General features: G+C 55.2%; 5 protein-coding genes and 1 long non-coding RNA gene across 11 annotated transcripts; 5 read left to right on the forward strand and 1 right to left on the reverse strand.

Moving 5' to 3' along the window:
• Positions 1 to 865: 865 nt before the first annotated feature.
• SCUBE3 (signal peptide, CUB domain and EGF like domain containing 3) lies at positions 866 to 35,632 on the forward strand. Its single transcript, XM_064173662.1, is given in 23 exon segments — positions 866 to 1,244; positions 10,391 to 10,513; positions 11,708 to 11,833; positions 14,742 to 14,876; positions 17,452 to 17,577; positions 17,923 to 18,039; positions 26,262 to 26,378; positions 27,789 to 27,911; positions 29,128 to 29,244; positions 30,266 to 30,388; positions 31,153 to 31,269; positions 31,578 to 31,670; positions 31,746 to 31,862; positions 31,936 to 32,101; positions 32,509 to 32,708; positions 32,795 to 32,956; positions 33,547 to 33,638; positions 33,640 to 33,715; positions 33,811 to 33,972; positions 34,189 to 34,386; positions 34,815 to 34,967; positions 35,158 to 35,237; positions 35,402 to 35,632. Coding segments are annotated over 23 exon segments (2,958 nt in total). The 5' UTR covers positions 866 to 1,159; the 3' UTR covers positions 35,552 to 35,632.
• A 3,784-nt stretch (positions 35,633 to 39,416) lies between these two features.
• RPL10A (ribosomal protein L10a) lies at positions 39,417 to 42,804 on the reverse strand. Of its 2 annotated transcripts, XM_064173828.1 has the most exons (6): positions 42,762 to 42,804; positions 42,466 to 42,540; positions 42,264 to 42,344; positions 41,791 to 41,939; positions 41,062 to 41,234; positions 39,417 to 39,617 (listed from the first exon to the last, which is right to left on the reverse strand). In XM_064173828.1, exons 1-6 carry the CDS (start codon positions 42,764 to 42,766, stop codon positions 39,447 to 39,449), a joined length of 654 nt encoding a protein of 217 aa, XP_064029898.1. In that variant the 5' UTR covers positions 42,767 to 42,804; the 3' UTR covers positions 39,417 to 39,446. The 2 variants fall into 2 exon arrangements, with proteins under 2 accessions (XP_064029898.1, XP_064029899.1); XM_064173829.1 differs by lacking the exon at positions 42,466 to 42,540 and having other exon boundaries at positions 42,762 to 42,781.
• A 142-nt stretch (positions 42,805 to 42,946) lies between these two features.
• Positions 42,947 to 63,144, forward strand: DEF6 (DEF6 guanine nucleotide exchange factor). The gene is given in 20 exon segments (XM_064173831.1): positions 42,947 to 43,601; positions 46,528 to 46,609; positions 50,559 to 51,462; positions 55,310 to 55,450; positions 57,232 to 57,417; positions 59,242 to 59,256; positions 59,258 to 59,293; positions 59,295 to 59,354; positions 59,357 to 59,446; positions 59,448 to 59,476; positions 59,662 to 59,725; positions 59,727 to 59,810; positions 59,993 to 60,040; positions 60,042 to 60,105; positions 60,186 to 60,380; positions 60,383 to 60,483; positions 60,994 to 61,160; positions 61,368 to 61,566; positions 61,921 to 62,011; positions 62,409 to 63,144. Coding segments are annotated over 18 exon segments (1,875 nt in total). The 5' UTR covers positions 42,947 to 43,601; positions 46,528 to 46,609; positions 50,559 to 51,366; the 3' UTR covers positions 62,618 to 63,144.
• A 2,744-nt stretch (positions 63,145 to 65,888) lies between these two features.
• Positions 65,889 to 88,916, forward strand: PPARD (peroxisome proliferator activated receptor delta). Of its 5 annotated transcripts, XM_064173618.1 has the most exons (9): positions 65,889 to 65,986; positions 70,092 to 70,166; positions 74,539 to 74,628; positions 81,568 to 81,796; positions 82,491 to 82,642; positions 83,399 to 83,537; positions 84,969 to 85,171; positions 85,501 to 85,954; positions 88,443 to 88,916. In XM_064173618.1, exons 4-9 carry the CDS (start codon positions 81,667 to 81,669, stop codon positions 88,688 to 88,690), a joined length of 1,326 nt encoding a protein of 441 aa, XP_064029688.1. In that variant the 5' UTR covers positions 65,889 to 65,986; positions 70,092 to 70,166; positions 74,539 to 74,628; positions 81,568 to 81,666; the 3' UTR covers positions 88,691 to 88,916. The 5 variants fall into 5 exon arrangements, with proteins under 5 accessions (XP_064029688.1, XP_064029686.1, XP_064029691.1 ...); XM_064173616.1 differs by lacking the exon at positions 74,539 to 74,628; XM_064173621.1 differs by lacking the exon at positions 74,539 to 74,628 and having other exon boundaries at positions 85,504 to 85,954.
• A 7,867-nt stretch (positions 88,917 to 96,783) lies between these two features.
• Positions 96,784 to 98,897, forward strand: FANCE (FA complementation group E). The gene is given in 10 exon segments (XM_064173589.1): positions 96,784 to 96,871; positions 96,874 to 96,935; positions 97,021 to 97,065; positions 97,363 to 97,401; positions 97,404 to 97,424; positions 97,514 to 97,657; positions 97,735 to 97,858; positions 98,398 to 98,473; positions 98,595 to 98,661; positions 98,811 to 98,897. Coding segments are annotated over 10 exon segments (753 nt in total).
• Positions 98,898 to 99,161: 264 nt separating this feature from the next.
• On the forward strand, positions 99,162 to 100,919 carry LOC135191456 (uncharacterized). Its single transcript, XR_010308822.1, has 2 exons — positions 99,162 to 99,250; positions 100,026 to 100,919. It is a non-coding gene; the product is annotated as an uncharacterized LOC135191456 (long non-coding RNA).
• The last annotated feature ends 3,446 nt before the right edge of the window (positions 100,920 to 104,365 follow it).

The raw sequence follows: 104,365 nt of genomic DNA on the forward strand, positions 1-104,365 counted from the left end.
GACTGGAGATGCCTTGCAGCACTCAGGGAGCAGAAATACCCCAGAAAGGTGATGGTGGCAGCAAGCTCAGTGCAGGGGCAGTCCCATGCTCTAGGATGCCAGCTGCACGGGCCAGTCTGTGGCAGGCTCCTGCAAGCAAACAAATCCTGCCTTGAACAGTTCAGGAAGGTCTTTTTCTTGCCTCTTCCACCCTTATTTCCCACTGCCCCTCCCCACCTCTCTCTTGCAAACAGCAGAGCTGCTCTCCAGTCCCACTTTCCACCAACCCAGCACCCCAAGACACTCCCACAGCCTCCGAGCCCAGCCAGGTCGTGCCATCTGCAAACTCCTTTTGTTTTTCTCTTATGGATACATTTTTCTTTCCCCTTTTCTTTCCCACCCATTGCCTCTCCCCATGCCGTATGCCTTCCGCTGCCTACCCCCCACCCCCTCCCCACTACCCCAAGCCCTTGGCTGGCCGAGGGGCTGCGAGGTGCGGGCTGGGTCTGAGGGTTGGAGGAGGCTTTGCATTGATGCATTGATCGCCCATGGTCTCCGCCTGACCTCCCTGCTCCCGGGGAAGCAGTCTCCATGGCTACTGGCCCTTCTCCTCCAGCGCAGACTGTAAATTCCTGCAGGCAAAGCCCAGCCTTGGGGGTGCGAGGGGGGGAGCCGGGAAGGAGTAACCAAAGCCAAATAGAAAGAAAGAAAGGGCTGGGAGAAAAAGGGCGTTGCTTGGATGGGGCTCTCCTTTCCACTCCCCTTTCTCAGGTCCCCAGCACCAGGGCAAGGCGCCTGCTTCCCCCCTCCAGCGCTTGCTGCTCCTGCTACTGCTCTCTTGCAAAACTGGAATTGGCTGGGATTATTTAAGGGGAAAAAAAAAAGGGCGAAGGGATCAGAGCAGCCGCCAGAGAGAGGGCGATAGAGTCCACTTTCCTCCAACTGCCCTGGGTCTCCTTCCCTCACTCTCTGCTTTACCAGCACCAAGAGCCCCAAACTGAACCCAGAGCAGCTTTTTCCATCAGTTCAGTTCCCTTCCCTCCCTCTGTATCACACACGGCAAGGAGCGAGCCCCTTCCTCCTCTTGATTTCCCTTCGCATGCTCAGCCTCTTGTTTCCTTTAAAGCACTAGAAATCCCCCCTGTCTTGCCCCCACTCCTCCATTCAGACTGGGATTGCCATGGGAGTTTTGCAGATTGCTGGATTTTCCATCCTTCTCTTTCTCCACCACTCTGGAAACATTCTGGCAAATAAAGCCAGTCAAGGTAAGAGAAATTTCTTCGCAGCTCAAAGGGTTGCTGTGTGATGTCGTGTGTTGGGCAGCCGGACCTCCCTCTTCAGAGCTGGGGCTTTCTGTGCAGCAGGCTGGGGAAATTAGCAGCAATAACAACAAACAGTGGAGGGGATTTTAAACCTGGCTCGCAGATACTCCTGCCTCTGCCGCTGCCGCTGCCGCTGCCGGGGGTTGGGTTCTGTAAACTCTTGCTGGAGCTACGTTTTTCACACCGTGTTTGTTTGGTTCGGACTTTTTATCTCAAGGCAAAGGGTGTAGGAAATGAAGGTAGGCAAAGCCTGCACCCGTCATAGGGCAAATGTTGCTGTTCGGAGGAGTGTGTGAGTGCTCGGGGGGGGGGCTTTTCTGGTTTTCAGGTGTCAGTGGGATGGGGATAACACCCAGGGCAATGTGGGCAAGGAGGGCTGCTTTCAGTCTGGCTGAGGGTCAAGGGACAGCAGTGCGGGTGTCTGGTGCTGGGGAGGCTGCATCTGCGTTTGTGTGGGTTACACAAGCAGAGGTTGACCCTCCGGTGCTGGGCTGGAGGGGTGTGGGCTGCAGAAAACTTCGAGGAGCTGAGCACAGAAATCCTGAATAGGGAAGCTCATTCCCTATCTCTAGCAAAAAAAAATAAGAGCGATGTCCCAGCACTATCGGCTCCAGGCTTTGCTGTCTCTCCGCTCCCAGTACCGAGCCGGGATTTCTCCCCCACGAAGGTCCGCACAGAGCTTTCTGTATGGTCCGTGCGCACCTTCAGGTTTTCTGTAGCACCTCTATATTTAGCTCAGCCCTCTGTGTGTGATCCTGCTGCCTGCCTCCGAGGGGGCTTTCCTCCTTAGTTCACCGCTGGCTGTACAATCTCTTGGCTTTTCTTCTGCTCCTTTTTCGCCATGGCACTTAGCAGTATGTGAGGTTTCCCCAAGCCCAGTCTCGGCTCTTGCTGTCTCAGTAGCTCCTGTTTATGCGGAGGGCGAGATGAAATAAGGTGTGACAGACATCCGAGCGCAGGGCAGCCCCGAGGCTCTTCCTGGAAGCACATTTCAGCCACACGTACATGGGCACCCCGAGCCCTGTCACCGATCTCGTCAGAAGGAATTTCAAGGCTATTGTCTTATCTGGCTTCAAGTGTTTTTAAAACAATAGGAGACTTTTCGGGAGGGCAGCCTGGGCAAGCACAAGGGAGATTTGCCAGGGCAAAGGCTTGGTAAGGAAGTGTCCAGCTTCATGCATAGCTTTGTCATGTAGGCTCTGAAAGGAATGCTTAGGTTTTTATCCCCCCTCAAATTATCTCGAGTGTATGCATTGCTTTCGTTTCTTATCATAATATTTATTTATTAAGGGCTTTTGGTTTCCAGTTCCATTTAAGCCTGAGCCAGAATTGCATTAAAATAGCAAAGTAAAATTCCATCGTGCAGAGACTTGACAGATCCCTTCAGGGAAGGAGAGAGGGGTGGAGTGGGGGTGGAGAGAGGTGAGCTCGATCCTGCGCCGTGTGCTTGGGACACGGCTGGCTCCTGCTGGTGAAAGCACAGAGCAGACCCGGGGGGTTACGAACGCCATGCAGCTGAGGTGGGGGGGGTGGGTGTTGTGGTGGAGAGTTAGCCCCCGCTCCTGCTGGGAGGTTCTGGGGCTGCTGAGAGAGAGGCAGCTATGGAGGGGTGAAGGCTGGTGCCTGTGGAGATAGATGCAAGGGCTCTGGGCAGGGCTGGACCCAGTTGTTTTGAAACTGCAAGAGAGATGCCCCAAGAATGGGTACATATCACCCCTCTGCCCACACCAAAGCCTTGGCCCTTCCAGGGGTTAGCCACTCTCACCAAGCAACTGTCATGGGTGGGGACTGCTCCTGTCCCCTGGCAGGGGCTGGCTTTACTGTGATAACATCATCGGGTGTTGAGGCTCCCTGGCTCACTTCTAGCATTGAATTACCTTAGAAAGTTTAGTCTGTAGGGAGGGAAGGATTTAGCAGTGCTGTCCACCAGGCCTGAAGGGTGTCTGCCAGAGGACCCTGCAAGGTTTATTGGATCACTTTAGTGCTAGGAAAATTTTGAAGAGGAGAACTGACCATATGAATCCAAGTAACCCCAGGGAGGCTCCTGGCATGCACTCAGCTGGGATGAAGTCTCCCTGTGGTCCCCATGCTGAGCTGCCTTAACAGCCCCAGGCTGCTGCTGTGCCCACAGCTCTCCTGGGTTTGGACAGATAATGCCACCCCCCAGTCCTATCCTCTCACCCATCACACAGCCTGCCAGGCAGAAGAGCCTGTCCTGAGCCCCCACTCTCAGTGGAGCAGAGCCCCTGGAGCCCAAGGACTGGCTGATTTGCATCTTCTTTTGTACCAGGGAGTGTCTGTCTCTGTCCTTGTCACATTCCTCTGGCAGCTCCCCCATAATTGGAGCCATGCCACAGGATTCAGCACCTTTTCCTGCAGCTGGGTTGAACGTCTCCTTGGAGGGGACCAGGGAAAAGGGGCCAGGAGGGAGATGCAGCAGCTCCCTGTGGGACCCTGGCACCTCATTTGGCATCCCTTGGCACTCCCACAGCCCCATCCACCCACCCAGTGAGGGGTCCTGAGTGGACGACAACCCCAGCTCAGCTCAATAGTCACCCATGAGCAAAAGCACCCCCTCTGGCCAGCGTGGGAGCCTCCATCCTGTGGGACAGGGTTTGGTGGGGATGCACCTGCAGAGCCTACACCGCCAGCCCCGGAGGGGGCAGCCTGATTGTGGACATACATTTAACGTTTTTTAGGAGGCTAAAATTTTCCAATTGCAGTCTGGAGATGCTCTTGGATTCCCCTCCCCTCTCCACCAAACCTCCTCTCCCTTGGCCTCCACTTTCCTCCCCTCTCGTGCACTCACAGTGTGTGACTGTTGTGCCTGTCCCCTCCACCCCTCTGAAATATGAAATGTACAACTGTAAACACTGCAGCGTGCAGCAGTTCAAAGGAGAGCTTTGACTGAGGGCGTCAGACATGCCTGTGCCGAGATGAAAAAGGGGAGCTGAGGGGAGGCAGGAGGGAGGCAAGAAGAGGGTTTTTTGTAACTGCCAACAGGAGGATAAATATTCAGACACCTCAAGTCTTCCAGCGCTGAGGGGTGCTGCTGTCTCCACGCCGCTCGGGTTTGCTTTCCAGTGCTCTCAGCTTTGCAGGGGCTTTCCCAGCCACACTGGAGCGATCCATTTGGGAAAAAATATGCATGAATAACCTTAACCTTCACTTCCAAACTTACAAGTCCCCTGGGAGGCTTTAGGAGAAGCCTGGGATGGCAAATAAAGTTTGCTGTGTCTCATTGCACTGGGGAACGCCTGCCCAGCTGCGTTTCGGTCTTGCCCGCTGGAGATCTTGTGATTGTTGCTTCCTCATCTGAAAACAAACGCAGCCTGGGTTTGGTTTTCTGTAAGATAAGGCTGGGCCAGGCCAATAAGCCAAAGGAGCACCAACAGCAACAACAATCCCCCTGAGAGATGAACACACTGCTAGTGTGGGGCATCAGATCTTCCTTGGGAAAACCATGGCTGAGCTGGATGATCCAAAGGGCCTTAAAACCAACCCAAACCATTCCACGATGCTGAGTCTTGGTCTCTTCTCTCTAGTAACAAGTGACAGAATGAGAGGAAAGGGTCTGGAGTTGCACCAGGGGAGGTTTAGGTTGCACATTAGAAGATAATTCTTGACGGAAAGGATTCTCAGACACTGGCACAGGCTGCCCATAGAGGTGGCTGAACCCCCATTCCTGCTGAGGGCCGTGGTTTAGCCTCAGCCTTGGTAGAGCTAGAGAAGAGTTGGGCAGGATGAGCTTTTCCAAGCAAAATGATTCTGTGATTATTTGAATTATGCTGAAGCAACCAGGACTGGCACAAAGAGGCTAGGATGGGGATTTCATAGAATCATAGAATCAACCAGGTTGGAAGAGACCTCCAAGATCATCCAGTCCAACCTATGGAACATTTCCAACCCAGGGGATGCCAGATATGTGCTTCATCAGGATGACCCAGTCTGGTACAGGGGATGAAGAGCTCAAACCAGCTCTGTCCTTGCAGGAGTGGGAAGTGTCAATGAGAAAAAAAAAAAAAAAGAAAAAGAAAAGAGACCCTTTTGAAGTGCTGCCATCTTTGAAAAAGCAAAAGGTGGGGTGAGGAGTGCACAGTGGGGTGTGGGCATGGAGCAATGGCATCACAAGGCTGGGACCCCCCTCAGGTCTTCATTGCAGCTTGTGGTTCCTTGTCCTTCATCTATGCTCCATCACTCTGCAGGGCAAAGAGCTGGGGGGGGGGGGGTTGGCCCTGAGTGAGCCCAAGGAGCTGCCAGTTTGGGAGCACCTGGACACATTATGGGCATGTTGGTTTGTTGGTCCATTCACTCGTGGTGGCTCAAGGAAGTGCCGATGCAGCCCCTCCCGAAGCCCCCTCCACCCTCTCAGCCCTTCCCCCGGGCAGACCTTTTTTTCTTTTTCTTTTTTTTTTTCCCCTAATGGTTGGGCTTGATGCTCTTTGAGGTCTTTTCCAACCTTGATGATTCTGTGATCCTATAATCTTTGGCCAATTTGGCATCGAGCCACCCACAGAACATCTTCCTGCCCTCTGGCCAGCCCCTGGCCATGCCCTGAGCCCGTCCTGCACCCGTCGCCGGGTGCACAAATGATTAATAAAGTGCAGCAGAGTGTCTGAGGTGGTTATTAATGCCCTGCTAAAAGGAGCTACTGAAGTTATAAAGTTTTAATTTGGCTTTAAGGCCGAGTGGAAACTCCACGTGTCTGCCAACAGCTACACACATCCCTGCACAGGCAGGCTGTTAATGCCGATTTGTGCCTGCACGAAAATCAGGAACTACATTAATTTGAAGGAAGGAGCTGAAGGGCTGGGAGAAGAGAGAAAAGGGGTGGTAGGCTTGTTCTTTTGGGGTATTTTCTGGCTGGTTTTCACTGCTCCATCTCCGCTCCCCCTCCAGACTTGGGGCCTTGAGCAACGCAGCCTGGTGGAGGTGTCCCTGCCCCTGGCAGGGGGGTTGGAGCTGGACGATCTTTAAGGTCTCTTCCAACACAGCCCATTCCGTAAGCCTGTTGAGACTTTCAGCCTTTGGTTTAAACCGTCTTTTATTATTTATTAATGTTCCTCTTCTACAGAATAAGGGAGCAAGGGAAGAGCCTCGGCCCAGACTCTCAAAACCCACAAGTTGTCCCCACTCTCTGCCATCTGATGCCACAGACAGGGCACAAGCCTGGCACCCAGGTTGCCCACGGACTCTGCCACCAACTGCCTCACCGACCTCGGTCTAACCCTTTGCCTTCCCACGGAGTGCACGCCGGTGCCAGGGCCGAGGGTGCTGGGGGCACTGGGTGATCCCCCCCGCCCTTTGGCAGCTCCGAATGGCAGTGGCGGAGCAGCGGCTGCCTGCGCCGCCTTTGAAATGGAGAAGAAAGCTGCAGCTGGAGCGGAACGGGGCCCAGCAGCCAGCCTGGAAAATCCCACCCACAACGGCATCCAGAGCACGCCCGAGGCGCGGGGCGAGCGCAGCCTCCTGCCCCTCACCGCAGCCCCCTGCACTGCCTGGCAGCCATGCCCAGAGTGCTCTTCACTCTCTGATCAGTCTTCATTGGTCCCAACGTGTGGCTGGGACCAATGGGGCAGGGTGGGAAGCAGGAGCTGCTGGAGGTCAGTGGGACCCCTGGTCCCCAGCAGGACTCAGCATCTTCCTTGGTATGAAATTCCCTTGCCTGGTGCAAAACTCCTCAGGTCTGGGGCATGATGTGCCCATCCTTGCCATCTGGTTTGGGCAAGTTTGGGTGAAGAGGGGCACCAGGGAGGTTGTGGATGCCCCCTGCCTGGAGTTGTACAGGGTCAGGCTAGATGAGGCCTGGAGCTGCCTGGGCTGGTGGGAGGTGTCCCAGCCTATGGCGAGGGGTTGGAACTGGATGAGCTTGAAGGTCTCTTCCAAGCCAACCCATTCTGTGATTCTGTGACTCTGCTTTGGAGAGGCTTTGAACTTAATGATCTCTGGATCCACCCCTACCATTCTGTGATTCCATTCTATGAACTTTGAGTGAAGAAGGGCATCTTGTGTTATTCATGGAGCTCTACAGGGCATCCTGGCTTGTGACCCCCCCCCCAAAACACCCACCTCTGTTTGGGATCTTGCCATTGAAAGGCTCCCCCCAAGCAGGGAGATGAGCAGGGCACACTCCAGCAAGATGTTTGCAAGAGCAAACAGGGATGGGAATGCCAGCAGAGAGGGGTTGTGGTAAAAAAACTTCTCTTTGCTTGGCTTTAAATTAAATCCCTCAGGCTGGGAGCACCTGCAGCATGGCTGCCCACATTCCCTCGTATGGAGAAGGTTCTCCTGTGGGAAAAGCTGTCTGTCCTGCTGGCAAACCTGCCCTGCGTGGGAAAACACTGCTTGTGTAGACAGAGAATGCAAGAATTTCAGTTGGTTTGGGGTTTGCTTTCTGTTTTTCATTCACTACATCATTCCTGAAGAACACTTCTGAGGAGCCAGAATTTCAGCAGTCTGAAATGAGGATCTTTGCCAACCTCGGGCTGGTTCTTGGGCTGCTGGGGAGGGTATTTATTTATGCTTCCCACACACACACTTTTTTCCCTCTCTTTTTTTGTTTTCTCCCCAGTCCTGTAACCTTTCCAATGTCTCCAGCTTTGGAAAAATTACAGAGTGGTAAATGTGTAATGGTTTCTTTTGTACTGTTGCTGCTGTGTCACCTTTCCAAAGTTAGAGGCATCTTGAAGTAACAGAATGGGGAAGAAAGAAAGAAAGAAAGAAAGAAAGAAAGAAAGAAAGAAAGAAAGAAAGAAAGAAAGAAAGAAAGAAAGAAAGAAAGAAAGAAAGAAAGAAAGAAAGAAAGAAAGAAAGAAAGAAAGAAAGAAAGAAAGAAAGAAAGAAAGAAAGAAAGAAAGAAAGAAAGAAAGAAAGAAAGAAAGAAAGAAAGAAAGAAAGAAAGAAAGAAAGAAAGAAAGAAAGAAATAGAAAAAAACAGGTCTCCAGAGATGCTGAGGGGCTTGGCGTGTCTCTGTGATGTGGAAAGGCTGAGAGACTTGGTGCTGTTTAGCCTGGAGGAGAGAGGACTGAGGGTGGATCTCATCTATGTGGATCAATACTTCAGGGGTGGCGGTCAGGAGGACGGGACCAGGCTTTGCTCAGTGGTGCCCAGTGACAGGACTAGGGGCAAGGGGCACAGGCTGGAACGTCGGCAGCTCCTCTGAACGTGAGGAGAAATTCCGTTAACGCAAGGGTGATGGAGCACTGCAGCAGGCTGCCCAGAGAGGTGGTGGAGTTTCCATCTCTGGAGACATTCAAAGCCACCTGGACACTGTGATGTTGTGTGACCTTCTCTAGATGACCCTGCCTCAGCAGGGGGGTTGGGCTGGATGATCTCCAGAGCTCCTTTCCAACCCCTGCCACTCTGTGATAAAACAATGGCTGCGAGCCCCTCCCCAAGGATGCCACCGGGTGCTGGGGTTGTCCCTGGGTGCTGGTGGCGATGGTGCTGCTGCCCTGTGCAGCCCCTCCAGCACCCCCGCCGTGGTGGGTCACTCTAGCCAGTGATTAATGGCCCAAGGGAGGCCGCGGTGGCCGCGGGCCATGGCCAATGTCAAACAACAAATATGATGCAGGCTGTAAATATTTAGACAAAGGCAGGCGCGTGCTGCCTCCCTCCTCGGAGCCACAGCTCTCCCCAGTGACTCACAGCTCCCGGGGTGGCCAGGACAAGGCTCAGGACAGCGGTCCTGTGACCATGGCCCCCATCCCACTGGGACTGGCAGAACATTTTCATGTCTTTAAGGACATCCTGGAGCAATTCTGTTCTTGGGGCTGCTGAAAACCAGCTTTGTAAAAGCAATCGAGAGCATCGTAGCCTCAGGCTCTTCTTCGTTGAGTGCAGGGAAGATGGAGGACCTCCCAATCCCCCTTTCCTAGTGGGACCATCCCCATGAAGTATGTAGGAGAACCCCTTCAGAAGCAGCACTGATGCTCCCCACATGCCTGTGGAGCTAGAAAGGGCAGCCTAGGGTGCTCTGGGAGACCTGCCCGTACCTGGGGGCCCACAGGCTATGCTCAGCCTCTGCCTGTATCCAGCTGCTGTGCACCACTACCAGGCACTGCCAGATAGGGAGGCATGTGCCCACCCCAGGGCACCACATCCCCCTTACTGCCCCCACAGAGAAGGTGGAAAGCCACCAGGTGAGCAGCCTCTTGCTCACAAACCTCCACCTCACATGCTGGAGGGTTTTCTGCTTCCCAAATAGTTAAAACCTCCACTCTGTGGCCTCCTGACACAGCAAATCCTTGGGCATCACCCCTTGAGGCCATCACTGGTGTACAATGGGTGCTCTGGACATGGTGTTCTGGGTGCCATGAACTGCATCTCAGATAAGTGGGTTGAGGAGCAAAAGGGGACAGGGGCAGCATGGATTTTGGCTGTGCCACTGAGGAAGCCTTGATGTTTTTCCCAGTTCTCCCTCTCACTTCCCACTCCCGGCTCCCAGGTTTATTTAGTGCGGTCCCCGCTAATTCGTGCGCATTCCCGCGCCTAAGAATAGCAGCGATGACGACTGTTTGGGTGACTGCTGCACTCAGGAAGCGGCTAATTGGAGACAGAGACTTTCACCTCTGCCCGGGCTGGCTCCAGCCTGCACTGCAGGCGCCTGAGCGGCGTTTCCTATCATCAGACGCAGGAAAGGGTCGAGAAGTCTCCGGGTGGCTCCTATGAGAGAGAGAGTACACAGGTGGTTCTGTTGGGGAACAGAGCCAGCAGCCCCGTGTGTCCCACAGCAAGCTCATCCCCGGGGTGTCAGGGCTGGGAGTGAATGAGGCACCGAGGAGCAAGGCAGCCTTGCTCCTTCTGGCTCTGCTGGTTCGTGGGCTGGTTGAAAGGCTTCAGGCTGTTTGGTGTTATTGCCTCAGGTGATGGCTCCAGTGGGGAGATGGAGGAGAGCTCACCGGGCTCTGCCCGTCACTGCCCTCCCTCTCCCCAGTGCTCCATCAGTTTTCCCCATTGAGCCCCCAGGTCTCCTTACCTGTCCCTGGACTTTCTCCATCACTCCCTTGTCACTCCCCATCACTCCCCCAGTTTTCCTCATCATTCCCACCCCAGGCTCTCCCCATTGCTCCCCTCACCTGTCTTGCAGATGTTGATGAGTGTGTGGAGGGCACTGACAACTGCCACATTGATGCCATCTGCCAGAACACTCCCAAGTCCTACAAGTGCATCTGCAAATCTGGCTACACTGGTGACGGGAAGCACTGCAAAGGTAGGGGCATGCCACTGCCACCAGAGCCCTTTCGATGGGTGACAACCCCAGTGGGTTGAAGCCAGGTGCTGACTCATCCCTACTGTCCCTGCCCTCATAGAAAGGCAGCTGATTTACCCCAGCTTGTTGCAAACCTCATATTCCCCTTTTCTGTCCCAAGCTCCTGGCCTGTTGACACCACAACACATGGAGGTAGACAGGAATGTGGCTGTCCCTGCTGGTGGCAATTGCAGCCACCGTGCTCCCTGCCCCCTGCTCTGCCAAGAGCCATGTATGGAAGGCTGGAGCTGAGCAAAGCCCAGTAGAGTCACCAGGGACTGGTTTTAAACAAAGCTGGGCTCTGTTTTAGCTGCAGGATTCCCAACCTGGGGACTGAAGAACTGGGCCAGAAACTAAAAGACAAGAAGCATGAACTAGGTTGGGTTTGATGATCTTAAAGGTCTTTTGCAACCAAAATGACCCTCTGATCCTGAACACAAAAAGAAGATCCAGAGACGTGGATGTAGGTGATGTAGATGCAAAAGCTGAGGTAGGTACAGGTCATAGAATCATGGAACTGGAGGCTGGGTTTGAGTTGGAAGAGACCTTAAAGATCATCCAGTTCCACCACCCCTGCCATGAGCAGGGACACTTCCCAATAGAGCAGGTTGCTCAGGGTCCCATCCAGCCTGGCCTTGAACATGTGCAGAGAGGGAGCATATAGATGCAGATGTTGGTATATGCATCCAAGTGATGCTTGGAAAGAAAATGGGATCCTTGGAGAAGTAGCACCCAAGGAAAGCAGGAACAGAGTAAGGAAGAATTCCCGGCTCTTCGCAGAGCAGGCCCAGGTTTGCAATGGTCTGACCACAAATAGCAGAGGGATTAAAGCATGCTGCAGGCCCAGAAAGGCTTTGCCATGGAGATAGGCAGCTCTGCCCACTGATGCTGGGGAATGCCAGGTGATTTCTGGTGTGCCATGCCAAGGGCTCAGGGCAGCAGCTGGGAGTCTAGACTAAGGAGGACAGGGATGATTTGCAGAGCGTGGAGAGATGCTGTAGATGACAGCAGAGCAGGAGACCTGCTGGAATAAGCAGAGACCCCATCAGCTCGGTCACAAACACGCTGGAGATGGAGAGCAGCACCCATGCAGTGAGTTGTGGCCATCCTCAGCTAGGGCAGCTCCACAGCTGTCCTGCTGTCCTCTGCCCACAGACGTGGATGAGTGTGAGAGGGAGGACAACGCAGGCTGTGTCCATGAGTGTGTCAACATCCCCGGCAACTACCGCTGTACCTGCTACGACGGCTTCCGCCTGGCACATGATGGCCACAACTGCCTAGGTAAGGTATGGGCCCCTGGCACACACCAGGGTGGGACTCTGACATGTCACGGCCACATGACTCTGCCACCTTGGGACCAACCTGTTGGCTTTCTTTCCCAAGTGCTGACTTCCCACCCAGACCCATTACAGAGCTGGAGGATGGTGATGGCACTCCCAGGGCAGCAAGCCAGCTGTGGACATGTGCCATACTGTGCTGGCTCACCGAGAACAGTATTGCTCCCCCCTTTGTATGAGAGTGATGCTCTGTTGGGAAAAAAAAAATTACTCCATGGGTCCATTCATAGACTGGAGGGTGCTGGGCTAGGGCACAGCTGGGAGGGTTGGGTTTGGGGATGCTGGACACATGCCATAACCTCCCTGCAGCCGCATCCTGCTGCAGCGAGCGGCCAGGCCGGCTGCTCTGCTCTGCGGCCAGAGGGGCTCGCCCGGGCCCTGCTGCCCGCTCCGCTCGTGCTTGAGGTCAGCCCTGCACCTGCCAAAATAGATGAGTTCATACCAAATACGGTGGGGATGGGAACCGGCAAAGGGACTGGGTAAACAGTCCCCGGGCCAAGACAAACCCGGCATCTGCCTACGGAGCAGCCACGCATCCTCCCCGCCGCTTCCCACCGCCCCAAGCTCCATCCGGCTGCGGCCAAGCCAAAGCTCCTGGCAGAGCCCTGGGGCTGGCCACGCCCCGGCACCCGCTTCCTCCCATTGCACCCACGGGTGGGATCAGCAGGGCACGGGGCCACCTGCCTGCCTTCCCCAGCCTGCAGCTCGTGCTATGTGGTAATTAGTGTCTGCGGAGGGGTCATTAATGAGCTCATCACTGGGAGGAGGTGGGGGAAGAGATTGTGGCCACATACGCTTTGCATTAACTACCATCACCGAGACCTTCGGGGAGGGGGGAGATTTACACAGCTGGGAGGAGGCGCGGGTGGCTCTGCCTTCCTCTCCCGGGGAAGGATGAGCCGGAGGAGAAGAAAGAAAAGCCGGGCTCGGCGAGCCGCAGACGTCATGTGTTTAGAGAGCGGAGCAGGAAGGGATGGAGGTGGCTGGGGAGCAGCCGGGTGAGGAGGGAACTTGGGAACAGCCCCAGCTTCCCCCTTGAGCCTTTCCCAGGCTCATCACAGTGTCTCAGCTGTGTAGTTTTGCCATAAGGATGGTGAAGGGTTAGCCTCTGGAGCCCATTTTACCCATGAGGATGCAGAGATCCTCAGTAGTCCAGCTGGGTTTGCTCAGCAGCCACTCTGAGGAGGCAGCAAGGATGAACACGGGCAGGTTTCCCCCTTTCTCCTTCCCCCTCATCCTGACTGTGCTTTGCCTGTAAATATCCCCTCTTATCCAGACAAAAGAGAAGCAGAGCAAAGCAGAGTGACTTGCCTGAGCTCTGCCAGTGGCATGGACAGCAGTTGAGCCATAGGTGGGTCAGGGTGCTTGTCAGAGCTCAACAGCTCTCACATCACCCATTCCAGATGACCTTTTGAATTAGGACAGGAATTCCAGCCCCTCTCCTGACATGGGCCCTGCTGGCACCTGTCCATCTCCGTTGCCTTTAATAAAACAGGTATTAGAATGGCAGGGTCTCGTTTCAGCCATCGGCTTTGAACAGCTGCCTCCTCATTCTTGTGCAGAGCTCCAAGGAGAAGCTGCAAGACATTAAGCCCTTGTTATAAGGGGGGGATTTAAAGAGAGTTATTGACATCTGCAGGGCATAGCTTGTCTGGGGTGAGCCCTGGAGGAAGCTGCAAGCCTCCTACCACAACAGAAGATGTCTCTTGTCCCTGGGTGCAGCCCAGCTGTCAGCTCATGCCTGTCCTATGAGTGCCTAGCTGTGAGATGATGTTTCCAGCACCTCTCTTCCAAGGTAGCAGGTCTCCAGAGTGTTCCTGGTCTGTGTTTCTATACCAATTTCTAGTCAAAGCTGCAGCCTCTGGTTTGATTTCTGAGCATCCTCCAGGCTTGCAGCATCCACCAAGGCTTGTCTAGAGCAGGACATCCACTCATCTTTTTGCCTGGAAGCAGCAAGTTTGGCTGTGTGCTGTGCAGCTCAGGGAGGTTGGTCCTGGGGCACTCCTGGCTGGAACCTCCCCTGGCACATGCCAAGCTGCTATTCCAGTGTTTCCATCGGGCTCAGCTTCCCCCTCTGCCTCTGGCTCTGCAGCACTGGAGTTCAGAGGTTTTCTTCTGCACTGGGCCTCTCGCTCCCCAGCCCCAGGACCTCGGGTGGAGGGGGCAGGTGCAGCCACAGCGGGGGTTTGTCTCTGCCTGAGCCCGGCATTTCAGCTGCTCTGGAACCTCAAGGCACCAGAGGGTTGAGTCTGGACCGTTGTCCCCAGAGCTGAGGACAGCAATGAGCAGGAGCAGACCGGGGCAAGGACATTGCCACTGCCACAGATGCACATCTCAAGCCCCTTCCAGCCTTGTTTTTTTTAAAGCAAACCAGGCAGGATGGCAGCAGAGCTGCCAGGGATTTGAGTCCCCTTACAAGCAATTATCCCTATTCTGGGCTAAAGTTTCCCAGCTCCTTCTAATGAAGTGCAGGCATCCCTAGCCAGCAGCAGACTCAGAGGGGCTGGAAGAGGGGGACAGCTGCAGCCAGCATCCTGGCCAAGCATCCTGGGTGCTTTGAGTGTCCTGGGACAATGAAAATGCCTTTCTCTGTGGTATGGTATTCCCACCTGCACAATGAAATCTTTGTCTATAGCTGGAGAAAATGCTTAGCCTCTGAGAACCATCCCTTGATGGGCTTTGCCTTCATCCCTTGTAGCCTTAAGGCATCTTTTTTTTTCCTAGGAAGATCTGGGGGATCATAGATGTAAAGCAAAACTGATTTGCCACTTAGCAAAACTGACACACTCCATTCCCCGTGCCCTCAGCACCCCACAGAGCCACACTCACCCCATGTTGCCTTCCCTTTGCAGACCTGGACGAATGCTCAGAAGGCAACGGTGGCTGCCAGCAGACCTGTGTCAATATGATGGGCAGCTACGAGTGCTTCTGCAGGGAGGGCTTCTTCCTCAGTGACAATCAACACACCTGCATCCAGCGCCCTGAAGGTCAGTGCCTGGTGCTCCTCCACCCTGGGGCACCCTCTGTCACCTGTGTTTATTGGGCATGTCTGTCCCTATTACCCTTGCACGGTGCCTGGCTTTGGGTGCTGCTTCATGACCTTTCTTGGTGTTGCATATAGAAAAGCAAATTTAAGATGAACACACTGGGGGAGACTGCTGCAGGGTAACAAACATCTCCAGCACAAAGTCCTCACAGGCCCCTTGGTCAAGCACAGTGTCAGTGAAGGGAGGATGCAAATCCTGTATCCAGAGTGGTTTGTGGAATGAAAGATCCTCAAACAGCCTCACGGCACCCTGCAAAACTCCCCTTCTGCCAGGCATGGTGCAGCACTGAGCTCTTCGTCATGGAATCAGCTCTAAATTGCTGCCATCTGGAGAAATCTTTTTGACAAAATTGGAGGAAATGAGAGATTTTTTTGTGTCTCTGCTGATTTTTATCTTCACTGCTTGGTGAAGCCAGCTGAGTGGATTTTGCTTTGCTTTCCTCCTTCCCCCTTCCCAGCCACATTGGTCTCTCAGCTTCTGAGGGAACACTGCTGAGCCCAGGATGGCTCAGGCATGGTGGCATCTCCCATGTCCCCATTTTCTGTATGCCCAGGAGGGGCAGAGCTGGCTGCTCCAACCCTTGGTGATTCAGTGGATGGCCCCTGCTAGGGACATGGATGCAGGTGCTGGTTTTTGAGCTGAAGGGTTGCAGAGTGTCACTGGTCCAGGGATGTTTGTGTTACTTCTGCACCCTGACATAGAGCTCAGAGCTACTTTGTTGGTCCCCAAGCTTGGGCTCAGGGTCAGCTTGCTGAGGATGAGGGTAGGAGGGTTGCAGCTGATCCTCAGTGAGCCTGGAAAAGGCAGAGCTGAGGACAAACTGAGGTTCAATGTTCAAGCCTGTTCTAACTTAGTCCTGGTTTACAGGCACTGCTAAGGCAGAAGCATTCAGTGTTAGAGAGCTGAACCTGACCACTACTGCTGCTTCTTTCTTTCTGAGATTCTTGCCAGCCCCTTCCCACTCCTCCTACCCCGGCAGGATGCTTTCTCCTTTCCCTCTGCTCTTCCTATGTTTCTCAGCAGCCCTCTTGGTTTCATCTCTCCATCCTGATGCAGAGGGAATGAAAAGCTACTGGGCGGGGGGATGGGTTCCAGGAGTCCCTTCCTGCAGCACCATGACAATGCCACTCACTTTGGCCAGTCCTTCCTAGTAAGGAGCGGCCAAGGGTTAGGACTCAGCCTGAAGATGACAGCAGAGTTCCCAAAAAGAGAAGGGTGGTCTTAGGCTGATGATTGGACTTGATGATCCTAGAGGTCTTTTCCAACAGAACAGTTCTATGATTCTATGGCAAGTGAGGTCCTCACATGGTGCTGGTACAAGAGCAGATGATGACATTATAGGGAGAGGAAAAATGAAAGGAGGTGCAAACCTCTCAAGCTCCCTTCCTGGGCAGCAGTTGTAGACACCAAGGAGTTTCTGTGTCTCAGCATCATGCAGCAGAGGAGGATACTGTGGTTAGGTGGAATCTCAGAATCACTTTGGTTGGACAAGCCTTATCTGGTCACTAACCCAGCACTGCCAGGTCACCACTAACCCATGTCCCTCAGCACCACACCTGCAAGACTTTAAAACCCCTTCCTATGAATGCTTGGTGTATCTCAACATCTTCCTTCAAGCTGCCCTGACCCTATCAGAATCTTTCTTTATTCTCCTGCCCCAGGCTCTTGGCAACTCATTGGCTTGCAGCTCTATCCAACTCCCCATCCTGACACTGGCATCACTTGCCCCATGCTGGGCTCAGCACTGAGAGCTTGGAAAGGAGACGGCTCCCTCCCTCTGCCAGGAAAAGGCTCTGAGCAGGCATTCACATCTCCTGGAGGCCATCCTTGACTTACTGTGGGTTTTGTTACATGCCTCATAAACTCCTGACAATGCCCTGCTTGGCATCGCCTGAAGCCATCTTTCTCCATCTGGGTGTCCCCATGCCTTAAGAGAGGCTGAGGCAGGAGGAGGCTGTGGGACAGGTCAGCAAGAGCAAAAAGCCAGCTCCCCAAACCATCCCCACCCAGGGGCTGCCAGCACATGAACCCTTCTGGAGCTGTTAACTCCTCCATAGCTTTTGGGAAGAGCCATGGGCTCATCCCAGCAGAGCATCTCCAGAGCTGTCCCCACCAGCAGCCAGCTCTGGCTTCCCAAAACCCTTCCTTGGACAATGCCATGGCTTCCAGCCCGGGGCTCTGCATTCACAGTCATGCTCACCGTGTCCTCATCTGCCAAAAAGAGGTTCCATCACTCCTTCCTGTCAGTGCCAAGCAGGGGTGGTGGGCAGCAGTAGCTTGTGCACATTATGCTTGTCCCAGAGTGTGGCAGCAGTGTCTCACCTAAGCCAAAGGGAGGGGAATCAAAGACTCATAGCTCCAGGGTGGCTTTGTTCGCTTTCCTGAGCTGCTCTGTGCCAGGAGGTGCTCCTTTTGCAGCTCTGCCTGAGGTTATCCTCTCCCCATCTCACCCCACACATCCTGCCACTGACTTGGGAGCTTTGGTATCTTTACTTTGCTTCCTTCTCTCCATCAGAAGGAATGAACTGCATGAACAAGAACCACGGTTGTGCCCACATCTGCCGGGAGACTCCCAAGGGGGGCATTGCCTGCGAGTGCCGCCCTGGCTTCGAGCTCACCAAGAACCAGCGCGACTGCAAACGTAAGGAGCACTCCACAGACGGGGACACTGTCTCCCAGGGACCCCTAACCTTGTCCCCACAATAAAGACAGCTCCAGGCCTGCCACAAAGCCCTGTCCCCTTGGTTTATTGAGCCTGAAGCCCTGTGGCTTCCTTTCCTCATGGCATGCCTGGGTCTGGCTCTGTTACCCTTCACAGAATCACAGAGCCGTTGAGGTTGGAACAGACCTCTGGGATCTTGTAGTGCAACTGCTCAGCCAGAGCTCACCACTGCTACAAAAACCACTGCCACTAAAGCACTTCCCCACAGGTGGGGAAGAGTGGGGCTGGGGCTCTAGGTAACAGTTGGTGCTTTGCCTCTCACAGTGACCTGCAACTATGGGAATGGGGGCTGCCAGCACACCTGTGATGACACCGATCAGGGGCCCAAGTGTGGCTGCCACGTCAAGTTCCTGCTGCACTCGGACGGCGTGACGTGCATCGGTAGGTGCGAGCCCGCGTCCAGCCTGGGGCACGGCTCAGGGCACCGGAGGGCTCGACTTGCTCCGTGGGCAAACTGAGGGAGGTTTTCACTGAGCTTTGGGGATGAGGCATTTCCTTTTGCTGAGACTGGAGAGACTCAGTGCATGTGTAAGGGGTGTTGTGGGGGCCTGCATGGATGGAGATGTATCACTGCTCAACCACGAGGAGCATGGGTGGCCGTGGGGATACTTGTGTGGACATCTGGGAACAGGTGGGTTGCACCAAGGAGTGAACAGGGATTCCTGCCTCCCTCCATGCTGCTGGAGGGAGAGGGATGGTGTCGCTATGCTAGAAACTGTCACCGTCAGCGCACAAGGGAGGATGTGGAGGGGCCAGATTTGGCCATGGTGATTGTTTGGACTTGGCAGCACGAGGCTGGGACTCAGGAACTGTTGTCTTGTGGGGAAAAAGAAAAAAAAAGAACAACCCCAAAGAACCTGGCAAGGCACCACCCCAGCTGCCCTGTCCTGTGTGTTTTCAAGTTGTAAAACATCAGGCAGAGATGGAGGATTGGCTGCTTCCATGGGCCCTGTGATGCTGAGCAGCTGATTCAATTTAAGAAGATGTTTCACTGGTGGAGTGATTAAGGCCACAAATTGCTTGAGACATTTCACTTATTGCAAAAGGAAAAAGGAATTGAAAGCACTCAGAGGTTTTGGCTCCCTGTGACCCTGCTGTGCCCGAACAGAAAACCCTGCATGGCTCCCAAAGGCTCCAGCCTTGGGGCAAGCAGCAGAAGTGCCCAAACCCATCTGCCCCTCTCCAGCTCAAGAGATGCTCAGACATTCCTGCTGTCTCACATCCTGCTTCCAGGATTCATCCTATCCCTTCCTGGCTTGCAGCAACTTGGCCTTGCCATCCTCATATTTTATCCCCTGGCTTCTGCACCCTGTCCCGTTCTCTGAGGACTCACCTGTAGGGTTACTGCTGTGCCCAGATGGGGGCTTTGGGAGCTCAGGGTGCATCAGCCCTTGCGTTCCTCCTGCCCAGAGATCCCTGCATGACTGCTGCCAGTGCTGGGGTGAGGAGTTGGAGAGGTCTGGCACCAAAATGATGCTCCTGGCTGGGTGGGTGCAGGAGGTGGGAGAGCAGCTCTGGGAAGCATCTCACAATTTGGGGGATGCTGAGAGGGGTCCACATGCTGGAGGGTCTTGGCATTACAGGAGTGGCCGTGGGATTTGGGGGTTTCCAAAACTGCCAATCCTCAGGGCCTCATCCAAAATCTCTCACTTCACCACAGCACCGTGCACTGTGTCTGCTGGGAAAGCATCTCCCCTCCAGAGCTGGTGCACTGCCCTGAACTCTCCCCTCGCCCACCTTCCTGAGGGAAACCAAACGCCACGATGGAGGATTTTGGGAACAGCACCAATCCCAAACCCACTGCCAGTGTCTTTCACATCCTTTTTGGACCTGCAGCCCCCTCTCTGCAGGCAGGGGCCCGCCTGGCTCCCGTGTGCCCTGGGGGACGCCCGGCCCGCGGCCCCGCTGCGGGAACACTGTGGGATTGTGCTCCGGGCACTGGGAGCTGGCAGCCGCCCCGCAGGGATGCTCGTCCGGCAGATTTATGGCCGAGGTACCTGCGCGGGTATTTATAACCACCCTTTCTTGTTTTACGGCTGGGGCTCAGCAAACAGCCCTCCCCGGTGCTCCCTCTGCCGCCCCTTCCCCATTTCCTCTGAAATATTTCATCATTTCAAGGGGAATAAAGTTTCCAGCAAGGGGAAACGCAAACTCGCTCCCCGGGCCCCGGGCTTTGAAATTGTACGCGGTGCGTTTGATGGCTCCGGGACAGCCCCCGGCCCAGGTTCCCTTCAGATCACACCACGGGCAGGAAGCGCGACCAGCCCCTCTGAGTGACAGCTTCATGAGCCCGCGGCCGCTGGGTTTCATTTTTCCGCTTTTTATTGCTGCCTTTAAAAATGTGGATAATGAGGAACATGCCTCTGAGCAGGCAGGGCCAGCCCTAATGGCTCCCAACATGTCTGCAGGCCCAGGGGGGAGGGGAGGCCGACGACCTTCGATAGTTATATTTATGCTCCAAAAGCAGCCTCTTAAATTGCTTTTGCTGTTTAGAAAAGCACATAAAATGCGGGCCCCCCCCCCCCCCCCCAAGCAGCCCGGGGTGCAGTGCAGTGAGGAGATGCTGACTGGGCTGTCCTGGGCCCATGCAGGTTGTGGCTTTATGGGGAGATGGCATGGCTGCAGCTGCCTCTTGACGACATTTGGGGTGCAGCGAGGCCATTGCTGTCCCCGGCTTGCGCTGAGCCCCCAAGAGGTGGTGACTAGGGCGGAAATGTGATCAACTGGAGAAGGAAACTAAACCCAGCTCAAGTTTCATGGCCCATTTCCTGACCCGTGCCCGGGTGGTTTATGGTGTCCCCTCCAAAGCTCTCTAGCTTCGTGAAGCCAATGATGCTGGGAGCAGTGCTGGCAGTGGGAGATGTGCCAGACCCTGCTGCTGGGTCAGTGCTGAGGACACTGGAGCGGAGTGACCACAGTGTAGGAGGGTTCTGGGAAGGGAAAAGCAGGGTTCAAGGACATGGCATGGGCGGCCACGAGCGTGCCATGCACGTTCCTCCACACACTTCCTCTCCAAGGAGGACACAGTCCCTGCAGAGCCTGAGCATCTCATGTCCTGGCTGCTGAGCCCATTCCCTCAGTCTGAGCCTCCCAAGATAGTGCAGGCACAGCCAGGAGCTGTTTCCCCTCTTTTCCCCTTCTGCCCTCCTCCCCCCGCATGGACCCGTCACTGTTTCTCGAGGATGTGCTCATCTCTGCTTGGTTGATGTGCCCTAAGCACCCCAAACTCATGCTCATCTGGGGGCTTTCTGGCTTCAGTCTAGTACTGCCATAGAGCTCAGTCCACATAAGAGAGCAACAAGAAGTTCTGGGGTGCCTTGTGCCTCCCCAGAGTGACCAGGGTGAAGAAGGGACATCTCCCAGCCATGCATGGGCACTGTCAAGCAGAGGTTCTATTGTGGAGCAAAGCTCAAGTTGTTGAAGGCAATCCTCAAAAGGGATCCCTGGGTGTTTCAGCACTGGCTTTGGGGTCTGTGCCTTTGCCCAGGGTGCTCTCATCCCCATCTTGGCCATTTGTCCCCCTCAGGCATACAGTCTCTCGAGTGCTCAGCACCCTGGGACTGTGCCATGCCTCGCAGGCCTTCCTGCACAACACACGGCTGAGGCTGAGCAGCCCAAGAGTATCCAAAGTTTGGGCTCACCACCAGCTTGGCTGCCAAATGCAAGTGGTGTAAGTGCTGCCACCTTCTCGAAGCCTGTCACCGTGCAGTGTCCACACGGCCCCTCCCGGACACTGCAAACTGCCCCAGTTCAGGCTCGGCTGTGGCGAGGGCGAGGACCTGGCTCCCCAGACTAACAGGCTGCACTAACGCTCGTCTGCTCGCTTCTGCCGCTCCCCCGGGGCTCTGCGAACTGCAGGGTGATGGAGAGGCTGCGGGACCTGGGATGCTGCAGACAGGGTGAGGGAGGAGTCAAGAGCACTGGCCCCAAACCTCAGTGTTTGGCCCTTCTGGGAGGTGGGGGGAGAAAAGCCCAGAAGAATGACCCGCGGGCTGGCAAGGCAGAGGAGTGGAGCTCGCTGAGGAGTGGCATCAGGTGAGCTCCTTGCTGGACACTGCTTCTAAACCACTTTTTTATAATGTTAAACAGGGGAGAGACACTTCCAGCAACACGTTCTCCTTGAGACGTTTTCTAATGGTAAATATCTGCGTTCTCTCTATCTCCTCGAAGGGCTCTAACCCCAGATGGTCTCTCACCTCAAGACCATAACCAGGCTCGGGGGACTGAGCTGCTGCTCTAACTGCATGCCTCACTAACCCTGCCCACTGCTGCTGCTCCAAACCTCTCAAAGCAAGCCTGGCCTCGAGCTTGCTTCTGGAGACAGAAAAATAACCCCTCCCTGGCTGTGCTTGCATGAAGTGGGATTCTCATGTTGCAGGGGTGATGATCCTCTTTCTAGGGGCTGTGGCAATGGTTATCCCCACCGCCACTGCCAAGCAAGCCCAAGAAGAGCAAGTAGTGGGCCACCAGCAGCTTGTGTGATGGGGAGGGGGACGATCATGCCCATCTCTGTGCTGTGTGTTTCCAAAGTTACCCCACTCTGGAGCCCACCCACTCGGGGATGTGGGAACATGCAGGGTGTCTGGGGTCTGGCCCAGCAAACCAGGCTCAGAGCCTCCCCCCCACCCACCCAGAGCTGCAGCAAATTGCAAACCTTTGTCAGCTGCTGCCTCAAGAATTTCTCTGAAGCCCTGTCGGGTCTCTAAGCCTTTCAGCAAGGTAAGGTGATGCCTCTGCTCCACTAGCGAGCAAGCTGAGGCAGTCTGAAGGTGGCAGCTACTTGCCTGCTGTGGATATCTTCTTGGTGCAAATTCCTGCCTCATCCAGGAGGATCTGTGGGTGCATGGAGGGGAGCACTGACAGTGCCTTTCAAGGGGCTCTGCAGAGCCTTTCTCCCAGAGGTGGGACAAGAGGGGACCCCCCCAGCTCTGTGCTGTCGCCGAGCTTCAGCCAACCCAGCTGTAATCCCTCCAATTACCGCGCAATTATCTCCTTAGGCTTGTGGGATCCTGATCCTGCTGTGATTGCTGCTTCCCGGCAGCTGGAGGCGAAGCCAGAGCGTGTGTGGGCAGGGTGCTTCAGGGGCACGGGTAGGGGCATGGGCATGGACTCCATTCCTGCGCTGGTGATGGGTGCCAACCAGAGTAAGGCTTTCCATGGTGCGGTGATTGGGAAGAGAGAGCGGAGCTGGGATGAGGGAGGCTGGGAAAGAGCCTGTGCGTGTGTGTCTGTCTGTGTGCAAGCTGCTTTGTCTTCACTCTCCCCGAGCGACAGAGGCCCTTCCAGAGCCCTGCGTGTCTGGGTGAGTCACGCCAGGCTGGGAGCAGTCCCCGGGATGCGGGCACCGATAACAATGCTGCTCTCCCCGGCCCTGCTCCAGCGCCTGGCACTGTGCCCCCCGACCTCGGCTGCCTCACAGGTACCCCAGTAGCCCTCTCCAAACTCTTTGCGAGCCTAGGACATGGTCTCTCCATTGCAAAGGGGCTTGCAGTGATTCTCTAGCTCTGCTGGCTCGGCTCCCACTCCATGCACAACCCAGGCAGCGGCCGCATCCGGCTTAGGACGAGCAGGGCTGGCTTTGCATCTCAGACGAAATTCCCGAAGGTGCAAAGGGGCTGGGAGAGGAGCTGAGTGCTGCTGAACGCTGTGACCGTGGCGAAGCAGACAGCGCCACACCCTCTCCGGTGCAGCTGCTTCTCTGGCTCCATGATCCCACCAAAAGCAGCGCCCGTGCCAAGCCCATCGCCTCCTCTCGACGGCGACCCTGTTAAGTGAATGCTCCCCGAGCTGCCTCTGCATCATCTGCAGGAACAAAGGCCAGCGTTAAATAATTCATGGCCCCTCCAGAAAGTTTCCCTTCGGCTTTTTGCCCCAGCGAGGACCTGGCTGGAGGAGTATACACAGAGCTCCCTCCCTCGCCATTGGGTTTTGTCATTGTGCTGGTTATTAATTGCATGAAAAGGTCCCTTTTGTTCTCTTATTATGGGACATCTTAAAAATAGCAGCGGCAAGACGAGCACAGAGTGATCCCAGCTCCCTCACCCTGCGGCGAATGGTTGGATGGTTCAGTCATTCCCACCCTATGCGACGCTTGCAAAAAGCAGGAGAACCTGGGATTTGCTCTTTCCAAGGAATTTCTTCAAGGCATTTTCATCTTGGGTTCCTTGAAGCCAAACTGCCTCATTTATCCAGGCAGCCAGCCTTCTGAAAGGAATATTTTATTATCCTTTGTGAACAACTTAATGCACTTCTACTCATTGTTCTGGTGGTTAGGGCTGAAACTGAGGATTGATCTCACAGGGAAGCTGTCAAGCTGAAAACGCTTCATTTAAATTAGTGTCCCTTCTAGTCCTACCAGCAACAGCTGACTTTGATAATCCTGCAATAATTAGCTGCTGCTTTTTTTTTCTTCTTCACATTGGTCTTTTTTCCCACTGGTGCTGCCTCTCTGTGTGTGTGCTCCAATTAGACAAAGTGTTTCCCAAATTAGCTGTGACACTGGTGCCTGAGCCGTGAGTGACTGCTGAGGACTTGCGGGGTGGGGTCACTTGGTGGTTTTGAGGCTTGGTGGAGGTGAGGGGATTGGGATTCCCCCAACATCCCCCTGGGGACCAGGACTTTGCACCTGCATCCCCGGGGAGCCACACCCCCCAGCAGGAGGCAGTTCTGGCTGTGTCTGGCACAGCAAGTGCCGTGGCTTTGTCCCTTGGAAATTCAATTCCTCCTCACCAGAACCGCCAAAGCTGAGCTCCATCAGACCCTGTTTTCAGGGCACACATGGCCCCAGTGCCAGCACGGGGGCTGATCATGGCAGGACCAATTCCACAGAGCTGCTTTTCCCTCTGTCAGCTGAAAAGTGTTTTGAGAACAAAAAGCCTCCCTGCAGCCACCTCTGCTTTTCCCAGCACCCTGAGTGGTGGTTGTTTCGCAACAGGCAGTGGCTCTGTCCACACATCCCTGCCTGTAACCCTGACCTTGTTCTCCCTAGCATGACACTGAGGGGCTGGAGCAGGTCCAGAGAAGGATCCGGAGAACAGGGCTGGTGAGGAGCAGCTGAGGGAGCTGAGGTTTTTCATCCTGGAGAAGAGGATGCTGAGGGGGGACCTCATGTCTCTCTACAACTCCCTCAAAGGAGGCTAGAGCCAGGTGGGGGTTGGTATCTTTGCCCTGTGTCAGGTGATAGGAGAGGAAATGACCTGAAATTGCGTCAGGGAGGGTTAGGTTGGACATTAGGAACAGTTTCTGTGCTGTAAGAGTGGTCAGGGACTGGCACAGGCTGCCCAGGGAGGTGGTGGAGTCCTCATCTCTGGAGGTGTTCAAGAAAGGTGTGGTCATGCCACTTGGAGACATGGTTTAGTGGCCATGGTGGTGCTGGGTTGATGTTGGACTGGATGATCTCAGAGTGCTTGGCCAACCCAAACAGTTCTGTGGTTCTATGACTGGTTGCTGCTCTGCTCCCTGCCTGCAATTAATAAAACATCTTTTCCTGAAGGAACAGAGCTGCCCCACCCCCTTTCTGCCTTAGGTAGGATACCAGAGCAGGTTGTTGGAAGGTGGCAGGATTGTGCTGGGTTTGGATGCTGGATTGGGAAATATGGATGTTTTTTCCTGCCTTAGTGCTGCCTGCAATCTGGGTGAATCACACAGGCTCTTATTTCACCTTCTTAACTCCGGGAAGCAGCACCTGGGTATGTAGCAGAGTGATGGGAAAGGCAACGAATGCTGGGCTGTCCAGTGGGAGATGCTGTGGGATCATCTCCATCCCTGGAAAGGCGATGTAACAGCTCATTCTGGAGGTCATCTTTAAACATGTGGAGGAAAAGAAGGTCATCAGTAGTCAGCATGGATTCATGAATGGCAAATGGGCTTGACCACTCTGATAGCCTTAGGTTAGTGGTGTGACTGGCTTGGTAAACACGGGGAGATCAGTGGACATTGTCCACATCAAATTCATTCAAGCTTTTTATATTGTGTCCTGTAACATCCTTCTCGGGAAGCTTAGGAAGTGTGGGTCAGATGAGTGGGCAATGAGGGGAGCTGAGAACTGGATGAATGGCAGAGCTCAGAGGGCTGTGATCAGTGGGGCAGAGGCTATTTGGAGGCCTGCAGCTTGTGGTATTCCCCAAGAGTCAGGGCTAGGTCTCATCTTGTTCAACATGTTCTCCAGTGACCTGGGTGAAGGGACAGAGTGGGCTCTCAGCCAGTTTGTTGGTGACACCAAACTGGGAGGAGCAGCTGACACCCTTTCAGGCTGTGCTGCCATCCCGTGAGACCTGGCCAGGCTGGAGAGCTGAGCAGAGGGAATCTCATGAAGTTCAACTAGGGCAAGTGTAGGGTCCTACTCCTGGGGAGGAACAACCCCTGCAGCAGTAGAGGTGAAGGGGGGCCTGCTGGGCAGCAGCTCTGAGCAGGCCCTGGTGTGCAGGGGAGCTCGTGCCAGCTGCCGGAGAAGCCCTGCGCAGTTCTGGGGGATCTGCAGGCAGGCTTGCACCAGCTGCCTCTCCTCGGGGTGTCTGAGTGCTGCAGGGACATCTGGGTGGTGTGAGCCCTGCCCAGCCCTTGAGACTGCTCTCTCACCCCAGCTGCTCTGTCCCCTCTTGCAGAGACCTGTGCTGTGAACAACGGGGGCTGTGACAGCAAGTGTCACGACGCGGCCACAGGCGTCCACTGCAGCTGCCCTATGGGCTTCATGCTCCAGCCTGACAGGAAGACGTGCAAAGGTAGGTGGGTGTGAGGTGGGGCTGGGGTCTTCACTTGATGCCCCATCCCTGGAGGTGTTCAAGGCTGGGTTGGATGAGGTCTTGAGCAACCTGATCTAGTAGGACATGTCCCTAGGGGCCCATGGTGGGGGAGCTGGAACTGGATGATCTTGAAGGTCCCTTCCAGCTCAAATCATTCCGATTCTATGATTCGAAGTGCATGAGTCCCTCTGTGATCACTGGCCAGCCAGGTCCAGACACTGTGTCCCACCTGGGGGAGGACATCTTGAGGTGCCTCTGCACACTCCCCCAAAATCCCTATCCACCTGCCTCTGCCAGGGGGAGCACACCAGCCTGGTTACCTGAGACACCTCAAACCTTCTGCCACTCTGGGCAAGAGGACACCATGACCCCTAGGTTGGCTGGGGCCTGCACTGTGTCTTTCAGCAGCTGCAGGAACTTGACCCTGGTTGAAAGCAAAGCCCAGCCTGCTGCCAGCTGCCTGTCTGCCTGCTGTCTGTGTCCAGAAAGCCCCTTGTGCCTCTAATTTTATCAGAGCATCTCCTGCCCAAACTTTTCCAATTCTGCAGTTTCCAGGAAGGAGCAATAACCTGGAGCCATGTCCTCTGTGTCTGGGGGCTTTATTACTCCTAGTTTACAACTTGCTCCCTCAGTCATAAAAAGAAAGCCCCAGAGAGGCAGAGCTGCCTCTCTGATGCTGGGGGATGGAGGGGCAAGAAAGGAGATTACCTCTTTCTCATCTCTTTCCATTTTACAGGTCATTTCCTAGCAGTAAATTTTGTGATTAGTGGAAAAAGGCAAAACCAAAAAAACTAAACCAACCCCAAAAAAAACCAAAAAAAAACCCTCAAGTCCAGCTTCTTCCCAGGTTGTTGGGGCTCTCTGCAGTTCTTGTGCATCATCACCTTTAGATTTGTTGATGGCAGGAAGGAGATGGCAACAGAGAGGGAAGGGTCAAAAAGTCTTTCTTGAGCTGAGCAGCTGGTTTTGGAGAAGCTTTCCCCTTCTGCCTTGCTCTTTCTTCCAGCTGCTTCTGGTCCCTAAAAGTAGCCTCCAGCCCAAACCTGCACTCTCTGGTCTGATGCTTTCCCCCAACCTCAAGGCCCTTTTGGAGACTCTGACTCCTGGTTTTGCACCAAGGGGTGCAGAGATCTGCAGAGGTTAAACGTTTTGCACACCTTCCAAGGGCAGTGGAGTCCAGGAGCTGCAGCCCTCCTCGTGGTCCTGCACTGGCTCTCCAGATGCACCCAGATAAAACCAGCAGCCATGTTTCCCTGGTGACTATGAGAGCCCAAGGAGCTTCCTTTCTCTGCTGGCTCCTGGTGGGAATGGGAACCAAAGGGGCATACCCTGCTCTCCCAAACTGAGCATCCCAGCTGGGGTGTGACTCATGTCCCCTGTCCCCACCAGACATTGATGAGTGCCGGCTCAACAACGGAGGCTGTGACCATATCTGCAGGAACACAGTGGGCAGCTTCGAGTGCAGCTGCAGGAAGGGCTACAAGCTGCTCATCAATGAGAGGAACTGCCAAGGTAAGGGGCTGTGGGACTCTGGCACCTTGCCTGGGGACAACACCTTTCCCTGTCTTCCCACAGCTGCTGGAGGAGTGATGGCCTTGTTACTCCTCTTTGCTCTCCCACGGACCACGTTCACTGTTCGGGTGATCAGTGCTGGACCTAGGTTCTGCTCTGAGCCTTAGCCCTTCAATCTGCAGAGCTGGGCTGTTGTCCCAGCCCTGCCCCTGAGCGGGGGAACTTCTGGGCTCTTCTCACAGCAGGGCTAAAGCCCTCCAGAAGTGAAGCCCTCCCACCTCACTCAGGGCTAGGACGATGATCATGATGTCCCCTGCAGCCCCACTGGCTGGGACGCAGGTTTGCCTGGCCACAAGGAGCATTCCACCAGCAGCCTGTACCTCGAGCACAGGACCATAGGTTCCATTCTGGAGCACTTGTACCAGGGGAGCAGAGACCCCAGCAGCACCTCATGTGTCCTGGGAGGGCATCCTTAGCTCAACACCCACCCTGGCCCCTCTGGACTTCTCCCAGGCTGCTCTGTTTTGTTGCACCATTCTTTTGCTGGCCATCCCACAGCAGCATAACCATAGCTCCCTATTGAAGCACTGACACCAACTGCTTCCTTTCCTCCCATCCTTCCCAGTGATGGGAAGAGCAGCAGGACATGGCCTGCCTTGCCTCTCCCTGCCCCGTGGCAGGGTTTGGATCATACCCTGCTCAGGGACATGCTGGTTTTGCAAGCCATGGAGGCAGAGCAAGGGTTCCAGTGACTTTTGCAAAGGGATTCCTCCTTCCTCCATCTGTTGGAGAGCAGGAGCAAAGTAGGGAGATGCATCCTGCTTGCTCCGGAGGGAGCAGGCTACTCCACATTGCTTTTCGCACCTTTTTTCTCTGTCTCCCAACACTCTCCTGCACACCCCACCTAAAGTCAGCTAGTTTAAATGACCCAGCAAGTCTCTGAGCCATGTCAGGGGGAACACAGGGCTCTGCACCCCACGCCCAAGGCTGGCACATAGGGTGTGCGTGAGCCTCAGCGTTGCCTCCCCGGAGTGCGGGGCTGCGGCCGCTTTCATCTCCGTCCAGGTTCTGCGCTGCCGGGAGTCTGACGTGAGCACAGCAATTAACTTAATGAAGCCAACGGAATGATGCTCGAACCCGCTGGAGAGAGTTCTTGTGCCCTGGGCTGCCCCTCCACCGTACCAGCCCTCACCTCTCCCCCTTGCCTTTCCTCCAGACATCGACGAGTGCTCCTTCGACCGGACCTGCGACCACCTCTGCGTCAACACCCCCGGCAGCTTCCAGTGCCTCTGCAACAAGGGCTACACGCTCTACGGGCTGACCCACTGCGGAGGTGCGGCTGCTGGGGTGCTGCCGGCACCGCCCCGCCGGGCCAGGGTCCCGAGGAGGCTCAGGGAGCACCCGTGGATGAAGTAGCCTCATGGGATGGCTGCGGCAGGACTCTCTGGGCATCCTACTCACCGCAAGGGCCCCTGGAGGGGCTGGGGGGGCGCGGAGGAGGAGGGGGGAGTGTTTTTCCCGTGTACCTTAAGCTTGGGGCCAGGCAGGGAGTGGGTTCGCAGCCAGCCTCTGGTGTCTGCAACTTCAAACAGAGCGACAGGAACAGCTTGCGACTTGTCTGCGTCGGGAGAGAGGGAGAAATCCCCGGTGTTTTTGGCAAGGAGCCGGGATGGGGTGGGAGGGGAAACATCAAAAGGGTTCGATTTCAGTTTCACAAGCAGATAGCTCCCAAGGGCGGGGCGTGCAGCGCCCTGGGAAGAGGGCGGCAGATGAAACACGTTTGGGGGGGGGTTCGCTGGAGCGTGTGGCGGCAGCGGTGCCGTCAGCTCGGGGACACAGAGGCATGCGTCTGGCATGGCAGCGGTGGGCGGGTGACCCTGCTCTTCCTCCCCACTATGCAGCCATTGTGAGCCAGTGTCGTCCACGGGGGTGCTCTCAGTGTGACCTTGCAAAGGGGTTACCAGCTCCCACCGATGCTCCCAAAAAGGCAGCCAGGCAGGAAAAGGGGTTTGTGAGGCATCTCCATCCCTGGCTACTCCCCATGCCCAGTCCTGCTCCATGCCGGACCTGGGGGATCGATCCCTCACTTCAGGCTGGGACCAGAGGGCCCCTGCCATGGGCTGAAGCTGTCGAGCAACTACCCTCTGAATTTGGCTGCTAAATGCTTCCTTGTGCCCATGTGGCTGAGGCACAGCTGGAAGCACCCTGGGATACACACCCTACATCTCTGCTGGGCACATGCAGTGCAATTTATCCATCCAGATCAAGAGCCTAGAGACAAGGCACGGATTTGTTGTCAGAGCCAGGGGGGTCCTGCTGCCCTTCACCTGCTACCTGTCCCTTCTTCCCCACAGACATTGATGAATGCAGCATCAACCGAGGGGGCTGCAAATTTGGCTGCATCAACACTCCCGGCAGCTACCAGTGCACCTGTCCTGCTGGCTGCAAGCTGCACTGGAACAAGAAGGACTGCACAGGTACAGTGCAGCACAGGGTACCAGAGCTGGCAATGCTCCTGAAGCCCCATGACCCTTTGCACTTGGGGATATTGGGATTTAAGTCAGGGCATGGGAACCAGGGAAGGGATTGTCCCCTTGTACTAGGCACTGCTGATGCCACACCTCAAATGCAGGGTTCAGTTTTGAGGCCCTCGCTCCACCAAGGACACTGAGGGCTGGAGTGGGTCCAGAGAAGGGCAACAAAGCTGGTGACATGGATTATCCCCAGCCTTGGCAGAGTTAGTGAGTTGTTGGACTCCATGACCTTGAAAGCCTTTTTGGTCCAAGACCATTCTATAGTTCCATGACCATGGGAGTTTTGAGGCATCCAAGGGATGCTTCTGGCTGGGCCCCCACATCCATCTCACATGGGTCTGGATGGGAAGTGCTGTCAGGTCTTGCCTCGCTCTCTCTGCCTGTGGTCATGTACTTTTCTCAGCCATGTTTGAGGACTGACATGAGGTTTTGCACCAGGGCAGGTCCTGCAGGAGCTGTTTCCATTCCTCCCCTTCACTGGAGAAAGGCTGACCCCCAAAATCTCAGCAGTTCCATCTCACATCTTAAAGAGGAGCTGGGGAGGTTGGGATTCTGATCTGTGGTCCCTATGCCGCACTCTGGCACCCTCTCCTCCCTGGTGAATCTCTCCATGACCTGGGAGGGTGCAGGGGTCCCTTGTGGGTCTCCAGGCTCTGCCAGCCATGGACATCCCTGCTTGTCATCAGCAGCCAGCATGTGTCCCTCAGAGCTGCTGAAATGCCTGCCAGGATCAGTGCCACCACGGGTCACCCTTACCTGCAACAAGACAGGCAAGAAGGACAGCTGTGCCCTCACCTGCGCCACCAAGGCTCGCTTTCTGCCAGGTACCAGCACCAGTGGCACCATCACCAAGGGGGTCCCCATTTCCCTACATGGCCCAGACTGGGAGCAAGAGAAGAGCAGCTGCACAGGCAAGGTGCAGAGCACTCGAGGAGTGGCTGGGATGAAGGAGGGAGGTGGTTTCTCAGGGAGGGGTTCATCATTCAGTGTAGATCCTTCAGATGGGTCCCTGGGACAGGATCCCCACGGCAGGGTGCTGGGCATGGTTGCCCTACAATGCAGTGATGAAGAGCACCACAGGGACTGGGTGGCAACCTCAGCATCCCTCATCTCCTGCTCCTCCATTCCACAGAGTCTGACAGCAGCTACACGGTGAGCTGTGGGACCCCTATCCTACGGCAGGGTGGCCAGCAGAGAACTGCCAACAGCAGCCAGCAGTGCCTCGGTAAAGGGGCTCCTGGGGTGCCCAGGGCCAGGCTGCCCCAGGCTGGGGTTGTTGAGCACCCACCTTTTCTTTCAGAGACTGCTGCTGCCGCGGTCAAGCAAAAGGCTTCCTTCAAGATCAAGGATGCCAAGTGCCACCTGCACCCTCGGACCAAGGGGAAGCTGGATGAGGCTGGGAAGGCTGGGACACAAGGTGAGGCATGCTGGCAGGGAGGCAGTGGGGATGCCCATCCCTGGGGTGCTGACTTGTCCCCTGCCATGCACAGGTGGCTCGGCACCTTGCTCCGACTGCCAGGTCACCTTTGTCAACCTCAAGTGTGACTCATCCAAGAAGGGGAAGGGCCGCCGGGCTCGCAACTCCTCCAGCAAGGAGGTGTACACGCATCCACATTTGGATTTGTAGGCAGAGATCAAGCCAGATGAGAATCACAGGTGGGCATGGCACTAAGCAGGAACAATGGAATCAGTGGTAAGACCAAGGGAGGAGTGGTGGGGACCAGGGGGAACAGTGGTGGGACAGAGGTGTGGTGGTGAGGACCTTGGGAATGGTTGTAGGACCAGTGGGATAGTAGGGTGACCTGTGAGGGGATGCTGGTTAGACTGTGGGAGATGGTGATGGTAACAAAAGGACAGTGGCAGGACAAGGGTGAATGGTGGTGGGACCCAGTCGTGTTAATGCCATGTCAATGCAGCAAGGAGAGCCAAACCAGTCTTCATTCCACAGTGGACCAGAGGGATGTGCTGGGCAGATTCTGGGAGCTGGTTTTAATCCCACTGGCTTTGCCTTTCCATCCCTCCCTCTTTCCTGCACTCCCATTCCCCCCTGCATCCCCAGCCAGCTGCAGCCTGCACTGCCTGCGGCAGAGAGTGGAAAAGAAGCTGAAGTCTGCCATCAAAGCCCTGAAGAAATCCATCAACCAGGAGCGGTTCCTGCTGCGTTTCGCGGGGCTGGAGTACGAGCTGGCCAAGAAGCTGAGCGTGGCGCCCGAGCGCCAGGAGAGCTGCGGGCCCGGCCAGCAGCGCCTGGGCAGCAAGTGTGGTAAGAAGCATCGTGGGGTGGGGGACCGGCTGCGTCCCCCCGGCGGTGACTCTCCCCCGCCACTGACGCCCTCCCCCGGCTCTCAGTTAGCTGCTCGCAGGGAACCTTTTACCACGGACAGATGGAGCAGTGCATCCCCTGCCCCCCCGGCACCTACCAAGAGAAAGAGGGGCAACTGTCCTGCGACCTGTGTCCCCGCGGTGACGCTTTTGGACCGGTGGGAGCCACCAACATCACTGGCTGCACGGGTAAGGGGGGCATGGAGTGGGGCTGGGAGGGGCAGGTCCAGGGCTGCAACCTCAGCTACCAGCCCCCATCCAGAAGAGGTGAAAGTCCTGTTGGAACAGGAGAAGGGGTGATGGTTTGAAACTAAGAGAGAGGTTCAGACTGGAGAGAAGGAAAAAACGTTTGTCACTGAGAATGGTGATACCCCGGGCCACATTGCCCAGAGAAATAGGAGATGCCCTATCCCTGGAACCATTCCAGGCCAGGTGGTTTGGGCTCTGAGCAACCTGCTTGAGGTGCAGATTGTCCTGCTGGCTGCAGGGGCTTAGACTGGGTGGGCTTTACAGGTGATGCTATTTTTGGACACTTATCATCTAGGGGAGACCCCACGAAGGACAGCACGTGCTCTGGATATGTTGATGCTGCCAAGGCTGGTGGGGAGAAGAGCCAAGCACGGGGCAGGGGAGCCCTGGCATGCCAAGATGCATGCCATATCTTGTCAGCTGTGGTGGGGTTGTGAGCTCTAGACAAGCAGTTGGACCTGATGATTTCAAAGGTCTCTTCCAGCCTCAGCAGTTCTATGATTCAGTGACCAAGTGTTGTCTGCCTACAGGTCAATGTCCCTCTGGCCAGCACTCGTCCGATGCTTCAAGCCCCTGCCAGCTGTGTCCCGTGGGTCCTACCAGCCCGAGGTGGGGGCGAGCCACTCTGCTTCCCCTGCGGCGGGGGGCTGAGCACCCGCCATGAAGGAGCCACCTCTTTCCAGGACTGCGACACCAAAGGTAGGTCAGGGCTGGCCCCTGAAGAGACGGGAATGCAGCAAAGGCCATGCCGATCAGCTAACACAGCCTCCCCCTTTGCTCTCTGCTCCCCCCAGTGCAGTGCTCCCCTGGGCACTACTACAACACCAGCGTGCACCGCTGCATCCGCTGCGCCCTGGGCAGCTACCAGCCCGATTTCAGGCAGAACTTTTGCATTGCCTGCCCTGGCAACACCACCACTGACTTTGACGGCTCCACTTCTGTGTCCCAGTGCAAAAGTAGGGTAGCTGGGCTGTGCTGGAGGGGGGCCCTTCTGCAGAAGTGTTTGAAAATCCCTTAAAATAGGGGTTTGGGTCATTTATCTGCATTCAAGCATGGGGGGGTGCATGATGCAGTGCTATCAGAGCACTGCCCACCTTGCCCAGTAAACCCCCTTCCTGTCCCAGTGCCTGTGCCAGCGGCACCCAGCTGAACCAGTTCTCCCTGCCTTGCAGACCGGCAGTGTGGGGGGGAGCTGGGTGAGTACACAGGGTACATAGAGTCCCCCAACTACCCGGGCAACTACCCCGCCAACGTGGAGTGCACCTGGAACATCAATCCCCCACCCAAGCGCAAGATCCTCATCGTGGTGCCCGAGATCTTTCTCCCCTCCGAGGATGAGTGCGGCGACGTCTTGGTCATGCGGAAAAACTGTAGGTAACCAAGCTGCTGCGGTGCTGGCAGGAGCTGGGGGAGGAACAGTGGGGATCTGCCCTGTGCAGAGGAAGAAAGCCACCTTCCCTGGAGGCAGTAGGAGACTTTGGGGAATGGGGTGAGCCAGAGGATCCACCTCATCCTGCTGCCCTGGGATCTTGCTGGGGCTGATGCATATGGGCTGGGTTACACACCTAGGTCTCAGCACTCAGCCTGGGCATAAAAAGCCCCATTTGGAGCTTTCCAGAGCAAGGAAAGAGTAACAACACCCCTAGTATGCAAGGTGAGAGTCAGGGGGAGCTCAGCCTCACTGGCACAGGCAGCCTCCATCCTTGGAGTCCCCCTTTGCCCTGAGCACTTAAGCACAGTAAGGCTGAGACTAGCTCTGCTGGTGGGCATCCAGCATCACGCAGCCCCTTGCCCGCAGCCTCCCCATCTTCCATCACCACCTACGAGACGTGCCAGACCTACGAGCGGCCCATCGCCTTCACCGCCCGCTCGCGGAAGCTGTGGATCAACTTCAAAACCAGCGAAGCCAACAGTGCCCGGGGCTTCCAGATCCCCTACGTCACCTATGATGGTGAGCTTGGGGCAGGAGGGGACACCATCCTGGCATGCTGGTGCCTCCTTGCCCTGTTTGGTACCCAGGTCACACTCCAATTCACATCTTCCGTGTATGTGGGGAGGGGTGGACTCAGGAATGGGGAACCGAGCTCTGGGAACAAGTGCCAGCTCATACTCTGACTGTGGGTTTTGTCTGGCTGTTGCAGAGGACTACGAGCAGCTGGTGGAAGACATCGTGAGAGACGGCAGGCTCTACGCCTCTGAAAACCATCAGGAGATCCTCAAGGTGAGCGAGTCCCTGCCGGCTCCTCGCTGCCTGGGGTTCGGGGACTTGCAGCATGCAAGAGCACCCTTAGGGTGTACCACAAAGCATCCCTGCGCTGTTGCACCCCGCGGGGGAGCACAGCGCGGGATGGTGACACATCTCCCTTTGGCTTGTCTTCTTCACAGGACAAGAAGCTGATCAAAGCTTTCTTCGACGTGCTGGCGCACCCCCAGAACTACTTCAAGTACACGGAGAAGCACAAGGAGATGCTGCCTCGCTCCTTCATCAAACTCCTCCGCTCCAAAGTTTCCAGCTTTCTTCGGCCTTACAAATAGCCCCCGGGTCGCCTCGCAGCCAAGGCAGTCCCTCTTCTCCTTTCCTCCTCCTTTCGGTTTTCTCCTCCTTCCCTCGGCTCCGGCAGCTCACCGTCCACCTCTCGCCCCGCAGGACGCCGCCCCTCCCCCCACCCCCGCCCGTTTCCCCGCTGCCTCCCCACAAGGCCGTTCCCCTGGGTGGATGGGGATGCTCCGGTCTCAGCCAGCCGCCGGGCGAAGCCGCTCCTCTCTTACGAAGCCAGTTTCTGCGCCGTAGGAACCCGAAGCGTTGGTCCCAGACACCATCCTGTGCCCACCCTTTGGTTTCCTTTACGGTCAGGTCTGTCCCAGTTCCCCGGTTGTCACTGCCAGCCCTGGGACATGTGGGGGGAGTGTCATCGTCCTCCGAGCCCCTTCGTAGAGGAGTACAAGAAAGTAGTGCCGCGTCTGGTGGCAGCGTCCGGGCCATGGTGTCGGCATCACTTTGCAAAAGAAAGATTTTTTTGGGGAAAAGAATTTTGCAGAAGCAGAGCTGATGAAAAGGGAGACGGTAGAATAGCTCAGCAAAGCCGCCGGGCAGCAGTCAGCCGGTGGTGGCTCCGGCCGGCCGGTCCCGCGGAGGAAGCCGCGCTGGGAGGAGACGGCAGCCAAGCCAGCGGTTCCGCCAAGAAACAATGCCTGGCTGCACGGGGAGAGAAGAGGCGGCGAAGGAGAAGGACTTTCAGCAGGGTTCGTTGGGTTGTGTTTCCCCCCCCCCCCCCCCCCCCCCCCCCCAGACACTTGTGCCAAGAAACCAGACTTTCTTACAAGCTCTGCCAAAGAGTAACTCGGAAAAGCAGCTTTGTGAAGAGCAGGAGTAAATGTTTGTGCACTAGGATCTCCTCCTTTCTACCTTCTTCATATCTATTAAGTGCAATCATTTGAGTCTTCTTTATATTATTTAGAGGGAAGTTGTGGTTTTGGTTGGCTTTTTTGTTTGTTTGAGTTTTCTGGCTGTTGTTTTGTTTGGTTTTTTTTGGTCGGTTGGTTGGTTCTGGGTTTTGTTCGGGATTTTTTTCTACTAGAACAGCAATATTTATACCTGCCTGAGAAATGAGAATGTGCGTTTGTAACAAACACAGCAACCACCCACCCAAAGCAAAGCCAGCCCCGGGCTGCTGCCACCTGCTGTGGTGCCTGATTTCAGGCCTTGCAGTCTTTTTTGCCACATTTGTCCCCGATGAACCCCGCCCTGTTTGGGGGTAGATGGTGCCACTCCTGCTCGCCGTGTGAGTTTGTGCAGGTGTTTTGAGTTGGCTCAGTCCATCCACAGAGAGCATGGAGCAATCGGAGTGGCTGTGTGAGCTTTTGGGGTGGCCCACCCTGGACTGGGGGGGTCATTCAAGCCCTATTGTGAGGAGGATGCCTCTCTTGTTTCCATCACTTCCTTGTTGCAAATGGTTTTGCTTTCGAGAGCACACTGGAAAGAGAGAGAGGAGCTGCTCCCTCTACACAGCCCTGAAATCTCTCCCCCGGGCAGGGAGGTCCGTGAGGCAGAGCAGTCCTTCCCTGGCTCAGAGGGAGCTTTGTGCCTCTTAAGTCTCTTCAGGTGCTTTTGGCTATGTCCCTCCATGTGTGCCTGTCCCACTGAGGTGCTGTGGGACAACCTCCACAGGGAGCAGGATGTGGATCTCAGGTGAGATCCCCATCATGTCGTTTCCACTGCCCCTTGCCTTCTCCCAGCACCATTGCTAAACACAGCTGGGGCTGTTGGACATCACAGGGGTTTATCCCCTTGTCACCTTCACGTGGTCAGACAGGACCCCTAGGCAACTGCTGCCATTGGTTACCCCTCTCTTCCTACCAATGCCTTGCTCTCAGCTGTCACCTACCTTTTCCTTCACCCCCATCTTCATCCTCTCAAAGACCTGGAGCTTCCAGGACTAAATGCGGTGCCCTTGTCTACAGAGTTCCTCCTGGCAGGTCCCCTCCCATCCCTGCGTCTTTCACTGTCCTTTTGATCACACCTGGGGTAAAACCTGCTCTTAACCCATCAATTAATTTACTGCTCTGCACATGACCCCCAGGTCAGTCCCGGTGGAAAGAAGTGAGTAGCTGCTCCCTTCTGTCCTCCCTCCTCAATCCCTGCTGCTCCAGCAGCTTCTGCGGGGCTCTGTCTGAGGCTGTGGGCTAGGGGAGCTGGCAGGGGGGGGCTGAGGACTGTCCCCAGGACAGCTGGAAAAGCCTATCCTGATTCATCCTAGCTGTGGATTTACCCCTCCTGCTGCCCAGTGTCCAGCCCTTTGGAAGCTCCACATCTATGGGCTGAGCTGTTTGTCACTTGGACAGTGCCTGAGCAGCTGCTCCAGGCCACAAAAACTGTTTCAGGGATTTGGGGGTAATTGCTTGGCAGCAGTCACAGCAGAGCAGTGATCCTTGCAAGGGTCTTTTGTATTTAGAAGATAAAACTCATCCGGGAATGACCAACCTTGGTGCCATGCAGCCAAGGGTTTGTCCCTCATCACCTTGCTCAGAGGAGTTAACTGTGGGGTTATTGGGACCAAGGCACCCAGAGCCTGGTCATCACCCTTGTCACTGCACCCACCACCTCCTCTCCCCTCAAGCAGGTTTGGAAGGGTGAGAAGGGAAGCACCTTAGTGGTCAGACACCTTCTGAGGTCTCTTCTTTTCACCAAACAGCTCAAATACCCCCAAACCAGCCCAGTGGGCCACCAGAGCCACCCCATTGCAATTCAGCCCTTCTCTTCCCCCAGCCCCTGCCTCAGAAAGGGTTTGAAAGGCTGAAAACCACAGCATCAACACTCCCCACGATGTATTGAATACCTGGACGTGACAACACAGACAAGGATTGCTAGGGTTTGGTTCTTTTGGGTTTTGGGGGGGGCTGGGATATGTATTTCTACCTTTTTCAGCAGACCACAACTTGCCATCTCCAGCAGAAGCAGTTCAAGCAATGAGAGATGTAGTTCATGAAGTTATTTGCACTTGATTAAAAAGGAAGAAAAATGTATCTGAAATTTGTAAAAAAATGTTTGCATTTTGTATTGTCTTTTTTAATTATTAAATTGAATTTCTCAGTGTTGATCTTCCAGAAAGCTCTGGCTCCAAATGGTACTTGTCAAGGTTTCTAGCAGCAGGAGCTAGAGCTGCTCTCATTGTTCTGTTCCCTCAGAAGCCTTCTCTGGGCACTTGGGGTTTGGATTTTTTGATCCCTCAGAAGCTTAAGCCCTGCACCCTTGCAGGACTCACCACCCATGAGATAATGCCCTTGTTTAGTCAGCAGAGCCATCACCCTTTTTCAGCCCAGAACATGCAGCGGGGCAGGACTGGCTAAGGGAAGAAGGGACAGAAACTGCTCTATATCTCAGCCCCAGTCCCCTTGCTGAGCTCCCACTCAGCACCTCCTCATCCTCTGGGTCCTGGGGGTTAACTAAGTCCAGTGGGAAGCTGCCCATTAAGTCCTCACAAGCTGCTGCTAGGCAGGACCCAACCTCCCTTTCCACCCATCGATTGTGGTGGGGCAGCAGAAGCCTGTAAATGGGATTTCCTCCCTAACTGGAGAAGCTGCTGCCGTGGGGTAGAGCCTGACGGTGCAAGATGGCCTCAAGAGACCACAGCACAAGTAAAGATCTGAACTGGAGCATCTTGAGCCTACAGCACAGCTGCAGAGGTTCTACCTGCAACTCACCACTGCTGTTAACTGCTTCCAACGTAAGCACAGCTGTTGCTGCTCCCTTCCCTGAAGAGCCCCTGCTGGCCAGGAGCCTCCCTCAAAAGCTCCAACACTCGAGTTCACATCCCTACCACAGCACTGAGACCTTTCCTGTCACAGGTGAGTGTCACAACCCTTGCCATGAAGGTTTGGAGGAATACAACCAACACAGCTGTGGGGGTCCTAAAAGTTTATTGCCGCACACTCAGTAGAGGCGCTGGGGCTTGCCCATGGTGCTCTTGATGTACAAAGCACGGACGTTCTGCCAGTTCTTCTTCAGCAAGGACACCAGGAAGTTGATGGCCAGGTGGATGTTGTAGACAAGCTCGTCCTCTGTCATTTTCACATGACCAACAGCCACAGCCAGACAGAGCACCTGGGGACACAGACAATGGAGTCACTCAAGGCACTGTAAAGTCAAAGGAGAAGAGCTCAGTGCTGAACTCTTCACAGCATCCAATGACCTTCTCTTGTCAGTTGGACTTCTCCAGCTCACCCATGGGCCAAGGTTTCCAGAGAGCTCAATGTATTCAACACGTGACTCCCATGACTGCATATGGTGGCATCTGAACGCCAACTCTGAACAGCTTGGAAAGGTCCAGCTTCCCCAGAGCACAAAGGTGAGTTATCCCAGACTGGTTTGGGTTGGAAGGGACCTTTAAAGCCCATCCAGTCCAACTCCCTGCAGTCAGCAGGGACATCTGCAACTACAACAGGTTGCTCAGAGCCCCAAACAACCTGACCTGTGTTGGTTCCAGGGATGAGGCATCTTTCACCTCTCTGGGCAACCTGGGCCAGGCTCTCACCACTCTCAACACAAAACTTTTTCCCACCTGGTCTTAATCTCTCTTTTAGTTTCAAGCCATAACCCTCATCCTGTCACTACAGACCCTGCTCAAGAAGTCCATCCCCACCTTTCTTATGAGCTCCTTTAAGCACTGCACGGCTTGGAGCAAGCAAGAGCACCAGAGCCTCCCAGAGCCTGGGAAACCAGGACAGCCAGCATGAGAGCTGTGCTGACCTGGCATGAGAGCAGACCCTGCTTTAACCCCACTGACCCACTGCAGGACAGACCCTGAGCTCCAAACCTCACCACTAAGCATGGCACCAGCTTCACTTTTGCTCTGGGCACCAGCCACCAGCCCTTCCTCTCTGCACACTAAGAGGCCAAACTGCTTCTGAGGGCTGCTTCCCACAGGTTGAAGACAAAAGGGGTTCACAAGTGAGCTGCCAGGCCAAGCGTTAGAACAGTCTGGGCTCAGCATTTCAACTGCTGGAGCCTCTGCAAACCATGGCACTGGCAGCACGCTCCAGTTGTGGGCCCAGGTCCACACTTTGGCCAGCCAAAGCTGTCAGTGCTCAGTTAACACCCACAGGTCCCATTCAAACACCATATTGAATGGGGCTGTTTTGGTCCTGGGGGTCTGAGAGCTGCTCCAGGGTTCACTTGCAGAGCCAAGTCCTGGGCTCTCCTCTAGCAGGGTACAGCCCCTTCCCCCAAGCTGGGGACATGCCTGCCTGTGCCCTGCCCTGGGCATCCCCTTACAGCAAGAAGCATTATTCAATATCAACTGTGCTCAGCACTGACACATCAAGGGCATCTCCTAAAGTCTTTCAGCAAGACAAAGGCGTCCTCCTCTCCCATCTGACAGCTCAGCATTCCCCTCCCTGCAGAGGAGACTGGCACCAGCAGCCTTTTAGGAGAGATGATCGAGGGACGCCTACAGCCCAGCCTGCAGAACACAACCGTGGCCAACTGGCACCAGGCACAAGGAGCCCTCAGCATGGAGCTGCTCAGGAGGGGAAAGGCCCAACTTTACCTTCTTCATCTGGAATTTGATGGTAGATTTGACCTCGTCCACTTTGGCTACCAGGTTCTCGTTGTGAGTGAGCAGAGAAGGGAATTTGCCAGCTTTGTTCAGACCTGGACCCAGGATTCGAGGGATCTGCTTGATCAAGGACTCAGAAGCCAGGAAGGCATCGTACTTCTTGGCTGTGAGAAGCAGTGAGGATGAGGAACCATGAGGATGAGGATGGACTCAGTTCCTTACACCAAGGCTGGCACTATCAGCTCATCCAAGACTGTGCTGCTCCACTTCCCTCAGTACTCTGACATTCCCAGAGCCCTGCCAGGCTGACCTGGAGGAGTTTTCATTCAATTCTATCAAAAATCATTCCCAACACAGGGGCTGTCCCCCCAACACCCAGCTCCACAGCCTGACACTCCAAATTTACATCCTGAAGGTGAAGTCCAAGACTCACCTCATCTTTAACTGCTCTCCAGCTCCCCAGCCAGGACAGTAAGAACAGCTAAGAATGAAACTTTGAGGGAGGTAATTTTCCCCATGTCCTTCTGGAGGAAAAGCGTCAACCCCACTCCTGGGGGACTGATCTGTCAGACCTTCCACTCTTGATAGTTTGTTTGCTTTTCTGGACAGGTTTAAGCTGATTTTGGTCAGGTTTTTATTTCCACAGTTAACCAGGTCACAGAAATCCTAGCATGGGGAAAACCACCCAAGTCAACCAGGGTGACCTACACCACCACTCACCCAGCTTCTTCACTAGCTTCTTGTTTTTGTTGAGTTTCTTCAGAGCCTCTATGTCCATGTGAGGGATGTCAACTGCTTTGGCCTCATCGCAGTGCTGCTGGTCCCCCAGCAAGCAGACTGAGAACTTGGGCCGTGGGGTTGACTTCAGCCTGGGGACAGAAAGTTCAGGTGACTACGAACCACCAGCACCACACAATTCCAGCGGGAGCCATCACAGAGATACCTTACCGCAGCACCTGGGCATCTTCCTTCACAGCTGCTAACCTGCCCTCTCCAGCAGGTCGGTGGGGACGGCATAGAGGCCACCTCCACCTCCCCTCATATTTTAAGACCCAGGGTAAGGGTCCGTCCAGGCACACCCTCTCAGACAGGGTGGTCTGAACTACCCGAGCGGTTCGGCGCCGGGTCCCCGTGCTGTGACAGGCAGCAGGGGCGCAGGCCGAAGGCTGGGTGGGAGCTAGAGCATGGCGAACCTGACGGTGCCGGAAAAGCGCTTGTCCTTCTGCGGGTCGTAGTTCTTCAGGCTGATCTGCAGCTCCACCGTCTCCACAAACCTGCGAGATCAGAGAGAGAAGCGGCGCGGGTGAGAGGCCAGCTGGGCTGGAGGCCAGGGACACCCCGGCGAAGCGCCGGGGCCTGTCCGACGCCTGGTGCTGCCAGAGCACAGGATCGTACTTGCGCTTCTTGGTTTTGCTGCCCTGCAGCACCTCCTTTACCGCCTCGTACAGCGTGTCGCGGGAGACCTTGCTGCTGCGGGAGGCAAAGACAAGGCGGACTCAAGGCTGACCCGGCCTGCGCCTCCTGTGGGCCGCGGGCACAAAGCCCCTCAGTCGACCCTGGCCTATCCACGATCCCCTCGGCCGCCCCAAACATCGGATCCCGCTGCCCGCACCCTGCCAGGCACCTGGACCGTCCCGTAGCCGACCGACAGGCGAGGATGGCGGCGGATAGCCCGCCCGCCGCTCACCTACCTCATGACGGCGGCTCCCTAGGCCAGAAGGACCGCGCTCCTCCCCCGCACCCTATAAATAGAGACAAAACCTCGCGAGAGTTAGTGACGGCGCCATGCTGGGACCGGCAGCGCATGGCACCTTTTGGTCGCCATGTTGGGAGCGGCCAGCGCATGGCAACCTTTTGGCCGCCACGTTGGGAGGCGGCGCAGCGCGGCACTGTATGGCTGCCGTGCTGGGAGTGACCGGCTGTGGCACAGCAGGCATCGCGTTGGGAGTGGCGGACCGTGGTGCTGGAGGGCCCTACTAGCTCCCTCGCCTCTCGGCTCCCCTCACGTCTGCATCTCCTCTGCTGATAAACGAGCGGCTCTGGTCTCTGCCTACTGTGTCGGTCTACTAGTCTAGGAGCCCCTCCATAGCTTCCCGGAGCAGTGATGAGGCTACGCCGCCCAGGAGCCCCGAGACACACTTCATCAGCCGCCAGGAAAGATATGGGACGCGGACCATGCGTCAGAGGCTGCCAGGGCACAGCGCCTCGCTGCTGTGGCAGGTTCCTGCGCTCGGTTCCAGTGCTGTAAGCGCTCCGTGTTACGCTCCCCCGCGCCGCAGCAGGGCTCACGGCGCCAGACCGCTGCGGACCAGCGCTGCCCGGGCCCAACCGCCTGCAGTGCGCATGCGCTGTGCCCCCAAGGCAGCCCTGAGCCAGTGCGCCCAGCCCCGAAACCTGGATGGGGGCATGCGGGCGGCTGAGGCGCGGCGGCGAGCTCCGGCACTATGCGGGTTGCGGGGCGGAGAGAGCGGGGCCTGGGTGCTGGTGCATGGCGGTCAGGCGGCGGATTCGGCTCCGCTGCGTTTCCTCAGGTTGGTGCCGGAGGACGGGGAGGAGGCCTGAGGAGAAGGGGGGAGGTGGCGGCCGCGGGGCACCTGGTCCTCAGCGCGCTGCTGCCGCCCACCCGTCCTAACCAGGCAGCTCGTGGAGGGCCGGCATGTCTCTCGGCTATCCTCAGCGTATCTGGGCCTGACCCGGCCCGCTGCTCCTCGCAGGGCTTGCCATGGTGCCGGGCCCTGTCCCGTCCTTCGGGGCTTGCCATGGTGCTGGGCCCTGGCCCTGCCCTGCTCTGCTCTGTCCCCGGCCCGCCCCGTCGTCCCTCGGCTGGCTTCACACCGCACCTACATCTGCCTTTCGTAGGGCACCACCTGCCCATCCCTTGCACAGCAGCGCTGACAGCGTTTTGCAACAGTAGCCGTAGCGGCTCAAAGGGGTCTCTCTTTCCAAGCGATTTTGCTGGGACGGAGCTTTTGCTGGGGAATGCACTGCAGTGCTTCCCGAGAGGTATCAACCCTAAAAGCAGCCAGTCTGCAGTAGCTGTCAGGTATCAAGAACATTTAGGTTAGAGGGCACTAAGCGTGGCACAAAGTGTGGCTGCCCCCCTTGGGTGCTGCAGAGATGGGTAGTGGTCAGACTTGTTCCTGGAAATTAAAATGATAAAAATATTAGGCTATCTCAGAGGTGACTCACAAAGAATCCACTGCAGCTGCTTTTAAAGATAATCTCTCAGCAGTGTGCTTCTAGTGAAAGATTTTCATGGGTGTGTGGATGCTTTAGCATGGGCTGGGTTAGTATGCAGTTCTGTTCCTCAGAAGGCTGAGAATTGGACAGGAAAGGGAGGAGAGAATAAGGATGCTTCTGGGGGGTAAAGCTTATCATCGTGTCCCTGACTCTTGCAGCACAGGACACCCTCAGCCTGTAGTTTCCAATTTTGAAGTACTCAGAAACTTTCCCTGCAGGTCATTTGCACTATTTCTGAGAGGAGGCTGTCAGTTCACTGGCCTCAGAAATTTTTATGTCCTCTGTGGCTGTGGAACAGGTGCCAGCCCTGGGTATGGGAAGGGTGCAGCTTTTGTCCAGTCTTATCCATTATAATCTCAAGCCTTCAAGCCTTTCAGGTGCCAAACTGGAGATACATATACAGTGGGAGAAAATAAAATTGGAATCGTTCTTTTAATTTAAGGCTTGCAACAAAGCAAACAACTTGCTGTTCTGCAAACCTCTCGCTCTGCTTCTGGTGCTCTCTGCGAGCATCCTGAGTGAAGTGATCTCCATGCCTGAGGAGCAGCCATCAGGGCAGGGTGGAGAGCAAGCAGTGACCCTTAGTGACAGCGTAACAGCTAGGGTTCAGCAAGGTAGCGAAGTCTGAGAGCCCCTTGATGGACCCTGGAAGTTAAAGGCAGACCAGGGCCCTCAGATCCTTGTCCATCTTGTGTGGTCACTGGAACAGGAAGCTAGCAGCTATCAGATTTGCACAGCACAACTCCAAACATGCCTCTGGTTTGGAATCAAAGCTTTGGAGACGGATGGGAGTGCTCTTGCTGTAGGATCTGGAGGTTCTGTTCAGATTGGAGCAGGCCCTTCTTTGGGGCAACTGAGGAGGTTCACAGCTTGCAGGACTAAACCCAGACCTCCCCTGAAGCTGAGCAGGATGTTTTACTCTGCCGAGATGGATACAGTTTGGTGCTGAGCTTGGCATTGGTTTAACTGAATCTGTATCAGTGCCAAATACAACACCTGCCCATGTTCTGCGGTTTGGTAGGTGGCTCCTTCACCTCCCGCTGCTACCAAGGGAAAGGATCAGGCTGTTCCCAGAGCCTGTGGAACAGGACAGTTGAGTTGTGAGGCTTTGTGTTTCTGGGGCTTGCTTCTCTTGCTGCTTTCTGTGGGGAGTTCACTGCCATTTCCCTGTGTCCTGTTCTCAGCACTGCTGAGGCCACATCTCAGTTTTTGGACCCTCCAAGAAGGACATTGAGGGGCTGGAGCAGGTCCAGAGAAGGACAACAAATAGAAGCCTGAGGTGAGAGGGCCTTATTGCTCTCTACAACTCCCTGAAAGAGGCTGGAGTCTCTTCTCCTTAGTAGCAAGTAACAGGGATAAGAGGAAACATCCTCATGTTGTGGCAAGGGGAGGTTAGTGGTTGGCGTGTCGGGAAACATTTCTTCGCAGAAAGAGTGGTTCAGCCTGGCCCAGGCAGTAGTGGAGTCTCCCCATCCCTGGAGGAGTTTCAAAGACGTGTAGTTGTGATGTTGAAGGACATGGTTTGGTGGTTGACACAATGATTCTGTGATTGTGAGTTTATCACATGTGGAGCGGGGACTGGTTGAAAGCCACTGCGTTCTGTGACCCTCCAGACCTGCACCAGGTGAAAGCACCTTGGAATCCTCACCTTCAGCAGGGATAGAGCAATGTCCTCTTTGCATCAATCATTTGGTCACTGAAATGACACAAGTATCACAAGGCTACCCAGAGCTATGGCGAGTGTCTTCACAACCCATCAAAGGCAGCAGCAACACTTTAGGCCCTGTAATTTTTTTCCAAGTGTTGATCCTCCACCAAAGTAAAAGAAAATAAATCGTCAGCCCCTTGCTGACACCATGAAAAGCTCCCAGCTGAGTTTGTCTCATTGCTTTTCGACTTTAGAGTCAAACCACTTAGCACTCCTCATTCTTTTTGCTTCTTGGCTTGTAGGGCTGTGAAGGGGCAGCTGGTAAACAAGCCCTGACTGGGCTCCTTTGTCCTGAATCCTGTCTGGGAAGGGGAGGTTTCAGCATTTCTGGGAAGTGCCTCTATTGCTACTCAGAGGAAAGCTTGATAAATAACAGCTTCTGTGCCACAGTTTTGCTGTCTTCTGTGGGACTGGTTTCCTTGAGAAGGTGCAGCAGAGGGGACAGCTCATGGGGGCAGAGCAGCTGGAACTATGCAGGCAGCACTGATGGATTTTGTTAACTGTTTCAGGTGAAAAGCTGATTTAAGGGCAAGTCACCTGAACCTGGAGATGCAACCACAGCTTATGTCAATCAGGTGACGGTTCAGAAAGGTGAGGACCATAGTTCATTTCTTTGCTGTTAGATGTAGCTAAAAGTGCCTGTGTTCCACCTGTCAGGCTCCCCTGACAGCCTGAGCCTTAAGAGGTCCACGAAGTGCAGGGGTTTTTAACTCCTTAGCCTAGGTGTTTTGAGCTGAGTGAGCAAGGAGACTGAACTTGTGATGTGGATAATAAAGACATTAGCAACTCTGACAAGAAGGCAAATCTGCTGGTGGTGTATGGCATGGTAACTGGAGTGTTGTCCCCGCTGTGGGCTCTCTCACAGTTGCCAGTCTGAGATCAGATGCCTGTAAACCGAGGCCAGGAAGCCCCTTTGTGCTGTGTTTGTGCCACCCCGCAGAGCCCAAGCAGTTTGTTTCCTGTGGGAGCAGTTGGACAGTATTTTCCTCTGAACTAGGAGATGGTGCTTCTGGAGGAGATGTTTGGCAGAGGAGGGTTGGTGATTTTTGAGACCAATGCCACCTGGGCTCATCAACCACCTCTGAAATGAGTGACATTAGTTATTTAACTGAGAGGTGATAGGAATTAATTTCCTGTGACAGGCACCTATGTGGCACAGAGGGAGTCATCCCTGAGCACGGTAAGAGTTAAAAGGGCAGGTGGAAAAGAGCTCCTTTCCTGTGGGCAAGTCCTCCCTTCACCCTCTGAAGCTCCATGTAACGGCATCTCCCTTTTCTGTTCCGTCAGCACTAAGGTTTGCAGTGGTGGGACCTGTCTCCCCTAGCCCCGTGGAGAAGAGCAGGGTGGCACTGCCGATGTGAATGCCTTCCTTCTGGGGTTGCTGACGTGCCCCATGCTGCAGAGGGAGGCACGAACAGTGCCTGGGCTTCTTCACCTGCAGGTGCCAGGTGAGGAAGAGAAGGGAGTGGTAGACATGGGCTGTGTGAGAAGTGAGGACTCCAGCGACATCCCTGCCCAGGACTGAACTTTCCAGTGCTACCTTTCTGAAGCTGGGCCGAGATCTTCTCGGTGCAGAGTGCTCTGAGGCAGCTCTCTGGCGTCTCTGCAAAGCCGGCAAATGCATTAGCTGCAGTCCCTGCAGGTGAGCTGGAGGAAGCACAGAGTGGGGAGCTGTGTCTGGGAGCAGCCGTGAAGCTGGAGAGGAGATAGGGGAATGCCAGTTCTGAGACTCCAAGGGTAGCTTCTCTTCCCCTTATGCTCTTCCCCTTTTCCGACCCAGCTGCTGACAGAGACTCCCCCCTGAAGAGCCAGCACATTGCTTCCCTGTCAGAGATGGAGGAAGAGGAGGAAGATGTAGGTGGCATGCCTAGGCAGGTGTCACTTGTCTCTCAGGACTGCCTCCAGCATGTGGGGGACAGCAGCTACCTGAGACTGCCTCTACCCAGCCTTGGTGTTCTCTTTAAGGTTTCAAGCAGCCCCTGGCCCTTCATGGTCTCTGTTGTGAGGGCTCTCTCTTCACAGCCTCACTCTGCTGCCACAGTCCTGATGTGGAGGGAAAAGAGCAGGTCTGTGGTCTCCAGTGTGCTGACCTGTTGGACAGGGTCTTGCTTGTGCCTGCCCAGGCTCATGTGCAGCACCCAGCAGCCCTCACCTCCCAGCTGGCTGGCAGAGGCAGCTCTCATCCTGCTGACAAAGGCTGGGGTTAGAGATGGTTCTGGCATCACTTGTGCCCAGCTTTTCTTGAACTTCCCTCCAGCAGCTGCCTCTATGCTGACAGGGGAAAACTCCCTTCTGTGGCCCAGGGCAGAGGAAACAGCTGCCACCAGTGGTGCTTGTTTGCTCTTAGTCCAAGATGCTTCTCACCACAGCCATGCAGGAGCTGCTCCTTTAGAGCCAGGAGAAAAGGCACTAAATGAGAAGTGTGGTAGAAGGGGGAGGTTGAGGTCTGAAGTCTGAGTTCTCCATCAACTCAGTCCATGATCTGGACAAAGTCACAGAATCATAGAAGTATTTTGGTTGAAAAGACCCTTTCAGATCATCGAGTCTCTTCTAATGCCCAACTTAAACCTGCTCTGGCACAACTCGAGGCCTTTTCCTCTAGTCACTTCTTGCTGGGAGAAGAGACAAAAGCCCACCTAGCTGCAGCCTCCTTTCAGGGAGTTGTAGAGAGAAGTCTTTGGAGTTCTCCCATGTCTGAGACCCTGCTGAGGCTGCAGAACCTCCCGGTGGGGCAGCTGGCAGCCCCCAGCCTCTCCTCCACAGGGGTTTGTCAGGAGCTGCAGGAACCACCTGGCTGGCACCAGGAGAGGTGCAGGCCATGCTGAGGGAAGGTGTCCCAGTGGACAGCCCAGGTGCTAAAAAGCTGATGCTGGCAGCGCTGGCACCACAGTGCCCCCCATGCCAAGGGCTCTGCTCTCCCAGGAGGGATATTGAAGATGGTGTCTGCTGCCTTCTCCTGGAGGCTCTGCTGTTTTCCTGGGCTCCAAGCAGCCACTTCCCTGCTCCGTGCCTTGGGCACATGTTGTGTCTTCTGGTATCTGTTTCTTGACGGCTAACATCTCCGAGCCCTGCCAGTCTTCTGCAGTGGTGTGGCCTTTAAGAGCACCATGGGGTCACAGACCTGCAGAAGCCATAAAAGTCCAGGAGGTGCACTGGAAAGTGTAATCTTTGTATTTCTTACTCATAAGTCTTGCATCCCTATAAACTTGGATGAAAATTCATTTTCTCATTGTCTCTCCTCCTGGGAAGGATGAGCAGGTGCTTGTCTCCTGTGGAGGAGATAAGACCTGGTTGATCTTGGTGATGCTGTCAGTTAGGCCTGGAGCAGCTTCATTTGGCCTGGAGCTGCCAAGCTGAATGTTGTGCTGTGTAACAAACAGAGTGGCAAGGGGACAGAGAGGCATGGGGTGGGGAGCATTCAGGCGTGCTTTTGTGTGAGGATTTTGGCTTAATGAGCTTCTGTGTAAAGCCAGGTATGGATTTCTCTGTAAAGTTATGTGCTTTGCTGTGCTCTGCACTGTACCTGCTGTATATGAACTGCCTTTCTGTTTAAACTTTCAGTTCTCCAGTCCTGGGTTGTGAGCCGTTTCATTTGCCTCTGTTGGAAGAGGTAAAAGCACAACCTGATCACTTCAAACCGTAGCAAGTAGAGATGGAGCCACAGAGACTCTGTCAAGTCTCTTTCTGGGGAGACACCTCCTGTGTTCCCTCCAGGAAACGGTCTAACAGCTCCCGGCTCCACCCCTCACAGGAAGGGACAAGTGGGAAGCGTATGCAGGGAAGCAGTAAAGCTTCATCAGGCAGTTGTGAGCACAGCGCCCACGGGGTGACCACCCCTGATGCTGGAGTGAGGTCCCAGGCCACCTCCCACAGCAGGTCTCCAGCTCTTCACTCTCCAGCTCCACTTTCCAGCAAGCTTCTTGGCAGGCTGTGGAGCAGCACAGAGGTCTCCCTCTACCAAAGCCAAGCGGCCCTCACTGGGGGCTGAGTTAGGCTTGAGTGCAAACACTGGTGAAAATGAAAAGAAATAAAGCCAGCTTAACAAGTGTTCTGTCCAACAAAGGAAGGCCTCTTTCCTCTCTCAGTCCCTGGGGATGGTGGCTGGCAGAGGCTAGCATGTGTAGTGGTGGTCTGAAGATGAGACGATTAAGGAAGTTGTGGAGATCTGCTGAATTGACTAAGAAGTGCAGTGATTGTCCAGAACCAGCACTGAGGGGTGTGAGCAAGGGAACCTGTAGCCTCTGAGCTCTCAGCCTCTGGTTTAGAGGGGCTAAGAGCTGTCTTCTGAATCTCACAGAATGGTTTTGGTTGGATAAGCCCTTCAAGATCATGAAGTCCAACCATTCTCTATCTCTACAAGGCTGGTGCTCAGCCACGGCCCTCAGCACCACATCTCTGCCTCTCGGAAACACCTCTAGGGATGGGCATTCAGCCACCTCCCTGAGCAGTCTGTGCCAGGCTTTGAGAGTCCTTTCAGTGAAGTTTTTTCCAACCTAAACCCTCCCCTGGTGGAACCTGAGACCATTTCCTTATATTCCAGCACTTGCTCCTTGGGGGAAGAGGCCAGCTCCTTCCTGGCTCCAACCTCCTATCCAGGCCTTGGCTCCACCAAGGTCTCCTGCAAGCCTGATGTTAGGGAAGTGTGGATAGAAGTAAAGGTGTCTGTGAACATGTCCAGCAACCCTCTGAGCTGGGAAGAAGAGCCCTCAGCTGGCTGCCTCAGCCTGACCACTGCCCTGGGGCAGCTTCTGGGTAATGCTGACACAGAGAGCACCATGGAGTCGTTTTGGCTGGGAAAGCCCAGCTGGGAACCCAACAGCAGCGCAAGCTCCCAGCTGTGGGGCATTTATTTTTAGGCTGTACCTGCAGAGCTGGCACAGGGAGGGATTTGTTCAGGCAAGGAACAGGCAGAACCCAGGAGGGCTGCAGGGGGCTGGATCTCTGCTCACCTGCCTTGTGACGACTGATCCCAAACCCAGCAGGGCTGGAGCTTCTCAGAAGGCACAGTTCGAGTTCCCAACATTTAACTCTCAGAAGAGGAAGCTGCAGGTTGAGGCCAGGAGAGGATTTCTCTCTGAGAGAGCCTTTGATCTCTAGGCCGAGCCGAGAGGCTTCCCTCTCCTCTGTGAGCCCTGTATTGTCCTCCCCTGCTCCCTCCCGCTCTGCCCCTGGGGAGGGAGAAGCCCAGAGCCCGGGGCCTGAGGTGCGGGGCCGCGCCGGGCGCTGGCCGCTGGGCTCCTCCGGGGTGCGCCCAAGCAGGTGGCGCTGCTGCTCCGCGCGGCCGGCGGCTTCCTGCAACCGGATCCTCGGCCCCGCCGGAGCCGCCTCTGCCCCCGCCGCCTGCCGCCATGGACCTGCGAGCGGAGCTGCTCAAGTCCATCTGGTACGCGTTCACCGCCCTGGACGTGGAGAAAAGCGGAAAGGTCTCCAAATCCCAGCTCAAGGTGAGCCCTCGGAGGGGTTCGGGCGGCCCCAGCCTGGGGCTGACAGGTGGGCTAGGGGGTGCGGGGGGACGGTGCGGAGAGGCTCCAGGGATGCTTCTCAATCCCACCTGGGTTTCCATGGAGAAATTGTTAAGTATTACGATTAAGGAGACCCTGCTGTCACCTCCACGCTGGTTTTGGTGAAGTTTGGTCTGTCTCATCTCCCTCTTAAAACCAAGTTGCGGCAGTTAATGCTGAAGTGTGTTTTTTAGCTGTAAAATTCCTAATTTTGGGGTGTTCTCAGTGTCTTATGTTTTGTATACCCAACCAGCAGCCCAAAATCAGCCTCTGTTTTCTTACTTGTGGGAGCACCCACATCTCTGCTTCCTGCCCAGCCAGCAGGTCCTGAGGTAGGGGCTGACCAGTTTTAAACAGAAGTCCTCAGTGGTCTGGCCAGAAATAGCAGAGAGCTTCACAAATCTCTGCTCTCCCCTTTCCCCCACCCCGTGAGCAGCTTTGCAGCAGGCTTCAGCCTTCATGGCTTAAAACCTTTTTGTTTGCCTCTGGGATGGGATCAGATGGACTACAACAGGTTCTGCCTCAGCTTTGCCTGTAATTATCGGTTTGGGATGTTTGGGTTTTTTTCTCTTTGCAAACTATGAGACTCCTTTTTTGTTGTCTTGTTTTGGTTCTTAGGCTGGTGCTGGGGTTGAAAATGCTGATTGGAGCGGGGGGCTGCAAGACCCGAGCTAGAAACGTGCAAAGCACAGGGAGGGGTTGCGTCAGGACTTGACAGCTGCTGCCAGGCTGCAAGAGGAGTTGTGATATGCCCTGCAGAAACCTCTTTCCTCTATTCCAGCTGTTTTATAGGGTTTTCCCTGGGACAGTTTGCAGGGAAGGAGCTGGGCTTGGCAGTGGGGACGTGTTTTGCCCCAAAATGAAGGGGGTTGTTTGCAGAGGTGCAGAGGAGAAGCAGTGGGAGCCAGATGCCTCCTGCACAGCTGCTGCCTATTAGCCCATCCTGCCTCAGAAAGTGGCTGCATGAGTGCCCCGCGAGCCGCGCTGCCTGCTCAGCCCTGCATGAGGGAATTAGGGAAAATCCCAAAGCAGGTCAGGGCCTCATTCCCCTTGCTAATCCCCAGGGAGGTGCCGTGCTCCCCTCGCAGCATCCCCTGCACCCAGGCTCTGTGTCTGGAGCCCAGCCCCAGCAGTGCTAGCGTGAGCAGTGCAGCGCTCACCTGTGGAGCCTTTGTTGCTGGTGACAGCAGTGAGGGCACAGCAATTCCCTAGAGAGTGTGCAGAGGCGACCAGGACTTGCAGCTCCCGTGCAGGGGCTGTAGGGTGCTAGGGACAGTATCTCTACAGTGGCTTTGCCAGGGTGACATTTTGGAGGGGAAAGAAAATTCACTCCTTGCTGCTTGCCACTCGCCTTGGGTGAGGGAATGGGTGGGCATAGGTTAGGCTGTGCCATGACACGCTGAAGCTCAGCTCTGGTTAACTTGAGGCTGGGGCCTGCTCATTTCCGTCAACTCCTTGCTGCCAAACTGTGGCTCAGGTTTGCCCCTGAGAATTGGTTCAGCAAGCCAGTACTGCTGGTCCAGAGAGAAGGGATCCAGGGTCTCACCAGCTTGAGCCGTGAAGTGGTAAAGCCATAGTGTCCTTGCCCTCTCCAAACTCCTCCAGGTTCATGGTATCCTGCCTCACTTAGAAGTGTTGCCTGCAAGAAGGGTCTTGAAGAAGGGTGGGAGCAATGTTGATGTTCACAAGCATTTGCACCTACAGAAACAAAACTAGCCCCAAGAGCTGGGAGGAGGCTTTGCTGGGTGCTTCACTCCCCATGCTCTCTCCAGCCAACTGCGCAAGTAAATTCAGCAGCAGTTTCAGAGCACTGATGCTGAAGTGTAGAAGCTGTGGGAAGCTGTTGGGTTCAAGCAGTTGAGTTCTGGGCATGTGAGTGTAGGTGTGGAGCTGCACAGGAAGGAAGGACAAGACTGGTGGTTGAGAGCTACGTGGAGAGACGTCAGGGAGGCTTGTCCCCAGCGTCTGGTCTTGGATGAGTGTTCGTCCTCTCCATGTCATCACAGCTTCTCAGGCCAGGCTCAAAGAGTGACTCCCCAACTCCACAGATGCTGGCTGATGGATGGCAAGTAGCTGACCCTGCTTGTGTCCCTCTTGCTGTAGAAAACAGGCAGCTCAAGGGACCTCACTGCTAGCAAGGGCTTCTGGTGCTAGGGGTCCCCTGGGAAAGAATTCTCTGCACTCAGAGCTGCACAGAAGCTTTGATTGTCTCAGCAGGACAGGTCTGCTTGTACACGGGGAAAACAAGGCGGCAGCAATACTCGCTGCGTGCTTCTAGAAGCCTCAGTCCCCTGCTGTTGCCACCTGAGGCCAGAGGGGTTTGTGTTTAACATTAACACAGGGAGCCAGGCTCCATTTGAAAGGGCCCCTGGCACCACCCACAGGGGAGAAGAGAAGCTGCCATTCTCCAGCCGCCTTAAATATTCCACCCCCATCTCTGGCTGGGTCGGCAGGGATGGAAGTGAGGGGTGATGTGGGGCAGGAGAGCAGAGGGTAGAGAACAGCGTCAGGCCTGCTGCTAGGAAGGATTTGGGGTGCTTGGCAGTGTCAGGCAGACCTCTTCCCCCGCTCCCACCATCCCCTGCAGCAAGGGAACAGTTGTGTCACCAAACCACCCTCAGCACATCCCCTCCCTTCTCCCCTGTTACTTTCCCCTCCTGCCCCTCCTTTCAGAGCCCAGCAGGGGATTTCCCACCTCTGCTCTCCCCATGGGGTCGGGGCAGCCCCAACTCCATGCATCTACCAGAGCTTTCCTCCCCAGCGTATCCTGCTCCAGGAAGGTGGAGGAGCCCTGAGTGCTGTCCATAGCCAGAGGCACACAAGACCTCCCAGCTATTTTTTGGGGTGCTATGAGAGCAACTGCAAGGGATGAGGACAAGGCTCCATGTTGGAAACAGGGAATAGCAAGCAATTCCCAAACGTTTAATCCATCCTGATTTGTTTGCTATCCTGGAGGATGGCCAGGGTGTTCCCATCCCTCTTCACCCCATGTGGCCCCCGAGGCTGTACCGAACCCCAAAAGGTGCAGCCGTGGCAGCAGTGCTCTGGGCTACAGCTGCTGGGTGCCGGGGCACAGGTGGAGCTCTGCTGATAACATCGATCCAGAAGGTGGAAAAGAGAAAGAAAATCTGTTGAGCAAGAACTGTCTTCAGCTGCCTTGGCCTGCGGCAAGCTTCTCTCTTGCTGGGAGGAAATTTCCAGCCCTGCACAGGGAGGAGCAGGGGTGCAAGGTAGCTTGCACCATCATCTGTGGAAGCCTGGAGATGGTGTGTCAGCAGATCTGCACAGGCTGCTCCCATTCAGTCTAAACTTCTGTTCAGTGTCCGATAAATATTTGATCTTTCTCATCTTTGCACCTTGCTGTGCCACTCTGGCCCAGAGCCACGGCAGCCAGGCTGGGAGCTGTCCTTAGCTCAAGAGATTGCTGAGGACAGCTGCCCAACAGCATGGCTTGGGGTAGCTCAGCATCTTCTCTAGATCAAAGCTGGAAGGTTTGAGCCAGCCCTTTGGGAAAACAACAGCAAAAAGTTCCCCACGTGCCAACAAACCAAGGAACATTTAAAAAAAAAACATTTTCTGCCCCTTTCTAAATGAGTTTGAGGTTCACACTTGGGAGGATTCTGCCATCCCTCTGCCAAACCCAAACCACACCTCAGCACTATGGCTGCAGGGAAGTGATGCCAGGCAGGGCACAGTCCCAGGGTGGGTGGGAGGCAAAGTGGGGATGTGTTGGGACAGTGCTGGAGCTCAGTTATTCACCATCTTCTGCCCACGCCTCATGCTTGGCCAGGTGCTGTCCCACAACCTGTACACGGTGCTGTGCATCCCCCACGATCCTGTGGCGCTGGAGGAGCATTTCCGTGACGATGACGACGGGCCCGTGTCCAGCCAGGGCTACATGCCCTACCTCAGCAAGTACATCCTGGACAAGGTGAGCCCTTGGCTATCCCACTCAGACCTGCTGCATCTCAGGTGGAGACACCACAGCACCACAGCATCCCATGGGAGCACCACAGCGCACTCCCCTCTGTTTCTAGAGATCCTGCCCTAGATGAGTGGAAAAAGAATAGAGAGAATTGAAGGTGATGAGACCATGGCCCAGGTTGCCCAGAAAAGTGGTGGATGCCCTATCCCTGGGACTATTCCAGGGCAGGGTGTTTGGGGCTCGGAGCAACCTGCTTTAGTTGCTGGGCGTTGGACTGGACAGACTTTGAAGGTCCCTTCCAAGCCAACCCAGATGAGGTTCTGTGATTCTGTGAATGCAGAGCAGGTGAGGACGTTCCACACTCATTGTCTTCTTGGCAGGGATGACATCAGCCCTTGCCATCAGAGCTTGTAAGGGTGCATCTCAGTCCACATGTCCTAAAGGAGAGAGAAACCAGTTCCTCTTTCCTCTCCACTTCTGCTCAAATTTGAGGCATGACCTCTGGCAAAGAGGAGGAGAGGCAGGAGCAGAGACTAGGGTGGGCAGGACCCTTCTCCCTTCTTTCCACCTGGCTCAGAGGCATCTTTGTTGGTCACAGCGAGGCTTGGTAGCTGGGTGCTTGTTTCCTCCAGGCAGTGTGGAGAAGAAAACTAGCTAAGAGCTTTCTTGCACTGTATGCTGGAAAAAGCAGGGCCTGGAGCTGGCTGCAGTAACTCTTCCCTCCCCTGCTGCTTCCCCAGGGCTGAGCCATGCTCCCCACAGCGCATTGTGCTCTCTGATTGTCTCTGTGCTGGTCTTGCCTTGCCCTGAGCTGGTCTGGAGCTGTGCAGCCTGGCCCAGGGATGCTGATCTCAACTGCCAGAATCTGGTCTGCAGCAAAGGAGGGCAGACTTTTCCCCAGCTTTCTCTGCCTAGGTCAGCTCAGCCCAATCTCTCTATCACAGAGCAGCCAAAACCTTTCAAGTTTCCCCTGTGGTTAATCACAGAACAGCAGGTTGGAGAGGACCTCAAGGATCATCTTCTCCAACCTCTGTTGGGAAAAGCCGGGTCAAAAATGGCTCTTAAACCTCCTCCTTCTGGTTTTGCCATGGCTAATAAAATCCCAGAGACAGTCTGAAACGGGAAGTGGCTTTTCATAGTAAAAGAGGCACTCAGCTTTCCACCACCCAGAGGTTCTGCTCTAGCTCTGCTGTTGCAAGCTGTGCTTTGACCTCATGTTTGCTCACGTAGCTGGGATGCACCCTTGGTCTTCATCGCAGTTCACCAATGCCACACTAAAACTGTGTGCCCGGCAAGTGGTCACAGAAGCTCATGGACAGAAATCAGGGCTGAGGGTGATGGAGGTGACCTTCCTCCCTCTATGGCTGCCTGCCCATGGACCATTGCTTCTCTTCATTGAGCCCCAGCTCCTCTTCATAGTCAGCTGACATAATGAGAACAACCCAAAGCCAAAATTGGTGCTAGGATGGCATCACACAATGCTGTGTGTGCTTCAACATGAGGTTCCTGATGGTGCTCCAGACTCTAGCAGGACATGGCTGAACCATCACGCCTGTGCCACAGTGCTGCCATGATCCTGTAGCATCTTCTCTGTTGGCCAGGGCACCTTGCTAAGGGACCTGTGCTGGGGACACATGCTCTGGCATCGTGGATTCGTGCCCACTCATTGATGACCTCATGCTTCTCACCAGCTAGGACAGGATATTTCAGCTGTGAGGGTCTCTTCTCCCCGAGCTCTCCTCCATAGCCCTGCAGCACCAGGCTCACTGACTGACTCCTGCCCGCAGGTGGAGGAGGGAGCTTTTGTCAAAGAGCACTTCGATGAGCTCTGCTGGACCCTGACAGCCAAGAAGAATTACAAGGCTGATCGGAACGGGAACAGTGTCGTGTCCCACCAAGATGCCTTCAAGCTCTGGTGTCTCTTCAACTTTCTGTCCGAAGACAAATACCCTCTGGTCATGGTGCCAGATGAGGTAGGACCTGCCTCTCCCCCCATCACCCTCTTCCTTCCAGGGCTCTCCGTGCTGGCAGAGCCCCACTTGGGGATGACATGTTCTGCTATCAATTCCTGGCAGGCCCCACCACATCCTGCAAGATGCAGTGCCTCTGGGGTGTGACAGGGAGCAGCCCAGGGTGCAGGAGGGGCCTGTCTACCCTGGGCACCTTTGCACTATGCCCACAGCAACCCTGCTGCCCAGGGAGAAGTGAGGGCAGCTGGGAGGGCCTCTCCAAAATGCTGATGCCTCCTCACACAGAGATGTCTTGGAGCATGAGGCTTAGGCTGGTCCACGGTGCTCTTTCCATGGCTCAAGCTGATTGCCAACGAGCTCTTGCCTGCTGTGAAATGAATGTGCCAGTTCTCAGAGCTCCAACCAAGGAGCAGCTGCAGCTCTGAAGGCCCTTCACCTCACACGCAAGGGTTGAGTCAAGCATGGTGTTGGAGGACTCTTGATTTCCGTCAGGGAGAAAGAGATGACAAGCCCCGTGAAAGTCTGGCACAGTGGGAGAGGTTGCTCCTCATTATGGACTGGACGTCCCCCTTGTGCTGCTTTCAGCCCACATTCACCATGAAGGGCAGTGGCAGAGCAGACCCAGATGTCCCTCTCTGTGCCCACTCCTAGCAGACACTCACCTCCTTCTCAGCATCCCTGGCACCACTACAGGTCAGGTTGTTTGGGTCTCTGGCAACCTGCTCTAGTTTGGGGATGTGTCTTCCCAGCCCAAAACCAGTCTGGGATTCTATGAGCCAGAGTCAAGAGCCAGGCTGCCCCAGCTGCTCAGCGAAGCCTATGGCAGTAATCTCTAATCCTCACATTCATTCCTGCATTTGGAGAGGGAGGTTCTCAGCTCAAAGCCCCGGAAGGTGGGCAGAATCTGGGGAGGAGGGACAAGCTCAGCAACCAAGAGCAGTTACCAGGAATTGCTCAGCTAGGGGGGGGCAGCTGCCTGCTTCTGCCCCACCAAACCTCTGACATCAGCAGAAAAGCCAAATAATAAGAAAAAAAAAGGCAGACCCAGAGCAGCAGCTCAGGGCTGCAGCTGCAGGACAGCGACCGCACTTCTGCCCCCGGAGAGTTTGCTTCCTGTTCCTCAGCCCATGACAAACTGAGTCAGCTTTGGGCTCACAGGGCTGAGCTTAGGAAAATAAAAAAAAAAAACAAATGCCCTGAAATTGCTGCCCCTTGCCTGGTGAAAAACTCCCAGCTGGGTGTGGGGGACTCTGCTGTGGGTTCTCCTCTCTGCAGTCACCCACTCAATGTGGTCCCCACATCTTGAGGAGAGGAGAGATGGCAGCAAAACCTGGGCTGAAGGAGGTCTTCCTGACACCCTGCCAACTACTCAGGTTCTTTTTAAAAAGCTATCTATTGACAGTTTCATCTCCTCCATAGGGACTTCTCCCTCTCTCTGCTACTCCCCAGTGTTTTTCTGACATTGGCCGGAAAACAGCGGTGCTGAGTTCAGGGCCATGGTTGGAGATGCCAGTTGTGAGCTGGGTGTGGAGGACACCAGTGTTGCTCTGCTCTCTCCCAGGCACTCCTGCAGACAAGCCCAAACCTCCTCAGCCTTGTGGTAAAGAGGAAAAACCTCTCAGCAGTGGTCAAGCTCTAAATCATTGTCAACGTCCTGAGCCTGCCTGCTCCTTTGAACACTGGCAATGACAATCAGCTGTCATGAGGGCTGATACCTTGTGTCCGGCTCCAGGCTCGAAAGAGATCTGGTCTTGGGCTCACCAGAATGGTTGGTGAGGTGAGGGTGGCTCTCAGCTGTCCCCATTATTCAGTTCCTCTTCTCCACAGGTGGAATACCTGCTGAAAAAAGATCTGCACAGCCATGAATGTGGAGCTGAACCTCTTGTGAGCTGGAAGATTACCTGTGCCAGGAGCCACAGGGGCGAGGGGGGGGGCTGACCGGGTCTGGCAGTTCCTGGATATGGTGAACTCGGGGCGGTTCCTGCGGGGCATCGAGCAGGAGGCCATCAGCATGGCTGTGGAGGAGGTGTACCCAGGAGGTCATTGAGGATGTGCTCAAACAGCCAAGGAGCCCACATGTCCTGAGACACAAACCCTGTGGCACAAGGAGCCCACAGTCCTGGGGCACAAGGAGCCCACATGTCCTGAGATACAAACCCTGGGGCACAAGGAGCCCACATGTCCTGGGGCACCAAACCCTATCCTACCCCCATCCCAGCTCTGATCTCACTTTCCTCTCGGGCACAGGGCTACCTCTGGAAGAAAAGGCCAGCTGAGGAGTGAACTGTCGGAGCGCTGGTTCATGCTGAAGCCCCAGTGTCCTTTCCTACTACATGAGTGAGGAGCGGAAGGAGAAGAAGGGCAGCATAGCGCTGGACAATCACTGCTGCGTGGAGGTGCAGCTGGGCCACGCTCAGCTCAGGGACAGCAAACCCAGGAGACCCCTTCAAGCCCCGGGGAGGAGAACGCAAGAATACAGCACTTGACATCCAGGGGCAGGGGGACGCAGCCCTGCGGCTGAGGGAGGTGAGGCGAGGCGGGACACGAGGGTGACGCCATCTGTGCTTTGTCCCTGCAGGTGCTGCCCGACCAGCGACCGGGCAAGCGCTGCCGTTCTGCGTGGAAGAACCGCGACCCGCACCTACGAGATGAGCGCCTCCGACACGCGGCAGCGCCAGGAGTGGACGCTCGGTCCGTGCCCACCTTGTGCCCCTAGTCCCAGCTTCCCTGTCCCCCGTCCTGTCCCGCTGACTGTCCTCCTCCCTCCCCAGCCATACAGACGGCGATCCGGCTGCAGGCCGAGGGCAAGAGGTCCCTGCACAAAGAGCTGAAGCAGAAACGCCGGGAGCTGCGGGAGCAGCGGGAGCAGCGCAAGGCGGCCAAGGAGGAGGAGATGCAGCGGCTCAAGCAGCTGCAGGAGGAGAAGGAGAGGAAGCTGCAGGAGCTGGAGCTGCTCAAGGAGGCCCAACGCAGGCAGAGATATTACTGCAAGAGGAGGAGCAAAGGCGCAGGCAGCAGCATGAGGAGATGCGAGGAACCCTAGAGATCCAGCTGCGGGAGGCTGAGCAGGTAGGAGAGTCCTCACCGCCACGGGGCAGCTTCCCTCACAGGGTGGGTGTCCTGGGGTGGGTAACCATGGGGCCCATGGGAAGCCCTTCCCTTGACTGGCAGTCCAGCAGGGTTTGGAGGAGCTTTTAGGAGCATGTCCTGCTCTTGTAACCATCACCTCTCTGCTCCTGGGGACTGTTAAGTGACCTGAGGATGAGGGATGGAGGGGGTCACCACAGACATGCATGAGGTACTTGAGGAGCAGGAGATGAGGACAACCTGCCCTGGGTTGTAAAAAGCTGGGAGGGCAGGTGAGAGGTGAGTGCTAGTGCTGGGGTGACTAGGGAACCCATTTCTGACTGTCTCCTGAGCAGGGAAACAGCCTCCTCTGGAGCACCCTCCATGGGCTCTCCCTCCTGTGGGAGACGTCTGACCCTGTACACTTTGGGCATGAAGGGGCAAGGGGGTCCTGGGGATGGTGGTGATGGCTCTAACAGGCACCCACACTGATGGGTCCACTCTGAACCGCAGGCTCGGGCCTCCATGCAGGCAGAGATGGTACTGAAGGAAGCGGAGGCCGAGCGGCAGCGCAGGCGCATCCTGGAGCTGGAGGACATGCAGCAGCGGCTGCAGGAGGCCCTGCAGCAGGAGGTGAAGGCACGGCAGGACGAGGAGGCGGTGAGATACGCACAGGCCAGGTAGGACCAGGGCATCCCTGCTCCTCCTCCTTGAGCAGCCCCATTCCCAAGGCAGTGGTGGGGCATGAGGGAACACTCCCCAGGGCAGTGCAATGCTCTCTGTCTTGGACTGAGGTGTGGTGGTTTCCCAGTTTGCTGGTAGGTGTGGGGGAAGACAGTGAATGAAGTGGCAGGGGGACATCATCACCTCTTGCTCTTTGTGGACAGGCTACTGGCTGAGGAAGAGGAGAAGTTGAAGCAGCTGATGAAGCTGAAGGAGGAGCAAGAAGAATATATCATCAAAACTCAGCGGGAGAAGCAAGTCCTCAAGCAGGAGATGGAGAACAAGAACAAGTGCCTGGAAGAGGCACAGAAGCAGCTGGAAGAAGTGAGAGTGAACAGGCAGAGGGTGGACCAAGATGTCATGGTGAGCATCACAGGGGTGCCACATCCTTCACCCTGCAAGCCCCAGGGTACTTCCCAGCCCTCTCTGTCACCTCCATATTGGGGAGGACCCTGCAGCTTGTGGACCTAGCTGGCCTTGTCTTGGGGCTTTCTGAGCTGTGCCATTCACAGGCATGGGGTGGAACAAGGGTGTCCTGCCCTAGGCGGCAGTGCCAGTGTGCAGAGCAGTGTCAGCAATGGTGGTGTGTGCAAGGGGAGGACTGGAGGAGGAGCAGAAGACCTAGAGGAGGATGAGCTGAGTCTCCATGGCAGGGGAAGCCTCCAGTGCAGGGATGCAGGGAGTGGGGCTGCCAGCTCACCCCTCTCACATTCACAGGCAGCCCAGCGGAAGCTGCACCAAGCCAGCACCAACGTCAAGCACTGAACGTGCAGATGAGGCCGCATGATGCACCCCATCGGGCCAGGAGGTAAGGCAGCAGCCACCCACACCCTCCCTGCCCCTCTGCAGCATGCTCACACTGAGGGCCTGGGCCCGGGCTCACAGAATCCCAACATGGTGGGGTTGGAAGGGACATCTGGAGGAGTCATCCAGTCCAATCCCCTGCTAAAGAAGGGCACCCACGGCAGCTTGCCAGGATCACAATGGGCAGAGGGTTTGGAAGCTCTCCAGAAAAGGAGACTCCACAACCTCTTACCCATCTCTCCTAACCATCTCCCCTGCTCTGGGGGTACCCAGGGGCTGGCAGGCTCCCACCTTTCTGAGAAGATACCCCCATGCCTCTGACAAAGAGACCCAGGACTCCTCTTCCTCAGGGTCAGTTGGGGACTCAGGGAAAACAATCCTCTCCTCTGTGGTGTCCCTAGACAAGCGCACTGTGAGCAGAGGAGCCTTCCCTGGCTACCAGCCCCTCCTGTCCCGACAAGATTCCTCCCTCAGACTCAAGCAGAAGGTGGAGGATAAAGGCAGCGACCCCACAAGGGACAACAGCAAGGAAAATGTGAGCAATGGTGGGGACAGCAGCATGCCACCATCTCCAGACGCAGACACCAAGGCTGCAGAGCCCACCACCTAGCCTGTCAGGATGGCAGAGCCCAGCAGGGACCGCTGGGACCCAGCACGTCCTGCTGGGCACACACAGTCCCCTCTGTATGGGGACAAGTGGGGACTAGTACAGAGCCCAGAAGTGACTACATGCAAGGCAGAGATGCTCCTGTTCCTTCAGGGAAGGGCTGCAGTCACGATGTGCCTGGAGGCTCAGACAGCCCAGTCCTGGGCTGAAAGCAGCAGGGCCTCCTCCTCTGGGGCTGTGCTGGTGTGGGACGTGGACTCCACTCTCCAGTCTGGTGCCTAAAAAAAGTGCCACTGGTGGCTCTGGTCAGCACTGCCCAGGGCTTCAGTTCCCCCTTGGTTTCCAGCAATGCTTTTGTATCACCTGCTGTTCCCTGGGTGCTGCCAGGGGCACCCTGGTAGACTGAGTGGTGCCCGAGAAAGGCTGGAGTGGCCTCCTGCACTCCCTGAAGGTGGTGATTGGTCACTGATGTCACCTAGATTTTAGCAGAAACCCACAATCAATAAAGCTTTTGGAGCCCCTGGCCTGCAGACCTCCTTCCCTGCACATCCATGGCCCTGCAGGAACCAATGCAGGGTTTTGATTCCAGCTGTGGAAAAGAGCCATAGAAAGAACTCAGCCCCCAGCCATGGGAAGAGGCTCTACCGGTAGATTTTGGGCTGTGGAAAACCAAGAGGGATACAGATGCTGGTGAACTGGCCATAGAAGTTTAAGTCCTTCTATGTGGCCAGGCTGGCACAGGGGTGACGTCTGGGAAGGCAAACACTCCTCTATGATTAATTAATTAAGTGTTCTTGGGCCTTCAGTAGTGCACTTTGCCCTCAGGCTGCTTCAGGGAGTCTTGGCTCAGGATCTGGGTTGAGGACCTGTAGAAAGGAAGAGGAAAGACTCCAGGGGCCATGTCAACTAGGATCCAGGGGATGGCAGCTCTCCAGTAATCCTGGCCTGGCCCTTCTCATTACCACCTAATTTGCTCCCCAAAAAAATTAAGATCAAAAGCCAAGTGTGCTGGTGACCCCCACACCAAACCACACCCCCCACACCAACACCAGGGTAGCTTTCCTGCACCTCTGTATAAATCCAGCCCCAGTCACCTGGGATCTGTAGTCTTTACTGTACAGGGGTCAGAGCCCCAGATCATGTAGGGGTCCCCTTTTGCAAACAGGCACTGGCAGCAGGCATCAAAGCCCAGGGTCCCAGCTGTTGGCTCAGGAGGAGACTGCTATTTTGTTTGCTACCCTCAGCTCTTGGCCTTTGCTCTCTCTGTGCTTTTCTCACTGCGCCTTTCTGTGGCTGCCAGCAGTGATGTGGCTGCCCTGGAACAAAGCGGCTCTGTGTGGCCATGAGGGTGACAGGGTGGCTGTGTGCCCTGGTCCCATGCAGCCTTGCTGTCACACAGCAAGGGTGTGGGTGGTTGCAGCCCTCATGCTGACAGCCGTGGTGGACTCGGCTCTGCTCCTCCTCTTTCCCACTGCTCTGGGATGCAGCGGTGTGACTGAGCAGCAGTATGGTCCCTCCAGCCCCATACAGATTTGGTGTCCCTGTCCAGGTCTGTGCCATCCCAGTTGGTCCATGTGACACAGGATCCCTCCAGAGGTTTTTGGGTGGAGTGGGACCTTATCAGCGTCCTGCAACAGAGGCCAGGGTTGTGTCTTTTCTGGAGGCACAGGGGGCATGGGACTCCTGGCAAAGCTGTATGGACCCGCGGGCAGAGCTAGGAGGAGGTGTGCTGAGCACCACTGCTGGGGAGGAAATGGGCTGGGTGGAAACGTACCGAGAGGAGATGGCACTGTCCCTTGTCAGCTTCATCGCACCTCTGATTGGGCATCAGGATAAGTCTGTGTCACACCATACCTCGGCAAGGAGGAAAAGGGGCCACCCTCCGCATGTCCCGTGGCTCTGTGCCCACAGCCTTGTCACAGCGGTGCTCACCCTGCGCATGGGCGGACAATCTGCAGATCCTCGTCACGGGCTTAGTCCTTGCCACTGGACAGTGCAGTGCTTGTCCCCAAGCTCTGGGGCTGCCAACCGTCCTTCCTTAAGGCAGCTCCCAGAGTCCACTTCCCACACGGCAAAAAGCTGCAGGCAAGGGCAGACATGGAGGGAAGAGCCAGAGGCAGAGTCAGTGCCGGCCTTTGATCTGCTGCCAGGTCTGGATGCATCTGGATCAGCCTCCAAGGGCTGGAGCTTTCCAAAGTCAGCAGGTGATCCAGCAGCAGCAGCAGCCTGTGACTCAACATCCCTGGAAGAAGCTGCAGCAAGATCTCAAGAGCTGACAGGAGAGGTGCAGCAGTGTGTTCCCACCATCCCTGCTGTAGCCCTGGATGCTGCAGCATCTATGTGTGCCAGAAGTTTCTCTGGGGAAAACCTGAAGCTCGCTGTGGGATAACTTCTCACTCGCGAGTGTCTGCAGTCAGACACAAACTCTGCTGCTCCAGGTACAAACATCTCACATCTCTAAACCCAGACTCCACTGTCCTGCTATGCTCTGGGGAAGGAAAGGCAGATTGTGGCTGCAGGAGCAGGTGGCATTACCTGAGCTCTGCAATGGGAACAGAACATCACTGCAAACACAGCATCACTGCTGGGCCACTGCTGGGGTCAACCCAGGATGTGAAGGTGTAGCATCAGCTCCATTCTACACCTCGAGCAATGGCACCGACAGCACAAAGCTTGCAACCTTCCCCTACAAAAGGCAGTTGCTCTGATCTTGGGGGCTGCAGAGCAGTGAGGGGGTCAAAATGGGGAAGGGATGCCCGGAGCCCCCACAGGCACCCTGAGCAGTGTTGTCACAATGGCCCTGGTGTCAAAAGAAACATGAGCCATGGCAGGGCTGGTGGCAGCCCTCGGTATCCTCACATCTAGCGGGTTACGAGCTCGGCCCCGCCGCGCTGCACGGACGCCGTCTCCACTCGCCTCGGCTGTGCAGGCCCACGGCGAAGTCCTAGGCCCAGCGAAGGGTGCCACTCAGCCAGCCAGAGCAGCTTCAAGTAGCCACAGTAGGGGGCACCCGCCCGGCCCGGGAACAGGGTGGCTGTGCAGGGAGGCGGAGCAGGACCCGCGGAGCCCCTCCCGGCGAGCGGCAGCGCCTGCGCCACGCCCCCGCCCAGGCCCTACCCAGCATGCCCCGCGCGCCCCGCCTGCTCAGCCCATGAGGCCTCGCGCCTGCCGCGGGAGGAGAGAGTCCTGCCGGAGGCCGCCAGGAGGCGCCTCTCGGCGGGGCGGGTTTGGTGCGTTGCCGTGGTGATAGGAGCGCGGCGCTGATTGGCTGCTGCGCCCCGGGTCTGCGGTGGCGTCAGGGCGGGAGCGGTGACGTGCGGGGCCGAGCGGGGGTGCTCCGGCGGGGCCGAGCGGAGCGGGGCTGCGGCGGAGGTGAGTGGGGCAAGGCCTGGGGGCACCCGGCGGGCACGGGGGCGCAGCGAGGATACGGGCGTGTGGGGGAGAAGGGCACAGGGTTATGGGGCAGAGGGAGCGGAGGTTCGTGGAGGTCTTGGCGTGTGGGGCACCAGCGATGGGGATGTGTGGAAGTCAAGGGCATGGAGTGTGGGGTAGCTCGGACGGGGGTATGCGAGGGACCAGGACATGCGGTGTGTGAGACAGGGGCATGTGATGTGGGACGACACGGGCACAGGGTCGTGAGGCAGTGGGGATGGGGGGCACAGAGATGAGGCAGTGGGGGGCCGAGGACATAGGATATGGACCACTGAACGTACTGAGGGCAGAAAGGAGGATGCAGAGTACGGGATGGAGGGACAGGCTGTGCTGTGCGATAGGCAATGAGAAGCAGGGCATGAGACTGGGGACAGGGAATCTCTGGGTGTGGGTTTGAGGAGATGGCACATGGGGGAGTTCGGAGGGGCGTGGGGTGAAGGGGCAGGGAGCTCAGGGGTGTGTGTCTGAGCATCAAGGAGGCAGGAGAGACAGCAGTTTGGAGCTGAGACAGCAGGGACATATCAGTGACTTTAGAGTTCAGGCTCTCATTCCTGCTTGGGAAATCAGGGAGAAAGGAGAATGGCACGTGGCCCTGCATGGGGCAGGGGGACAGTCTGCCTTTTTTCTCCCAGCATGGAGTGGCAGAGGGGGAATTAATTAAACCTGTGGTTTTAGGATACTGGTGGAGGGGTACTGCTGAGATCTGGGGCTGGAGGAAGTTAGAGTCAGGATGGTTCATCAGTGGGTGCCCTCAGGCAAGTGGTTGCTTGAGGAGAAAGGATTTGAGGGTCTTTTTCTCATGTCTCATGTTTCCATGTTCTGCCTCCTGGTTTCCTGAGATCCCACATACATGATATTTAGTCTGTGCTGTGCTTTGTCCATCTATAGAGTACCATCATTTAATAAAGAGGCCTTTATTCAGCAGTGGCTCTGAAGCACTCAAGGGGGCCTGCACTGGGCACTTGCCTCACACTATGCCATGCAGGAAGAGTGGTGCCCACAAGCAGGCTGGCTCAAGCATGACTCTTCGCTAGTTTCAAAAGAGCATTTACAAACAAGTCCTAGGTGGGAGGGTAAAGGAGCCTGCAGAAGAAGGTGGCAGGACCCTTGAAGCAAGAGACCTCTAATTTTCTTTCACATCCTGCTTCCGTCCTTGTTTTGTTTGTCCAATCTGTTGTGTTTTTTCCTTCCTTCTTGGCTAGCCTTCAAGCTCCATTGCTAAAACCAGTGAGGATCCTGTTGTTAAACTGAACTCTTCCTTCCCAGAGGAGTTTTGGACCTTCCCTTTTTTATGTGGTCAGAAGGCCTCCTAGCCTTGCCATGCTTCCAGAAGTGTGTGCACACTGACTCCACCTCGAGTGGTGCTTAGCAGCTGTTTTGTTTATGATCCAAGAGCTTTCAACCTATTTACTAAAGCCAGTGAATTAAGGTTCAAAACCTATTTACAAGGTAGGTGTTTTAGTGTCCGTGGATGGAAAATCATGACACAGAAAGGAAAAGCAGCTGAAGATGGAGCTTGTCAGTGGAGCAGGAGAGAAAACACACCCCTGTAATCATTCCATCTCTGCTTTTCCCAGTCTGCCATCAGCTGTATTGCATCTCTGTGGCTTCACACAGTGTCTCAGTGTAGAGGGCTTGTTCACGCAAGTGACAGCTGTGCTTGCGGGAAGGAATTGGTCTGCTGAGTCCCCACATGTTGGGAAAGCCTTAGTGAATCCCTGCAAGAGGTTTCTGACATGGCTGTAGGCTCTGGGCAGCGCCTGTCGTGGGCATGCAGAGGGACCTCAGTGTGGAAAGAGGACAGAGCAGTGGCTACCTTGTAAACCAGAGTCCCGAGGGGGATTGGTAGCAGAATTGATCTCTTGAACCAGTGAGCTGCTGGTTGAAGCAGCTTATGTCCTGTTTCTGCTCTGCTTGTCCCTCCTCCTGCCTTTTGTTTTCATGCTAACTCTCTTTCTGCCTTCAGCAGAGAATCCCTTTCCCATTCTGACTCAGGCATGCCCCAGGCGGTGCTGAAGTGGGAGATCTTCCATGACTTTTGCCGTGTGTCAGCCAGGGATGCAAGAGGAGACTCTCAGGAGGGATGTGCAAGGCAGGTTCCCTCCTTGCCCTAAGCTGGTGTCAGTGGTGTGTGCACGGTGCTGTGGCATGTCCTGGTGCTGAGTTGTGATCAGCGCCGGGTGAGTCCAGTGACTCACTACTGCTTCAGATCTCCGGCAGCAGCAGTGCCCTTGGTCTGTGACAGCTCAGGGTGTGGTTTGGGTGTGATTGATGCCCTCCTTGACAGTGTCAACCTTACCCTTGTTACCGATCAGGGACAGGCTTTATTGCTGCCCCTGATGGGCCAGTGCAGTTGTAATGACTTCATTATTGCTGCTCAGTCAGGAAGGCCAAAGAAAAGCTTGGTCTGGGCTGCTCAGAAAAACTCCCTTTGGTTTGGGATGAGAAACCTGGATTCATGGCTTGCTGTGACAGTGAAGCTCCTGCTTGGGGTTTTATGGCCCCTACTAGAGCAGAGGCTGGGTGCAGGACTCATGCTGTTTCCTTCACCAGCTGACCTTCAGACAGGCTCATCTCAGCTGCTCAGCTCCCCACATCTGCAAATTTTTTCCTCAGGTGGGCTGTGTTTTTTTATATCACTGATCACAAGAATCACAGAATTGTGCCCAGTACAAGGGGGATGATCTCTGCTCTAATCCTGCTGGCCATGCCATTGCAGATCTAGGTCAGGATGCTGGTGGCCTTTTTGGCCACCTGAACATGCTGCTCAGTTGTCGTCACCTGCTGTTGACCAACACCTCCAGGCCTTTCTCTGCTGGACATCTCCCCAGCCACTCTGCCCCAAGCCTGGAATGGCTGCAGGGGGTTGTTGTGACCCTAGGGCTGGATCGAGCAGTTGGCCTTGTTGAACTTCATGCAGTCTGCTCAGCCTGGCCAGGTCTCTCTGGAGAGCCTCCTGCTCTTGAGGAGGAGTGATTCTGATGTGAGCGATGGTGCAGTGCCAGGGGCTGGGGTGACTCTGCGGATCTCACGCCCATGCTGTGCCCGGGATGTGTTGGGTGCGCTCATGGTGGTGTGCCAGGAGCCTTGGATTTTGGGGCTTTCTGTTTTTATCCTCTTCTGAGTGGGTGCAGCTCCTTGTGCTGTGTCAGACCCAGGGGATGTGCAGCACAGGGTGGGATTTCCCCCTCCACCCTGACCTTGCTCCTCTCAGCGTGGGGCTGGCAGGATTGCTACCAGAGCTGCCTGGCAGAGTCATCCCATGCTGGAGGCAGCAATGCCAAAAGAAGATGTTCCATTAGGATAGGAGGAGCAGCTAAGCCTGGGTAATGTCAGGGAGGGGACATGGGTTCAAGTAGCATCATGTTCACAACATCTCTGATGTGTGAGTCCAGTCAAGTCTGCATAGCTGTGGCTAAAAATAGAGCAGATTTTCTCTGAGTCCTCTCGTTCAGAGCCTCAGGAGACAGCGCTTTTTTCTCCAGTGCTGGTCTCTCAATGTTCTGAGCCTGAAATTCATAGAAGGCTGTTTTCAAAGTTATCAGGAAAACCAAGAGGAGTGAATGAACTCTATCAAGTCCTTAAGATTCAGCCACCCAAAAGGGAAGTTCATTAAAGTTGCCGTAAGTTTCTGACAGCCTCCTGGAGGTACATGGAGCAAGCTGAGGCCAGAAGCCACCTTAGAGCCCACCATAGATCCTTCTCTGGCATCAGCTTCATGCATTGTCAGAAGAGGTCAGCCTCCGGCTGTGACTGCTAGGAGGCAAAGGTGGCATCCTGTTGTTGAGAGCCCGGTGAGAGGTTGAAGCTGTTTGTTGGGGTTGCTCTGCCCTTCAAGTTTGCAGGATCTGGCAGAGCCCGGGGAATAGGGACGGCTTCGATTGCATGCGGCAGCTGCTTGCCCCAGCCTGTGCTTTTGCTGTGCTGCAGAGGGAGTGTGTGTTTAAATTTCAGAGCTGCTGCTGGATCCAGCCCAGTTCTCCCAGCAGCGTAAATATCTGACCCTCAGCACAGCCCTGGGAGCTGGCGTTTTATTCTCTTGCAGATCCTGGCCCTGCTGACATGGTGACTGAGCGGCAGCTGTGAGGGACGGGCGGCTGGGGACAGCAGTCCCGCAGAGGTAACCCCTCCCTGCTGTCTGTTTGTGAGCAGGTTTTGAGGTTGCTTCCTACAAGCTTCACTTTTACCCATGACCTAAAACTTGCTTAAATTTCTTTCTAAATTTCAACTGAGTCTTACTTTTGTTCAGTCTCTGAACATGAGCTTTATGATGGCAGATGTGAGATGTGTGTGGACATCTCCTGGGAACTTGATCTTAAAGGTCTTTTCCAGCCTAAGTGATCCTATGATTGCATGTGGTACTGTCCCTGCTCTGGCATTTGGGACATGAACTTCTGCGTGTGTGGAGGGGGTTCTGTGGTGAACCAGATGGGGCATTGCTGGTGCAGAACTGCTGCTGGGATTCTCCAGCATGTTGCCTGTTGACAAATGTGTGTTCTTGTGCTCTACATCATGGTGCCTTTTGGGGAGTATTTGGTCTGCAGCTATTTGAATTATGAGATGGACATTTGCAAATGTTCCTAGACTGAGGAATTAGCCCAGCAAGAAGCCTCTTGGGCTCCTCCATGCAGCAGGGGCCTGACAGGCAAATGTTTTTTCAGTTGGATGAGATGATGTTAGTGTGCTCATGCCTGGAATGTTGATGGCTGCCAGAACCCAGCCTGGCTTGCCCTGACTCTAAATTTTGGAGATCGTGATTTTTGAGGTGTTTTGGCCACTGGGCAGCTACCACTGCCCCTGCTGATGCCTGTGGGTTTGTCAGGCTGTGTGGCTGCACTCTAACCGGGTGCTGTGCAGCCAGCTCTGCTCTTCTGGAGTGTTGCTGTGCAGAGGTACGCAGCCTAGCTCTGGAGACTCTGGGGAGGTCCAGACAAAGCAGAAGTTATTTCATGGGGGCTACAAGTAAGAGTCTTCTGCAGAGCTAATGGGTTTTAATATTTTACTCTGAGATCTGCTCGTGTTGGCAGACAGCCTAGGAAATTGCTTTCCCAAAGTAGGGCTTAGAGTGGAAGGATTGATGCCAATGTGAAGTCTTTTGGCCAAAGAAATGGTGAAATACATCTTTCCCAAAAGAAATGTTTCGGGATGATGTTCACCTGAGCTAGTTCACTATTCACATGGTTGCTAGAAGGGTTCAGAGCAGAGCTGGCTCAAAGTGGAGCTTAGGTTTCAGGATGACTTCTTGAAATGTTCTGATATTCACTGCTATGATCACAGCATCTGGGAAATGTCTGTGTCCTCCATGGCTTAGCCAGCAGCTTGTGGACATCAAAGATCAGCTGAGTCAGGTCTTTCAGACGGGCTTTGCAAAAAGTGCTCTGACACTGTGTGAAGGAGCTTCCCTGGGGATTGCCTTGGACAGGTTCTGCTGGAAAGTGTGGGGCTTGCAGGGGAATCCTGGCTGGGGTGGAGGTGGCAGGGTGAAAGCACCAGTCAGAAACGTGCTGTTGGGTCAGACCAGAGCACGTTCCTGAGGCTTGTGGACAGCAGCAGCCACAGAATGTCTCTGCTCATCAGAACCATTGACCTTGTGCTGCATTCTTCGGTTTTCCTGGGAACTGCAGCTTGGAATAGCAGAAACCAGAACATGCACATTCAGCCCCAGGAGAGATGTGGGAGGGAGCATTTTGGTGCTTGAAAAGGGCAGATGAACTTTCCTACCTGAGCTGGTAGAGAAGTGTTTCTTTGATGATTTGTGCAGAGGCTTGACTCTGAACCATCTGACTGCCTGATGAACACCTCCCTGGGGAAGGCTTTGCCAGGCTGAGAGGGTACAGGCCAGGTGGCTCCAAAATACAAAGTGTTTTGTACAGCCACCTCGGTGGTGGGAACTCAGATCTCAGAAAGAGCTTTTAACCTTTAGTTGATTACCTGGACTCTGCTAGATCAGCTGGGGCCTCGAAAAGCGCTTAACTGCATAAAGACTGATGATCAGAGAACCACATCTCTGAGAATAATTCATGGATGCACAGAATGGGTTGGGCTGGAAGGGACCTCCAAGATCATCCAGTTCCAAGCCTGCTGCCATGGACAGGGGCACATCCAACTAGCCCAGCTTGCTCAAGACCTCATCCAACCTGGCCTTCAACACCTCCAGGGAAGGGGTATCCACAGCTTCCCTGGGCAACCTGTTCCAGTGTCTTACCACCCTGACTGTAATTCATGAGTTCTGGTGTCCAAAGAGCAGGTTTCATGTTGTTGAGGCTGGAGCTTGGTGGAGCTCCCAGTAGCCATGTGGGATGTGGTGGTCAACTGTCTGCATACCTCTGCTGCCCTTGCCATGCTTCTGAGATGATGCCAGTGACATGAGTAAGTTAAAGAAAAGTGCTAAAGCTTTGCTCAAGCATTTTGTTTTCTGGGGGCAGAGGTGGAAATCCAAACAGAGCACCCCAGGGTCCTCTGATTGGCAGAGGAGTCCCAGCAGGATGCTGCCAAACATGAGCACTGCTTCTGCTGCTGCTGAAAATGCATAGGAGCTCTGTCCCGGCAGTGGCTCTGGCTGTGTCCCATGTGGCCAAAAATAGTAAGGAGGCATCAGTCCCCTCTGGCTCCCTAAGGAGAGTGTTGAACTGAGTTTTGTATAACAGGTTATCCCTGGTGTTCTCTGGAGTTTTCTATACAGAGACATCTGCAGCCAGGCTCATACTCCTCTCAATTTCCTGCTTGTGGTTGGAATGAAGAGGCAGTGACCATGCTGATCTGTTCTGATCATGCTGGTGGTTTACAGTCCCTGCTGAATCATCTGAGCTTGTGCCTGGGAGTAATCACTGCCTGTCAGCTGCATCCTAGGATCAGCACAGTGTGGCTGCTGCCCGGGATGCTTTGGTTAGATCTACAAACTCAGCAGCACTCCTGGAAGCTCATAAAGCTCACAGCCTGGTGGGGTTTATTGTTTTTCCTGGTTAGCCCATGGGATTTCAACCTGTGGGATCTCAATCTCTGGCACTGCCAAGAAGCAAAGACTGGCTGCTGTTTCTGTGGGTGTTCTGCTGGGTCTGGGAGCAATGACAGCCTAGCAGGGAACTTCCTTGCTGCTGGGTGCTCAGCTCCAGTCAGCAGACTGCATGCATGGGTCTGCAATCTGGCCTGCTGTCCTGCACCTCCCTGCTTCTCTGACGACCTTCTGGCCCCACATCCAAAGCAGGGGTGATACTTGCTGGTGTCCAAGTGGCACTGAGGCTTTGAGGAAAGCTAAGCTGGGTGCTGGTGAGTGCCAGCAGTGCTCCTGTGTGCAGTGGCAGCTTGTTCCACTTGGTGCTTTCTTGGTTTTTCTTTTGGAGGGTGAACAACTGTGCCCACTGTTTGCCTTGGACAGTCTGGCTGCTGTTCCCATGCACTACTCCCTCCCCAGCCCTATTCTAGAGTTACTGATGTTCCTGAAACCAGATCCTTCCACGTGGACTGCTCCAGTTTAGGAAGACAAGGGGTCCCTCAGCCAACCTGGCAATAATGCACAAGAGGGCTTCAGGAGTTTGGGAAGCTGCAGTTTACAGTGGTTCAGTATTTCTCTGAGCCACCATCCTCTTCTCCTTGGGGATGAGAAGGAAAAGGAGATTATATCCCAGACAGCCTCTCTGGCACTTCCAGGGCAGCAGGGATGTGAAAGCTGGCACTGGCAAAGGCACTCCTCCTGTGGAGGAGCACAAATGGGAGATACAGGGGAGGGTGGCAAGTCCCCCTCAGGAGGTGGGAGCAAGCCCATGGGTGCAGAGTCCCTGTGAACACTTAACCGTCTTGGCCACCACGTGCAAGCTGCTCTCTGCTCTCTCAGCAGCCGTGTTCCCATTGCCATGGCTTCACCACCAGTTCTTCCCTGCCGTGCAAATGATCCTCTCTCCTTACCGACTTAATGATCTTCTCAGATAGCACCACTTCTCCACAGCTTTGGCTCAGAAGCCCTGCTGGTGTCACCTTTCTGGTACCTGCTTGTTTCCTGGCCGTGGTCCTTGTTCCAGCATGTCAGAACTGCGTGCCCTTCCAGTCTCAGGGTGCTCTGGGCTGCCCCGAGCTGACAGCATAACACAAATAATATCTGCTTCTGGTAGTTGACAGCACAACACAACAGCTGAAGCGATCTTCCAGGAAGGCTGCAGGGGGACTTTTTCTGAGGGTGTCTGGAGATAGGACAAGGGGGGATGGTTTGAAGCTGAAGGAGAGCAGCATTATACTAGATCTGAGGAAGGAAGTTCTTCAGTACCAGGGTGGTCAGACTCTGGAATAGGCTGCCCAAGGAGGTTGTGGCTGTCTTCTTCCTGGGGGTGTTCCAGGCCAGGCTGGATGAGAACTTGTGCAGCTGAGTCTAGTTGAGAGGTGTCTGCCCGTGGAGGTTGGAGTAGATGGTCTCTGAGGTCCCTTCCAACCTGAGCCATTCCATCATTCCATGATCTGCCAGGTTTATTTGCTGAAAGTAATCTTGGAAATATTTCTTCTAGGAATATACAACAGGAGGAGATGGTCACAAGCAGTGTGCTAGTGCTGACCTCAGGACAGGGAGCCAGGCTCAGGAGCGTGACTGCAAACAGGTACCAGGATCCATTCCTCGTGAGCAAACAAAGGCACCTGGCACTGAGGTGTTCCACTGTGCTCCCAAAGCACAGCTCTGAGCTCATGCAGCAAGGAGGGGACCAGGAAGGAAGTACTCTGAGAGTACTGGGGATGTGTTTTTGATGATGAGGAAATGGAGGTGTGGGAGTTGCCAGGATTTGGTGAAGGTCATGGCAGGAGTTTGGGTAAGAGGTAACAGCTGCTCAGCTCTTCATTGCACCCCTGCTGCTACCCCTTCTATGAGAGGCAGTCACACAGCCCATCAGAGGCTGAAGAGGACAGGGAGTCCCCCTGCTGCAAAAGTGTGTGGGGATGGTTACTGGAGAAGTATTGAGCCCCCCCCCACATCTTCTGTCTCAAGATTCCAGACCATGTCTGATGTGTTCTTGAAACTGCTGGAGCCAGGGACATCTGCAGCTCCTGAAAGATGAACTTCTGGAGAAGAACAGCCTGTCAGACCTCTTTCAAATGTGTCTGGGAGTTTATGGCCCAAAGTCTGATGTGCCTCTAGTGCTGTGATAGCTCTCTGAAGAGCCCCAGCCCAGGTGAGAACATGGAAAGTTGCTTTGGGAGCAAAACCCCATGACGTGGTCTGGGTATCAGTGTCAGTGTTGGAGAAGCAGCTGTTGAGTTTTGTAACCTTTTTAACCTCCTTCCATTATTTTTTTCCCTCCTCAATGTCAAGGAAGGAGGGAGTTAAACCATGTGGTAGATGTGTGACTCCTTTTGGCAAGCCTGGCTGATGGAGACAAGCAGGGAATCTCCTGCACCCTCTGCCACATGCTCCTGAGTAATGAGCAGCAACAGGGCAGCAGCAGCTCTGGCAGCACCCTGCTGCCTCCTCAGCTGGGCTTGTCCTGGGTGAAATGCAGAAGCTCACACAGAACAGTGCTGGAGGGAAGATCACAGGGCTGGGGCAGATGCTTCAAGGTGAAAATCTGCCCCTGAGTGTCAGTAGCTGGCTAGGGCTGTGGGAGGGGGACTCCTTGCTGGCTCTGGTAGTTTATTTCCTCATGTAGGTTGCCTTGTAGCCCAGACTTTGAGTACGGGGGGAATCACTTGGGTGGTAAGTGCTGCTGGGATCTCCTTAGCTGATGAGGGGGGTTGTTCATCTTTCAGCAACTAAAACAAATATGAGTTCAATGTTTGTCTCTCCTGGTTTGGGCAGTTGGTTCCTTTCCTGTATTGCAGCATTTGCTCAGTTCTTACTTGGCTTTTCTTAGTAGTAGCTGGCATGGAGGAGGAGGAGGAGAAGGAACAGAAACTGGTACTTGATTAGCAGAAGCAGTGACACAGCCTGCAAATGATGGCTAAGAAGTAGCAATAACATTTTTTTATGTTCAGGTTTTGTTTATAGATTCAGTCTGTGCCACAGAGGCAGAATTCTCACCTCACCCTTCCAATACACCTCGCTTCTGCACGTGGCTGGCAATGCTGTGCAGAGAGCAGCAGCAAGAGCCCCCCATGGTAAACTGGTTTCCTTTCACAATTCCTGGTGACCTCTTCTGCAGTGACTGGAACAGGTGGTGAGCAGAGCAGCTCTGTGACTTGGCCCTGGGGATGCCTGGCTCTTTGCTTTGCCTGCAGACTCCTGTCCTCCTGGGAGGAACCTGGTGTGGTGATGCAGACTGCAGCAGGGCCTTGGTCAGCAACAAACCCCTGCTGTGCTGGGAGGGAATGGGGCAGGTGTCACCTGCACCCTGTGAACACACTCTTAAGTACCTCTCCTGTTTGAATTGCCCACCAGGTACACTGCACCTGCTTTAATGGTGGGAGCCCTCTAGCTATGAGTGCTTCCTTGCCCTTACTTTGTGGATGCTTTGCTGCCTACACCAGGGTGTTGAATGCACATCCCCTTCCTCTTCCTTTTGCCTTCAAGGATTTGGAGGGGGCTACAGGAGACCTGGAGAGGGGATTGTTACAAAGCTGTGGAGTGACAGGAAGAGGTCTGATGGCTTCAAACTGCAAGAAGCTGGATTGAGATTAGGTATTAGCAAGCAATACTTAATGGGATAGGTTGTCCAGAGAAGTTGTGGAGACTCCAAGCCTGTAGGTGTTCAAGGTCAGGTTGGATGGGGCCTTGAGCAGCCTAGTCTAGTAGGAGGTGTCCTTGCCCTATGGTAGGGGAGTTGGAACTGGATGGTCTTTGAGGTCCTTTCCAATCCAAACCATTCTGTGATTCTTGTGACACTTCTTTCACTCTGTGTGGACTTCTTGTCACATCATCCCACCACTCTACACAGACCATGGCAAACTGGGCACTTCTTTACTGGTTTGTGTTTCTGCTTCTCTGAACTTGGCTTTGAGGTCTGCATTCTAACCACCAGTGAAGAGCTGTTGGGCCAAAAGGGTGCAAGCTGCATATTGGTGCATTTGGAGTATCTTGGAAGTCTTGGATACTGTCCCAGATCACCCAGAGAGGTGGGAGATGGAGCCATCCCAGGTCATGTTGCTTGGGGCTCTAGTTGCAGATGTCCCTGCTGACTGCAAGGGGTTGGACTGGGTAAGTTTTAAATGTCCCTCCAGTCAAAGCCATTCTGTGATCTTGGTCAGCTCTGGACAGTGCTGCCTTCTTGCAGGGGATTCACAAAGATTTGTCTCCTTTTAACTTTCACTTTTTTGGGGGCTTTCCTCCTCCTCCTGTTGTGCCACATCTCTCATCCCATCCCCACTGGATGGTTTAGCTTGGCTTAGATGCCAGCCTCTGTTTCTAGCAAAGAGAAACCTGTTGCCCATGCTGTTTCCAGTGTGAGAGCAGGGCAGCCAGCAGGCATCTGCCCAAGCCCAGAGCCAGCAAACAAACCCACCCACGTCTGACTGCAGGCTCCTGGAAGGAGGGTTCTGGCCCAGTCAGGGTTTTGCCAAAGCTTCTGGGAATGGGGATTGATGCAAGAGCAGAGCAAGGTATGAGATTCTTGCCCTCCTGCTCGTTCCTATCCTGTAGGAAGAGGAAGGGAAATGTCTTTGCCAGATCCTCTGGAGAGGTTTAGGAAGGAATTCATGGTCCCCGTGCTTGTTTCCATCCTCTCTTTCCATCCCTGCCCTGTGACAGCTGCCGATGGAAAAAGGGGGTGGCTGCTCCAGGCAGGAGTCTGCCCTTCTGCAGCTTGAAGCTGGTGTGCTGGCTTTTGAGCCAAAGGAGATCAAGCTCTGCCTGCTGGCAGCTGGCTGTGGAGGCACCAAAGAGACAGAGAAGTCCTGTGGTTAAGGTGAGCCCTTTGGCCATCCTCTGCCGTCCCTAGTGCTGTCCCACAAAGACACAATGCTGTGACAATCCTGCCCATGGCCACATAGGCAGGGCAGGTCCATCCTTGCACTGGACAAGCCTCTGGGGAATTGCAGCTTTCCGGGATACCTCACTCTGAAACACAGGGCTCATGAGGGAACAGAGGAGACCTGGAGGGGAGGGCTTGGGTGTCCACATCTCTTGGGGAGCCCTGCCAGGCCAGCTCTCTGCACGCTGAGGTGCATGGGCACAGCCTGTACCCTGCCTTTCAGCCAGGCAGTGGTTGCTGTGGCCTTCCATCTGCCAAGGGCTGAAGTCAGTCCCTTTGTCCTCCTCTGCAGATCTCTTGTTCAGAGAGCAGGGGAACAGCCAAGGGGAAGGCAGGTGTGCAAAGAGCTCTCACAGCTCCCTACTGCTCAGGCCCCTATGCTCTTGACCTGCAAGGAGATATTAAAGTGATGCCTACAGAGCCTGCTGCTAAAAGCTTTTCTCTCTCAGGCTCCCCAGCTGCTCCTGAAGGGTGGGATCCAAATCCTTCCCGTAATGCCTGAATGCACCTGGGGAGCCTTAACTGGAGCTCGTGTATATCTCACCCTCTGCCTTTCTGCTTCTCTGGCCTGACCAACTCCAAGCCCAGTGCTGGGACTGGGTTTTGGGAAGCAAGCTGCATGTCACAAACTCGCTGCCACCCTGGGAGTGCACAGCTCTGAGTGGATCCACTGGATGGATGACAGCGTGCCAGGGATGCAGCAGAAGGAATGTGCCCATGTTATCCCAACAGGAATGTGCCACAAGGCATCTGGGGTGAAACAGAGGTCTCTGCTTGCAGTGGGTTTAAAGCAAGTGTCCTGTGCTGGGTACCAGAGACAAAGAGCTAATGAGAAGCTCATTAAGCTGCTGCTGGATGTATTTTCCACTGTAGCCTGGTTTACCCTGCCACAAGCTTCCCTCACTGGCTGCCGTTCCAGGCAAAAGCCTTTGCGTAGTGTTTGTGCACTCATCTCTGCATAGCCTCAGAACTGCCCTCCAGCTCCCATGAAGAGGTTTTCCTGCTCGTGTGCCACATCCCACCACGCGGGGTGTGTGAGAGGAGGCCAAGGATAACACAGCCCTTCAATGGTCGCTTAGTGCTCCTTAGAGGCACAGGAAGGGAGCAGAGCTCTGCCCTTGTCCAAGCACCCCTCTCCTTGATGCAGCTCCATCTCCTGGAGTCTGAATTCCCAGAGTGCAGGTTAAAAACAAAGCACATCTCCAGGAGGTGACTTGTGTGTGCTGGCTATGTGACAGGTTTGCATTCATCCTCCTCCTGGAAGCTTTTGTCCCCTCCCTCAGCTCCTTGCTTGCTGTCACAGGGAGCCCTGACCCTGCTCGACGTTGCAACCTTCCTAGGGAGTACAAGTTGCCGGCTGCGGCCTGGGCTTGAAGTGCCAAGCAGGAAGGTCTGCTATGGGAGGGAAAACTAGCCCTGAGTCACTCCTGCCCTACCCCAGCAAGCCCTGTGTTGTGGCCGTGGGTGTGGGTCACAAACCATCCCAGCTGGTCACCTTTGTGCGAGTCGTTTGCTCACTTCACTGCGGGCTGTAAGATGCTGCATCAGTTTAACTTGTGCCTGGAAATGGAGCTTTTCCTGGTGGAAGCTGGGTATCAGTGGCTTTTCTGATGGATGTTTCTCCACTTAAAAATCCTTCCTTCAAGGAAGTGGATGCCATTCTGCAGAACTTGGGTCTCAGGTGCTGACTACTGCAGCAAACGTCTGTTTAGAAATCAAGCTCTGGAGGCAGATGAGTGCTGGGGTGCTGTGGCGTGAGCTGGTTGCTGAGGTGAGATCTGGCGTGGCGAGGAGGGAGGTGGGAAGGGCTTTGCCATGCCGTGGTGCTGCCTCACAGCTGGAGTTTTTCGTGGGCTGTTTGGGATGGACTGAGGCAAACAAGGGGCAGAAGCGTGGGGGGAGGCCGCGGCAGTTCCTGGCGCAGGAAGCTCGGGTCGGGGACGGAGCTGGCCAGGCGGTCCCGCTGGGCTGCCGCCGGACCCACCGCTGAGTCACAGCCAGCTTGGAAAGACCTCTAAGGGTCACTGAGACCAACCTATCACCTAACCCTTCTAATTAACTAAACCATGGCACTAAGTGCCTCATCCAGTCTCCTTTTAAGCACCTCCAGGGACAGCGACTCTGCTCCCTCCCTGGGCAGCCCATTCTAATGCCAGTCACTCTTTCTGCCAGCCTAAACCTGCCCTGGCACAGTTTGAGACTGTGTCTTCTTGCTCTGTCACTGGGTGCTTGGGAGAAAAGACCAACCCCAACTGGCCACAGCCTCCCTTCAGGCAGTTGTAGACAGCAATGAGCTCTGCCCTGAGCCTTCTCTGCTGCAGGCTGCACCCCCCCAGCTCCCTCAGCCTGTCCTCACAGGGCTGTGCTCCAGGCCCCTCCCCCAGCCTTGCTGCCCTGCTCTCAACACCTTCCAGCACCTCAGCATCTCTCTTGAATTGAGGGGCCCAGAACTGGACACAGTGCACAAGGTGTGACCTGAGCAGTGCCGAGTAGAAGGGCAGAAGAACCTCCCTGGTCCTGCTGGCGGCACCGTTACTTATCCAGGCCAGGCTGCCGTTGAGCTCGGCCCGGCGGCTGCGTGCGGACCGGCAGCAACACGTCTGACCTGCGGCTCCTGGCAGAGGAGCTGGGGCCAGCTACAGCACGAGCAGTGCAGATAAACACAAGGGCTGCCGCTGGCAGCGCTGCCATGGGAAGCAGCAGGAGCACGGGGGCTGGCAGGGAGCTGTCCATCTGCAGAGCTGGTGAACAGTTTGGGGCTTTTGGACACTGCCTGCTGCTGCGCTGTGCCCTGCTCCCCCAGCACCTCTCACCCACAGGCACAGATCCCTTAGAGGAGCTCTGCCCCTCTGCCTATTGCGGGTGAGGGGGGAATGTTGAAGCCAGCTCTGCCCGATCCTCTCTGGTGGTGTTGGTTCTGTCTAACCCTGGCTGTGGCAACCACTGTGAAATCCTGGCACATCAGCAGCTCTGGCAGATGTTGTCTGGAGCAGTGTTCCTGCTATAGGAGCTTGGGAGCCCTGAGTGCCTGTGCTCTGTCTGCTGGCCTTTAAATAAGTTTCTGTTGGAGTTTTGCTTCCTTGAGTCCTACAGAGTGTTTATGCTGAAGTGACCTGTAAAAGCTCCAGGTACTGCTTGTGCCTCTGGCTGAGAAGGAACAGCTGAGCAGGACTAGAACCACAGAATAATTTTGGTTGGAAGAGAGCTTTAAGATCATTTTCTCCAACTCCTAACCCAGCACTGCCAGGTCACTACCAAACCATGTCCCTCAGCACCACATCTACAGGGCTTTGAAACACAGGGATGAGGATTCCCCCACTGCCCTGGGCAGGCTGTTCCAGGGCTTGACATCCCCTCTGGGGAAGAATTGTTCCTCATGTCTAATGTGAATCTCACCTGGCACAACTTAAGGCTGTTTCCTCTAGTTCTATCACTTGTTCCTTGGAGAAAGAGATGCAGCCTCACCTGGCTCCAACCTCCTTGCAGGAAGTTGTAGTGAGCCAGAAGGTCTCCCCTCAGCCTCCTGTTCTCCAAACAGCCCCACCTCTCCCAGTAACACGAGCGTGGTTACAGCTCTGCTGCTGAAGTGCTTGATGTGGATGCCATTGCCTGCTGACCTGTCTCATTTCTCCTGTCTCACAGGCTAGCAGGAACAGCCTGGTAGGGTCCATCTCGGATAGATGCAGATGATGCCAGAGCTATGACAGGGACTGCAGTCTTGGCACTGAGGGGTGATCAATTATGGAACAACTACAGGAGGAAGTACCTGAGGTCAAGGAAGAAGAGGAGGAAGAGGCACTGATAGCGGTGAGCAGAGCCTCAGATCAAAGTGGAGGACCAGACAGCTCGCTGCCATCGAGCAGCTACACAGGTGAGTGGAACCAGGGCAGCTCCTCTGTCCCAGGAGCAGCCAGGGCCTACACCAGGTTGCTCAGCTTCCAAGGGCAGAGGACCTGCCTGGGAGCGGAGTTTGGCTTGTTTTAATCACTTCCCTTTGTGAGATAAAGCATCAAGAGCAAAGCTCTGGAGAGGCTCATTCCTCCCTCTGTGGTCACAGCCCAGCCCTCGGCAGCAAGCTGGGAGATAAAAAATGAAGGACATTTTACTCCAGAGCAAGGGGGCTCCCAGGGTGCCTGACAACGTGTCCCTGGCCACTGCTTGCAGTCCTCAGTGCAAACTGAATACAGGAGTGGGGGAGAGGGTTTGTTGCTGCTGAAGAGGTTCTTCCAGAGCTCTGGCTGTTCCAGCTGGGCATACTTGTGCCAGTTGCCTGCCAACTGGGGATTATAAAATTTGCTTGTTGGGTTTCCTTGCCTAGACATGGGTGCTGAAGGGAATAAAGCAGCATCGAGGTGGAGTCTCTCATCTGCTGGGGGCACTCTTGGCCCTGTGCATGGCATCTGCATGAAACCATGAATCCTGAAGCCTGAATCTTGGAGGTTAACTGTCCAAATTCCAAATGCACCCTCACGGCTGGATGTCCCTCATCAGCCCCATGGCTGGCAGAGTTAAATGTGGGCTTGTGGCTGCTACAGCCAAGGACACCCTCCTCTGTGTGCTTGCAGACCTCTCGCAGAGCTCCTCTCCCTCCCTGTCGGACCAGCTGCAGATGGGCTGCGAGGAGACATCCTTGGGAGTGCTGAACGTGGAGTGCAGGGTCTGCGGGGACAAAGCCTCGGGGTTCCACTATGGCGTCCATGCCTGCGAGGGCTGCAAGGTACAGGTGCCCTGTGGGGGCTGGGCTCAGCAGTGCCCTGCAGAGGTCGGCCACCAGGGACCATGCTGTCTCTTCAGACAAGCAGATTTCCAGCAAAACAGGGAAGTGGGATTGAGGGATTTTAAAAAAAAACTCATTTTCAACTTGTCCAGACGGTGCAGGGTGCACGGATGGGCACAGAAATGCTGTCCTAGGGGAGGCAACAACTTTGCACATGGCTGAGATCTTGCCCCATCACCATCACTTTGTAAGGCAAATCCCACCACACCCACCCTGGGACCCTAGCTTTGCTGTTAGAGATGCTCTCAGTGCTGCAGATGAGCAGTGAGCTGCCTTCATCTCCTACGGAATCACTGGCTGCATTTTGAATGTGCCTCTGAAATCCCTTCTCCCACAGCAGATGCCAGCGAGGCTGTGTTAGTGGCCCAAGGCCTGGCAGACATTCCTGCAGGCTGGGACCAGCCCATGGCTCGGTCCTCCATCTTTCCCTGCTGGCTGCCTCCAGTATGACACACATGGGGCTCTGGTGAGCCATGCACCACAGGCTCTTCTGCAGCCCCCTTCTACCACCTCACCACCTCTCCTTGAGACAAAGACTGCTTGTGCCAGAGAGACCCAGGGCCCCCGCTCCTCACTCAGCTGACCCTCCACGAGGCTCCTGAGGACAGTAAACTAGCCTGGTCCCAGCCCTCAGGTGCTAATGCTGCCGTTCTCTCGTGCCCCTGCTTCATGTCCTCCTCCATACCGCTGCCACAGGGCTTCTTCCGCCGGACGATCCGCATGAAGCTGGAGTATGAGAAGTGCGAGAGGAGCTGCAAGGTCCAGAAGAAGAGCCGTAACAAGTGCCAGTACTGCCGCTTCCAGAAGTGCCTCGCGCTGGGCATGTCACACAACGGTGCGTGGCACTGCTGCCTGCCACGGGCCTGGCTGCCCCCTCTAGGGTTTGCTTCGTCCCACAGCTCTCTGCTTGCCAGGAGGAGATCATCTTCCAAACCCATGGCAGGGAGTTGGAACTCAGTGATCTTTGAGGTCCCTCCCAACCTAAGTCATTCTGTGGTTCCCACTGTGCAGGCTGGCTGCTGGCACATGGCTGACTGGATCACAGGATGTTAGGTCTTGGAAGGGACCCAAAGAGCTCATCCAGTCCAACCCCCCCTGCCAGAGCAGGACCACACAATCTAGCACAGATCACAGAGGAATGCATCCACATAGGCCTCAAAAGTCTCCAGAGAAGGAGACTCCAGAACCTCTCTGGGGGGCCTGTTCCAGTGCTCTGGGACCCTTACAGTCAAGAAGTTCCCTCTTGTGCTGAGCTGGAACCTCCTGTGCTGCAGCTTCCATCCATTGCTGCTTGTCCTATCCCAGGGAGCAGTGAGCAGAGCCTGTCCCCCCCTCCTGACCCCAGCCCTCAGACATTTATAAACATTTGTTACATCCCCTCTCAGTCTTCTCTTCTCCAGACTAAACAGTCTCAGGTCCCTCAGCCTCTTCTCATCAGGCATGCCCTCCAGTCCCCTAATCATCCCTGTAGCCCTCCACTGAGCTCTCTCCAGCAGATCTCTGTCCCTCTGCAACTGGGAAGCCCCAAACTGAAGGCAGCACTCAAGATGAGGTCTCACTAGGGTAGAGTAGAGGGGGAGGAGAACCTCCCATTGTCTGCTGGACACACTCTGCTTAATACACCCCAAGATCCCCTTGGCCTTCTTGGCGACAAGGGCACATTGCTGTGCCATAATTAACTTGTTATCCACCAGGACTCCCAGGTCCCTCTCCACAGGGCTGCTCTGCAGCAGATCACCTCCTAACCTTCCCAGGTGCAGGACTCTGCACTTGTCCTTGTTGAACCTCATTTGGTTCCTCTGTGCCCAGCTCTGCAGTGTGTCCAGGTCTCGCTGGATGGCCTTCAGATGTATCAGCAAAGCCTCCCAGTTTGGTGTCATCAGCAAACATGCTGAGCAGACACTCTGTCCCCTCATCAGTGTCATTGATGAAGATGTTGAACAGGGCATCTGTTTATGGATTGACCCAGAGGGAACTGGACGCACGGATTGTTCTTCTGTGCTGAGATTATTCATCTTCAGGTGTAGCCATCACGTCCCTGGCCAAACCAAGGTGTTTATGTGGGGAGCAAGGTTTGGGAAAGGGCCTGGAGCGTAGGGGCTGTGCTGGTGAGGGAGGCAGTATTGGGGCTGGTTCACGAAAGTGCTGGTGCTGAAGGGGCTGCAGCCCTGGAGATGCATCATGTTGTGTAGCTCTAAGTGCTCACCAGCAGACCTCTTGGGATCACCCCTACTGTCCTGACTCTTCACTTTTGCTCCCCTCACAGCAATCCGCTTTGGCCGCATGCCAGAGGCAGAGAAGAGGAAGCTGGTGGCAGGGCTGACAGCCAGCGAGGTCAGCTGCCAGAACCCACAGGTGGCTGACCTGAAAGCTTTCTCCAAGCACATCTACAATGCCTACCTGAAAAACTTCAACATGACCAAAAAGAAGGCGAGAGGCATCCTGACCGGGAAGGCCAGCAGCACCCCAGTGAGTTCCTTCCCTGGCACCATTAGGGCTGGCTATGCCCAGCTGGGGGGAGGGCATTCTCAGGGAGGTGCTGCAGGTCTCCTCCTGTAGCTGTTACACAGGCAGCAATTCCCAGCTGCCTCCAGGTGCAGATCCCACACCGTCTGCTCCTCATTGGGAACATTCCCATTGCTCTGCACACTCGGGCTGTGGCAGGTGGGAACAGTTTGCCTGGCACTGCCAGTCTCAATGGGGATATAACACACAGGGGTGGTGGGTGCCAGTGTCTTTTGCAGAGCCAGTGTCTTGAGTCCCTGCAATGGGTTCCTGACCACTTGCTTCTTTCTCAGCAGCCTTTTGTGATCCATGACATGGACACCTTGTGGCAGGCAGAAAAGGGGCTGGTGTGGAAGCAGCTGGTGAATGGCATTCCCCCCTACAAGGAGATTGGGGTGCACGTCTTCTACCGCTGCCAGTGCACCACGGTGGAGACTGTGCGGGAGCTCACCGAGTTCGCCAAGAGCATCCCCAGCTTCGTAGGCCTGTACTTGAACGACCAGGTGACTCTGCTGAAGTATGGGGTGCATGAGGCCATTTTCGCCATGCTGGCCTCCATCATGAACAAGGATGGGCTGCTGGTGGCCAATGGGAACGGCTTTGTCACCCGCGAGTTCCTGCGCAGCCTGCGCAAGCCCTTCAGCGAGATCATGGAGCCCAAGTTCGAGTTCGCAGTGAAGTTCAATGCACTGGAGCTGGACGACAGTGACCTGTCCTTGTTCGTGGCTGCCATCATCCTCTGTGGAGGTGAGCGAGCGCTGGTGCCAGCAGGAGCCCTAGCCAGCAAGTGGTTTGGGGTGGGCTGAACTGCAGCTGGCCTTGAAGTCAGCCGTGGGTGTCCTGGAGGGGCGAGAGAAGGAGGCTGTCCCATTGTCCCAGAAGGTGAGCCGAGGAGGGAGGCAGCCTGACTGGCTGGGCAGGGAGCTTCTGAAGGAATTACAGAAAAAAAAGGGAGTACCACCTTTGGAAACAAGGGAAGGTTTCCAGGAAGAGTTCAAGGATGTTGCTAGGTCTTGTAGGAAACAACTGAGAGAGGGAAAAGCCCATTTAGAACTTAGGCTGCCACTGCTGGCAAGGAGAATAATAAATGTTTCTGTAAGTATATTAATGGCAAAAGAAGGGGCAAGGATAACCTCCAGTCCATTAGATGGAGAGGGGAATATAGTGACAAAGGATGAAGAAAAGGCAGAGGTGCTTAACACCTTCTTTGCCTCAATCTTCAGTAGTGGGACAGGTTGTCTCCAGGACAACTGGCCTCCTGAGCTGGCAGATGGAGCCAGGGACCAGTGTAGTCCCCCTGTAATACAGGAAGAAACAGTAAGGGACCCACTGAGCCACTTGGATCCTCACAAGTCCATGGGACCAGATGGGATCCATCCTAGGGTGCTGAGAGAGCTGGCAGCTGAGCTGGTCAAGCCACTCTCCATCACTTATCAACAGTCCTGCCTCACTGGAGAGGTCCTTGGAGACTGGAAGCTGCCAAGGTGATGCCCATCCACAAGAAGGGCTGGAGGGAGGAACCAGGAAATGACAGAGCTGTCAGCCTGACCTCAGTGCCAGGCAATGGGATGGAACAGGTCGTCTTGAGTGCCATCACAGAGCACCTAGAGGATGGCCAAGGGATCAGGCCCAGCCAGCATGAGTTTAGGAAGGGCAGGTCCTGTCTCACCAACCTGATCTCCTTTTGTGATGAGGTTCCCTGCATGGTGAACATGGGGCAGGCTGTGGATGTAGTCTACCTGGACTGCAGCAAAGCCTGTGACACTGTCTGCCACAAATGCTCCTGGCCAAGCTGGCAGCTCATGGCTTGGACAGATTCACTCTGTGCTGGATCAAGAACTGGCCGGAGGGCAGAGCCCAGAGAGTGGTGGTGAATGGTGCCACATCCAGTTGGCAGCTGTCACCAGTGGTGTGCCACAGGGATCAGTGCTGGGCCCAGTCCTGTTCAATATCTTTATTGATGATCTGGACAAGGGGATTGAGTCCAGCATCACTAAGTTTGCAGATGACACCAAGCTAGGAGCAGGAGTGGAGCTGTTGGAGGGTAGGAGAGCCCTGCAGAGGAACCTGGACACGCTGGATGGGTGATCAGAGGCCAATGGGATGAGACTGAACAAGGCCAAGTGCAGGGTTCTACACTTTGGCCACAACAACCCCAAGCAGTGCTACAGGCTGGGGACAGCGTAGCTGGAGAGCAGCCAGGCAGAGACCTGGGGGTGCTGGTGGTATACAGTAGCTGAAGAGGGCAGCAGAGCCCTCAGCATCCTGGGCTGGCTCAGGAGCAGTGTGGCCAGCAGGACAAGGGAGGTTCTTCTGCCCCTGTGCTCAGCACTGCTCAGGCCACCCCTTGAGTGCTCTGTCCAGTGCTGGACTACTCAATTCAAGAGGGATGTTGAGGTGCTGGAAGGTGTCCAGAGAAGAGCACCAAGGCTGGTGAGAGGCCTGGAGCACAGCCCTGTGGGGAGAGACTGAGGGAGCTGGGGGTGTGCAGCCTGGAGAAGAGGAGGCTCAAGGCAGAGCTCATTGCTGTCTGCAGCTCCCTGCAGGGAGGCTGTAGCCATGTGAGGTTGGGCTCTGCTGCCAGGCACCCAGGGACAGAACAAGGGCACACAGTCTCAAGCTGTGCCAGGAGAGGTACAGGCTGGATGTTAGGAGCAAGTTCTTCCCAGAGAGAGTGATTGGCATTGGAATGGGCTGCCCAAGGGGGTGGTGGAGTCACCATCCCTGGAGGTGTTCAAAAAAAGCCTGGCTGGGGCACTTAGTGCCTTGGTCCAGTTGATTGGACAGGGCTGAGTGATAGGTTGGACTGGATGAGCTTGGAGGTCTCTGCCAACCTGGTTAATTCTGTGATTCTTTGAAACCAAGGTTTTTCCATGGCAGCGATGGCTAACAAGCTTGGACCTTCTAGCAAGGAGCATAGAAGTGGAAGTGTTCAAAGACAGGTTGGGCAGGGCCTTGAGCAGCCTAGTCTAGCAGGAGGTGTCCGTGCCCATGGCAGGGGGATCGGAGCTCAGATAACCTTAAGGTCTCTTCCAACCCAAAGCAGTCTGGGATTCTGTGATTCTCTTAAGTGGTGTGTTCTTCTCATAGGCTGCTGTGGGCTGTGTTGTCTCCCCTTGCCTAGTTGAGGTTGGAATCATGGTGGGTGGGCTACAGCTCCCATCTCCATTTCCCCAGTGAGGAGCTTTGGAGGGCCACACCCTAACGCTACAGCTCCCATGCTTCCCCTGCACAGACCGTCCTGGCCTGATGAACGTGAAGCAAGTGGAGGAGATCCAAGATAACATCCTGCAGGCACTGGAGTTTCACCTGCAGTCCAACCACCCTGATACCCAGTACCTCTTCCCCAAACTGCTGCAGAAGATGGCTGACCTGCGGCAGCTGGTGACAGAGCACGCTCAGCTGGTGCAGAAGATCAAGAAGACAGAGACAGAGACGTCTCTGCACCCTCTTCTGCAGGAGATCTACAAGGACATGTACTAAGAACCTGTTATTTATGAGAATGAAGCCATGGATTCCCACCATGTACAGAGACAAAAAAAACCTCTCCCCATGTCTTCCATTTTCTTCTGGAAACTTCTCTACCTGACCCATTGTACGGTACACAGGGGTGAGACGCCTGGAGGCAGCCACCAGCTGCTGGGCCAGGCCTTCTGTTACCCACTCTGGCACCTCCACAAAGGCAAACCATAAGCTACTGTTTCCATTACTGTGGCCTCAGCTCTTCATCTGCTCCCCCAGGCCTCTGGAAGGGTTCAGGTGGCCCAGACAGAGGGTTCCCGTGGCAGCCTGTGGACAGCAGGGCTAAGTCTGGTCTGCAGGAGACCTGAGTGCAGCATGGGTGTCCGGGGAGGTCAGCAGCAGCACTTAGAGCTTGTCTTTATTTTCTGTCTCTTATTGCACTCCAGATGCAGAGTCCTGAGCTGCCCTGTCCAGGACTTGTGAAATGCTGTCCCTCTCTTTCCCAGAGAAAAGCCAGAGATGGGTAGGGCTGTCCTAGCACAGATCCTTGGCTTCACCCCCTGCTTCCTGTCTCCCAGAGGGGATGGTGTGACCTTCGCCTTCCCCTGGGGGCTGTGTGGGAGCCCTTGCTCCTGCTACCCCAGTTTCAGAGGGAGCCTGCCCCTCAGTCTCTCAGTATGAGAGAAGGAGAAATGGGGAGGTAGGAAGGAAAGGGTTGACTTAAAAATCCTCATCTGTGTGCTTCCCACCCAGGCTGTCCTGTGCAGGTGTGAGTCACCAGAAAGGGCTGTGCAGGGCTGGGGGCAGGCCCAGGACTGACTGGTCAGGGTTCAGGTGGCAGTGACACCAAGAATAACAAAGCCATAGCCTGGCCGTGGTGCTCATGATGCTGAGAGGGCTTTGACCTGGCTGTCAACTGCCTTGCCTCAGTTTCACCTCTGTTTTGTCACCTGCTGTGAATGGGAGCATGAGGGTTTAGTGGTGCTCTGGTTGCAAAGAGCTTTGCAGCTGTAAAAGGGCAGGGAGTGTGTGGGATGCCCCATGAGCAGGAGCTTCCTGGCAAACACAGCTGGCTCATTGAAGCTGCCCTGTCCTCCTGTGTCACCATTCTGAGTGAGGGACAGCTCCAGGCTTTGAGGTCTACCTAAACCCAGAGCCCTTCTGGGATTTTACCTCGCAGCTGCTCACAGCTGCAGTGAAAGGCTCCAGTGCCACTGTGCTCAGCACTCCTGTGCAGAGAGTTGCTGCAGGAGAGCAGACAGACACAGGAAGGGCTCAGTCCCCTCTCAGGACAATGGTGTCTGGCCTAAGAATTGGCACTTCCTTGCGGCCCCCATCAATCAGCAGCCTTATTAAGTACTGACATGCCCAAGGAAGGGCAGTGGGAGCAAACGAGGCAGGTTTGGTTTCTCTCCCTCCACTCCAGCAGGTTTCCTTGGTGCAATAATTCCTTAAAATCCCAAAGGGATTGCTCCGGGCATCCCCTTCTCTGTCACAGGGCTGCTGGGTCCCAAACCCACTCTGCTAACCACCCTCCAGGCTCCGTTACCATGCCTCAGTTTCCCTGCCCACTGCCCCCCAGCCTCTTCCCCTCCCTACCTTTCAGGGGTCTCATGAATTACCATTTCTAAAGCACTTTGAAGCCCTCTTGGGGCAGGCACTGGGGGGCTGTGTGTGCTGGAGCTGTGCTGGATGGAGCCCAAAGGCACCGCTGGCAGCCAGGCCATGGCCAGCATGTGGGCCTCGTGTGCTCAGCACCTGGGGAACCTTTTGCTCTTCCTTCTTGACAGTGTAACAACCCTCAAACTGAAATGTCTATTTTTGCTAGTAGGACAAACCCTCCAAGTGTTTTTAATATATAAACAGTGTCCACAAGACTGACTTGACTTAAATCCAAACTAAATATGTAAGGCTCTTGCAGCATCCAGCTTTTCTCTGTGGATTGCTTTTGGACCTTGGGGGGCTGTCCCTGGAGGGGTTTCCAGCAAAGGGGGGAGCAGCTGAGACCCTTTCAGGCTGTGCTGCTGTTCAGTGAGACTTGGGCCAGGCTGAAGAGTTGGGCAGAGCCTCATGAAGTTCATCAAGTGTAGGGTCATGCCCCCTGGGAAGGAACAACCCCCTGCAGCAGTAGAGGTGAGGGGGGGGACCTGCTGGGGAAGCAGCTCTGGGGAGACCTGAACTACCAATGTGCCCTCAAGATGACCAAATGGTCTCCTGGGGTGCATGAAGAAGTGGTCTACTGTGCCCTAATGAAGCCTTTGGAGCACTGGTCCCAGTTCTGGGCTCCCCAGTTCATGAGAGACAGGAGAGAGTCCAGCAGTAGTTGGAAAAGCTTCTGAGGGGGAAAGATTATGGGCTTGAAAAACCATGGGGAGTGTTGATCGTGAGCAGAGGGGATCTGATCCATGCTCAGCAAGAGCTAAGGGGCAGGAGCAAGAGGCTGGGATCAGACTCTTCTCAGTGGTGCCCAGTGCCAGGACAAGGGGCAATGGGCACAAACTGGAACAGGAGGAGAAGCTTCTTTCATAGGAGGGTGCTGGAGGCCTGGAGCAGTCTGCCCAGAGAGGCTGTGGAGATTCTTCTCTGGAGAGCTTCCAACCCCCCCGGCCATTGTGCCCCTGAGCAAGCTGCTGTGGGTGCCCTGCTGGAGCAGCGGTTGCACTGGATGATCCTCAGAGGTCCCAAACATCAAACGACATGGGATAGCTCTTGGCCAATTTGGATCAGCCATCCCTGCTGTGTTCCCAAACAGCTTCTTTGTGGCTCCACTTCAGCCTCCTCACTGGCAGTGCAGGAGAAGCTGAAAAGTCCTTGACTCAGTGTAAACTCTGCTTGGCAACAGCTAAAACCTCAGCTGTTATCACAGTGTTTGAGGGAGTGTCTGGAGATGGGGCTGTAAGCTCCTCTTTGTGGGGACAGAAAATTACTTGTGATGCCCTTGAAACCCCTCCCACACCACTCATTTCCCCTGGAGGGTGAGGGCCTGGGGAGACAGAGTCTGTCCATCCAGCTGCCCCCTCTCCAGAGCTCGGAGTCCCTGCCCAAGCAATCCCTCCTTGCTAGCCCTAAGCTGAGGGCTCCTGTGCTTTTCCTTGCCCCTAAAGGGGAGATGAGGACTGCTCCAGCCTTTCCTCTCCCCTATCTTTTCTCTATGCTCCCCCAGCCACAGCAAAGGCTCCCCCAGGCTTGTGCAGTGCCTCTTCAAGCCCCTTGGCCAAGCCCACCCTGGGTTTCCCCTTGCTTTGGAATTAGCCAGACATGAGACTGGATGGGGCAGGGAGAGCCCATGGTGAAGCTTCTGAGGCCCAAGCACCACCTTGGGGGCTCCATCCAAGCAAAGCTGGTACTCAAGGGGGGGTTGGGGTGGCCAGTGGAGCTGGGATGGAGCAGGGGCTGACCCTGGCTTTTCCATCCGTCAGGAATTTGCCTATGGATTCTGACTGGGGCCAGAGCTGCCACTTCTGCATGAGAGGAAGTTCAGTGCAGAGGTCTGCAGGTGCTTCCAGAGTGGGTTTTGCATCACGGAGAGGGGTGCAGGTAAGGACCATCAGCAGTTGGGGTGAGCCACAGGGACGGGGCCGGGAGCCAGAGGGAGCATGCCAGGCTGACGGACCTCTGTCTGTCTGTCTGTCCATCTGTCCAGGGCTCCTCCAGCTATGACCACCTCAGGAGCAGCCCTGTGTCTGTGGGGACCTGCTATGGGCCCATGCCCACCATGCTCCCTACCCGCTGAGCCTGGTGCACAGACCACATTCATGTGGCAGTGGCCCAGGCAGACGAGGAGCCCAGTGTGGCACACCACGAGCCAGGCACACCTGGCCTTAAAGTTTGCAAGCATGGAGTTTAAGGAAGAAAAGAAAGCAAGGAGAACACCTCAGCATCTGACAAGATCATCCATGGGGCCATCGGTGAAAAATTCATCCCCTCACAAGCTCAGGGTGCCTCAGGTAGGTGCTAGGCTGTCCAGAGGGCTATCAGGGGCATCCCATGACCCAAGTTCTTCTTCCCACACAGCTGGGGCTGTGGAAAGCTCTCCCGACAGCGTTCTTTGGGGGTGGAGCCTTTAACTGCTAAGGCCCTGCTCTCCCAGCAGCCAGTTGCCTCCCTGCTGGTGGGGCAGGATGTGCTTCAACCTTCTAATAGCATCGCTGCCTGCAGGCTCCCAGCTGCAGCAGTCAGAACTGGACACAAATTCCTCTGGCCCTCGAAAAGCTACGCTGGAGGCAGCAACATGGACTGACCCTGTGGAGGTGGGCTTGGGGGTCTCCTGCTGCCAGGCAGGCCCTGTCACCCTTCTCCATTCCTGCCGTGGGGGCAGTCGTGCAGCCAGGGGCTGCAGTGCTGTGCTGCCATGCTCGCAGGTGGCTGTGGCGCCAGGCACCCCAGCAGCACGCTTGGCCTCCACGGTGCTGAGGGGCTCGAAGCGAGGCATGGGGTGTGGCATCTTCATGGATTGGGTGTATGAGAGCCACTGCCAGAGGAGCGGCTCTTTGGGAACCTCCCCAACTGCAGCCACACATACTTGCGTGGGCTGCATCCACAACAAGTGGCAGAGACTTCCAGAGTGTGGCTGTCAAGTGAGTGGAGATGGGGACATGGCAGGGTGGTCGCCAACATCCCTTCTGCACCCTGGAAATCTTTCCTTGGGTCTGATGATCTGGCTTTGGGGACTGGGGTGATCCCCCTGACCTGGCAGTCCAGGGGTGTTTTTCCAACCAAGATGATTCTATGATTCCTTTGGGAGAAGCTGTGTGATGGGGACAGGGGCTGCTGGATGAGGCCATGCCGGTATGGACCACCCAGCAAGGATGCTGCATCTGTGCTCCTGTTCCTTTTTTGGGACACTCACTCCCTTCACCCAGGGCCTGCCCAGAATGCCAGGCCATCTCCAGTTACTACATGCCTCACAAGTACCGGGTCTCTGATGTGCACGAGAAGGAGAAGCTCATCCAGGCGCAGATGGGTGCTTGGCACGGTGGGCACCGGGCTGAGGGCTCCGTACTGCCGCAGGAGTTCCTGCTCACAGCTGGGCTTCGGATCCCACAGGAAGATCTGGTGCAAGCTCTTCATGCAGAGCCGCAGCCACTGCCCGTCCAAGTCAGACTGCACCTACCTGCACGAGCCACCCCGGGCCGGCGGCAGCACAGCGGCAGGGCCCTGCGATGCCCACCATAAGTGGGGGGCTTGTCCCGGCGCTGGGGCACAGCAGAGCCATGCGGTGCAGCTCAGGATCAGCGCTCACCCTACAGGAGAGTGCTTTTGTGCTGGAGAGCTCTGATGAGGAGGATGAGGTCCAATGAGGAGGATGTGTGCTCAAATGGGCTGTCAGCCTGACAGAGATGGGCTTCTGGTACCCTTTTCTCCACCCGGGCCATGAGGTGCCCCACTAGGCCTGGGTGCTGCTAACACCAAGGAAATCTCTTCAGGTGGGGTTCAATGCACAGGGGTGGGCTGGGTGCTGGGGGGCAGGGTTGGGGGGTTCGGTGCACAGGGGTGGGGGCACAGGCCGTTACTGCACGGGGGGCGGAGGGAGCCGTGCGGCACTGTTTTAAGCTGCTTTTAACCAGACCTGGAACGCTTGAAATAAACCGGCATGGGCTACGGAAGGTAGCGCTGCCGGCAGACTCTCCTTCCCGGGGAGGGCCACGCCGATCCGCGGGCGCCCGGAGGGGTCGTGACGGCCAATCCCGTGGCGCGGTAATTTGCATACGCAGCGCGTAAATTTGCGTACGTGTCGCACTAATTTGCATACGTGGCGCGCTTTTCCGGGGGCGTCGGGCCCGGAAGTGGCGCATGCCTCCGGTCCCGGTGGAAGGCGTCTCGCGGAGGCCGGCAGCGGACACCCTACCCTCCGCGGCCGCTCCGTCTGCTCCCCGCGGTGACAGCCCGGCTGGGTTTACTAGGAGCTAGTAACCTGGACACGGCGGCGATCGGGGCCCGGCGCGGCCAGCACCGGTGCCCCGGGGGGATGTCGAGTGGATTTGTTCCTGGAGGAGGGGCCCACCGCTGGGTAAGGAGACCCTTGCCGACAGCACTTCCCCCTTTCGCCTCCCCCGGGAAGGCAGCAGAAGAGAAGTGTGGACAGCAGGTTGAGGGAGACTCTCCTCCCGCTCTGCCCTGTCCTAGTCAGGCCACATCTGGAGTCCTGGGTCCAGTTCTGAGCTCCCCAGTTCAAGAGAGACAGGGAACTACTGGAGAGAGTCCAGTGGAGGCTCTGAAGATGCTGAAGAGGGGCCTGGAACAGCTCAGTGAGGAGCTCTGTGAGAGCCCTGGGGCTGGGCCTAGGGAAGAGCAGCTCCAGAGAGGATCTGCTTAATGCTCAGCAAGAGCTAAAGGGTGGGGGGCAAAAGGCTGGGGCCAGACTCTTCTCAGTAGTGCCCAGTGACAGGACAAGGGGCAGTGTGCACAAACTGGAAGCCAGGAGGTTCCACCTGAACAAGAGAAGAAACTTCTTTGGTGTGAGGGTGCTGGAGCCTTGGAGCAGCTGCCCAGAGAGGTTGTGGAGTCTCCTTCTCTGGAGAGCTTCCAACCCCCCCATGTCATTGTGCTCCTGGGCAAGCTGCTGTGGGTGCCCCTGCTTTAGCAGGGAGGTTGGGCTGGATGATCTCCAGAGGTCCCTTCCAACCACACCATGCTGGGTTTTTATGATGAAGGAGCTGTGAAGGAAATGAGGTTTTAGAAGGCCCAGACTAGCTCCAGATCCTCTGTCCTGACCATGTTCTCCAATAATCCATCTGCATCCTCAGTGATGAGAGAACCATGGATTCTGCCTGAATGCAGGTGAGGAGGGCCTCAAAACTGCAGCCTAGTCTTCTACCAAGAAGTGATAGGATAAGAGGAAATAGCCATCACACTGTGTGGTGGAGAGTTTAGAGTTGGACATGAGGAACGATTTCTGCTGCCCCTTTGTGGTTATCAAGGCCTGGCCCCAGGCCCTGCCCAGAGCAGTGGTGGAGTCCCCCATCATTAGAGGGGTTTCGAGACACTGGAGAGGTGGACCTGAGAGCCATGGATTAGCAGTGACCTGGTAGTGTTGGTTTAAGGGTTGGACTCGATCCTAATGATCTTCTCCAACCCGAACAATCCTGTGACTCTTGCAGGTGGCTGTGAGCTCCCCAGCAACAATGCAGCCCCCCTGGCTGCAGAGCCTCGAGAAGCCCTGTCGCCTGCTGCTCGCCACGCACGTCGCCTCCAGCTCTGCGGGACCCTGGCTGCCCTCCAGATGCTGCAGCGAGTCCAGGGCTGGGTGAGGGACCCGGCAGGCATTTCCCTGGCAGACCTTCACTCGAGGCCCTGTTTCTGAGGAGCCCACACTGAAGGGTTGGAGGAGACCTTGGCTGTGTGAGTGGCTGTGTTCCCACAGCTCAGTGCTTCTGGGGAGCTTTGGCACGTCAGGCGCTCAGTTTGGCACCGTGCAGCCTTATACTTGCCCCTGCAGCAGCCTGGGTGTGAAGGATCGCAGCAGGGACCTGCTGGTCTCCTAGCCTGTGTCTGGAAACTGTTGAAGGCATTTACTGCCTCCTCTCACTTCCCAGTCCCACCTGAGCCAGCTCCATGGGGCAGGCTGGGCAGTAAGGACCTGGGGGTTTGCTCTGATCTGTTGCTTTTCCCTTTCTCCAGCAAACCACGGCTGCTACTGCTCCCTGTCCTCTGCCAGAGGAACCTCTTCTCCCTGCTTCTTGTGGTGCAAGCTGTGGTGCCAGCTGTCTGCCTCAGCCAGCTGCTTCAGGCTGTGGAACAGGACTCCCATCTAGATCCCTGGGTACAGATGCTGAAAAATTTGCTCCGACAAGGACCAAGGGGAGGGGAGTGCTCCCCACCTGCTGCTCCTTTGTCTTCTGCATGCCAGCAGCAGCTGAAGTGGCTGTGCCAAAAAAATCACCCAGAACAAATTCAGAGGGCCAAAGGAAGACTGAGCTGGGTGCTTCAGCAAGGAGCCCAGTGTGGCTGCTGGGGGGGTGGGGGCTGACTCCATGCCTCAAGGTGGGCAATGCAAGAAAGTGTCAGAGGGAGAGAGCCTGGAGTTGAACGAGAGGGAAAGAAGAGAGGTACTTGGAGGGGAGGCAGCCATTTGAACCCCTGGGAGCACAGGAGGCTGCAGAGTGTGGCAGAGTATGGAGGAAGAGATTCCTGAGGACCCTTCAGGGGATGGATCTGCTCAGAACCTGGATGAGTCTGTTCCAGAAAGCTCCCAACAGGAAGTGCCAGGGAGCCCACGAGGACTTCCCAGGCAGAGCAGGCAGTGGAAGTCCAGTCATTTCTCCAGGTACTGGGGTGGGATTGCTTTATTCCTCCCAGCCAGTGAGCCTTATACAGCCTGATTTCTGTTCCTTCATCTTATTATTTCTCAGACACATGGACAAAGGCTGAAAATGCTGCTGCAGAAAGAGTCCAACGTAAGTGGGTTGCTGCCACCCCTCTCCTGAGCTGATGTTCTAAACAGGCTCTGCCAGGGCCTCTGGAAGGGAAGGAGTGGGGTGGGTTTCCTGGGGATGACTGACTGGAGGTGGGATAAAAAGACCACTACTGGGCTCAGGAAGTAAAACCTTCCCCGCCTTGCAGGGATTCTGTGATGGACAAACTGTGGGTCAGTGCTGCTGAAGCAGGAGGGTGTGGGGAAGAGAAAAGGCTTGGAGCTGTGCTGTGTGGGTTGCTTTGTCTGATCTGCTACTCAAGGACCACATATCCTTTAGCACTTGGAGCTGAGCATCCCTGCTGAGCTGCACACCTTGATCCCGCCTGCTCTCCTGGCCAGGTGAGCCTCAGCATCCTTGCTGCAACTGTGGGTGCCATGGAGAGCCTCCTGCTGTCCCTGATGCCCCTGTGCCCTCTGCTGTCTCCCAGCTCGAGGGGCTGTGCTCCTTTCTCCAGCTCTCCACGTGCCCAGAGCACCTCCTGGTGCGGTTCTGCCGCTGGCTGCTGGCTCTCAGCCCTGACCTCAGCTACACCAGTGCAGCCATCTTGGCAGAGCAGCTTTTCCTCAGGCGGGTAAGTGTGAGGGCAGCAGAGGTTTCCTGCACCCCACTGCCCTTACTGCCATTCCCATCTGCCTTTTCTGTCCCTAGGTCCTGTCCCTCAGCCAGCCCCCCTCTCGCCACCTCATGGCTGCCCTTGCTTCGTTCTGCTCCAAGTATTCCCAGCCCTTCTGCCGGGTCCTGGTGGCTGCAGTCCTGCGGGAGCCAGGACAAGGTGCGAGGGCTTGCATCAGGCACAGCTGCTTCTGGAAGCAGCTGAGGGAGCTGGAGAGGGACCAGCAGGAAGGGAAGGCCCAGCAGGAAACATTTATCATCCAAAATGTGTTAGGAACCATGGAAGAATGGTGCTGGTTTTAATCTAGGCAGGAGAACACTTGGGAGTTAGGATGTGAGGTAGGTTTACCAGTGGGAGGCTGGCCTGGATTCAGCAGCAGTCATCCCAGGGGACCTGCATGGGCTAGAGGGTTTCTGACAGCTCCTCATGTTGTGGCCAGAACTGCTCACAGGGGTGGCTCTGCAGGCTCAAGAAGAGGGGGTCCCTTATCAGCATCCTCTTTCCTAGGGATTGATGCTAATTAAACCCCAGTGCAGACAGCAAAGGAAGCTGGATTCTTCTGAACAGTAGAAGAGGCCACAACAAGGTTTCTGTGTGCCCCAACTGGAATGCACCCCTATGTAAAGGGGTGCCCAGGGAGGGCTGGGTTCATGATTTGGCAGCCTCATCGAGACAGTCCTCCTGCTTTGCTCTTGCAGGCATTGAGCAGACCAAGCTGGTGTGTGAACTTGTGAGGAGGTGCCTGGAGTCCAGACTGCCTGCAGCTGTGCTAAGGTAAAAGATTGCAGGAGTCGGAGTTCCTGCCTTGGCTTGTTGTGCCTGCCTGTATGGGTCCAGGTGCTCAGGAGCACCAGAGAGGCATTTGGGTGTCGCATGTCCTCTCTGTCCTTTGCAGCCAAGTCCTGGAGTGTGCCTTTGTCAGAGAAACTCCTGCCAGTATGTGCAGGCCGTCTGGGACGCAGGTGAGGGGATCCTCCTTGTCCACCCTAGTTTCCTTGCCATCTCCAGCAGTGCTGGAGCAAGGACCAGCTCCTCTTGGTCGTGACTGTCTTCCAGGAGGTGCTGCCACCCAAGCTCTTGGATCTCCTGATCCTGACTCTGTGCCGCCAAGCCCCAGCCTTTAACCACATCACTGAACTATACCAAGCTGGTGACAGCTGTGCTCACCATCTACCAAGAGCCAGGTGAGGAAGACTAGTTTTGAGACTGCTGGGGCTGCAGCTGACTCAGCACCTGGCCCAAGGGGGTCTCAGGTGGGCTCCCAGAAGTGCAGCAATCTGAGCTCCTTGCTCCTCTCCATCCCAGGTCACCCCAGCCCACCGGAGCAGTCTGGCTGCTGCTCTGGATTGGAACAGTGCAGTGCTCAAGAAATCACTGCAGGCTGTGCTGGAAGGAGCCACATGAGATGGGGCCAGGAGATCTTTCATCGAGGATGGCAGGCTCCATACTCTTCATCTGGCCTAAGTGCTGGCAGAAGCCCATACCAGGGAGTGGTTGGCGTGGAGTTCCCTTGTCTGATTTCTCTCCTCTTTCTCTCTCTCCTCCTCCCAGGTGAGGGAAACACAAGGCGATGGTGTCCTTGGGCAGAGGGTGCTGATTAGTGAGGACTGCAGCCCAGTTTCTTCACTGGGGATGTCATCAGCACAGTGAAGACTCCTGAGCATGGGCAGTGGCAGCACATGCTCTGGTTTGAGATGGCTGTCACTAGCAATGCTGTTGCAGCCCCACGCACACCCCAAGGCCAGACAAGCCTTTTCTTGGTTAAACATGAACAGCTTTAAATCATTCTCTCTGGGCCACCTCAGCGCCCCTCCTTGCTACACTCAGGATGGTGTCTTTCCAGTCTCACCTTCTGCCCTGCCACACTCAAGATGAGGGGGGGCTCCCACCCCACCTCCACCAAGGTGGTGGCACCCAGAGGAGGAGCTGGTGCAGGGGCTGGGCTGCAGGATGGCTCCTGACACAGCTGTCCTCTCCCACCCTCCCGCAGAGTGGGGCACCTCAAAGCCCTGGAATGCCCCACATCAGCACCAGGCCAGTGCGCATGAGGGGTGGCTGGGTCTGAGCATTGCCTGCAGGTGGGATAACTGCTTAAACTTCTGGAATGGTTTGTGCCCAAATTGGTGAGGTGTTTTTAATCAGGAAAGCAAAAATCTGTAGTTTCTGCACTCTGACTGGAGTAAGCTGACATACAAGTAGCAGATGAGCATCCTGGAGGTTGGGCTGCCCTGTTCTGGGTCTAAGGCTCACTGCTGTTCCTCCTCAGAGGAGCCACTGCCCGTTTCCCCTGCATGTTCCCTTACAACAAAGGTTTTCTCTTGAGCAGGTCCCAGATTGCCTAACTAGGCAGCAGGAAGCTGCAGGAGCAGCAGAAGCCCTTTGCCGCTTTCAGATCCTCTTTGGCGTGCTGAGTGTACTGGCTGACATGATGCCTGCGACCTTGCTCTGACAAGCATCCTCAGTAGATGCTGCAGCATTCGTGAGCCTCATCAGTCTGGTATCCCTACTTGTAACCAACCTCAGCCCACTTCTGGTTGAACATGGAGTGACACATATTTCCTGTCTGTCTGCACCCGTGCTCCTGATGGCTGAAGTGTATGATGCCTCCCAGCATCAGCCCTGCACAAAGCAGGCTGGGCCAGCCTGGCTGCAGGTCTACACAGTGCTGGCAGACCTCCTTTTGACAGCTTGGTAGCCAAGGCAGAGAGACATCTAGTTCAAAACCTTTGTATTTCAAGTGGTTTCTAGTGTTGCAGTGGCACAGAGCACCTAGCAAACAGGACCTTAGTCCTTAATGCCCTTAATAACATCACTGAATCAAGGCAGGAATTGATTTGAGGCTGTTTGAAGATAATAATTTTGGCCCAGGCTTAATTACTCAATCTTGGCTTGCAGGAACCAAGACATGGCTGGTATGTTTTGTGCACATCAGCCTTTTCTCTCCAGTCGTGAAGCCAGTTTCTGGATGGTGCAGCACTGATCTGATGGGTCATCTCTCTGGTCTGCTGGGATTTACAGATCTCAGTATGCAGGAGAATGACATTTGGATCAAGAGCTGGCACACTGGAATTTTCTAGTTGAAATTTGCTCTTTCTGTTTTGCTGAGTCCTGCAGGAAACCCTGCTCTGTGTGTCACGTTTCTGATTCTCCATGTGGCAATGATGACATTTCCTATTGCAAGGTATTCAGTGGTACAGTAATAATAAATGCTTCCACAGTGTGGCTGTTGCAAATTTTCTGTCCTCTATCCATGAAAAGCCCCACTGAAAACCTTATCTAGGCACCTTCTGGTGAGAGAACTGGGAAAATAAGGATGGGAGAGAGTGCTGGACTTCTGAAGCACTGCATACTTCGGGAGTGATTAAAAAGCTTATTTACATCTACAAAGGGAGAAGAGGCTTTAAAATGTTAGTGTGACATGATGCTGCTTTGTTGCTCATTAATGCCTGGATCCAGCCAGGGAATGAAACTGAAGCATTAAGTGATGCTCTTAATGCTGAGAGTGCAGATGTCTTTAAGCTATTTTTAGGTGACAGTGGACTGATGAAGCTTCAAAGTCTCTGTTGGCTAGAGGGACAAAGCCTCCAGGGAGCCAAATTGTTGATTTATTTGCATACCAGTGAGTTAAGGGCTGAGTGTGTTGAAGCTGTTGTAGAAATGCCCAAAATGGACACTGCCCTGATTGTCAAGGTCTGAGCCTGCTTTTGAGACTTTATTAGGCAGCAGGCCATGGTCATCACAGTTTCCCTGCAAAACTTCGTGCATGTGACCTCAGTGTCACTGTTCCCAGTCTGTGGCTGTTGGTCACAATAAGATGACCAAGGGAAAACTTAGCCAGAAGTCACCTGGTTGTCACCTTCCTGGTGTCCTTGATGAAGAGCTGGGAGCACACAGCTGCTGTGTATTATAGCACAGTGGGGAAGCCCTGGCATCTTTGTGGGCTGGGCATCAATAAATGGCCTGGAATATCCTGCATCTCCTCCTTGGTGGGTGCTTGGTTTTGTAGTGCTCACTAGGTCTCTTAGGCAAGCAGTCTCATTTTGACAGGCTGTTTCTTGGCTGCAGCTTGCACTTCTAGCTCAGCTGGAGATGCTGGGAGCTGCATTCGGGGTCAGCTTACGTGGTTCTTGCAAGAAACAGCAGTCAAACAGGGACTGGCTTTGCAAACTGCATTGGGAGTTCCTGTTGTGCTGGGAAGCATTATGCTGGCTTGTGGAAAGAGCCTTCTCTGCCCTGCTTTTGCTCTTGCCTGCAGTTTATCACATCCTGTGGATTCCTGTGGGATGTATGTGCAAGATATCAGTCAGGAGAATTGGAAGCAAACCTTGGAGATACCCAACACACTGAGGGAGCACTGCTTGCTTATGTGGTGGTTGGTAACACCCACACGGAAAACTTTGCTTTTGGCTCTTCTTGACCTTCGCAAGAACTTTAAGACTCATCCTGAGGGATGCCAAGGGGTGGATGCAGCATGAAACGTCAGCTTGGCTTTATAGATCAGCAGGGCTTTGTCCAGGAGAGGAGGGAGAGACAGCAGTGACTTTATTCTTGTGATGATTTATTAGCAGCACTGGTGAAGGGAAAGGTCTGAAGCTTGGTCTTAGCCCTTTGCTAGGCCTGGAATGTAGAAGGGCAGTGTCTCATTTTGGCCAGGTTGCTTGGGATATTTGGCAGTAGTTGCTTATCTGCTTCCTCTTCTGTTTGTAAAGATTTATGTCCTTCATGGCATGGAGGGGAATTCCCTTTCTGACTGATAAGGTGGGTTGGTTTTATATTAAATTAGTATCATGTGCTTGAAGGAATTATCTACCCACTCTGCTGCCTCCTTGTCCTCCCATGGTGATTTCTGAACCTGTTTCATGTCAAAATGCTGCTCCCCAGGGTGTGAATGCTCCACAAATGTTAAACATCAGATGTCAGGGCCACATAGGAGTTAGACAACTTTGATCCATGCAGCACCTTGCTGGAAAGGGCTGAAATTCAGCTGCTTTCCCAGCTTCTCACTTGAGGTAGCTGTGCTCCACTGGCAACCAGTTAATCCCCTGCACACAATCTGCAGTACACTGAGGCAGCTCCACATCAGACTCTGGTGTCTGTGACACAGACATGAGGCTGCTGCCAAGGAGGAGGCTCAGCAGCCTTCTTACTTCAATCTCGAATTTAGAACTGAACCCAAAGCAGCAAAGTGTCTCTTTCTTGTCTCTTTTTAGTTTGGTTTGTTTGTTTTTTTTCTACCCAGCCTTTTAATCACGATAAAAGGTTGTTCTCCCTTGGGCAGTCTGGTGGCTGCCAGCCCTCTGTCAGCTGGGCAGACCAGGGCAATGACAAGATGAATTTGCTGGAGGTGTTGCTGTCTGGTTGGGTCCCCTGCAGTGACCTAGTAAATCACATTTGCCGCATCAGCAGGAGCACTCAGTGTCAGACTGAGCAGCTTTCCTCTGAGAGGTGGATAATCCAGGTGACCTCAGGCCCTGAGATTTGAGCTGCAGTTCACCTCAGCTTCAGGAGGAGCCCTGGGAAGACACCGTGGCAACAGGCTGCTGTGTTGCTAGTGGGACCTCGCTGGAAGGAGACACGAGGGGCAAAACCAGAGCAGCAGCCCCTTCTCTGGGATGAGATCTTGCAGCAGGATCTTGTTCATCCTCACTGAACAGGGCTGTGCATGGGGAACTGGCTGCTTTTGCTTCTCTTGATGCATTACAACACATAGGTCGCAATCAGGTTTCTCCTAGGTTAAGAAGACAGAAAAAATCCTGAGTGCTTTTTAGAGGCTCTTTGATTGGGACGGTTTGCAACGCAGGGGACAGCCTCTTTCTGACTCCCTCAGCACCTGTGTGTGGGAGGGAATTGAGGAGATTTTGAGCATCAAAGCTATGTTCTGGTATGAAGAACCAACACAACAGTATCTTTAGGTCTCTATTACCCCTGGAGCAACTTGCTGCAGCTGTGGGCCAGCCAGGACACAAGAGCAGAGGCTATGGAAACTGATCTGCTGCCTGCCCAGTGCCAGGCTGCAGCTCTTGGGGAGGAAGCAGGGTGACTGTGGGGGCCGAACAGGATGAGGCTGTGTTGATCACAAGGCACTGGTAGGTGTAAAGGTGCCCATCCAGCATCCTTTTGGTTTTGCTAGCTCTGTCTGCTTAGCACCATGTTCTGAAGGTGCTTTTACTTCCTTGCCCTGCTACAGGAGTCTTGGCTGTGGGCTCTGTTGAGGAGAGATCTTGAGCTTGCGTAGAAAAAGCTCTCAATAATGGACTAAACCCACGTGCCTAAGCAGAGCCTGCAGACATGGGGAGGTCCTCAAGGAGGGGAATAGCACTGGGGTGTTGGGGTGCCGGGCTCAAGCCCAAAGTGAAGAGTGGCTCATCAGTCTGGGTCCTAATTTTCCAAATGACTTCACACCTGGCAAAATTTGTCTGCATTCCAAGATACCAACGAGTCTGGGAAACCCACGGAGCACTGGAAGCACTGGAGAGAAGGAGCATTGGGAAAAGCTGTGTCTGCTCTGCATTGTGCAGTGCTGCACAGCAGCCAGGCTTGGCTGCCTCTGTGTGGATGTGTCTCATCCCACTGTGGCACAGCTCCTGCTTCAAAGCTGCAAATGGGGCCTCTCAGCCCCTCCGTCTGCTTCCTCACCTTAGGCCACGTCCTGCTTTCTCAATAGAT

This window comes from Pogoniulus pusillus, chromosome 39, assembly GCF_015220805.1.
Source record: "Pogoniulus pusillus isolate bPogPus1 chromosome 39, bPogPus1.pri, whole genome shotgun sequence".
NCBI lineage: Eukaryota > Metazoa > Chordata > Aves > Piciformes > Lybiidae > Pogoniulus > Pogoniulus pusillus.

What these genes read in the sequence shown, in the direction of transcription:
- RPL10A (XM_064173828.1), bottom strand. An exon ending in AGCAAAACCAAGAAGCGCAA is followed by an intron (nt 42,345 to 42,465) that starts GTACGATCCTGT and finishes CTGATCTCGCAG; the next exon opens with GTTTGTGGAGACGGTGGAGC. An exon ending in CGCTTTTCCGGCACCGTCAG is followed by an intron (nt 41,940 to 42,263) that starts GTTCGCCATGCT and finishes TTCTGTCCCCAG; the next exon opens with GCTGAAGTCAACCCCACGGC.
- PPARD (XM_064173618.1), top strand. Translation starts at nt 81,667, where the DNA reads ATGGAACAACTACAGGAGGAAGTACCTGAGGTCAAGGAAGAAGAGGAG. An exon ending in GCCATCGAGCAGCTACACAG is followed by an intron (nt 81,797 to 82,490) that starts GTGAGTGGAACC and finishes GTGTGCTTGCAG; the next exon opens with ACCTCTCGCAGAGCTCCTCT. An exon ending in GGAAGGCCAGCAGCACCCCA is followed by an intron (nt 85,172 to 85,500) that starts GTGAGTTCCTTC and finishes CTTCTTTCTCAG; the next exon opens with CAGCCTTTTGTGATCCATGA.